At 37.6% G+C, this 116,467-nt stretch overlaps 8 protein-coding genes across 12 annotated transcripts; 6 read left to right on the top strand and 2 right to left on the bottom strand.

The window, feature by feature from the left end:
• Positions 1–212: 212 nt before the first annotated feature.
• Positions 213–5,873, top strand: LOC147761766 (uncharacterized). The gene is made up of 2 exons (XM_087013009.1): positions 213–804; positions 4,675–5,873. The coding sequence occupies exons 1-2, from the start codon at positions 481–483 to the stop codon at positions 4,726–4,728; spliced, it is 378 nt and encodes a 125-aa protein (XP_086869135.1). The 5' UTR covers positions 213–480; the 3' UTR covers positions 4,729–5,873.
• Position 5,874: 1 nt separating this feature from the next.
• On the bottom strand, positions 5,875–16,998 carry LOC106156500 (CCR4-NOT transcription complex subunit 9). 2 transcript variants are annotated; one of them, XM_087013006.1, is made up of 9 exons: positions 16,892–16,998; positions 16,355–16,503; positions 10,716–10,836; positions 9,981–10,068; positions 9,328–9,434; positions 8,198–8,293; positions 7,934–8,032; positions 7,211–7,302; positions 5,875–6,990 (listed from the first exon to the last, which is right to left on the bottom strand). In XM_087013006.1, the coding sequence occupies exons 2-9, from the start codon at positions 16,483–16,485 to the stop codon at positions 6,762–6,764; spliced, it is 963 nt and encodes a 320-aa protein (XP_086869132.1). In that variant the 5' UTR covers positions 16,486–16,503; positions 16,892–16,998; the 3' UTR covers positions 5,875–6,761. The 2 variants fall into 2 exon arrangements, with proteins under 2 accessions (XP_086869132.1, XP_013387233.1); XM_013531779.3 differs by having other exon boundaries at positions 16,355–16,499; positions 16,892–16,981.
• A 33-nt stretch (positions 16,999–17,031) lies between these two features.
• Positions 17,032–22,093, top strand: LOC147761765 (uncharacterized). Its single transcript, XM_087013007.1, has 8 exons — positions 17,032–17,277; positions 17,439–17,516; positions 17,816–17,846; positions 18,244–18,361; positions 18,764–18,949; positions 19,708–19,899; positions 20,708–20,759; positions 21,219–22,093. The coding sequence occupies exons 2-8, from the start codon at positions 17,455–17,457 to the stop codon at positions 21,364–21,366; spliced, it is 789 nt and encodes a 262-aa protein (XP_086869133.1). The 5' UTR covers positions 17,032–17,277; positions 17,439–17,454; the 3' UTR covers positions 21,367–22,093.
• Positions 22,094–23,155: 1,062 nt separating this feature from the next.
• On the top strand, positions 23,156–31,184 carry LOC106156501 (uncharacterized). Of its 2 annotated transcripts, none has more exons than XM_087013874.1 (14): positions 23,156–23,272; positions 24,483–24,648; positions 24,968–25,278; positions 25,488–25,646; positions 25,987–26,090; positions 26,460–26,672; positions 26,912–27,258; positions 27,730–27,828; positions 28,241–28,314; positions 28,883–29,090; positions 29,275–29,351; positions 29,780–29,933; positions 30,516–30,633; positions 30,977–31,184. In XM_087013874.1, the coding sequence occupies exons 2-14, from the start codon at positions 24,526–24,528 to the stop codon at positions 31,018–31,020; spliced, it is 2,031 nt and encodes a 676-aa protein (XP_086870000.1). In that variant the 5' UTR covers positions 23,156–23,272; positions 24,483–24,525; the 3' UTR covers positions 31,021–31,184. The 2 variants fall into 2 exon arrangements, with proteins under 2 accessions (XP_086870000.1, XP_086870001.1); XM_087013875.1 differs by lacking the exon at positions 23,156–23,272 and adding an exon at positions 23,294–23,417.
• Positions 31,185–34,963: 3,779 nt separating this feature from the next.
• Positions 34,964–94,184, top strand: LOC106159379 (adenylate cyclase type 1). Its single transcript, XM_087014248.1, has 21 exons — positions 34,964–36,792; positions 60,221–60,370; positions 62,012–62,130; positions 62,635–62,746; positions 63,120–63,247; positions 69,209–69,367; positions 69,877–70,018; positions 79,992–80,165; positions 82,813–82,856; positions 84,379–84,517; positions 85,276–85,373; positions 85,821–85,905; positions 86,105–86,200; positions 86,409–86,662; positions 86,884–87,004; positions 87,458–87,577; positions 87,948–88,094; positions 88,417–88,515; positions 88,973–89,090; positions 89,372–89,496; positions 89,826–94,184. Exons 1-21 carry the CDS (start codon positions 36,211–36,213, stop codon positions 92,640–92,642), a joined length of 5,829 nt encoding a protein of 1,942 aa, XP_086870374.1. The 5' UTR covers positions 34,964–36,210; the 3' UTR covers positions 92,643–94,184.
• Positions 94,185–94,928: 744 nt separating this feature from the next.
• On the bottom strand, positions 94,929–100,293 carry LOC106159377 (ADP-ribosylation factor 1). 3 transcript variants are annotated; one of them, XM_013535647.2, is made up of 5 exons: positions 100,121–100,293; positions 99,036–99,227; positions 97,703–97,813; positions 96,924–97,048; positions 94,929–96,321 (listed from the first exon to the last, which is right to left on the bottom strand). In XM_013535647.2, the coding sequence occupies exons 2-5, from the start codon at positions 99,181–99,183 to the stop codon at positions 96,160–96,162; spliced, it is 546 nt and encodes a 181-aa protein (XP_013391101.1). In that variant the 5' UTR covers positions 99,184–99,227; positions 100,121–100,293; the 3' UTR covers positions 94,929–96,159. The 3 variants fall into 3 exon arrangements, with proteins under 3 accessions (XP_013391101.1, XP_013391102.1, XP_013391103.1); XM_013535648.2 differs by having other exon boundaries at positions 100,107–100,257; XM_013535649.3 differs by lacking the exon at positions 100,121–100,293 and adding an exon at positions 99,920–100,080.
• LOC106180967 (ADP-ribosylation factor 1) lies at positions 100,198–105,499 on the top strand. The gene is made up of 5 exons (XM_013565156.3): positions 100,198–100,344; positions 101,648–101,835; positions 102,371–102,481; positions 102,713–102,837; positions 103,971–105,499. The coding sequence occupies exons 2-5, from the start codon at positions 101,691–101,693 to the stop codon at positions 104,130–104,132; spliced, it is 543 nt and encodes a 180-aa protein (XP_013420610.3). The 5' UTR covers positions 100,198–100,344; positions 101,648–101,690; the 3' UTR covers positions 104,133–105,499.
• Positions 105,500–105,706: 207 nt separating this feature from the next.
• LOC106180966 (ADP-ribosylation factor 1) lies at positions 105,707–113,328 on the top strand. Its single transcript, XM_087014247.1, has 5 exons — positions 105,707–106,723; positions 108,235–108,425; positions 108,935–109,045; positions 112,457–112,581; positions 112,736–113,328. Exons 2-5 carry the CDS (start codon positions 108,278–108,280, stop codon positions 112,895–112,897), a joined length of 546 nt encoding a protein of 181 aa, XP_086870373.1. The 5' UTR covers positions 105,707–106,723; positions 108,235–108,277; the 3' UTR covers positions 112,898–113,328.
• The last annotated feature ends 3,139 nt before the right edge of the window (positions 113,329–116,467 follow it).

Here is a 116,467-nt window from a genome sequence, read left to right as displayed (position 1 = left end):
TCGGAATGGATTCATTTACCATACGTAAGTATGGGAAAACCCATTCACCTCATTCACATTCACATTCACATCCATTTCCCAAAAAGAACAGTTGTTATCCCTTTAATATACCTGTACTGACCCTTTTTCCTTAAATGGTAAATACATGCAGGTCGCTGACGTTTTTTATAATCCTTCACAGAGGATTTCACGTGAATCGGTGACCCGTTTATTTTCACCTAATGCCGGTGAAGCATTGAAGGGTGGTCTCTGAACCTAGGCAGGTCATGTGACTTAGACTGAATCGGATTGGAGGGTAAGGGACTCAGCGCCACTGTTTTATATAGGTCTATATATACCGTACATGCACAGAGACGTGCAACTTGAATGCACACAGCTCGCGTCTAGTAGAAAAATATTAGGCTACTACAAATACGAAGAGGGCAAAATTGATCGGAACTTCATCTAAAATTAACACGTACTATTATTACAGAGGGCACAATGGAAGTAGACCATGGCAAACACACAAAAAATATTCTGGAAACAAAAAAGGACTCAAAAAGTGACACCAGCAAAACAGTGACCCTCTGTTTTCTGATCGTCATTTTGATTATGACTGTGTTATACTTAAAGTTCGGCAGGAACATGGAAGTGACGATCCTGCTCGAAGGCGACGACGTTCCTGGAAGACATCATTTGTTACGCGGTGGAAATGGCGATAAAACCAAGATGCTGCCCAACGACTACCAGAATTTTGAAATGAATAAAGAGATGAAAGTGAACAGAAGTCTCTTAGATGTCATTCGCGGACCCCGGAGACAGGAGGTAGGTTCAAACATCTGTAAGGTATAAGATCCAGTAGATGCATAATATAAATTATTATATGTTATTATGCATTATGATATTAGGATTTAGATATAAGACAATATAATACAATACAGTTTACATTATGATTTATATCAGGCCCATAGCCAGTGGGGTTCGGGGGGTTCGAAAGAACCGCCCCTTTTGCTGGGAAAAGGTCCACTCTGGGTAAAATTTTATCTAGGTACATGAAGTTTTTATGGAAAAGGGTCCACTTTTTCAGAAAAAAAAAAAAAAAAAAAAAAAAAAAAACTTTTGAAATTGCTGGCTACGGGCCTGTATATAGAGGTAGTCTTTCAATTCTTAAATTAAAATTTATTTGAGAGAGAAAGGGAGAGAAAATGAGTTAGGGGCAGTATCATAATCTGGCGTTCTGTCATCAGAAATATAGCTTCTGGTGCCCTTTCTTACCGCGAAAATAAGAGAGGGAGGGAGGGAGAGATATCAATGCGTTATTCTCATGAACTATAATATCAGTCCCATTTAATTTTTCATAAGAGTGAAAAATAGTTCCCAATCACATTGATTAGACCCCGGAGGAGGTAGGTGCAAATACTTGTAAGGTTTAAGATCCAGTATACGCAGGATTTAAAGAATTGTACCTTCTGTCAGGGTGGCAGATTATATAGGGAAAAACGGAAACATCAACAGAACCAAATGACTGTCTATTCATCTAGAGACATATCTGTTGATATCTGTGAAAATCGATATGTCGATCGGACCACACTACCCGTTTTCAAGGTGTGTATCAGTACGCGCTTCGAAGTAACAGACGCGACGCCGCTCTTGCCTAGTACGCGATGTGATAGTGATGATTCTCAGCGGGGTTGGAAAGTAGTGCATCTCATCTCAAAATTTGTTTCCGAGGTATATGTAGATACTGTGAAGTGTGAAATGCGTACACCTTGAAAACGGGTAGTGTAGTCCGATCTACATGTACCGGTGAAGTCGGGATCATTTGGTGCCGAGCCTGGTAGTTGGGTAGGCCTGAACTTGCTGCGCGTACGCTGACATACCCTACGTCGCGGTCGAAATTTTCAAAGTTATGTGATCTTCGCGGAAATCCAAGAATTGTGATTTATTCTATGCAGAAGTGCCTAGTGAAAAAATAATAAGACATGGTAGCAGAGTTTATTAAGCGTTTCTAAATGTGCGATTTACCCAGAATAATGACAATGGATACAGTTTACACAAGAAGTTGTCTTATAGAGGGCGTCTTTCGATTTAATTAATTAATTAATTAATTAATTAATTTATTTATTTATTAAAGTGTCGCATATTCTTAAAACATAAAATACAAAAAACAGTATAAAATAAACTACTAATTAAAAGAATACCCAGCCATATTTGGCTTATGAGACACAGTTAAAAGATTTCCGTCTTTTAAACATTTTAAAAACTGTCTTAGCTAATAGAAACTGGTGTTCGCAATTCATAATAAAAACAAATTTTTCTGTATCACTATAATTGCTAAAACATGGATTAAGATAGTGACATTGATCTAAAAGTTCTTGTCGTAAATCTGAATAAAAAGGACATATTAAAAGAAAGTGAATCTCATCTTCTGTATTTTTTCTATCGCAATAAAAACATACTCTTTCATTTAAAGGGGTTCGTATAAAACGGCCAGATTCTACATGTAAAGGTAGACTGCCACAGCGCAACTTAGCTAAAACGCTACGGTAAGGTCTTGGCATTGCACAGTGAAGATATGTCTCCGTTTTCAAATCTTTTTTGAAGGATCTATAATGTCTCAGTTTATTTCCATTGGGGTTTCCTTTGTCATTCCACAATTTAAAAAACCATTTCTGTTCGTAAAATTGAAAAAGAGACCTTCTAATCTCTTTTTTAGCGTTTTTATTTATTTTTAAATTTGAGAGAGAGAGAGGGAGAAAGAGAGAGAATTAGGGGCAGCATCATAACCTGCCGTACTGTCATCAGAAATTTATAGACTCCAATGCACTTTTATACTGCGTAAATATGAAAATAGAAAAGTGCCAAGTTCTTTTATTTCCGATTACCAAGCTAATTATCTAATATCAATTCAAATCGACAAACTGCATGCCAACGCTTTGGTTAACACAGGTGTCGTCATATCTTGGGTATCAAAATCTCTTTTATCCAAATTAGGAAAAAAAGATGACATTCATACGAAAAACTGCCATTGAAAGAAGTTTCAGTTGTTGATGGAACTGTGATTAAAATTCTGGGAAAAGTAGAGTTGCCTCTTTGCTTTGGAGGTGTGATCATAAAACATAAAGTCCACGTATTAAGTCAGTTGCCGAGAGGTTTGATATTAGGCACAGATTTTGAAAAAAAAAAAGGCACAATGTAAATATCGATATATCGTCTGATAGCATGGCATTGCCCGATTATGATTTGCTCTTACCCTTGTATCGTCCACCTTTATTAGTTTAAATACGTGACTTTAAAGCAGAATTTATGTCACCCAGATTTAATTCCAGTGAAAATATCACATTCGTCATCTAAATTGCTTTAGATGAGGAATGTGAAATTTTCATTGGAATCATGTACGAATTCTTGAGTCAAAGAAAAAACTTATCGGAGCGAAAGGTTTGGTTTCCATTGATAAAAAAAATGCTTACAGAATAATGAATCTTAGCGATGAAAGAATTGTTATCCTCAAAAGAACAACAATAGCTGTTGCGAGTCCAGTAAGTCTGAAAAGCGTCACTGCTTTAAATGAAATGTCAGAGGGTAACACAACGCAAAAAGGTGACAGTTTATAGGATCAAGAAGCATTGAGAAATGCAGATGAATTAAATATAAACTTTGCCGATTCATACTTGAATTAAGGTCAAAAACAACAGCTGAAAATATTGATAGGACATAATCATGATGTTTTTGCTAACAATCTTTCAGAGTTAGGTTCAGCAAATATGCATAAGCATCGAATTGACACAATAAATGATGTTCCTGTAAAACAAACATTTTATCGTACGTCACCAAAGTTCAAAAGTGAAATTGTCAGGCAGGTAAACGAAATGTTAAATTGCATATGATGATTAAAACGGAATCAAATGAGTAAAGGGAAAAGGAGTTATTTAGTGTAACTAAAATTTCTTATAGTCAACAAGTGTAAAAATTGTTTTCATGGTATGAAAAGATGTAACATGTCAAAGTCACATATAGTTCGATCTGATTGGTTAATTTATCAATAGATTTGCAAGTTTCTGGCACGTGTTAAACACATGTAAACTAAGGATGGATATGGTCCAAGCATTAGTAATTCAAAATAATATTTTGATATTTTAAATTAAAAGCAAGTTTCTTAGAAGTTACCTAATAAGGAAATGTTGAATGGTGGTTTGCAACATGAGAATGGAAAATTCCTTGTAATCGCGCAAAAACAATGGAAAGAAAACAAGTAAATGCATGTACGTAGAAATAGAATATAAATACTTGGTGAAAATGTATGAAAAGGCAGTCGGTGAATAAATGTCCGAAAGCTCCAGATCGTCGTTATTTGTCGCTATAACAGAGAGAGAGAGAGAGAGACTCAAACAGAGAGAGAGCAACGCATTATGCTCGTGCACTGTAATACCAGGCCCGTAGCCAGGGGGGTTCGGGGGGTTCGAAAGAACCGCCCCTTTTGCTGGGAAAAGGTCCACTCTGAGTAAAATTTGATCTAGGTACATGAAGTTTTTATGGAAAAAGGTCCACTTTTTCAGAAAACGAACCCCCCTTTTGAAATTGCTGGCTACGGGCCTGAATACACTGTATCTTTCCCATTTTATAGTACCCAATCAGATTGATTATTTAAATTTAGGATTCTATAAATAATGCTTGTCGTTTTTACTTATATTATAGGTAAAGCCTGTGTATGCAGAGCGGAGGATTGTCAGTAGGCTACAAGTCACGTAAAGTCAGGGCAATCTTACCTATGAAGTGGCCTCAATAACAAAGATAGAAATATTCATCGGAGGCGATATTTGGGACAGCAATAACCAGTCAGCCATCTATAGTTGTCATTTTTACAAGGATAGATCAGAAGTTAACTCTAGCGACATATCAATCATTCTTGAATGCTTTGTACATAGTTTGCATGAGAGCGTTAATCAAACCTGGATCATATGCAGGGGCGTAACCAGACCTTTAAAAATTGTACGCACAGATTTTTAAAATTCCCAGCAAAATGTAGACTAACGCAAGAGATGAAGGACAGCGTAATGATCATGCCTGTGACCTCATTTGCACCTCGTTATTGGGGTTGGGTGTTAAGCCGATTACTGTGATTGCACTTAAGGGAAATCTCCCACAGAGTTGGATCGTTCCACCTAGTGCGATGGATTTATCTGATTGCTCCCTAAATTGATATATCAGAAGGAATGGAACGAGCAACATATAAAATATAAGATAAAAGTTATTTAAATGTAATATGTTACGAAGGTCTTCGTCTTCGTAAGCTGTTGACAAAATGAGCCAAGTCCTCCGTTCTCAAGTTATATACTAAGTGTTTTTCTATGGTAAGGTATAGTCTACAGTAAATTTCCATATGCTTATATAATAATAATAATTAGAGTACCGTGTCCAAATTTCCATAACTATTGGATATTCATTGCAAACAGAACATGGTTTCATGTATAGAGCTTGCGGTGGGAATAGTCCTGGTTTTGTCTTGTTTCGCATGTTATTTATTTATATACTCATATTTGTCTGTGTATTTTTTTAAAATTTTTTTGTTGAGGGGGAAGATGTCCCCGAAGCGTCCCGCTGAAGCTGTGCCCCCCCCCCCCCCCCCACTCCTCCGTGGAGAGATTTTCTTAATGTTTTTAAATGGGCTTCGATTTACAACAGCTGCAGACGTAGATCTATAGCCAAGCACCGTCCAGACAAGAAATATGAAACCTTGTGAAATCTTATCTGGTCTTTATTTTGAAATGTTATTTAAGACTGCAGTGTAAAGAAGTTTGAGCTTATTTTTTCATGCTTTTTGTGCATTCAATTAGATGAAAGCATCATCAATATCCTGGGCATTTTTTGCAAAATAAATTATATTAAAACGTCAAGTAACGCAGTGTCATAGTTCTGATTTATTCCGTAAATGAGTCACAATTAACACTAATGTGCATGTATTTTGGCGGTTGGGATGTCGATAGAACTGTTGAAAAAATATCCCAACTAGTGCACATATGAAGTGCACAGATCATACAGAACGCAAAGCAGAAAAGCTCGTCTGTGTAATTAACCCACCAGGTAGCAGCACCTTCCGCCAGGCGATCTCAGGGACGGAAGTTTTTTGTTCATGAAAATGTTATCGTCTTGTCTACATTTTTACTGACCCACTTGTGTATCGGTCCACTGAATCTGTTGTAAAACATCCATAATATATAAAAAAATGGCAGAAAAGCTCCACTGCAGAACTTATCAACCACTAATAAGCAACTTGATATCCTTCGCCATCTATACAGACAGCGTTACCAAGGATGTGCGCCTTTGTCCTAAGAAAAGTCCAATATCATCCTCCCGATTTCTTACCCAGTCACTTACACAAAAAAGTGTCATTTTTACGCGTCCCCAGCAAAGTGTAAGGGGACAAAGTACTTTATCTCAGTCAGCTTACATAGAGAAATGTAGACCCCAAAGGAAATCAGTTTATTCCTAAGGCTGCAAGTTTCAGCAATTTGAAAATACTTTTTTTTAAACAATCTGTGGCACAGACTAAGTCATAGTTGATCAAACCTGCTTACAAGTGTGGCAGTATCATTTCAATTGATATCAAAGTCAATTTTACCAGAAATAAAAACAAATGAAAATAAGCAATAAAATAAATAAATGAATAAAGACTTCCAATGTAAATTACATTGACCAAATCATCATCAGCATCAAACCTAAGCCAGCTTTTCTATCTACCCCCCCCCCCCCCCCCCGGGTCTACAGATCTCTCTCCTTCACTGTCATTGTGGAGGCATAGGAATGGACCCAGGGGCCATACCACTGTGTGATGTGGGGGTCCCCGAGCCCCCCTGGGCCCCTGGGGAGGGGGCAGGAACCCCAGTGGGGGATTCCAGATTTTTCAATAACTGCTGTAGCCATCTTTTCGTCGAGTTGTCGTCTTTGAGGCAATTAACAAAGGTGATGTCTTTTAACTGATCTGGAAGACATTGTCTCAGCGCCTCTTTGGCTCTGAAAGAAGAAAGATGTAAAGGAGAAACTGTGCCAATATTGTTAACTGTGTTTCAAGGCCTTATTGCATGTTAAGACACAAAAAAAAAAAAAAAAAAAAAACTTGTTGATGAAATAAAAAACAAAGCTATTATTACTATACTGTACAAATAACCATTTTATAACAATAACACATATTTGTGTCTTAAGAATAAACACTGATAAAAATGTCATAACTCACCTTGGGTTGTCTGATAAACGTAAATAGCACCTCACTACATGTTTGAGTAACCTTGCTGACTGGTCTTTAGCTAATTGAAGGACCATCTTGCCCTGAGAATGAAAATAATTACATAAATAAATTCTCTCTATTACTTCAAGGTACTCTCCATGAGATTTACTTGCCAAAATGAATTTACCCGTGCAAAATAAGCAATTTCTTCGCACTCATGAGTTAAATCTTCCCCTTTCAGCACTTGGACTCCACCTTTGATAAAACTGATAAAGACTGATTTTAGATTACAATGACCAGCAGTCATAACAACAGCGACCATTTACCTTGAAGCTCCAATGGAAATGTCAATATCAAGTAAACTCCAGAAAAAAATGTAAGCGGTTAAATCAATTTCAGGGCATATGTCAGGGGCGGATTTAGGGGGTCTTCTGGGTCTTCCGGAAGACGGTCAGACTTTCAAGTTTACATTTACTAATTATTTCTGTCGGAAGACGGTCAAAAAATGGAGGATGGATCAACAAAGATAATTTGGAAGACTGTCAGAAAATAACTCTGGATCCGCCCCTGTATGTTAGGTTTTATAAGAAGCTGTGGATGGCAAAAATAAGCATTTTGGGAATTTGCACACAGAGGGCATCACCCCACCCCACCCTCGTTTTTAGGCTTGGAAAATGATGACAAAAAATGGACAACTTCTCATTCAACTTCCTATAGGGAAAAAAAACTTACCAGAATCATTGCAACATGTGAGAATCTTTCATAGGTTTGGCATATGTATGACAGGCCTGTATCGTCTAAGAGTATTTTCTGTAAGATAAATGTGGCTACCTGAAAAGATTAATAAGCAATTAATATTAAATTCATATAAATTATGTTAAGAACATGGACAACCTTACGGAAAGGTACTTCAAGTTTTTTTTTTTTACTCTTACTTTTCTGACAGAATGAGAGAGAGAGAGAGAGAGAGCGCATAAATACCAAAATAAAACTCACTGTTTTAGATAATTCACTCCCGGATTCCATAATCCTTAGACATAATGGTATAATTTCAGTTGTAAGCAGAAAATTAATCACTTCCTGTTCATCAGTCTGAAATAGAACAGAATTCTTCCTTGACCAAAGTTCTACGCACATTCAAATTGCATTAGATAAGCTAAATAATGATGGTGCTTCAAAAATATATATATTATTCTTATACTGGGACTAAGATTAGCAACCGATTTCCATTGCAGTCTCAACCTGAGACCTTCCACTCATATGGGAGGGCGTACTGGAGACAATTCCTAGCCGTATGACAACAGATCCTAATAAAAGGTCTCTGGCTGATCCATATTTCTCGTTCTTTTTCCTACTGGATATACATATTCACTCATCAACCACGGTGATTCACCTAGCACAACAGCCTTTGCATTTTTCTATAACTTTTCAAAACAGATTTCGATTCGATGTAATTTTTGTCTAAAATGGAACTGTTACAAGATGCACATACTAGTAACCCTCCTGTAAGTCCCAAGCTGGTTTTCCCTTAGGTTTCAAATGACAAGATACACAAGATTTCATTTACAGTGATACATGGAATAAATAGTTATATACAGGAGACTGACTGTGTCAGATGTGATTTATGAATCTCATCAGACAAACACCATTGTGCAATGAAGGTCTCTATGGTTAATTTGCCTATCCAGTTGCGACAACTTTGACTTTTTTTTCTAATAATTGTGATTTTTTTTTTTTTTTTTTTTTGTCAGCCAAAAAAAATGTTTCACATCTTAGAGAGCATTCAGAACAGTGGACTAACAGATCCGCGGATCAAATATAGCAACCCACTAAAAAGCTTGCTCCTTAATTCCCGATTAGTCACTGAATAGATTCCCTGCAGGGATTACGCAAGAAGCATTAAAGTGGATCATCCATATTTGATCCACGGATCTGTTAGTCCGCCGTTCTGAATGTGCTCTTATGCAAACTGCATTTGAGGGAAAGTATTGAGACAAAAGAAGCTATCTGACAATCTTCTTGTGATTAGGTTGGAAATATAAACTGCATACACAGATAAAATAGTAAGGTTCTAAACTCAAGTGCCACAACACAAATGGCACAGCGACCTATCAAAGCAATCTTACCTTGACCAGAGCGCCGATGACCCCCAGACTGGTCAGCCTGAGGTATTCGAAGGGACGGGTTTTGCTGACTGTGTGGAGGAATGGGTACAGGAACAGTGGAATGTGGGCTGAAATACAGACAATTCAGATTTAAGAGATATACAAGAGTATAGTGATCAATGCGTTTGACTTTTCCAACCACTGGCACTTTTACCAATAAGATAATTGTGTTTGGATTTGGGTTTCAAGACGACAAAGCAGAGCATAGAATGCACTGAAGCATGTTAAAATACAGGCAAGCAGTGAAATATAAGTGTTTTTATCCTATTGTTCCAAGTCACGGTGTAAATGTATGTCAACTATCTTAAGAAAACCTTGAAATAATGGCTTTTATGTGAAGTTGCCTTCATACTAGCTATTTTCCGATTTTATAAGTTTATCTTTTTCCTTCTTTTTTGAAATGAGGTTTGTCCATTTTTGGTCACAGTATGCATCTTAAACATTTTAGCCCACAAGGGAAAAAAAAAATTAGCCAACATGGGTTTGATCAAAATAATTCTGTGAGTTTTCACACACACGTCACTACAATATAAACAAATACACCAATAAACTAGCAGTGAATCCAGTTCACCAGCTTGATATGGCAATTAAGTATATCACAGCTTTACAATCACCTTTGAGAAACGCTGATCTGGTTTCTGGATGGGAGGCCACACACTGTAGCAAAGCTAGTGCATTACACACTCTATTAGACTGATGAGCCTGCAATGAAGAAAATAATTTAATACTGGATGCTGAAACAGGCAAGATTGATTTTACTGATATTGGTTCAAACTATTCTCATTTTTTTTAATTTTAAATTTATAACTATAACTGAATCCTATATGTGGCAAAGCCAAAACATGCTCAATTTTTGAACGGCATTTACAAGATTTAAAGATTTGATATAAATGTACTTACTAAAAATAAAAAATAGTTAGGAATCAAATAAAAGGAAAAAAAACAGCTTGTCAATCTTTTAACAAAATTATAACAAAAATCAATCTTAGAAAAAAGATGTTATATTTCCCTTATTTTATTTTGCAAAATAAAGATTTTCCATTAAAAAAACTATGATTTGACTAAAGCAAGGTTTATAACTGAGCTTGCCTTCAGCAATAACTGTAAAGCCCCCTTTACACTGGACAACATCCTTTCTGCGTCCCATGGTACGACCTCATTTGAGAGTAAAAAAAAAAAAACTTCATGTGCCTACAACTGGCTGATCACTGAGCATTCATTCTGCAACCAAAGCGATACTTGTGCCTCCTTTCTACGACCACAGCAATACCAGTCTCCTGGTCACCTAAAGGACGCAGAAAAGACACCGCCCAGTGTAAAGGGGGTTTAATACAAACATGGTCACTTACTGTTAGATGTGGTGGATTGATGGCTGGGTAGATGTTGATGATCTCCTGTAGAAGAGCCGCTATCGTGCCAAAACTATGCCACAGCATTGGGGCCAGGTCTGGCACCACCTCACGCTTTTTGCTGAAATATATCATAGATAGATAGATAGATAAAATATTCAAACATGAGCAGAAAGTACAAAGTATTCTCACAAACCAGAGAATACACTTAACATATATACAATCAGCATAGCAAGAGCAAATTCAAAATTGTACTCATATCATAGATGGACAGATAGACAAAATATTCAAACATGAGCAGAAAGTACAAAGTATTTAATATATACACTTAATATATACACAATCAGCATAGCAAGAACAAATTCAAAATTGTACTCATATCATAGATGGATAGATAGACAGATAAAATATTCAAAATTCAAAATTCATTCCAACATGAGCAGAAAGTACAAAGTAATTTTACAAACTACACTTAATATATACACAATCAGCATAGCAAGAACAAATTCATTATTATACTCCTGTTGGTCGAGTCAATATGGCCTTAATACATGCTAATAAAATAGTAACACAATGTTAGCATTAGGAAAGTGCATGTGATACATTTACAAACAAGGTCTTCTCCAAAGAGCCGTTTAACCATCATTTGGGTGACCCTTGGCCTCAAAAGACAGCCTATATTTCCAAAGGTGGAAATACCAGGTTGGTTTGTTGGACTCCCTATATATCAATGAACAAATTAAAATTTCACATTTTGGACTCCCTGTATCCCAAATCCACCGGAAACCCCCTATTTACAAAATACAGGCAGAAACCAGAGAAATGTCATACAATTTTAATATGATGATAAGTAGTAAGACTTTATCACTTTTTGAGTTTTTATCATTTCTCATTCCACCAGGAGTCTGTAGGAGCAACAACTTATATTTTCAATATATATAGATCTGTACAATGATATGGAAAACAGGGGGAATGTTTCAACTCAGAAAAGATCTAATTAAGTCATGCCAAGCAACTCAACCCGACTGATAAGTAGAAGGGGACAGGCGTTAAAACATTACATTCATTTGTCTTCTCGATCAAAGTTATAAAACTGTGATTTTGTGTTAATGCCATTACCAAACCAGATTCTCTAACAAGGCAGCAAAGCTGTCAAATGTACAGACAAAAAGCAGGAAATAACAAAATAGGCTACTGTCAATTCTGATGCAAAAGTACATTATGTTAAACTGCAAATTCAACATCAAATTTTAATTATGCTCAACAGGTAATACCAATGTAAGTAAAATGTGAAACAAGCATAAGGCTTCAGGCCCATGGGAGTTCAAGTTCACACTTTGAAAATGTAAAACTTCCAGAAAAAGAAGTCAATTAGACTGCTTTTCCAACTCAGGCTGCATTTTAGTCCTGTATTTCTTTTTTGAAAGTTTGGCAATCATAAGTAACATGGTTTTCCCATAATGGTCATCATGGCAGCAGCACCCAAAATTGTGTTTTCTTCTATTCTGATGCAGTATTACATAATGGTTAACAGCATAATGACAATCAATTTTTAATAACAAAATATATGTATCATGGATTTTCAGAAAATGTGACTAGCCTGGGTCTTCAAGCCTGTGGAACTTCAAAGTCACACCTTGAAAATGCCAATATGTGAAAAATTAAATTTTCACAAAAAAACTGTTTATCTGGCATATTGCATTGCCTACTGAAGCTGTATTTTAGTCCCATGTTTCTTTCCTGTAAGTTTGAGAACAGTAAGTGACATGGTTTTTCTTAAAAGGTAATCATGGGAGCAGTGCCCAAAATAGGTTTTTTTCAAATTTTGATGCAATATTACATAATGTTTAACAGCATAATGACCATCAACTTTTAATAATAAAATATTAGTATCATGGATATTCAGAAAATGTGACTAGCAAAGGTCTTCAGGCCCATGGAACTTCAAAGTCATTACTTGAAAATGCCAAAATGTAAACAAGACAGCACTGTTCTGAAATGTTTTTTTTCCCATTTTTAACAATTTTTAACATAAAATTAACAGTTTACTGCCATTTTTATATGATCAACTAAGAAAATTGATGAGATGAGAAAAGTATCAATAGAGCAGTGTTAAATGTCCAATTTCTTCCATTCTGAGATTCTGAACATAGTGAATGATTGAATCTGACAAATTGCAATGACATGAGTTTATTTCCATTTTTGAAACTTTATTACACAAAACACGATAACATGTTTACCATCATTTTTACAAAATCAACTAACAATGTTGTAAAGATGCAGGAAATGTCAAACAAACACTTTCACGTATCTTATTAGTTTAATAATGAGACTGTTAACATGCCTAAAAATTGAATCTGAGGAAATGTGAAAAAACAGCATACCTTCTAAAATAATGGCACAATTATGCTGATTTACAAACTCAACCTGCATTTTAGTAAAATTGACCACTCCTGTGACTTTCATGACAATTGGCCCATCTGTTTTTCTTATATTGTGTTTACAGTGTTGCATATATGCTGAAAAGTGAAAAAACAGCATAACTGCTAAAATAGTGGCCCGATCATGCCGATTTTCGAACTTGATCTGCGTTTTAGTAAGACTGATTACTCCTGTGAGTTTCATGACAACAGGCCTATCGGTTTTCCTTGAAATGTGTTAACAGTGTTGCATATATGCTGAAAAGTGAAAAAACAGCATAACTACTAAAATAGTGGCCCGATCATGCCGATTTTCGAACTTGACCTGCGTTTTAGTAAGATCGATTTTTCCTGTGAGTTTCATGACAACAGGCCTATCGGTTTTCCTTGAAATGTGTTAACAGTGTTGCATATATGCTAAAAAGTGAAAAAACAGCATAAATTCTACAATAATGGCCCGATCATGCTGATTTTCGAACTTGACCTGCGTTTTATGAATATTAGTCAGCGCTGTAAATATAAAGCCAAAAAGTAAAACTGTCTTCCACTTATGGTGTTAATGCTGAAAGTGCACGGCGACGGCGACAGCGACGGCGACATGATCAGCGACGGCGACGACAGACGCAGGTGATGGCAATATGTACAGACACATCTGTGTCTGTACATAAAAATACAGAAAATGCACAGCACTTCTGGTGGATGGGAGTATAAAATCACATCTTGAAGATGCTTGTGTTTGAAAAATAATTTTAAAAAAATTTTAAATAAAATGTAAAAAATTCCAATAAAGCTGCTATTCAAACTTTTAATCTAGCTGCATTAACTTGATATTAATAACCCCACCAAGTTTGAGAAAAATAAAGCACTGTTATTCATCTATAGCATGTTGGCATAACACATTCTTTTTGTTGTAAATTTATTTGCAATGTTAAACACCATTTATCTGCACAATTATCACCAAATCCTAATTTTGTGACACAGTTAAGAGAGCTAAACCTATGGGACTTTACAGGGAAATATCAAGGAGTGTTTTATGTAATCTCATTTAATGGCCAATTGAAAATTAATGAGTAGGCAAGTGACTTTATAGACCTTAATTTAATTAGTGATCACCCAAGGGACAATTTTATAGACTGTCATCCATACAGTACCATCATATAGCACAAAGGTGTTGCATACATGCTGAAAAAAGGGAAAAAACAGCATTACTTCCCTAAAAATGACCCGATGATGCTGATTTTCAAACTTGACCTGCGTATTATGAATATTCATTAGTTCTGCAAGTTTCAAACCAAAAGGTAAAATGGTTTTCCACTTATCATGTTATCAGTGTTGCATATATGCTGAAAAAAGTGAAAAACAGCATAACTTCCCTAAAAATGACCCAATCATACTGATTTTCAAACTTGACCTGCGTAATATGAATATTCATTAGTTCTGCAAGTTTCAAGTCAAAAGGTAAAATGATTTTTCACTTATCATGTTATCAGTGTTGCATATATGTTGAAAAAAGTGAAAAACAGCATAACTTCCCTAAAAATGACCCGATCATGCTGATTTTCAAACTTGACCTGCGTATTATGAATATTCATCAGTTTTGTAAGTTTCAAGGGAAAAGTTAAAATGGTTTTCCACTTATCGTGTTATCGGTGCTGCATATATGCTGAAACAAGACAGCACTGTTCTGCAATGGATTTACTTCCATTTTTAAAACACTTTTTTAACATAAAACAAAATAAACAGTTTTCTACCATTTGTATATGATCAACTAAGAAAATTGATGAGATGGGAAAAATATCAATAGAACAGTGTTAAATGTCCTATTTCCTCCATTCTGAGATAATGAATATAGTAGATGATTGAATCTGACAAACTGCAATGATATTTGTTTATTTCCATTTTTGACACTTTATAACATAATACACAATAAAAAGTTTACCATCATTTTTACATAATTAACTAACAATGTTATTAAGATGCAGGAAATGTCAAACAAACACTTTTACATATCTTATTAGTTCAATAATGAGACTGTTAATATGCCTAACAATTGAATCTGAGGAAATGTGAAAAAACAGCATAACTTCTAAAAGAATGGCCCGATTATGCTGATTTTGGAACTCAACCTGCGTTTTAGTTAGTTTGACTACTCCTGTGAGTATAATGACAATTGGCCTATCTGTTTTTCTTATATTGTGTTATTAGCGTTGCATATATGTTGAAAGAAGTGAAAAAACAGCATAACATCCCTAAAAATGGCCCGATCATGCTGATTTTCAAACTTGACCTGCGTATTTTGAATATTCATCAGTTTTGTAAGTTTCAAGCCAAAAGGTAAAATGGTTTTCCATTTATGGTGTTATCGGTGCTGCATATATGCTGAAAAAAGAGAAAAAATAGCCTAAATTCACTAAAAATGACCCAATCACGCTGATTTTCGAACTTGACCTGCGTATTATGAATATTCATCAGTTCTGTAAGTTTCAAGCCAAAAGGTAAAATGGTTTTCCACTTATCGTGTTATCGGTGCTGCATATATGCTGAAAAAAGTGAAAAAACAGCATAAATTCCCTATAAGTGACCCGATCATGCTGATTTTCGAACTTGACCTGCGAATTATGAATATTCATCAGTTCTGTAAGTTTCAAGCCAAAAGGTAAAATGATTTTCCACTTATCGTGTTATCGGTGCTGCATATATGCTGAAAAAAGTGAAAAAACAGCACAAATTCCCTATAAGTGACCCGATCATGCTGATTTTCGAACTTGACCTGCGTATTATGAATATTCATCAGTTCTGTAAGTTTCAAGCCAAAAGGTAAAATGATTTTCCACTTATCGTGTTATCGGTGCTGCATATATGCTGAAAAAAGTGAAAAAACAGCATAAATTCCCTATAAGTGACCCGATCATGCTGATTTTCGAACTTGACCTGCGTATTACGAATATTCGTCAGTTCTGCAAGTTTCAAGCCAAAAGAAAAAACAGTTTTCCACTTATCGTGTTATCGGTAAGAGTGCACGGCGACGAAGGCGACGGCGACGACAGACGCAGATGATGGCTATATGTACAGACACATCTGTGTCTGTACATAAAAATGATCTTAGAAAACAGTCCCGAGTAGGACAGCCTGGTCATACCAAATGAGAAATGATGTCAATGCAAGGACCTGATATACTACTTACCCCAGAAAGTATATGTACACATTAATTTGTATTACCTGAGTTCCAGTAAAGCATTTTCTCTAGTGTCAGGACTAGCCAGCTCTACAATCCACTGGTAAATCTTCTCTCTGTCCACCTGTTGTAACACTGGAGGCTGTGGCTGCACCGGGGTCTGCACATTCATCATGATTTTGAATACGTCTGCCTTATTAGAAATGAAAGAATTTAAGTAAACTGACTAACTCACAAAGTTGGGCGTGAAATGATAAGGAAGCAATTATGGATGTTATTCTATATATTATACGATGGAGGGAACATCATTTTTCCCATGGCGTGGAGACTCATAGCCTATCACATTTGGAGCACAAGATAATTTAGGTCTTGCTAGCGGTTAGTGCTTTGCATACAAAGCCGAAAACCGATGCAATTCCGTACGGTTGACGAGTTGTGTCATCAAATTAATATTAGCAATGATCATTGGTAAGGTTTACAAATTCCGAGGAACTAAATGTGGCTCTAATTTGAACATATATGTTAAATTGTGCACCCTTATAAGAAACTCATCTTCTCAATCTCATATTTGAATTACTTACCGATAATTTGCAGCTATTTGAGACTTACTATTTACAAACGTCTAAAATTTTCAATATGGCGACCTCCAGCGGTCTTTACAAGATAAGACATGCTGGAAGCTGTAGAATATTTATTGATGCCTTGTCAAACCCAGGCAATTTGATGGTATATGAAGAATTTTGAATTTTTTATTTTTTAAAGATTTCAAAATTATATGAATATGTATATTTGATGGATTCAAACCTTTCCCCGACTTTGTATTTTATTGGAAATGTTCTTCTGTAAAGGAGGTATGATTTACTCACCACGAAGTTGGATCGTCTGTTTGCTGGGCTTATATTTGTGTGTTTAACTTTAATTTGTTGATTTAGAGTACTGTGGATGAAAATTTTGATTTTTAGAAAAAGTATGTATTTTTGTTTATTTAAGGTGTTCTTACATTGTTTATCTTAAAGACGCGATAAGTTTTTTAAACTGTGCAACTTAGTATTAAGACGACCAATTTAAACGTAAAACTGTAATTGTTGTTGTTTCTCCAGCATGATGTACTATTAAGTCTTCTTGTAGTACTACCAAAGACAGCATGTCTGAGATAGAACAAAAAGAAGAAAAAGGAGCAATTGTTTCTGAGGTTTTACATGATGAGTACGTACGTTTCTTTGTCAGTGTGTTGATTTTTTTTTAACATCAAACTTACTTAAATTTGTCTGAGAATAACATTTTATATGATTAATTTTAATGATTCTCTGCAGTCATCTGGGGATTGCATAAATTAGTTTTAATCTATTCAGATACAGCTAGTGAATCAATGAATATTATCCCCAAACTCTCCCACCCCAAGTGATAGAAGATACTGGTAAATCCGATTTTTGATTAACAGAAACATTTCGACTTTGCTGTTCAAAACGTACACAAGACTATAACAATTTTTCTTTGCACTCCAGAGTTGGCAGTCCTAAAAGAAGAAAACTGGATGTAAGCAATACCATAATTAAGATACAAAGAGTTAATGAACCTGCTATATATATATATATATATATATCCAACTGGCATGTTTTCAAGAAGTATATGGTTGATTCATGAATTTTTATCTTTATTTCAAGTTTAAATTTAATTTTCCTTGCATTTAAAAACATCAAACAACCAGACTATCCTCATACTTTTAATAATAAAGTTCATTATGTCAAGATTATTGTTATTATCATTCTCATATTATCATTTCATATCAAGATTTATAATAATAATAATAATAATAATAATAATAATAATAATAATAATAATAATAATAATAATTATTATTATTATTATTATTATTATTATTACCCTAATGATGGTAGTAAAATTTATTATTCATTTATTTTCATATTTTGAGGGTGAAGGATTTGTCCTCCCAAGCACCCCAGATATCCCAGTTACTTCTGTTCTCTATCCTGGTAATTGTGATAATAGAGGTATGGAACAAGAGTCTGCCTCATGTGATGAAAAAACAGGTATTTTTCATTCCAAATCTCATGCACTTTTCTCTATCATTCTGATTTTTTTTTGTGTGTGTGTGTGTGTGTGTGTTTTTATTCAACTTTAATCATGTAAAATATATTTAAAAATTTAACTATTAAATTTTTGTTGCTGCTTTTTTTTTTGTGTCAGTACTGTGTATATCTTTGTGATTTTTTCACTGCATAACTCTCAATTTTCACTACATAACTCTATTTCATATGATAAAGAGAAAAAAAATCTCCCCTCCCCCCCCCAAAAAAAAAAAAAATTAAGAGCTACATGTACTACAGTGCTAAGGAGTATTTGTTCCATGTCAGACTGTCAGTTTTTTATTGTAGATCTGGGTTTTTAATTCTTAGGCTAATGCATACTTTAATCTTTTTTTTTCCTGTAAGAAATGGCCAGTAGCTCTAAAACCACACCCCACCAAGGTGATGGCCAGTGTAGTGTCCAGGAGAGGTCAGCAAGTCAGCACAGCAGATTAGATGATAACTGTGGACAGGACGATGGCCAGTTAAAGGGGACATCTTCAGCTGGACCACATCTGCTTGAGAATGATGGGGGCTGTAGCCAGTTTGGTGGTATGTGGCATGAAGCTAAGGCCTCTAGCTGAGGTGGGGGGTGGGGTGGGGTGGGGTCAGGGGTCAGGGGTTGCTGGCTACGGGCCTGGTGCTTCTTGTTCAGACTCATTACAGTAATGACTTGATATTTTCAATGGAAAAATTTATCAGTCTTTCAGATACATTATTTTTGAATTGGAAATAATATTTCTGCATAGCACTTGTGATGCTTTTGTTGTATACAACAGAACTATAAGGTAAATTGCTTTTAAGTGTTGTTGCTCCAACTCGCCAGGAATGTTTTAACTGTAAGAATTTGTGACTTAAAAAATATACAAAATGCACAATTTTCCTTGATGACAAAATTGTCATTACTGCAGTGGCTGTAAATTTATAGGGATTGAACATTTGACTGAACAGGCATCATTCAGTCTTATCAGAAAGGCTGACAGAATATATCTTGGGTACGAGTACTAATAATACCAAACAAATGATGCCATAAAACTGACATAAAAGAAATTGTATTAACTGGCTGCAAAATTCCACCAGTACATTCATTCATACTAGAACAAAAAAAAAGCATTTACATTATACGATTTTAAATATAATTCTAATTTAAAAGATATTTTTTAGAGCAGAGAAGCTATAGAAAACATTCCATTATAATGGTAATGATATTTATTTACTAGCAATAGCATAGACTGAGAACGGACAATTTGATTTACTGGGTATAGCGATTGTTTTTTTTTTTTATCCTTTGTTGTTCATTTTGTATCAAGGTGCAGTAGGGTGTGAAGCGAACAGCAAAGGTGGACGTAGCAGCCCTTGTGACAGCCAGCTTACTCTATTGACTGGTGGTAAAGTGGCCAGTGGGATGGTATTTGGTGGAGGTGATAACAGTGACAAAAAAGGACAGTTTACATGTGTGGACAGCAACATGAAACAAACCATGATGTGGCTGTTAATGAAAGGTAGATGTTTGATTTATAAATTATAGCTAATAAATAAGAGACTTATTCTGATGAACTTGGAGAAATGAAAAAATATCGATCAGTTTTATGGAATCCTCCTGAAAAATACCTTTTCAAAAATATGTGTGAACGCAACCCACCATTCCCTGATAATATAACTTAAGATGATACTACATGTGTGAACAGTGATATGATGATTTGTAAATGTCCTGTATCTAAGTTAACTTAAGAGTTAGCTCAACAATATTCTATGTACTGTAATAGTGTGGTATAAAGTGCTTCCTTCAGTTTTCATACAGATTTTAAATAAATTGATGCTGCAAAAAATAATGTTATATGACAAAAAGGAAATTGAGACATGACATAGTTTATATTATGACAAATATTTATGGCAGCATTTACAGAAGCTGGCTAACAGATCTGTGGATCAAATATGGCTGACCCACTTGAATGCTTTTTGCGTAGACCCCATGGGGAATCTGTTTAGTATCTGTTAGGGGATTATGCAGCAAGCTTTTAAGGCTCTATTCCCATAGATTTTAGATCGATCTATCCCCGTGGGGAGTCTCACTAGATTACTTTCAGATAATCCGACTTAAAAGTCCGTCCCGCCTACTACAAGCTGTAAGGGGGTAATTAACTTTGGTGTCCGCCCGGCTGACAGCTATTTAGCATGAACCCCCAGGGAGTTAGGTCGATCTAAAGTAGGTCGATCTAATCTATGGAAATGGGGTGTAAGTATCGGTAGGTTGCCATATTACATCTGTGGACTAGACCGTGAATGTTGCCTATGATGTTTGTTTTCCAGACCTTGAACAGCAGTCAAGACCACTGTATCAGAATTGGGCACAGAGGTTCAGGTGGGTGCAACAGGCCCGTAGCCAGGGGGGGTTCGAGGGGGTTCGAAAGAACCCCCCTTTTTGCTGGAAAAAGGTCCACTCTGGGTATAATTTGACCTAGGTACATGGGGATTATATGGTAAAAGGTCCACTTTTTCAGAAAAAGAACCCCCCCCTTTGAAATTGCTGGCTACGGGCCTGGTGCAATTCCCGAAGCAGTCCAAACTGTTATTGAGTGTCATTTATGTCTATTTATCTGCATGTTTTTTCATATTAATTTTGCTGATGTATTAGATGATTAATTTAAAATACTGTGGTCATTAGAACAAAGAGGGAAGAACAGAAATGTAAAAAAAAAAGGTAAAAGGTAGAAAAAAAGGAAAAACTGATGAAATAAAATATCTTTGTTATTTAGCCATATCAAAATGATAATTTTTATTCACTGAATTCTGAAAGAGGGGTCAATTCGTTGTTTTTCAGTGAAAGTGAGAGGTTTGAGGAGTTCTGCAACCTTCGCCTGGATAAGTTAATTGAGGAGGCGCAGTCTGCTGAAGCCAGCTTAAAACAACAAAAGGAAGAGCTGAAAAATAGGCTAAAGATCATCTCAAGATCTCTGCAAGATGACTGAAAGATTAGTGTTATGAGGGATGTATCATCATGAAGTAGTTTTCTTTTTGGTTGTTTTATTGATATGAGATATTTAGAAATACAACAAAGGATAAGCAGGTAACAAGGTCAACAACTCCACACCAGGCAAAAGGATTCATGATACACAGATAATTGACATGACGCTTAAACTTTCAAGATAGATGTGGATTTGCATGAAAAAGCATCCACTGATTTTTTTTGTATCAGATAATAGTTTCCATTTTTCTTTTGAAAAAATACCAAAAACAAGTTACTGTTTTCCATTCAGTGAGAGGAAGAACAACATGCGATTTTTTTAAATATATATTCTGCGCGTCAGAATATTGTATATAGCACATTTTTGTAATAAATGAAATGCAATGACTTGAAAGTGAAAAATGGACATGAAAAGAAAAACTAAACAACCATTGTAGATAGCACATGTAGCAACCATTACGATGAAAGCGTGACCAAAAAGCTGACACGAGGAAACATGAGACGGAGAAGTACAGATAAATTATACAAACTGACAAAGCAGTTTAATAAATGCCATTTTGTGAAAATCTTCATGGTTTAAAAAAGTATTTATCATATTACCACACTGTCACTATTGGTTGAAAGGGAATGCGATTCTGACAATATGTGTAGTAATGATAATCTATATGTACAACACTACCGTAGTACTGTACATGTATATTCAGGTATGCATGTATCTAACAAAGAAAAAACTCCACGTGTCTTGCATAGACATTCGTTTGTGTTATTATGAATAATTGTTTTAGCACAAGGGATTTTTATTTTTGTAGACCTCTCTTGGCTTGTCAACTTTTTACTCGAATTATTTTTCACTTCTTACAAATCTTGAGACATGGATTTTTTTTCCTTCGGCATTTCCTTCTCTCTCCCAGGGTCATATATTGAACTTCTACTAGATATTTACAGACGTGTCTCTAGCTAATTCATGACACAATCCTCTGCCAAAATTTAAGTAGGCCTATGACATTTTGAAATTTCACCATAACGAGAACTCGTGAGCCAATGCGTAGAGGCAGGGGTGGTCAAAAAAGGGGTATCTTTTCAGCCAAAGTGCTACAAATAGCTGTACCTTAACTTAATCGCATGCATGAAGGGCATTTATTAGCACGTATATTAATTAAAAACTATAGTGACCCAGTGGAAGACCCAGAATAGGCCTACAGCTTCCATCCTCCCTTGAGTTATAATTTTTTTCAGCGACCCAGGGTTTTGTTGCAACGGAGGGAGGAGGGGGGGGGGGTACAAGATTTAAAATATTTGTCTGGCTTCGCTCATCAAACAAAATCACGGCAGTTTTACCATCACATGTAAGTCAAGAAAATCGTATCGCTTTCTATACCGTTTTTTCGTTGGAAGGGGAGAAGCGGTTGCCTTGAAAGCTAAGGGAAGGCAATTAATGTGGCAATGAGCATTGAAAAGTTTAGAAAAGAGCATAGGGCTCAAAATTAATCTCATAAAAATATGCGTATTAATAAACTTATTATTATTATTATTATTATTATAAACTTCTTATTATTGGTATAGGCCTAGGACTAATGTTTTAACTAATGTTTTAATGTATTAAAATACTAATTAAGATTGGCATTGATCGTCTATTATTTTTAATGTCCCGGTCCTATCAGTATAAAAACGGGGTCTAAATAAAGCCTGTTTGCCAATAACAACTCTAGTTAGATTGCTTATTATCAAGGAAAATGTGCCCACTTTCTATCTGGAAAGTTGCTATTGATCACGTGATGAAAAATTCCCCTGGCTATTTATAGCACACGACGATTACAATCTATATAAATCGATCGGGGTTTTTAGTCATAAACAAAAGTACAAAAAAAGAGCGGAATAAGGCAGATTTTAAAGGGGAAGATTCTGTTCAGGTAAGACATCATGCATGTGTCGATGTGTCCCCCGTCTTTCACAAATTCTTCTTTTTAAATGTAGACTTAAGTCGAAGAATGCTGGCGCTAAAAATAGAATTATCCTTGTGACTTTAACCGATGAACTGAAACGGAAGCTTTAAAGGTAGGCCTATGTCCCGGGTTATTAAAGCAAACGTACATATATATACGTATCATTGGAGATATAGCGGGATAAAAAGTCGTAAGAATGTTTGTTTTCCTAAAAATGGCCCCTCTCCTCAATGTAAAATGCAAGGGTCGAGCTGCCCTCCCACACGCAGTAGGCCTACAAATTCTAGCTAGCTCTTAACTTTTAGGGCCATTGTAATTTACTCTATATGAGACGCCAGCTTTGTGAACAAACTTCCATACGTAAATCCCAGCTGGACAGAGTCTAAAAATGTGTGTCGAAAACAATCTATGGGCCTGGTAGAGGGCAGTGAGAGTATTATTATACATGTAGTATACAGGCCTACATATATAGTACAAGCTATAGGCCTATACGTTCACAGACAACTAGTACAAAAAGGCATTCAGGTAACAGGTCAAATCAGCAATGAATTCAATAGCATATGATACCTCTTCATAATCATAAATTGCTAGCCTGTATCAAGCCTGCTCAGTCTAAAAAACCTACATTAAATTCATCCTATTTACACATTGCATAAATGTACGTAGGCTATGTCAATGTTTTTCACCTACTTTCGTTTTAGCCTTCAACCGTATATTGTCACACTGTATCAACTGTACGTTTTTGAGTGCACGTATTTATATGAATGTATGAATGTCTATATTAGTCGTTATCCAGATTGAGTGAAAGAAATGCGTTGATCAAATTTGTTTAGGTAGGCCTACTTTTCCACTTCGCTATTTTTGTTTTCACTGTGACTAACAGTCATGTGAGAGGCAAAGAAGCATGGATGAACTACCGGGAAAACGAACCTAAAACAAAACCTCACAGATAACATGTACCCTCTGATATCAGACCCCCCCCCCCCCCCCCCCCCCCCCAGAAAAAAATACTATACAAAATCACACTGTGAAGCCCTGTGGGAATCGGTGCACTTTAACAGTCCGACCCCCCTACTTTTCACTTTTTGTAGCAGACTACCAGCGCCCTCTATGGCCAGGGAGAAGATTACATGTACCCCTATAGCCAGCGCATTACAGTAACCTACTTTCGTTTCAGTGTTTCCCCGTATTCAATCCGTGAGGGCACAGTCGGAGACATAATGGCCGAAGCACCCCAGTGCGCCGTTCCTATGGGCCAGTACATCATTAACTTGATGCATAAACTCGGCCAAGGAGGATTCGGCGTGGTTTATAAGGGAGTGGACACAAAGAGGGATGTCGAGGTCAGTTGGTGTGATGAAAAAAGATTGACTGTGTGTGTGATAGAATGAAATGGATAAAGAAGCAAAGAAAGAAAAGAAAGAAGAATGAGAGAGATAGAAAGAAAGAAAGAAAGAAAGAAAAAGGAAGGAAAGAAGTATAGCTGAATAAGGTCTTTATACAGTAGGCCTATATATATATGTTTTTATATGTCATGCCTGTAGGGAAAAATGGAACCTTAAAATACTAAAAAACATTGGTTATAAACAGGTAAGTGGTGTCTTTCAGATCATATTCTCAGATTAGTTTTATGACATTAGTAAACGATTTTTTCCTTACCAGGTGGCAGCAAAACAGATAGAAATTCGCCGCGAGAGAGGCGGAGCCGACGCAATGGCGGAGATAAAAATCCTTCAAAAAGTTCCAGAACACGTTAACATAATAAGACTGTATGACTTTCATTTCTTCCGTAATTCTTTCTGGATTATAATGGAGTATTGCAATTGTGGAGATCTGAGAGACTATTTAAAGAAATACGCGCCTGTTGCCTTGGCAACAAAGGTTGATTTCATGCGTCAGATGGCAGCAGCGGTTCACCATATGCACACGCTGCCCGAGCCTGTTGCACACAGAGATCTGAAACCGCCAAATATGTAAGTATTAAATGCAAAAAAATGTAAACTCTCTCTCTCACACACAAAGCGCCTTAATTTACAGTTGTTCTATGCAAACGTGCATAGTTAAATGCACTGTTCAATCGCATGAAAAAAATACAGAAGTGCTAAATATTGTTTAACGTCATTTTAAGTATCTTTAACTCAAGCCTAAAGTATCATTAACCTCTTTTATGGCATTTTTTCAGCCTACTGCGTTATACTGGGAGTGATGAGAGACCTGTAATCAAAGTGACGGATTTTGGGCTGTCGAAGGTGGCAGACGTTGATCTCAGTAAGACCTTCATGATGTCAACACAGGCGGGAACCCCGTGCTTTATGGCACCCGAACAATTTGGAAGAGAGGGGTAAATGTGCTAGTTGTGACTGTGTGATCATTGTGTTTGGTGTGATAGTAAATTTCAAATTCACGTGCCAGTGAGATTATTATTAGATATATATAATTAAACAAAAGTGTTGGTGTTATCAAAAGGCCTGGTACAATAAAGTTCGAGTAATACTTGGGTAATTTTTAATCGTATTTCTCACTGGTTAATACTTGAGAGTGTATTTTTAGTACTATCTAACCTCGTTACCATGTAATTGTGAACCATGCAGGTAATAACATGATATAAGGGTTAAATCAAATTTATATATCCTCCTCCATTTGGATTTATCCAAATTTGATAATGGTGTTTATTTTACAAGGTATACTGCCTCCGTGGACATATTTGCCTTGGGACTGATGTTTGTCGGGATGATCAATTTTGAAAAGACGGGCGATATAATACCGACAATTCCTGATAATCCAGGTAGGAAACAACACACTGTATTCATTTATTTATTTATTTCACTGCGATTGTGGGCGTGGAAGTCATATTGATTATTTAAATGCCCACTTAGAAAAATTACTATGGTTTTAACAATGGTTTGTTAGGATGATTGGCCATTTACTTTTTTGAGAGTATTTTGCAACTATTAAGACTCACGTACTGACCAATATATTAGAATGCATTTTTTGCTTTTTGTAAGGAAACACATTATAAAATTATGCATTATTTGAATTGAAATCCGCAATATTGACAAGTCCCCCCCCCTTTAAAGTATTATCCCAGCGTTGTAAAAAACAACATCAAATAAAAAATGTACACTTTGTAATCAAATTCTTTATATTCTCCAAGGTTCCATGTTAGCCTGCATGATAATGCCGATAGGGATCCAAATGAACCAGGCAGCCAAGACAGGCGGGAGGCCAGTCCGCGTGGTGAAACTGGAGTCAAGTGATGACCCAGTATTAAAACAGGTGAAAGAGTTGATACAGAAGATGGTTCTACATAAACGGGAGGACAGGTGTACGTCACAACAGGTGTTTGACTCAATCAATCGTATCTATGGTAAGAGCCACTGCATAGCTTATAAGTTGTCAATGGCGCCAAATTTGGATACGCTTCCACCGGATTTGTTTCAAATTTTAGTACTTAATGAAATGGTTTGAACTAACTTTAAATAGATAGTTGATACACCTATTGTAATGTAATGAACCCATATGTAAGACCTGTTTTTAGATATTTTGGGAATTTTTAGGAAAAGGGCCTTTAAATTCGATCATGTTGTGCAGATTTTTAAAATTCAGAGGAAATCAAGTCAAGCCTGCCGCCTCCACCACCACGACCATGCAAAACCGGTGAAACGGCCCGCTCCAGAACTCCGCTAGATGTCGACACTGACGCGGCGGCCGCAGCTGCGGTGGCTGGCTTGGATGACGATGAAGATGACCTTGGTTATAGGCTTCTCCGCCAAGCCATGCAGCAACACATGGAGGATAAGATTCAAAAAAGAAAGAAGGGCGGTCGTAAAGATGCGCTGCTGAAAGAGCTAGGAAAAGGGGTCCCGCTTCTCGAGATGTTGCTTCATCACGCGATTGATGATGATAGCCCAGAGAGACAGAAAGGGAAGCGCAGAGATGACAGTGATGACGACGTATGTCTGTCGTTCAGATTTTCTTTTTTCTCTTTTCTTTCGCTGCTTCATTCACTTTTTAAGATTCAATTTATCATTGTTATTTCCTTTTATCCTGTTTGCGTCATTTTTCATTTTACTTTTTCTTCTCTCTCTCTCTCTCTCTCTCTCTCTCTCTCTCTCTCTCTCTCTCTCTCTCTCTCTCTCTCTCTCTCTCTCTCTCTCTCTCTCTTACACACACACACACACACACACACACACACACACACACACACACACTTACGAAAAATAAGTCTGGAACACTTCTCTCTTGATACAATAGTAATAATAAAAGTAGTGGTGTTTGTATATTAACACAGATTAACTGCATTTCATTAACCTGTATGTAAAAGACATGCTTTAATTTTCTTTATATTTTTCTTGGAATTGCTTGTATGTGTTGTAAACAAATTTGGCCTCTTGTGATGTTATATTTAATTTCTTTAATTCCAGTTTCCAGTAGGGAGCAAAGTTCGCGTCATGGACGTGGAAGTCTCCAGGGCCAAGGAGATGCAGCGAAACTATGGGGGGTGGGTGGATCTGATGAAACACGTAAGTAGAATACGACAAGAGTTCGATCAAGAAGCCTGTTTTAGCAAGAAAATTAGCCTTTAGTTGAGGCAGAAGTATTTGGTCCATAATTTTAAGTCTATATTTGAAGACAGAAGTTTCTCCTTTTGGAATCGGTGTCCAATTTATATCCTTTTTAAAAAGGTTCGTGAGCCTCTTCCGTTTTGTTTTGGAATTAATCATAGGGGCAACCTTCTGATTCAGGTCTTTAATCCCCTTTAATTTTAGATTCAACAGGTCGTTCAAAATTGAATCGTGGATACTCTTACATTTTACAACACACAAATTGCTCCATCATAGATTACAATAAATTCAGATTTAAGACTATTAAATATAAGCAAAACGTGGTGTTTATTTATGTTTAAGTTATAAATTATCTTTCATTTTGCTGTAGTATCTTGGCAAAGAAGGCACTGTGGGGGAAAAATTGCTGCACACTATACAAGTGAGGTTTTCAGACGGCCTAAAGTAAGTTAAAAGAACATTATACGCCTTTTGTGTGCCCTCTACCAGGGTTGCAAATATTGTAGGCACATTTTCCACATCACTGTTGGGAGATTGCCGATATTTAGCCAGAGACATTATCTGTGAATATCTTACGAAAAATCAATCTGTGGCTTTGGTAGAAGGTACCTTTTGTGATATAATTTCCTTAGATAACGACTTTTAATAACTGTAGTAATCAAAAATATAATCCAGATCTTGTCTTTTTGTTTACATCAAAATTAGGTCATATCATCGACCATAAATTTGAAAAACAAAATATTAGAAAAGATGACATGATGAATCGAAACCCATTAGTCTGCATAATCTTTTATTACTCAGTGGTACAGTACATTTATTAAAAACTGAGTGAAATGGGCGATCCTGTAATTTTTTAATTAAATTGTGTTTGGTAGTCTTTTTTTCTTTCTCAAAACTATACTTATTTCTGTTACAAACAACAATTACCCCTTATTAGGCCTATTTGGACTGTCTCAAAGAATAAGGATGTTACATGAATTGCACTAAATATATGACGTCATTTCATGCTCAGATGGGCCTGGAACCCCGCCCTGCTTCAGAAGATCAATTCAGACGGCACGGCAAGCGAACAGAGTAGACCACGAGATAAACGAGAGAGTAGACGGGACTTTATTGGCGCCCTCTTTAAGCGGTATGATGTGGTGCAGATTGCATCGGAGGAGAGCGTGGTCAAACTTCTTCAGGAGGGACACGGGGGATGGATGGACGAGATGAAACAAGTACGTGACGTCACGTCAGTGACGTATCAACACGATTTGCATAATTTGCATATAATTTGTTTTATATGTTTTTTTATTCAAAAATACCTCTTTGACTGCTATATTTGATATTCTTTAAAGCGTTCAAATCATGTTTTGTCATATGATTCTTGCTCTAGATTGTGCTTTTTTCTTTCATATTCAGAATGTCGGCGTGAAGGGGATAGTTAATAACATAGACAGCAACGGGGACGTGTTTGTGGAGTGTATTAACGGTGGGAAGTACGTTACATATTTTACAGTTCTTTACTCTTGTATTTATCAATTTATCCTTTTTCTAAAGATGAGGCGTGTAAAAGACGAAAAAATGCATTTGCTATCAAATTGCTTTGACCTGTTGGTTCATATTTTGGAATATTCCTGTAAAGAGTCAGTGTACACGAAAAAGCATATGGTGTGTGTGTGTGTGTGTGTGTGTGTGTGTGTGTGTGTGTGTGTGTGTGAGAGAGAGAGAGAGAGAGAGAGAGAGAGAGAGAGACTGTTAAAGAGACTGAGAGACGCAGATATATAAATTTTGTTATCCTTCAAGAATTAATCTTTGCCTCCGAGCTTCAATCAGTGAAAATATCTACTGAATCTAAGAACACACTAACTTAAGTATATTCCAGTATATTGTATCAAAATCACCAGCTGCAGTTCTTCCCCGACAGGTGGTACTTCAATCCAGAAGTCCTGATCAAGGTGGAGCCTAACCCCAACCAGGATTTCGACGCCGGGGACTTTGTCATAATCAAAGATGTCGAGGTATCGGAGGCCAAGGCTCTACAGGTTGGCCACGGAGAGTGGCACTCCAGTATGGAAAAGGTAACTTTGTATTCAACATTATCTTCCATGCAATTTTTGAGAAATGATTATATGTGCTATTTTAAAAAGTCGTGGCAGGTATAGAACTCTACACGGATACAGAGAATACAATACAGTCTGCATTTCTCAAAGCCTGATAGTTTTTTTGACTTGTGAAACGGGTTATTTCTTTAGTATTAAGTGTAAACATACTGTCCATATTATGATGTGGATTGAATCGTCTGTAAATAAAAGATAGCTGAGCGACAAATTCACTGAGGTCCCGATTTTTTATCTTATAATTATAAGTTGTGGTCTTTCTTTGGTCTTAAGTTCTTAAGTAAAACCAGTGGAACAACAGGAATGGTACAGATGTAGTCCTAGGAATAGAAGCCCGGGCTCCCATATGATTAGTAAAGATTAGAGTTAGTCGTACTGGGGTTAGTATATTGGTCAAGTGTCACCTGTACAAAGTAATGGGGAAAGGACTACGATTCTTAGCGGACTACCATATTCCTGTCACACCGGTCATATTTAAGCTCATGTAGCAACAAGCACAAGGCAGACACACTAAATTACGTACACGTGTAATTCATATTGCAGGCGCTGGGAAAGACTGGTATCGTGAAGTCAGTCCTGACAGGTGACAGGGTCAAGGTCGAAGTGGCAGGCCACACCTGGATCTTCAACAAAGCTCTGCTGCTACTGGTGGCTAATGCAGGTGAGTGGCCGTCCTAAAATGACGGGGATAACTAATCAGTTTTTCTTTTGAAGAATTAACGGGTTGTGAGAGTTGAGGTATTAGTTAATGTACAGGTGCAGTATGTGTAAGTTGTTATCCGTCATCCACTGTAGCTTTGGTATATTATTTTTCAACAAATTTGCGTGTGTTTAAACTATTTTAAATTTTGTTTTAAGTGATTATGGAATCGTTTGGTGGACTAATTTATCTACTTTTAGTTAATAGGGCCTACAAAGATCTCATGGCACATATCGTACTCTCTCTCTCTCTCCCTCTCTCTCTCTCTCTCTCTCTCTCTCATATTCATACCTCTCTATTTCAGAGGAGATGATGCATGGTATCCTACTAAAGAAAATGAACCGATGAAAAGGATAAACACCGTCTGGTGATATACAAGACAAGATACAATAAAGTATTACTTAATCTATTCTTCAAAGGTTTACATAATATTCATTCACCAGGAGTCTAAAGTTTGGAAGAAGTTGTAAGTGAATAGCGTTTGTTGCCATCGGAATAAACCAAAAAAACAATGCAATAGTAGACATTTCACAACAAAACGCTTGAGACATTTATGCGTGTAATTATCTAAGATGGACTACCGTAAAGTCATCCTGAGTTTTAAAGGCCGCAGGGACTTGGTTTTAGCCTTAGTTATATATATAGTATAACTATCAATTAACGTATACTGGGTATTCTGAAACGTCGGTACTCTGAAACCCAGGATTTTGGTGTGTTACTAAAAGCAAAGCCCTTAAAATTGTCAATTGCTTTCTATGGTTTTTATAAAAACTTAAAAGTCCCTATTGAGCTTAGATCGCAGGCTTTGAATGTACCACAACAAGTTTTTAAAGAGACAGAGAATTTGGAATAATATCATTCACAGATTAATTTTATGAATGATCTGTTCTTTTGTACATTTTGAAAATAAAAGATGTTGTATTTATCGTATTCTGTGACTCAAAATCGCAGAGGAGAATTACATTTACAAATAGTAACATCAACGACCCCCTTCTTCCTCAACCAGGCATTGTGACAGATGTGACAGGTAACGACTCAACTAACGCATTCGCATTTATTAGCAAAACAAGTGCGCTGCTTGAGGAAAGAGAGGATGTTTTGCGCCGCAGCTGCTTCGTGAAAACTTTCACTGACTGCACAGACTCTACCAAACACTACATGTACCTTCAGAAATTTTACATTTAGATTTGATTTTTTCGTAAATGCCACGTTTATTATTTTTTTATAATCGCTTAAACCACTGTATACTTAGGCTTCTAGTCTACCGACGATTATTAAGTTGGTCTATCCTCTCGTCTCTCTTTCACTTCTCCTCCCTTCTTCATTATTTCCACGCTTGTCTCCAAAGCCATATTTTATGTAACTGAGCAAAAGTGGCTAAAAAGTGACTTTAAAAAAAGAGAGGAAAGGTATAATTTGCGGAAGCTTTCTTTTTCTCGCCTTGAATCCATTTTTTTCTTCTCGCTTTATATAAATAAATAAACGAAATTAAAAACATGCACTTCTTCATTTTTTTTTTTAATTTTGCTATAACCAGGAAGACGTGGTTTTATAACTGCGGTCCTTACGTCATGTTTTATGCCACGTGACCCCTAACAATCATATAAACACACGTATGCTGTAGTCGACACCAATATATATTTTGCGGGTGAATTCCCCAACATAACAGCCATATGAAAACTGTAAATATTATCCTACCCTTTCGCGCAATGTACAGATGTATAGGACGAATAAATTCGGACAATGACGTTCTTTATGATGATTTGATTACGGGCTAATGGAGACAAATGTGGACTATATTATGCTTGTATTGTACGATATATGAAACTTGTGTTGAGGTATCAGTGTCTAAAGCACAGGTGCAAAGATATATATATACCTCAGTTTTTGGGTGGACTTGGGCCGTAGCCAGCAATTTCAAAAGCGGGTTCTTCTTCGAAAATAAAATGGACCTTTTACCATGAAACCTTCATGCAGCCTACCTAGATCAAATTTTACCCGGGTGAGGGGGGGAAGGGGACCTTTTCCCAGCAAAATGGGGGGGGGGGGGGGGGGGGGGGGGTTGGAACCCTCCGAACCCCTCCTGTCCACGGTCCTGAAATGAGACATTTCTCTCTGAGCAAATTCTATTCACCCGCTGTGTCAAAATGTCTAAGCTATTCCCTGCGGTGTTAACTACAGTAGTACTATCCTTCAAATAATTAGGTATGAAATTCAGGGTAACTTAGGAGGGGAGAGAGCGAATTCTTTCATACAGCGGCAGGGTAGGGGCGCACACCACGGGCAAGAAATTAAGGCTGTTCATAACATAAGTCAGAAAGTCAATTTAAAATCATGGATTGCTCAATGTAGCAGACCTTTCCACCCACACCCCCAATAAAAATTAAAAAAAAAATGATAAGAATACGAGAGGAGTAACAATGACCAAAGAGTACAGGAGGCAGACAAGGTAAACTTTCTTATAGCCACAAAGCCTGTCATAAATGATTTATTCACGTTTACGTTTTGACGCCCACATACAGTAATGAGAGCACAGAAAACGACCCCAGCGCTGCGAAAACGACTACCCCCACCCCCCAAAACACACACACACACACAAACACACACACACACACACACGCACACACACACACACATCTTTACCAATCTGACTGGCGGGAAATTGGTTGTGATAAGGCAAATCAATGCATTGGACAAACTACGGTGATTTAATATATTACAAAATGCTTCGTGTTAAGAAAATGATTTTCTTGTGAGGGTCTGGAGTTTTTGTCAAAAGAATTGCAACTGTCAAGGACAGTAATATACGGAGTGACAAATGGCACTGTTAAGAAAAGAAAACGCCAGCGGGTCATTAATACCTTCTGAGTCATCAAATCTCGGGGACGGAATGTTTTTGTTCTCTCGTCTCTCAAGGCGGTAATAACATTGTAGAATTCTTTCAAATGATGCAGATATTTTTTATCTGGAAAACAGGTGGCTTTGTGGCTAAAATGAGACGACAGTGGAACGCTCTGTATAGTCCTAGATAATTCAGTTGCATCTGCACTGAGCAAAAATATATTAACACCGGCGCAATACTTTAAAAGTTTTATCAGCTTTGTGAGTTATATTAAATCATACAAGTTTATTTTTGTTGTGTTTCAGATTACTGTACAGTTATAAGACTAGAACATATCATTTGTAGTCGCCCATTACGTATTACATAAATATTTTACATTAATATTTTTACTTAGGTAAATTCGTTTATTTGGAAGATAGCCCTGAAGGGAAAACTTTGCCAAAACACATTAAAAATCGTGTAATCTTTGTGCAATCTGTCAAAGTCAAAATATGTTTCGTTTTTTTTTCTTTAACAATTTTGATGTTAACTTTCCTTATTATCCAGTTTTGATAATTCAAACTGATGCCTGATGCTAAAAAAAAAATTCATTTTCTCTTTTCGCACATTCTCATTAGTATTTTAGTAGCTGAGAAAACGAAAAATACCCTTCGATTAACAATTCACAACTGTAGCATCTGCTGCGCAATCAGCCAGCACAGTTTAGTAAAATATCACAGCACTCTCTTACTTCTCCGGGGATTAATTGTCGGTCGATTTGAACATTAGGGAAAGAAATCCCTGAATTTGTGAGGGCACTCGAGACTAAAAAAAAACTTATAAGCCTATTGTCCCAGATGTCCCGTGAACCTCGAGGTAAACGCCGAGGTAGGCACAGACAGGTGATTGTTTTTACGTTGGGCTCAATCACCACAAATCTGAACGCACCTGAGCCGTTTATTACGTGGTCACTCATTCATGTATCGATATGATAGATAAGAGCTGTGCACAGGTGTCGGCAGCGAGGACCTGTACTCTGCGCAAAGTGATCCAAGGGAAGTCACCCGAACTCTGCTGAAGATACATGTAATTTCACCTTGCTGTCCAATTTTCGATCACATAGTGGAGCAGGTATCTGCGCTTTGGCGTGTAACAAAACCGAAATCATTTCCATTACGCAATTGTTTTAAACAGATGAAAGCCCTGCGTAAGACAGCCAGCCATTTGGTATGATTTAACACAGGTACAACGTTTTTTCTTTCTCTCCTTTGCTTTATCCGAGAGCATAGCGTAGAACAAGGCGCTCCACGTGAGAACGGGCTTACAATATTACATAAAAGCGCCCTCGAGCTCTGTTAAAGGAAACAAACAATTTCGGGGCCCCTCTCCCTTCTTCGTCGACACCCTTGGTGTAGTTGTGTGAGAGAAACGAGTTAGGGAGTATTTTGACACTCTCACCCAGAGCTCTGTCGAAGGCGGTAAGATTGACGTGCAGCAGAGCTGCGCCGAGTTAGGATGGACATATATAGCCCTACGATCACATGGTATGCTTGCACGCAGAGGTCGGAAAAGGTCAAGCAGCCAACACGGAGTGCAGGCAGCGAAAACAAAGAAGGCTGTTGCCGTTCAACTGAACACAAAGTTTCCCGTGGAAAGAGGGAATTCGCACTGAAAGCTGCCGCATATCGGCCGATCCAGCCGGCAGCTTAATAACGTTACGTGAGAACTGCTGCGTTCGGTGCGCATAGGTAAACGCTCGTTAATGGGCACTCGCTTTACTTAGACTTAAAAGTGTTGTTTAAGCCGGACAGTGAAAAGCTGTGGAATTACGAGAAATACCTCAATTCCGAGGACAGGTATTACGAGGTGAGGGAAGCCAGAATGGACGAGTTCACCAGACGATCGAGTTGAGACCACACTATATACACACCGAGAGCTCTGTTCGGTAAAAGAGAGAGAGTGGTCGGAACGCTGCGTTTAACATTACGCTGGGAAAACTACAACTGCTTGCCTTCTCTTTGATAGGCCGCAAGTGAAACCTAAAGCGTTGGACATATTTCTGTAACGCAACACACATCAGGGTCTATTTATATCGTCCCGTTGTTGCATATAAAACTGGAGGTGAGCGAGAGGATAGAGTGAGCCGGAACGTCTATTTAAAATCAATTAATTAACAGCTGATAAACGGAGAGCGTCCCCTTGCGCGTTCACGCTGAGGTCAGAAGAGAAGTTTATTTCAATATTGCAGTTATTACAGTACGCTGGTTCATAGAAAAAGGAACAAACAGTCGGCTGATGCTAAAAATAGAATCGTCTGCTTCCACTGATCGGGGAAAAGGAAAGAGAGCAACCGTCTGCACAAACAGTTTGGAAGACTTAACCTTAAGACGCGAGGTTTATCATCATGTGTTAGACTAAGGGGTTATAATGCTGAAGAGAGTTTTGGATGTCGTGAGTTAACCTTTGTTTGGGTGACTACACTTCAACGAGAAATCGGAAACGTCATATTGAAGGGAAAACATCGTGATAGCAGTGCAGACGATATTTTGGTTGTCGTAAACAAAATCGTCTGCATCTATATATTTCTGCAGTGGAGGATTGATTGCCGTAAACACTCATCGTCTGCTGTTACTACGCCAATCGGTTGCTTCGCAGGGGTGAGATCGGAACCAAGACCCGCTGCTCTATCAGTGTACGATGCATATAGCGCTTTCGCTATGGAGTCCGATGAGGAAGATCTCTCAGTCTACACCATCCAAAAACCTCCCAGTCGAACTTGGAGAAGATGCATGCACCCCCATGGCTTCTCGGATCGGGAGCTGGAGGAATTGTACCACAATTATGTATTTCGTTTGGAGCAAAGTTCCATCGCTTCTTTACTGGTTTTATTCATCCTTCTCACGGCAGTTTTGGCGATCGTTCACTTCATCTACATCCTTCAGCCCACTGTGGCTAACGTATACTACTGCGCAAACTGTGGGATATTTTTGGTCTTCTACATCTTTATTAGTACCAAATATTTCCAGGAACGCCACCTGAATTTAATGGCGTATGCGGTGTTGGTGCTTCTGGGGGCGTTCGCTGTGATCTCCCTCCCGGTGCATTTTCTCCCCGGGGACCGCCCCGTGTACAGCCCGGCCGACGGGGTGTGGGAGAGTGTGTTTGTCATATTAATGGGTTATGCAATGATGCCTCTGAGAATGTGGATTTTGGTCGTATATGGAATATTGTTGTCAGGGTGCCACATGGTGGTCGCAGCGTTCCTCGCCAACAGCTTGCCGTCGTTGCTATGGAGACAGGTAAGTAATCATAGTTTGCAACATTGAATCTGGATTTAGTGTGGGATTGCAAAATAGGTGTCACTGAGCCGCTGATTACTTTCCCCGATTATCTTCGGTTTATATGCGTCATAATCCAAACGAACATTCCAAACGTGTCTTTTTATGGTTATTACACTTTCTTCGATTTAATTTATAAGCACCTATTAACTTATTCTTGCACTCTCTTTCGAGCAACAGATGTTTCAAAACAAAAGTTACAGTTTAGGGCAAGCTAGGAATTAAAACTAAGACGATAGCATATCCAGTTGTAATTATCTGCATGCAATATTTCGTTATTGATAAGTGCATTTCGACCATGCGCACACGTTTGAGGACCAATGTGCCAAATACACGTTTGTTGTCCGATCAACGAAAAGAGCAAAAAATTATTAGCATCTTTTCTATTAGGGGTAACTCAAATACTGCTAAACAGTATAACACAAACGCGACACATTAGCATTAAAACCATTGTCGCTCGAGCCTTGATAGATTTAGTCTAAGCTCGCCTATTACGTTTACTGTATTAACGAGTGCCCCCGTCAATACATTTGGAAAAAAAAAACTACTAAATCATCGAGGTCGCCAGGTAAGTTCCTTTATTGGATTTTTTGAGCGTCCTAATCCCGTAAGCGGTCCTCCTAGTATCAACTAGATACTTAACGTTCGTACGTGGGAGTCTCCTAATTGACACTGACACCCCAATCAATTTATATTCCACTGTCAAGATGCTTCATCTTAAAACTGGTATTCTGGCTTCGGGGAATGCAACTCCTGCCTGTATTTTACAGGTGTTGACATGTAGTAAGCCTGGAAGAATATAAGCTCGCAAATGACATGAACGGCGCATTAGTTTATCGTCGGGCTCTGGAGTCGACCACCCTGAGATTCAGAGGGCGATGTAGACTGAATTCTACTCTCTAATATCAGTCACACTATGAAAAGCAAAAGGAGGTCCGTAGCCAGCAATTTCAAAGTGGGTCTATTTATGAAAAAAATTGACCGTTTACTATGAAACCTTTGTATACATGTATCAAATGTCAGCCAGAGTGGACATTTTCCCGACAAAAAAGGGCGGTTCGAACCCCCCCCCGACCAATACCCCATGGACCCCCCCCTCGAGAGGTTTTCTGATAAAAAATAGATTGTAGGTTGGAATCAGTGGGTGGGGGTCGAAGAGACCCTCATTAGCAAATCTATCAACTTGTGTAGGGCTATCTATCCTGAGATTTTATACACAGCACCCTGGTTTTCTTAGACAAACTGGAAACTAATCTCCACATTATCGTGGGGTGAGCCCTGCACTTACATCAGAGTACAGACTTTTCTATTTTCGCCAGAATATGTTATTTATTACTGTGAGATTCAGAGAATCTGATATCACACTGGCTGGCAGGCACTTGCTGGCAACATAGTTCTCATTTGACTGTGAATTAAACTCAGAGCAGCATTATCTGTCTCTGCTCTGTAATAGAGGGTTCTTCTCCTTACTGGCGTGCTTAAAATGGAGAGGTTGCTCTGATATTTGATTGCTCTCAGTTGATTAACCTTTAGCAGGGAGAGATTCTCAGTCTTCTAGAACGATCTCTCTCTTTCTCTCTCTCTCTCTCTTCAAATGATTTTATCTCTTTCTCTCTCTCTTAAAACGAATTTAACTCTCCCCCGTCCCTCCATTCTCTCTCTCTTTCTCTTTCTCTCTCTCTCTCTTCAAACGATTTATTAAACACTCTTTCTCCCCTCCCCCCTCTCTCCTCTCTCCTCCCTCTCTCTCTCTCTCCCATACGGTTGGATTGTATCCTAATTTTAAGTCAATCTTACGTCAGGTCAGAAAGATCCTGAAATTTATTTAACGTTCCATACCCAATAGGGCCAATACATCTTCGACTAATAGTGGATTGTATTACTTTGCCTGGTAACGGTAATTTTATTTTCTTAGACAGGAAACCGCTTAATCAAAAAATCGTTTCTGTTTGCTCTTGTTTATTTAGCTTCAATTAGTTACAAAATGTGAGCAGCTTTTGTATATCTGTCTATCTGTCTCTCCCCTTTAACAACGTGAGAGATTACTTGTATTCACCTCCCGATGAATAAAAAATCAACTCCACGCCGAAACATCGAAAACAAAGTTCGTTCATGAAAAAAGAGAAAGATAAAGAGTTTAACTGCTTGCGATAACTCCAATCTATCCACAGCTGCGTGATCTCTGTTGCTTTCCACTCATGGCTACTAGGTTAAGGAGGACGAGTTTCTTACCTCGCCTTGTGTCTGGCATTTCTCCGCATGTATTTATTGGTCGGAAAGGGCCGAGGACCCAGATGCCCCACCCCCACCCCCACCCCCACCCACCATAGGAACTGAAGAAGTAAGCTTCACCACTTTTGAATATGAAAGGGACGCTGAGAATGTCGGGAGCAGCTACGAACGGACTAGGTTCCTCTATCTTTCTGCCGTGTGGTAACGTGCTCTCTCTCACCCCCTCCTCTCTCTCTCTCTCTCTCTCTCTCTCTCTCAAGCAAGAGATGTCTGGGCATAACTGTGCTTATTAGTTAGTGTGCTTATAATTAGATGCTGATTAAGAGCCTACTGGAAAAAAAACTGACCATTTGAACACCGCCAGTGGCAACTTACAGCATAATTGCTTCATTTCCAGCTTTCATTTCAATGATGAGGATATTCATGTCCAAACTGAAGAGGGGCTAAATTTGCATGTTAAAATGTTTTTTTTCTGTGAGATTTTTAATACGATAGGACACTAAGTGATACATCATCATTTATTAACGTACAGAACACCCAGCCCTTCGAGCTTATAGGACATTTTATGAATATGTTGGTACAGGAACTAGCTATACCTGATACGCGATGCCAGTGTAATTACTTATAATTGCCCAGGAAAGCTGTATCAATATCCCTGTTGTTGTCAAGTTTCCACGGTAACGTTGTTAGTAAAACGAAAGATGGCGTGCACCCAATACCAGTGATAATGACGCCCTTATATAACAGAAAGTTTGTAGTTTGTGGAAAAAGGGGGGGGGGGGGGCGTGATTTAGAATAGATAATATTGATCCCCACCCCACCCCCTGCTGAGGTAATCCAAATTTTGGTGATTTTTGTTTTCTTTAATTTTCTTGAGGTTTTGGAGTGAGGTGGTATGGCTGCTATAATGGTGTCAGAGTTGTATTTTCAGTAATAAAAGAAAATACGGTTTGTCTTCTTTCATCATTCCCCTTCATATTTTCATATTATTCCTGTAGGCTACATATTGCAGGGGCGGATCCAGAGAAATTTTCTGACAGTCTTCCAAATTATCTTTGTTGATCCATCTTCCATTTTTGACCGTCTTCCGGCAGAAAACATTAGATGGCTGACAATGTAAACTTGAAAATCTGACCGTCTTCCAGAAGACCCAGAAGACGGCCTAAATCCGCCCCTGTATTCGGTCGCAATGATTGTCAAATGTTCTACTGTGGAGAAATAGATTACTGTGTAAACAGATGAGTATATATTTGACCTGGATCTGCACACAAGGACAATCATGGATGCCGATTTTTACCGCAAAACTTTAACGATAAAAAACCAGTAGGCCTACTATCTTTTCCCAGTTCCACTGAAAGGCAGGGCTGTTTTTTCATAAAATAACCACAGATGTTTGTATTCTGTTGATATTCTGTTCTGCTCAACGAGGGTTTTACACAACTACTAAAGCTATGTGTCATCACCCAGCAGGCCTCTTGTAAAGAGCAGAGAGAGAACGTTTGAAACGCGTGGAAACTGTGAAAGTTAGACACCAAGGTTTGACAAAGGTAATTGGTAGGGAAAAAACGAGGGTTTTCACCCGAGGCAAACGACACAAAACTCATTACGTGAACGTCACCGCGTGGTAACGGGACTAAAGACGCACGTGACCAATTATTGTTGTAATTAAAGAGACGTCACCACGTTGTAAAGTGAACATTTTAGCCTGGGGCAGCGTATGTAACGCCAACTCGCCTCGCACTTGAGCAATCCGTCAAGTTGTGTTTTGTAACTGGTGTCATAGCTGAAAGCAACTCTTCTCCCATTTTCATCGTGTACGCTACAAAGCACAAGGGTGCGTTCGCAATTAGTTTGAATATATCGTACTAGCTAGACTCTGGCTGAGTGCAATCAGGTTGACACGCCTCCTCCTGGCGTTGAGTAGAATGTAGAAAAGCTGGTGATTATACGAGTGCGTTGGGAACAAAAGGATGTGTGTTAATCTGATTGCATTCAGCGTGAGTCCCCGTGGAGTGAGTGCGCACTTGCTAGTACGTTAGATTAATTGTGAACGCACCCTAACACAACATTAAGTGAGAGGATCAGGAATCCCCTACCCTCCACAAGGCCACAGATTGATTTTCACAAGATATTTATTCACAGATATGTCTTTAGATAAATAGACGGTCATTTTGCTATCTCTTGAAATGTGCCTATAATATCTGCCACCCTGGTAGAGGGTGGGAATCCCCAATTAGTGGCTACATGCGCATGTTGATTGTGACGAGAAATGTCGAACGCATATGACCGCTTTAAATCATCACCTGCGTACTTAATAAAATGTACCTTAATTATTGCTACATATGCATAGGTGAAATGAAATAATCCTTAGTACCCTGGGAGTAATGGTAAACTTTTTGTATGATGAGGTGTAGTCGGTTTATTATTATTTTTTTACATTTGTCTTGGTGATAAGAGAAGGGGTATCAATTTTAAAACGCAGGAGAGTGAACAAACGTTTCTTCTGACCTCCAGGGTGTGATTGAAAAGCGGGCAATCGAAACTGTTCTAGATTTTTACAGTTCTCCTAAATTACTTGTGAGTTGTGAAGGTTATATGTTTTCGTCTGAGGAGTATATGGGAGCGAGTTCTTATTGTCACGCAATATTGCTGAATAGGCAGGAAAGCTAATATTGGGCGGCGACTGATTAATGAGTAAAGGGAATTAAATAAGCACGAAATATGGGATTCCGCGGAAAGAGAGAGAGAGAGAGAGAGAGACTGAGAGAGAGAGAGAGAGAGAGAGAGACTGAGAGAGAGAGAGAGAGAGAGAGAGAGAGAGAGAGAGAGAGACTGGGAGGGAGGGACGGAGAGAGGGACGGAGAGAGAGAAGGATGCGGAGGAAGAGTACTCTCTGGCCGCTTGGTCCAAGGCTGTTACAAAATTATTTTATCGGCCTATATTTAATTTTGTATACTATTTTAGAGGTCCCTTATATCAGAGAGAGAGAGAGAGGGGGGGGGGAACGTGGTGAGAGAGGATGAAACGGGAGAAACAGAAACTGATGTAGGAATATGATAGATGGAAGGAGCGTGGAACAGAGCAATGATAGATGAGTTGTAATGATGCAGTGCACACTGGCACGTGTTGGTAGCCGCTATCTACCGGGGTCATTTTTCGCCTCTGTTATTATCGCTGGGATGGTGTGATGTTTTGCTGTTAGGTAATAGTGGGCCTTCGCGATAGAAAGGGGAGGACGGCGTTAGTGTTTTTATACGGAAGATTACGACAAATATATGATCCACTGACTACTGCTTGGGTGGCACTAAAAGAAATATATTCAGCCAAATTTCTAAAAAAAGGGATAATAATAAATAAGCTTTTTTGTAGTTAAATAGAAAATTAGGACTGATCCAACCACCAACTTCCCCCGACCCCCCCCCCCCCCCCCCCCCCCCAGTGTTATATGAAAGAAGACATCTATTCGCATGTAACAAAATGAAATCTGTGTCTTATACAGAGCGTCATGTTTAACGTCCTCAAATCAATGTCTTATTATTGGAATAAACTTTTATTTTCTCGGCAGGTACGGCTACGAAACCCACATTCCGTACATAAATGGCCAGTGGGCAGAAAAAAATGCCAGGTTTTATTACTGTTTGTTTGGTTAAGGATCGGACATATTGCTGTCGGCGAAACAGCTGTGTAGTTGTCGTGTCTTTGTACGTTTGAAAGACATCCAGGAAATATTACCGTCCCTCGTGGAAATAGAAAAGAAGGAGGCCATCAAATATCGTCAGAAAAGAGAGGCTGTAATTGTAATAACATTTCCCTCTATCTATGAAAATGACGCCTATCCTTTGGGTTTAATAAGGTACTGTCTGCGTTGGAAATGGGCAAGACGTTCCTCATGCTGGCAGGAAAAAAGTCGTCTTTGTGTTGCTCGTTTTTTGCTGAAATGCATCTAATAACCCTTGGAATGAATTCAATGAATGTTACTGTTAGCTTTGTAAGTGCAGAAAAAACAGACGTTACTTATGACCAATAAAATATGACAGTATATCGTATTTAAAACAATTAAAAATGAAAATACTCATGAAACAAATGGACTTGAAGCCTAAATACGTCTTCGAGAAATATTTTCCCCATCGTATGCGAAATGACGCCATGGATTTTTTTGTCTTAAAACTCTTTTCTGTAGACTAAGGAAAACTAAACCCCATTTCATACTGGTCTTAATGAACATACATGGTTTATACTGATAATAGTATCTCCTCTTCCTCGGATGGCTGTGATTTGATAACATTCAGAGTCTGACTGTGGAGAAAAGTGATTTAAAAGTTTTTTCCTGCAATAAAACCAATGAAATTGAAACCAAGAAAAGAGAAGAGGATTGTAATTGCAGGATAAATATCAGAAAACGTCCATTTACCTTTTGTCATAATACATTGACAAATGAGGGAGAAATTCGAAATTCATGAAGTACATCGACAAATAACATAGGACAAAATGGCGATATTTTAAATGAATATAAATATAAAACGTAAATATATTTGATATTGTGTACCCATGCATTGATGTAAGCCACAGAATAATGAGAATTATTATTTGCCTGCTGTAGTCAAGATTGAAATAACACCTCTAAAAAGCCATGGAGAAAAAAAAAGCAGAAAAAATATTTGGTTTATTGCTCCGGCTAACTGTTGAGGGATATCTTTGAGTCTTTGAAGTGGCATAAATGTCTGTGTCGAAGATGAAAAAAGTTGATTACACACACGAAAAACTATCAGGAATAGACAGTATTTTTATCCGTGCTACGTAATCGATCATCCACTAGACAACTTTTCTTTTTCCACCACGTCTGATAACTTTTACTCCGCAGCTTTTTTTTCCTCTCTAGTGGATGCGTATGTACATGTTTCTTCTTCGCTAGTAAAGCGTGGAGGGCGGAACAATTACTTGAAAATGACAGTGTATTATTAATGTTTCGGATGTCGACACATTTTCTATAGATAATTTTGCACGTTTTCTATAGATAATTTTTGTCTGCGTGCTTGGGGGACTGCAGTGAGGGAGAAAGAAATGACAGGGCAAAATCCGACACTGCTCATAGACGGGGGAGATTATATTACGCGTTTTTCCCTGGGCAAGTCGTGATGGTGTGGTTGCGTGCGTGTGTAGTAGACAGAGACAGTGTACAAAAGGGAAAAAGGGAAACCAAGCACAGGAATGAACAGTATTGTGCAATATGGCCAATGCCGCGGTTGGGGGAGGGGGGGGGCTAGGCTGGTGAGAGAATACCTGCAGTCCGACTGGTGGGAGTGAGTTCTAAACTTCGAATATGGTGAACTATCTGTACCACCCTCTTCAAATGTAGGGATAGTGAACCACTGGAGCCCTCTCTCTCTCTCTCTCTCGTGTGTGTGTGTGATAGGGTTTGCGTATCAGCTTGCAATATGGTGTTTTTTAAATGTATGCGTGCCTCTGGAATTGCTATGTGAGTGTGTGAGAGTCCGCAAATCTACATTTTTGAGCTATGAGCATTCGCTGCAATGTGATGTCAAATGATTACTCATGCATATGGTTCATTTATCTATCAATTTAGAACCTCTTTGAAGGTGACTCTGAAAAAGAAAAAGACCATCAACAAAATGCTCAGCTTCTCGCAAGTGACTTCAAATCTAATAACACCGATAAGTCTGACTTGGAATCATAGCAATCGATAAGCTGCGTGAGACAAATCCTGTCTCAGTTAAAATTATATACCTAAAAAAATGAAAATGTCGATCTTTGAGGACTGGTTGATAACAGCAGCACCATGCTCTCAGGATAATATTACCGAGAGAGTATCTCCGTCTTCCGCGTTCATTCCTTTAACGATGTTATCTCGCGGAATTTCTCCGACAGCGACTCCGAGAAATCTGATTAAGGAGCCCCCTGATGCCTGGCGTGCTGGTGTCACGGCAGACTATCGCTATATGTAATTTTTCGAAGGTATAGATTGTGTGGATGCACCCTGAAGACGAAGTTGAAGACATCAATTCTTCCTGTCGGTGTCAGTAAACGGCTCCTGTTCCCTGAGTATCGAAGTTCTGAGTATCGAAGTTCTGGCGGTGACTTTTTCTTTTTATATCAAATTACATGTAAGGCTGGCGTTACCCTGTGTCAGGAACATGGGAGTGATAATTTCTATGGATATTATATTAGGATTCCCGTTACCCTGTGTGTCAGGAAAATGGCGGTGACTTTTCTCTCGATATCAAATTACGGCTGTCGTTACCCTGTTTGTCAGGAATATTGACGGTGACTTTTTTCTCGATATCAAATTACGGCTGTCGTTATCCTGTTTGTTAGGGAAATGACAGAGACTCATTGTGTTACAGTACTAATACTTGTTCGTTAGCATTTGCAGTATCAGAAATGACAGGGTCCTTTCCTCGACGTTTTATCACACGGTTGTCGTTTCCCAGAGGTACAAAATGGCGACAGGTTCCACTGTCACGGTCGTCATTCATTTGTCGTTACCTTATTTTTCAGAGAACTGATGGACTCATTAAAAATTTTATACATGGACGGTCTCTAAATGAATTAGTGTCCATCTGTACTTGAAATTTGCATAAAAAATATCCGCGTTTACTTGCAGAGAATTAATTTTTGATCTTTTCCCAAATCTATCGTGATAGAAATAAAAGAATGCTAATTCTTTTTCAGTGCAAGTAATCTCACTTTCAAAATTTGAAAAAAAAACAAACAAAAAACCTGCTGTTTAATTAGTAGATCGATAACTTTCTTTGAGGATGGAATGCGTGTTACATTCCCCCCAAGTTTTTGCATTTTCTCCAGCACTCTAATTACAGTTGGCCAAGCTAATATATCTTTAGACACGGTCTATGTGGTACCTCTAACGCCCAGACAGAATCAGATTCAGTATCACAGGGTGGACTAAGCTCGAATTATTGCGGATTATTTGCATTCCTAGTATTTGAAATCGCTCGGTTTTCTCCGAGTATTTGCGTTCCTTAGAGTCCTTGGCCCGTAAATGAAATCTGGTGAAAATTCCTGGGAGGGCCTTTATCCACCTGGATTGGCGTATGCACGGTAAATAAGCACCTGTTTTTCGGCGCCCGGGGATACATTTTAATCTCCATTTAGCCACGTGGTTGCTCGTATAAATCGAATTGGAGAACGAGATATGAAAATTCCTGCCCTTGTGTGGAAACGGTAAATTGTGCTCATGCAGTTATTGCCTAAAAGCAAATGAAGCGCCCCCCCATCCCGAACCCACCTCTACAATTTCGTACCTATTTTCCTTTGTGTCTAGCAGTCTATACCGTGTGCCTTCATTAACGAGGATTTTTAAGCCGAACAAAACACGCCACTGTCGGCTGTAGAACGTGATTCCAAGTAATTAAAAAAACCAACCTCTTCAAATCCCTGCCACCCTTTCCTTTGCAAAATTTACATCTAATTTCAGAAAATTGCCCTAAATGAATACTACAATGTTCGTTTAGCCTACGCCATTTCCCATAGGTTTCATGAAATTGCTCTGACAAACATAGATATGTATATAGATCAGCACGAGGGACTCACATTCATTATCGTGATTAGTGCTATACACTGGAAAATCGTATCAAGAAACCCAAGCCACGATCTATGTAATTCATTTCTATTTCATATGGCTACTTCTGTTTAAGTTATGGTAACATGTTTGAACTCAATGAATTTCTAATATGCAGTTTTCCCTCCAGCCTTTCGGTGCGTCACACATGCAAGACCGTGTTCACAGCTGTTTACACACCAAAACCGAGCACGATAGTGATGACGTCACCAAAATGACAAAAGGAACAATATTGTGCCTTGGAATTATAAGACCAAGCGTTAATATTTTCCAGATTAAGAAAATAGTATTTGCAAAATCATTGTTAACAATGGTAAATAATTAATGAAACGTGGCTTGAAAACGGCTGCTTGATGACTTTATTCGTCCTTTTCCGGTTTCACACTCAAGATCGTGTCAAAATTAGTCCAGTTGTAAACAGGCCTTGTTTACAATAAAATCTCTGACAAGCTTTCCAATATGCTCACGGCACATATTTGATAGGCAAATCATCGCTAAATATCCAACTTCCTTGTTGTAATGTGTGCCTGAACTGTGCAGTTTAACACCTTTTTTCCTGAACACTCATGCAAGAATTTGTTAATGCGATTTTTCAATCTGTTACTGAACTCAAAGTGTCTGTCACTACATCATCACTCATTATCTCAATCGGACGCCTGATAAATTTCAAACGTTTAAAAGTTAATATGGTTGAATTAGCGGTAACCCCCTTGTCGACCCTTTCATTGACATTTTCCCTGCGGGGCCCTCACTTGCCCTTCTTGAGGTCAGTCGGTACACTCTGCGCGAATATATATGTTTATAATTGGCTCTTCAAGGAAATCTGTGACGGCAAAAGTGGTGGTTGATTAAGTCAGGCATAATCCAATAACGTCAGTTCGGCACTGTCGTTGGTTTTAAGTAACGCTAACAAAGCTTGCATGGATCTTGGAAAATTGTCAGACATTTGGGTTGCCATTAATTATCAGCCGTAGGATTCCTTGTACTTCAACTGCTCTTTTCCGGTAGATTGATGATTTACGTGTCTGGGGAGTACCTATTTGATGTTGTTTGTTAATGTTACACCTGTGATAGTTCAGCTGTATGCTTTTAACAATGTCGCTTCAATTGCCCAATCGGTTCTTTTGAGTGGTTTTTAACTTGCACATGTTCATCTGCCAGTCTGCAGGGTTTTCCCTCATCACCGAGTGAGACTTTTTTAAAGAGAACAAAACACGGTTATGTTTAAATCAATACATTTGATCTGCGTTCGTCTGGCAACTTTGTACGCTTGTGTTTGGCGGTTGTCCAATTTGAATGCTGTCAGTATGCAGACTTTCTGTGTATGTAGCAGACGATATGATCACGTGGTACAGGATTCTCTCTAGCGGCAGGGATAGCATAAATAAAAAAAAGAGTAAAACGCGCAACAAATTAAGATGCGCGTGCGTAACATTGCTGAATGTTTATACACGCTGTTGCGCTTGTATTTTCATAGTGGCATCCGATGAAGAGGAAAGATATCTCACTGAGTACTTTTTGTGTTGAAAAGCGTTCAACAACCTCCAGCGGATTGATGTAGGTATACTCTGTACCAGAGGTTAGCTGTTTATTTTTTATTTGCAATTTTTTTTATTTTTGTAGTACAGAAATGTGCACAGAATTAGCCAGAGAAATATCTGTGAATATTGAGTGAAAAGATATTTCTTTAAATGTATTGCTGGTAGAGGGTAGTGTAGGCCCAGGTTTTAAAAAGCACGTCTACGTTCTGCGGTTCACCTGGACGGTACCTTGCCATCTTTTTCAAACCTTGGTTTTCAAAGATTTTAAAGATGCATTTGAAGTCAAAATTTTGCCACAAAAGCTGAACAAATGCAACCCTATAGTTTTAAACATTATAACTTATGTTGGCTTCGAGTCGGATAAAAAAGTAGTAGATATGGTTTATATGCGTTCATCCATGCTCGGTTCAAATGTATCTTTAAAATCTCTCCTCCTCTCCCTCATACTCACCATGCATGCTCTCTGGCACTAAGGTGAAATCATATATTGGGTATCTTAATGTGATCTTGATTTTTTTTTTTTTTTTTTTTGGGGGGGGGGGGATGCATATTCATGGATTTAATCCTCCTCCCCGCCCCCCCCCCCCCCCCCCAAAAAAAAAAAAAAAAAAAAAAAACTATTATGTGGCCTTGTTTTACATGTAGGATACTTTAACACATTAAGATGTCTTGCACAATTGCATAACCAAATGCAAACAAAATGTAAACTAAGCTTCACGGAAAGGTTGGTAAAATGTGAGATATTCAGTGGAAGAAACCGTTGGATCTGAAGTTGAGAATCCATACACTTGCCTCTCCAGAATTACCCTACAATCACATTCAAGGAATCATTTGACAGGTTCGTTAGTCTTCAAACACTTGGTTAGAATGCTTTTTCCTGTCTTTCTTGCCATTTTCATTCAGTCACGTATCTTTGGTATGGTGAAGCCTGATTCGGGCTTAGTCTGTTTACACAGTAGTGTTTTGAGCGTATCTAACGGTCCGGGATCGCTTCGGATACATTCACATGACGACAACACAGTAACCCTACAGGGTCACATATTGATGTTTCAGTAGATACAGATGTCTCGGGCTAATTAGGAGCAATTTTCTGAGCTGTGGGCATTAATGTCATTACTCAGTCCCGCTCTCATCTTGTACTGAGGACCGATCACAGTTGGTCTGAATCTTTGCACGGGGTTATAATTGAAATGTTTTCATTTTGTGATGAAAAATGCGTGTACAAACACGTTCATGCAGCAGCAATATGTAACAATGATATTTACGTGTCACGTGTGTACATACCCTTAATGATCTCTGATATTTAGAAATCCATCAACGCGGAATCATATAGGCCAAAAAATGCAGTGTACATGTGTGTGTGTGTTGTAGGTATTCGTGTAAACAAGACGCAATTCTGAATCAGTTGTAAAACGTTTTATCAAAGCATGTAGTGCTTTGCCAGACGGTTGTATCGCACAATATATTGAGCATAAAGTATAAGCGATGCTATCTGCATGACAGTAAAACAGCGGAGTGAGTCATTACAGGTTTTTTTTATTTGATCCCACCGCAAAATGCACGTAATCCCAAATATTTGCAAATGAAGAAATTGGTCGAAAGTATATCTGAATGTTTATTGCTTGTAAAGAAATGCGGGTTTTCAATCAGTCGATATGCACGGAGATGACTCTGTGATAGGGTGATAGTTTTTTTATTCTGTCTCGCTCTTATTTCTCTTTTCATATATAGAAAAAGAAAAAGGTCTAATCGAAGTTTTGCGTTTTATTGGTCCATATTTCGATAACAAGACCAATTACTAGCGCGTGGTTCTCTTCAGCATAAAAAGGATTGCTGTCTTTATGCGTGTATAAATTCTTCGTCCGGGTCTCATTTATATGTGATTAAAATAACAATCCGTCCCCCCCCCCCCAAAAAAAAAAAAAAAAAAAAAAAGAAAAAAAAAGAAAGAAAGCTTAAAAATAAAGCCTCCAGTTTCAGTATAACTTGTCATTAACGAAGAATGTCGTCAGCCAGTTGCTATTTTCTTAATCCTCGAAAAGAAAAAGAACGAGTAGATTTCGTTAAAGACAGACACACACTGTGGCGTGTAGTATTTTCCCTGCTGATGGATGTTATTTTGACTGGGATAATGAAATTTCGTTCTACAACTCTCCGCAATGATTACTGCTGGCGTTTTGACTTGACAAATGCGGGCTTATTGGCAGTTGAAGGCATGGGTTCTGAATCCCAAAAGATAAATGAATAGCGCTGAATCGGTCTTTTTCGTGATATCTGACTCCTGTTTGCGTGATTTGACGTGATCGTGTTAAGCCGTTCATCTCTGTACGGTATTTTGACACCGGTTAACAACCGCTGTTAGAATGTCATCTATTCACAACATTACTTCTACATGTTGAGTTGCATAACGAGACTTTTCAATGTATGGCATGATTTTATGTTTGTGTCTTTTTTTGTGATCGAATCTCACGGGAATATCCTTCTGAAACGTGTGGAAGCAATGTTTTTTCTCTCTCTCTCTCTCTCTCTCTCTCTCTCTCTCTCTCTCTCAAGGAAGGTTGGGCAGACAGACAGGCAAATGCACACCAGTTTCAATGAGTGATACTGGCTTAAAATGTGTATATTGTATCATGTCCTACAATGTTAAAACATCACAGCACCAGATTCAGAATTCATGTATGTATTTGAGTCGTGAAATGAAGGAAAAAGAAGAACTGAAAAGTTAAAAGCTCGGCCCAAAAGCTCGAAAAATATTTCGTTGGATTTGGTAAAATTGACTTTAGACCTTTGTGTAACCCCCTCTGAAAATAAAACAGTTTTAGTTCAAGCTGCTATGACTACAATTTGGTTCATATTAGTCGTATATCAGTACATGTTCGTGTGTTTAGGGCTGATTGTTTTTCAAAATAAACTTTGAAAGGGTTTCTGATTTTGTAATTATAGGTTTCAGTTTCGTTTTAAAGATATTAGACTGGAACGTTTTGTAATCAACCGTCTAATTTTATTGAAATAGACGAAGGATATCTTGAGGTTAGACTCTCTCTCTCTCTCTCTCTGTCTCTCTCTCTGTTTGTGTGTATTTGGGAACGTCTGAGAGAGAGAGAGAGAGAGAGATCATCACAACTTATTATACACCCCGTAAAAAAAACCCAAGCCGTTCTTAGCTGCCTCCTACATTCCCAGCACCTCACTAATTCCTGTTGACTTCGCAATCCGGTAACTATGCGGTCAGCAGTCCGAGAGTCCGGTGTAAAATAAACAGGCTCTCTTCCCTAGCCACTTGTCCAGGTGGAAAAATCGCTACTCAGAAATCTCGGGAACGCAGATGGGTAATGATATATGGTGCATTGCACTTTAAAATCTTGGGTGCTGGGTATTTAAGATGGTTGGAATCCCGTGTGTATTTGATACATTAAGGCAATGGTGTAGTAATGATGAAGGAGGCATTGGATATGGCGTTCATGTTACCTGCGAAAACAGATTTCGGAATGCGTTTTACAGGGTGCTGAAAAAGGCGAAAATATTTGTAACTGACTTTTATGCGAATTCACAAGGATTATTCAAACGAAATGCTTGGTTATGATAAAACCGTTTGTTTTACAGTGAGCATGTCATACGCAAAACCGATGCAATAACATTTTAAGTTGGGCAACCCAGGAATTTTAGTCTGTCTGTCGTTCTGTGCATGTGTGTGTGCCTGCGTGCGTGTGTGTGTGTGTGTGTGTGTGTGTGTGTGTAATGTTTCTACCTCAAATTTTGTTATATGAAGGTTAAAGATCCATATGGAATCAATTTTGCCACAAAAGCTAACCAAATACCAGCATATAGTTTAAAATAGTATAACTAAGAGAATTAACAAAAGACATTATTATTACATATTGCCCTAAAAATGATATTTAAACTATTTTCTGTTAGCTTTCTATGCTGTATATAAGTAGGTCAGATAAGAAGGTTTTTCTGACCAAAAATTTAAAGAAAGGAGCCGTGTAAATCTATTTTATGGTTGATCGAGTGATTTAATTAGTTTATCCCTTGGCAGTCGACTTTATTTGATTCGTATAAGAAACTAATATAAGTTGTTTATATGTTTTTCTGGGAATCCACGCTCCACCGACGCACGGTTCGTTGCATACCTTTAATGTTGACGATGGTTGTTTTCTTCGGCTAAGTATGCCTAGAGTACTAGAAATGCTGAATAATTACTATTGACTGAAACGTGTCTTCATCTTTTAAAAGTAAACTAGAAAAGGAAACGCCTTCTATTATGAAATTCAATGTTGGATTTTCTATAGGCGTTTTCACGGCTGGGCTATTTTCTATCGGGAAAAGTCTTAGTGATGTCACAGGACGATCAGATTACATAAGGATCCGTTTCGGTAATGTAAACCCTGAGTGAAGAAGTCTTATCGTCGTCTGCTGACGTCACAAAGTCTTTTACCGGTTGAAGTTGATCATCGTGTAGACAAGCTTTTCAAAACGTGAAAGGTCACTTTTTAAAAGTTGTTCTGATATGTAGGCCTACAATCTAATAACTTGCACTGAATGAGGGGTAGTGTTTCATCGATTTTGAATATGACAGAGCACAAACGTGCTCTTAAAATGGTTGCTGTATCGGGCTTTCGATATCTATCGAGATGAAGTGGTGATTTAGTGGCGCGACAGCCTCCATTAAAACGGATTTGGATCGCCTTTTCGATATTTTCCATTAACGGCTAATGTCAGCTTTACCTTTGCCATTTATTGAATACTGTATCATAGTCAAAATGGTCGGCATTTTATTTCTCTTACCATTAATATACTCCGTGCTTTAAGTCTGGTGTGCGTGTGTGTGTGCGCACGCGCGCGTGTATGTGTAGGCGCCTGTTTGTGTATCAGATATGATAAATTCTGTATATATATTGACAGGAGCCATTCCCTCCTTCTCCTTAAAGTTTTAGTTCGGTTGGTTTATTTTTGTGGAGAGTCATATCATGTAAACATGTAAACTATGACGCAAGAATATTGGACTTGAAGATTGACAAAGATATAGTTAATGAACGATTTTTCTTTCTTTTTGAATCACTTACAAAGCCGATTAATTTACACGAAAACGCAATTATCGACCCCTAAATAAAATTGAAATCAGTTATTTTATTGTATCATTTTACTTATCCACTTTCTATCGCCCTAACAGAATAACGAAGTAGATAATGTACAGACATAAGGCACCCACACAGCCAACAATTACTGCTCTATGCAGTAATAATTACTATATTTTCCAGGGCTATATGTTTGATAGATCACAATTATAACAAAAAATTTATGAAAAATAAAAATACTTTACATCCTTAGAAGATTACAAAATTAAAATACATGTAGTTTTGTAGAAATGGTCTTTAATTCTGTCTATAGCGTGTGGTCCGGTTTTTTAAATTTGAAAATGCGAATTGAAGCCACTGACTCTTTGAAACGTTTTTTCGTCGGCACAACTTTTAACTTGACGTAGATATTGAAATAGATAGATATTATCTTCTACGGGGAATACCAGGCCTTCCAGACTCAACTACCAGAGTCGTCACCAAATGATCCTGAATTCACCGGTAGATCGGATCACGCTACCCGTTTTGAAGCTGTGTATCAGTTTGCGATTCGAAGTATCAGTTGCGGAACCCTCCTGCTTGATACGCGTGCCGCGTCTGATACTTCCAAGCGCGAACTGACACACACCTTGAAAACAGAGAGCGTGATCCGATCTACCGGTGAATTCTGGATTCTTCCTCTGGTACTTGGGTAGGCCTGAATGCAGAATAGAGAAAGTAAGAACGCTTCGTGCAGTTAAGGCAATCACGTGAAAAAAAAAGTAGTGTGCTGTTGCGTGTGATGCCGCAATCAAAACTATCGCTAAGCCAACAGTTAAGTCGACTGATTCACCCGCAGATCAATACATACAGCGTCTGCACCTTATCTCTGCGGTAGACTGATTATATAGAGGCGTTCTCCACCCTGCTCTGTCACTACTTAAGACGGTAGACCTGTTGTGAAATGTTATGAAGTTAAGGTGACGCGGGTTTTTTTATCATTGCGCATGAATGCACGGTGGAATGGCTAGAAAACGTGTTTTATACACATACCTTTTGATGGTGTTTTAACTTTTCACTAAAACCTGCTCTCTCTCTCTCGCGCGCGCGCGGGCGCCCGCGCTCATTTTGTCGGCTAAGAATACACTGCCAAACTCAAATAGCCAACTACTGCATATGAAAGTCGACTATGCCATAAGAGCACTGTACGAGGGATGTGCCCACAATAAACCTAGCCGACATAACCGTATCTACATCTGGAGATGGGCTATAGCCACTTATATGAGAGTGAACACCCTTGCCAATAATGTGATCTCAGTGAAAAAAAAAAACGAAGTAAGCGACTAACATCTACCCTCAGATACCACAGGGTGGGCGGGGGTCTCCAGTATGTTGCAATTGGATTCACTATTTTTAAGAGACTGACAGCGACTCTTGTGGTCAGAGAGTACCTTAGAGTATCTAGGGTGGCAAACAACTTTTGCGTTGAACTGAATTAGGTTGTGTTCAGAATAAAAGTTATAGGCTTAATGTCTGGTACTTGAAGAACTTGGATAAAGCCAAGAAAACTTTGTGGTCCATGATGTTGTTCATGTTGCTTTCCGCGGGGGCGTGCCAGACAATTAAGCTGATTGCACTGACTGCTCCTCAGCGAAAATCCCTGCTGAGATAGATCGATCCTCCTAGTACGATAACTTCTGTTCTGAACACTGCCATACAGTGTTCTTCAAGGTCGAAGTTTGGCTTCAGTCGTCTTGTGAAGTATATCCCGGTGGTCTGAAAATATGCTCCTCGTGATATCACTTACACCCCATTCTCATAGATTAGATCGACCTACATTGGATCGACCTAACTCCCTGGGGGTTCACGCTAAATAGCTGTCAGCCGGGCGGACACGAAAGTTAATTACCCCTTAAAGCTTGTAGTAGGCGGGGACGGACACTTACGGGGGATTATCTGACAGTAATCTAGTGAGACTCCCCGCGGTGATAGATCGATCTAAAAGTTGTGAGAACAGAGCCTAAATGTATTGTGACGGGGGCTTCTACGTGTGATAAAAGCGCGTCACTGTAAAGTTATGAACAACTCTCTTTTCCCTCTAAAAGAAATTTTATTGTGCGCACACGGACTACATCAAGTTAAAGATGTGACCACAATGTCTCTCCCTCAATGTCTCCTTCCAACGGCTTGGGTACGCTGTTATTTTCCCTACTCGCCGAACACCTCGAATGCGGCAGAATGCTGCATTTTTATAGCAAAAGTTTTTACTAAAATTTGTAACACTACCGTGTTATAGTATGTAGGAAGTGCTAATGACTCACTGAATATAAGCAGGGGATTTTTGTGTAAAAACAGAGATTTGTTTGTATCCGTGAGGCATTATATGTCTTAAATATGATACTTGAAATCATTTATACTGTCTTAAACGGTTGTAGTAAATGAGATAGAAATACTGCATGCACCTGGATGAATAATATGATTTTTGTCCAAGATGCACGTAGTTCGTGCGCGTTAGTTTTTAACGGCGGAAGGTGATAAAATTAAGATAATGGATCGAAGAGCACGGCTCTTAATGGATGTGAAAGTGAGATTGACATAGGTCTATTGGGGAAGGTATCAAAAATGCTATATCCAACCCCGTAATAAACCACTACGTGTTTACGGAGTCGGAGATTTGCCACAGAAGTCAAAATGTAAGCTGTTGCTATATTTCTGCATTGATATCGTAGTTTCGTGCTTGTGGTGAATTCAGAGATTATCGACAATTTTGCATTTATTTCCTTCAATTGATGTTTGAAAATAATAAATCTATGGACATATTATTATTATTATTATTATTATTATTATTATTTTCGTGTAAGTGGGTTGAACGTGTGAAGTTAAAAGTAATAAATGAGAACGGAAATAATGCAATAAAATGCATAAAATCAGGTTGCCTAAATGACTGATGTATGTATGTATGTGGAATCATGATATACGCGATAAGACCACTGAAACCGCCATACTTTTACTTTGTAAAGGAATAAATAAGAAAAAAACGACCATGTTAAATAATTACAGGTTTGCCCAGATAAACTCGCGGTTTAAATTGCATTGTAATTTCAGCGGAATAGTAAGACTATATTTTTGAAAGACGAGAACTACAGCTACTCCAAAAATAAGATCTTTGTGAGGCACGAACCGATGAATGACCATATGACCCTAGGTCATTTTTCAGTGGAAGCGTGACCAGGTGTTTTGTTGTGGTCATGGCCGGAGTTATAAATGACCAACTGGGACGCTGCGTCTTTTTGATGTGGACACTGATTGCCACTCACAGGGTGGATCAAAGATCATGCAATACCCATCATTGCGTTAAGACGAATTTGCAGACCTCCGATGCCTCTAGTTAATCGAAAACTGACATTCTCAAATCGTTTGTCGTGTTAATTTGGTAAAGATAAGTCTGAGAAAATGATTTATCCTTAATTCGTTTCTTTATCCGAAGGATGAGTCGAATACCCAATCCTTTGCCACTGTCAATATATCCAGCACGTTGAAAATTGGGGCGAATTTCAAGAAATTGCCCGAACTCACCGGAGCATATAAAAATATAAATATACCAGCATATTGCAACAGGCGCTCTAAGGTTTCAGGTGTGACAGGAATGGTAGCCCGCTAGAAAACGTATTATTTTGTACAGATGCCACTGTAAAGCTAGCTTGCTAACTATTCAAACCTTTTCATGGGATAGCTTTACCAGTTTTGCTGATATGGGTTATGTATGAAATCAAGATCGAGCTGGCAAAACTGAACTCTAGAACCTAGGGTATGTACAAGTGACATTCGTCCCAAATACTATAACCCATATACTCCGACAAACACTAACCTGTACTAATAATTTAGGACCCCGGACTTACATGTCTACCATTCCTATCACAACGGCATAAAAATAGTACTTTTCTTCAAGAGTTTGCTCTCATTGCTTTGCACCCAATATTGGATCAGGGAAAGGTGAGATACAAACCGAGAAGATAGGGAAGAAGCTAAAAACAAACAAGGATACTTAGTGTGTTATTTAACCTTGTATACCTTAACACGAGATCAATCGTATGTAAACAGTTTACATGGTTCTCAGCACTTCTCCCGCTTCCTGTTGAAAGACATACTTTTTCCTGCGTGTGGCGTCATCACTTTGGCAACGTTCACACGTGCGAACATTTTGGGCCTCATTGCCGTCTCGAAACCGAGTCTCGGGTGAATTGATTGGGCCATCCAAATACAGGCCCGTATAGCGAGGGCGGGGTTTGGGGGTTCGAACGAACCGCCCTTTTAGCCAGGGAAAAAGTCCGCTCTGGTTTAAGTTTTCTCTAGGCACATGAAGGTTTCATGGTAAAAAGACATCATTTTTAAAAAAGCCCCCCTCCCCCATTTGAAATTGCTGGCTACGGACCTGAGACAGCACTGTAGAAATATGTTATTCGGTACGCACAGATTTGGTTGCTGATTGCTGATTGCAGTTTACCCACTTAGCTGTGCATCCTCTTGGTTGTGAAGTAAAGAGACCGGCACACGGCATTTTATTTTGTATGCCAGAGCGAGATGGGAGAGTTCTTGAATGACCGTTGCACGATTAATGTAACGACAGATGCAACCGGTTGATCGTTGATTAATTGACATTTGGTGTGAACGTTACAAGAGATAATGCAATTTGACATTTTTTATATTATATTGATCTGATAAGCTCTAGTAATGCAGTGATAATATACACGTGTGTAAAAACACATAAACTCCATTCACGGGCAGTCAGGCTTAAATTACTGAAGTTAAGACTTATCCGTTCAACAGCCAGAGAGAGGCTGCACGCGCTTCAAGCGATGGGTACCCTCGTGGTGATTCAACTGTGATGAGTTAGAACTATCTTGATCCCACAGCTGGGCTATCTGAACCACTTCCGCTTTCTATGAGCCGTGTAGTTGTTGTGTCCTGCTGATATACAGTGTTTTGATGGGGAGAGAATGTGGGTTATAAGTGGCAAACGTGAAAAGATGAGATATTTGATCTCGCTTAACGATATGCAATACTTGGGATGCAAAAACAACCGTATAGCTCTCTCTCTCTCTCTCTCTCTCTCTCTCTCTCTCTCTCTCTCACACACACACACGCACACACACGCGCGCGCGCGCCCGCACGCACACACGAATAAGCACACGACCGCGCAGTCATTCACTTACACGCAAATACTTCTGAAACTGAATAAGATATAATGCAACTCTTCTTACAGCTTTCAAGAAGATAAAAACCCTGAAATTTTCACTGAAACACCGATAGTTTTATTTCATTCAAACGTCTATCTTAAATGCGTGCTGTGCAGTTAAACAATGGACCTAATGGTTTATCCCAGCTCGGGACAAGTTAAGGCTATGAACTCTGGCCACAAATGGAGACGCCGCCCGTGAGCCATGAATAATGACTTTCCTGGTCGAAATCGCCGCTTTTTAACAGTTTCTCAACGCGTCTGCCAGAAGCAAGAATTTGTATCGCGGTGATTTTAGGTGCGTTTTCATGACCTTCTGCCAGGATAGAGTGCTTTTTTACTCATTTAAACACGCTCTACACATACCAAGCACTTAGGCCCCTCTTGCCGTCACGTTATCACAAAATAATGTTATTTCAGCCGACTGGAAAGACATGGATGTTTTATTAGTAATACAGTATTATATGATAAATGGCTGTTGCCAGTGCGTCCCGACGTTTCTGTAGATGTTCGTCGAGCCGAAGCGTTTGCACAGTACACTATCTGATCTACTGATATACCAGGTCCGCGTCACCTCACACGAAGTGCTAATGAGGCGCAATGTTGTTTATTTTTATCACTGTTGACTACAAGTACCCTGAATACCGACGTTCAGTTGGTGTGGCAGGAATGGTAGTGTCCTAGGAATGGAAGTCTGGGGACCCATGTGATTAGTACAGTTTAGGGTTAGTCGGTGTATTGGCGTTAGTATATGGGACGAGTATCACCTTTACAAAGTAATAGGGAACGGTCTACGGTTCCCAGCGGACTGCCATTCCTGTCACGCCGGTGGCTCTCCTTTACAAACATACATGTAGCTGTTGTCTCTGTCGGCGAAGCAGTGCTGAAGATCGTCCGCGCTCACACCGACAGATTCAGGTCTGTAATAGTGATGTGATATTTAATGTGACGTCATGCTTACAGAAAACCTCATATCTTGACGTCATCTTTGACGTCATCTTTAACAGTATCATAAATCAAAAACCTGTATTGGTGACATCGTACTTTTAAAACATCATACATTAAAAAATGAAACGTGCGACAAAGACAATTCTCCATGCGGAGAGCGTCTGTTACTAAGGGTGTTTGAAGTCCACAGATGCATAAACGATGACAAATTGCCACTGAATGTCATGCTTCCAAAAATCTGTTGATAAAAAACGGCTCAAATTATAAAGATTGGCCTAAAAATAGAAGAGAGAAGAGCGAAAAGCTCGTAGATTAGACGGCGATTTATGTGTTTGTCGGGGCAAGGGTTTCGGTGTCGGGCAATGTGCTGACAAGGACAAACGACCACACAGTTTGAGTATTTTGTGTGGATTTTCTGCTTACTTTTATATGTATATTTTTCGATATATTCTGTCAAAGGTGTAAATGCTTTTATGATTGCAAAATGTTTTCTTGTCGCACATTGGTTTACACTTTAGGCTAAATTTTCTTGTAGCCAAAAAGATGAATTAGTTTAGTGGAATCAAATAGCAACTGTGAGATCAATGATCAATTTCCTTAATGTAGTAAGATTGTTATGACAAAGAAATTGATGCTTTGGTTTCACCAAGAACGTTAAGTTGAACGTCCATGGTTTCACTCACAATCTTTGAATTTTAGCTTTACTGCAAGTAGATTTAAAAATACTGATGTAAACCATTATTATTATTATTATTATTATAATTATTATTATTTCTAGCTCCTGTGTAACGGCATTATATTTACGTGTGCAAATGTCACTGGAGCGTTCATACACAACCTCACGGAGCGTGGTCAGCGGAAAGCGTTCCTGGACACTCGGAACTGCGTGGCTGCCAGAATTAACATAGAGGACGAGAACGAGAAACTGGTCAGTAAATCTTTGTGTTTGTCTTTTATTTGTAGGAATTTCTGTTGTTCAAAGTGTATACTCTGTTTATGTCTTTTCTTTACTCTTTACCAGAAACCCTAGCTGTAACAAAATTGGCTGAAGGACCAAATTTTCAGGTAGAAGGGCTTTTGGTAGAAAGTATCTGATCGGTGTTAGATTTAAACATTTCTGAAACTGATTCGGGCATCCGAATGGGATTTATGGAGAAAACGAGAAAGCAATAAAAAAAGAGCAATGAATACAATACTCTCTCCACCAACGCATCTTTTCATATGAATTATTTACACGCCAATATTTTTGTGCCGTGTCTGAATTACTGATGCATTTATTCATAGCACCTTGTTGAATCAGCTGTGATTCACTCCAACCTGATATGGCTCTTCTCTCAATATCACAACAATTGAACCCGATACGCACAAAATGTACCTTCAGTGTTAACAGGCATTGGCCTGTTAAAGAGATAACACCTCTTGGAATGAGAGTCATATTTCGCAATAAATACATTGTTAACAACTCTTAGAAATATAATAAATTCCATTTTTTACCTACACAGCGGTTAGCGCAATTATTCTACAATGTATGCTTGTCATCAGACCACGTGGACCTTAATAGATGATTATACCTCCGTAATAATCTCTTAAAAGGTCATCACAATAAAGCATTGAAAAAACATGGACTGACTTTGACTATTGAAGTGGATTTTTGAGTAAACGAGCAGTTGTTATCTCTTTAACTGCCGTAAAATGCCAGCAGCTGGTTGTGGAGTTTATGGAGTAATGCGTACGTCATTAATTATATTTTACAACGTTGTAAAAGCTGGGAGTAAAGGTGTGTACGATGCAACGCAGGATGCTGAACTCTTCGCATGTTGAAGCCTACGCGTTTTTTTTCCCACATGCATAAAAATCACTAGCATTTGGAAAACCCGAAAGCGGAGTGGGTGGGCTTTTGGGGTTGGAAAGGGGGCCGTAGCGATAGTCCGAAGGTTCATTGGTCCGAATGTTCACTATAGAACCTTCGGACCAATGAACCCTTGATTAAAAAATCGATGAAAACGTTACCACTTTTCGGACCAATGAACCTTCGGACCAATGAACCCCTGATTAAAAAATCGATGAAAACGTTACCACTTTTCGGACCAATGAACCTTCGGACCAATGAACCTTCGGACTATCGAGACGCCCCCTTGAAAAGAACCGCCCTTTTGACAAGAGAAGGTTCGTTCTGAATCTTGTTTCGAAGTCATTTCTCAACATGGGTCAGTTAGGGCTAACAATATCAACTTTGCGTGTTATTGACATTGCATCCATTGTAGACCCACGCTGTATTAGATGAAGGTCTGCTCTGGCAACTGTACTTGTATCTCCTCAACATTGTAGAACATCTTGTCCTTCACTATTTGCGATGTTCCAACACACTATATAATTCCTCTCCCCCAATAAAGTTATAGAGCACAATCTTTTATCCACATGGGAAGGTGAACGAAAATACACTACCAGAGGGACACAAGGTTATGTTATTTATACTTAAACGCATCTGAAAATTGTGTACTTTTGCTTGCTTCAGGTAAACGCCATCACGTACGCCACTTATATGTGTGTATATTTATTTTTATCCCAGGAGCGGTTACTGTTAAGTGTCCTGCCGGAGCACGTGGCCACCGAGATGAAGCATGATATGAGCCAGCCTCACGAAGGTCTCTTCCATAAGATATATATACAGCGGTATGACAACGTAAGGTAAGGTTTGGCCATATTGACGGGGGTGGGGGGGGGGGGGGGGAGTGGGATGGTTTTGGGGGTAATAAAAAGGTGGAATTTTGTGAAAAATGCGTTTAACTATAGAGAAAGCTGGTTAATTTACACATTAACCAGTGAGCATTACAGTGTAGAAATTTTGCCTGCTATTAGCGCGTTGAAGAATATAACTTTTAAGACTTTTACTGTACTCTACCCACACTACAATATCACTTCCTAAGACGAGCTATTCCCCAGAATTTATAATTCACGACAAATTTCGTTCACTTAGAAGAATTCATTTGAGGTCGAATGAATAAACTCTGCATATTGCTTACTTTACTTTTAATATGGGGCCAACTTGAAAATACGTTTTTGAAAAACGCGCCCTCGCTTTCTTTAATATTGGGGCATGCGCACTTTGACTCTTTACTACTTCCTGTACATTTGCGTCGCATCTGTAAAGTCAGATAAGTAGCAGTGCCCATTTTCACGTCTTTATTTCAGCATTCTGTTTGCAGACATTGTAGGATTCACGATATTATCGTCACAATGCACAGCACAGGAACTCGTACGAATTCTCAACGAACTTTTTTCACGATTCGACAAACTTGCAAACGTAAGTACAATGTAGATCTAAGTTTAAGTCCACTTGTAATTAATTTTAATTATTTGAATTTAATTGAAATCACAATAATGATATTACTAACGATGTTTATTATGCATTCCATTAAAGCCTCAATGTGCATCACAATAGACACTATGATTATATCCAAATAAATAATAAAATCCATTGTAAAGATTATTACATTTAATAAACATGAATTTTTGGGGGTATAACTACAATTTGAATAGATTCGGTCTTATGTAAGACAAATGAATATAGTTTCAAAAAGTATTAAAAAACCAAAATTAAAAAAGAGTTCATCCCATACTTCAGTCAATGGGCTAACATCTTATACATATTTCTGTTAATATTTTTGCCACTGTAGGAGAACTGCTGTCTCCGTATCAAGATTCTAGGAGACTGTTACTACTGCGTCAGTGGTTTGCCAGAGGCCATAGAAGACCACGCCAAGTGCTGCGTCAACATGGGCCTCGATATGATAGATGCCATAGCGTGAGTTTTAGTGTTTTAAATTTCAATCTTGTCTGCTTATTTTATTCATGTTTATATTTATTTAAAATTACTTTTCATTTACTTGCTTGTTTTTGTTATTCTTTATTTATGTAAAAATATATTTTTGTTTCTCAATTTATTTATTTATTTATTAAAATTTGTTTGTTTATATACCGTGTATTTAGTTACAACTTGGAAGCTGTAACGCATTTCATTCACTTTTGGAGAAATCAGCATCATTTATAAAGACACTGTATAACAACAACCATTAGGTGTGTTCTTCTTCACCTTTTCAAATGAAGTAAAATCAAGTTAGCATTGAATAAGTCTGGTCATTGAACCCAGAGCCCCACTGAGAGGATTTCCCAGGTTTAAAATTCAATATGTCTGGACGTTGATTGATCTTCATTGAGGTAGACTCAGCAGGGAGCTAACAGGTGAAGTCTGTACATGCCATTTATTTATCATTTCGAGTATCTTTCTGGGGAATTCATATTTGGTCTCTGTTTTGTATTAGGGTATTTAACTAAAACAATTATGTAAATTAAATTATATTTTGAGACCAGGCCAAAAATGATAAGTTGAAAATCAGTTGGAGATTTATTTATTTATTTATTTTTTGTAAAGATCACATGACAAGGTTCATAATCTTTCCTAACCGATCTCAGATTTTGTAATGGTTATAAATGCCTTTGCTCCCATTTTGGCAAGGAAGCTAGGAGAGGTTGGAGATCCAAATTGCTCAGTAGTGCAGTGGGAATAGACAGGACCAAAAAGGTTTATAAATTGGCTCTTTATAGACCAGAAAGGTTTAACAATTGGTTCTTTTTAGATAAGCTGAAGCTTATCAATGTCTGAAATCAGCAGGCTGCACCCGTCTTGCCAAAATAGGTGTTGCCAAAGTAGGTACATGTTGTGTCTCAGATTCTTCTAACAACTGCCAAATAAAATGACATGTCATTTAAAATTATTTTCAAAAAGGTAGCAAAACACATAAAAAAACGTAATGACTTAAGAGATATAATATTTATTACATTTTTTTACTGAATGGAACTTGCTATTTACAAGGCCACCTATTTGGCAAGCAAAACATTAAGATTATTCTCATGCCACCTCTTCAGTTTTTACTTCCCCATTATGATTACTTCATTTATATTGCTTAGAAATGATTTGACATAAAACTTTGCCGATCAAACAAACTCAATATTTGTAGCTTTTAATTCTTGTTTATCACCAGACATATATGTATTTTGGCATGACATGTGCCTATTAAGCCGTGAAACACACATGAGGAGTGACTGACTGCTGGAACTTTAAGCTGAATTCGAAGAGATTGATTGCTATAAAAAGAATAATTTAAAAGCTAATTTTATCAAATAGGTGGTCACCTGGGATCACATATATTAATGAGAAACCAAGTTCTTATTATAGATTTCGCCCATTATGTTAAGAAATAAAAAAATAGGAAAAACAATTTGCCTGCACAAAAAAGGGGAGAAAAAGTCCGTGCACTTGAAGGGTATTAATCCAATTTCTGAGGGAGCAAAATAGTAAGATAGTAATTCAAGTTGTCTGCATTACCCTGGGCAGATAAGTCTTCCGATAAAAGGAAAACTGCCTTATCATGTCTGACATGGTTCCAGAATAGAAACTTTTTGTATCACAAATCAATCTAATTTACCCCATAGGGGGAAATCAGCAAAAGTGCAAGACAAGCCAAGAGAATTAAAAATTGTACTCTGTTTCTGTGAGAAAAGTTGGATTTGTTCCCAAGTGATGTAAGCTGCAAAGTTGATGTCTCTTAATCAAATATAATATCTATTAAGGTTATCATAGCCAGACAATTTATTCCCATGTTCTATAACTGGATGATCAATACTGGAACTGGTGGTAACTAGTTACAGGCAGTTTCAATTGGCAAATTTGCTACATGCCATTGTATTACTATATGCTGTTGTAGTACTTAGTATAATAATAGGAATTGGCAGTTCATCAACATTCCTGTTAAAACCTTTTTAATAAACAGCCATGGGGCACATGTATTGTACAGTTCATGGCTGCAGTACACTGTGTTACATTACCATCCTCTGTATCCATCCATCTTGTCAGAGCGAGAGCACTGCGAGTTCCTTGGTATTAAAATACCTGGAAAGTAGTGATGGTGTTTTGCTTTAAAGCAATTAGTACAGTGATTACTCATTGTCCTAAAATGCAGGTCAGGTTTGGACCTGTTGGTATTATTAATATTATTGTAATCATTTGTTTGTTTGTTCATTTGTTTCTTCCTTTTTTGTATAAAATTACTTACAGCTGCTGAGCATTTGATTCTTGTCCAAGATTTTCAATCCTTATTTTGCAATCATCATTTCTAGGAATAACGTCATGGAGATTTGGTTTTCAGATTTTCTTGGAATACAGGATATGAAAGTCCAATTTCATTGTTTACTTAATGTTAACCCAGTTGTCCAGATATACAGTGCGTTGACAAAATTTGAATCACTGTATCTCAAACAATACTAATTAAAAGGTTTTAGAGTACATAAACAGACTTGTAGCATTTATGAAGAATACAGTGTACTAGTAGATATCAACAGGTTGGTTTATAAATAGTGTGAGGAGAAAGTGGTAAAAGTTACTCTTCATGTTCTAGCTAACACTTAGCAGATGAAACATCAGAAACATTTTCAGTTTGCCAATACTGCAAGACAACAAAGAAAGTAAAAAACATTCCTTCGGTCTTGAGAAAAAAAAAAGGCAATTCATTTTAACTTATAAAAGAAGTGCAACAAAATCGAGTTAGATTCATTTGAAACTGTATCTTTAGTGTCTGCATTTACATGACGTCCCGAAAAGAAAGTCAATAAAAGGTGAGAAATCTAGAAATCCGAAGCTTAAGTGGTTGTTTGTATTTGCAAATTGAGTCCTTATTAAGCTGACAGTTTGCCCTTTTTCTTCTCCCTCAGGTGTATTGTGTTTAATTCTCCAGAGGTGTGATATTTATAGCCCTGTTTACACTTTGAAAAAAATATGCCTTGTTAGTGATCTTGGTTTGCTTTTGGTATCGTTCCAAAATTTCTCAAAGAATTCTTGGCACTGTCCTCCTCTCTGAACTAGATTTGTCAGATATATCTACTTATTTCAATTCTTTAATTTTCTTCTTTATGCTCTAAATGTTTTTTGTAGGGTTTTCTATATCCACTTTTTGTGAAAAATCTTAGTGCATCTAAGGTTGCATCTAATATACATGGGCCTTGCTGTGTTTACCAACATGTAGAGATTCGTACTAGTAGGGCCACTGTTCTAGTCTAAACTTGCCAATACATAGAGGTTTTCCCAGGACAAGCAAGTGCATTTTAATATCACCAGAATTTCATCAGCTTAGGCTAAGCCGATTGCACTTAGCAAGAGTCCCCTTCCCCCAGAGTTGGTCCAACCTAACTATAACCATATATGTTTATCTGAATGCTCCCTGAGACCAAAATTTATAGTTTCAAGGTTCTTTGAACCAAGTTAAGGTAAGCCATCCCTGGGTTAAGCCTTCCCATGAACTGAAACATGTTAACTCAGGCCCGTAGCCAGCAATTTCAAAAGGGGGGTTCTTTTTCTGAAAAAGTGGACCTTTTCCCATAAAAACTTCATGTACCTAGATCAAAATTTACCCAGAGTGGACCTTTTCCCAGCAAAAGGGGGTTCTTTCGAACCCCTCGAACCCCCCTGGCTACGGGCCTGTAACTGTTACATGTACAGGTACTATACTCCTAGCTAGTGAAAACTGTACTCTGTATATGTACAGGCCAGATGTTACTTAGAGCCTCATGATCTTGACTAATAAACCCATAATATAGACCAGGCTTTATGCATGAAAAAGTTCAGGATATAGCATCTGGAGTTACACATAGTAAACATAGAGTGTTTGGGAGAGATGCAGAAGTGGACAAAAAGAAAAAAATAAGAAAGTAAAAAAAAAAGGAAAAAAAAGGGAAAAAAAACATGAGATTATACCAGGTACTAATTACAAGGGCTTTCTTAGAAGGTGTGGGCCAAGTTTTCTGTCTACATGTAATTAAATTGTTTCATTGTTTTGTATATATAGTACCTTCATGTAACTTAAAGCTGAGCTGGCTTATGTTTTACAATTAATGAAGCATGCTTGATAAATGCCTTATTTAATTAGAGGTGAATGTATAAGCACCATGTTTACAACTCCTTGCACATGGATTTTCTGAGAAGAAAGTTTTCCAGGAAAATTTTTGAGTCTCGTTTAAGGACATTGACATTTAACTTCAATATAAAAGTTTTTTTGGTGCAAGAACTACACATGTATGATATGTGTACCTTATTATAATTTAATAAAAATTATATTTTAAATGCCAAATTCTTATCCAGAAGAAACTATTCACATTACATTATGAATACTTTTATGATTAATGATACAAACTTTAACTGATTAAAAGGCTTTTTGAAAGAAATTTATTGACACAGAGTTCAACAGGTTTGCGGGAACTGACAGTTACTGGAAACATCTCATTAGTTGAATTCAGGCTCAGTGGACCAAAGATTTATTGGTCCAAAAGTTAATTGTGAAAGACATTCTGCTTATTTTAATTGAAGTGATATTGGGTGCATACAAATTAAAGCCACCTGTGGTTTTAGGTGCAAACAAGCAATTACCAAGTTTTTCATAGGAGAGATACCTGTACCACTGCACACACCACCACCATGCACCCCCACCCCCCACCCCCCTCCACCCCCATCCCCACCCTTTCCCATATAATACCCTAAGAAAATGTAAATTTGGGAGTATAGGATCAGGCCTTATAAACAGATTAGGAGTTTACTAACACTACCTGCAGATTTTTTAGCACTAACACCTATATGAACCACATAACCCACAAATGAATGTTAGTGGATGAATGTTAGTGCTAGGTATCACTTTGTTAGTGCTAAATAATTGTACAGTATGTTGATTAATTCATGGGTTTTGTGGTTAATATGGTTGTTAGTGCAAAAGGATATGCGGGTAGTACTAGTGAATGCATAATCCATTTAAATGAGGCCTGAGGGTTTACTAGTACAGTACGTAGTACTCGATCACTGAATCTTCCCTTTGATGCCATTACAGTATTCAAGTACAACTGGCAGATGAGGTCACTTTTAAGCTGTTAAGGTAGCAGTGCAAGACCCTCACATCCTCCACAAATGTTTTAAATCAGCAACCTGATCTTAGTTTTAGCAGCAACCCAATCCTTATTTTATTAGCAACAGGATCTCCCTTGATTCAACATGCTGCAATGAGCAGTTAGAATAACCCAATCTCGTTTTTTTCTAAGCAACATAATGTATGTTTTATCAGCAACAGGGCTGCCCATTGATTCAGCATGCTTTGAATAGCAGCTAAAACAACAGCCTGGAGACTTGGGGCTGATAACCAGGCTTAAGCTTCCTCCTCCAAACAAGACCAGAGCGTGATGAATTGTTCTAGTCCTGCTGATATTAAGTGGAATGTAGGGTTTGGTCCGATAATGGGGCCTTTTGATCGAAATATGATTTAATATGATCTGCACTAGTAGTTATAGTGTATATCATATGTAATTATTGATTCTGTGAAAAAATGGACATTTTAAAATTATTTTGATAGAATTTTTCTGATTTTACTGTTTGGAATTAGATGCATGTCTGTTTATGAAATTAAACTTGTTGAAATAATTAATTTTTTTTTTTCAATTTATCTATAGGAAAAAGATTATTGACGAAGAAGAGTTCATGGAAAATATTGCTTACATCTCAAACACTTCTATAAAAATTAGAAGAAAAAAAAGCTCTGAATTATGGTTATAAATAAATACATACAGGTATAGACTACAAGAAATTATATTATTGTTATCCTTTTGCTCATATGAATAAAAGCAAAAGAATATAAAAAAGAATAACAAATTATGTGGAAATTAATTCACTTTTCAGAGCTGTGCGTGAGGCCACAAGTGTCAGTCTAAACATGCGCGTTGGTCTCCACACGGGGCGCGTGCTGTGCGGGGTGCTGGGCATGAAACGTTGGCAGTACGATGTGTGGAGCAATGATGTCACATTGGCTAATCACATGGAGTCAGGGGGCAAACCAGGGTGAGTATGATGTCACATTGGCTAATCACATGGAGTCAGGGGGCAAACCAGGGTGAGTATGATGTCATAGTTTTTTGCCTAACCAAATAAAATGGTGTAAATGTATGTTTTTACATGCCCTTTACAGTTTAATTTTGTAAAAAACATATATAAGATATTAACACATTGGAAATTAATGCACAACACACTGTCAGGGTACTGCAATATCACAGCAAACACAATTTCAGCTTACATGCTGGCACAGCTAATACATTATCTCACCTAACACACTGTCAAACACGACATCCCAATTGTACACTCTCATTCTCTCTCTCTCTCTCTCTCTGTTTAGTGTGTGTGTTTGTCCTGTTTTTTTTTTTTTTTTTTTTGTGCAGCTATGCATCTTGATTTTTCTCTTTCTTAATCATTTCTGATCAATTTCTTGGGTGTTAACTCCTATCCATTGGCTGAAGCTTATTGCGATTGTTAATCTTAGTTTTGTATTGTATTAAATACTTTCCTTATTTTAGCCGTGTTCATATTACAAAGGCCACGTTGGAGTGTCTTCAAGACCAGTTTGAGGTCGAGCCAGGCAATGGCATGGAGAGAGACAGCTATCTCAAAGAGCACAATATAGAAACTTTCTTCATAGTGGCCAAACATCCAAGAAGGGTAAGTCTAACGTGGATGTATCGATTAAATCATAAGATTCGTGAAAATGTATACAGAAAAAGATATATATGTATGGGAAAAAATAAAGGGTTACCTTTAATTATTTTTCAGTACTGTTCAATGAATTATTGTGTTTCACATTTAAATCACATATTTCTCCATGTACAGATACATATTTAGGAATATGTATATTGTCGTAATGGAGAAAAATGTTAAAAAATAGGTCTACCTGTGATTTTGTGGCAATTTATTGACAGGTTGAATAACATATATTTCAGTTTCATTAATACTTATATGAAAAGTACTACTATGAATAGTTCATTTGCAATGAGCAATTTTTTTTTTTGGAAAGTTTAATATATGCTACAGAATGTGTCTGACAGAATCACAAAGGGAGTTGTAAATTCAGATTCTACTGTTGGTCTAAAATTGGCCCATACCAGGTATTTGTTTGTCTTGACTTTGTGCTGTTTGTCTGTTATGTACAAACAGGATAAGTTAATCCAAGTTTTGAAAACAAGAACATCTTTATTCTATTATCAGGCAGAATCTCAGTTGATTTGGTGTTCTATAGATTGCAAGTTTCAGGGGCGGATCCAGGGATATTTTCTGACAGTCTTCCAAATTATCTTTTTTTATCCATCCTCCATTTTTTGACCATCTTCCGATAGAAAAATTAGATACCCGTCAATGTAAATTTGAAAATCTGACCGTCTTCCGGAAGACCCAGAAGATGGCCTCAATCCGCCCCTGAGTTTCATAGGACAAAATTTTAGTAGAAGCAGCTAGTAAACACTTAAATCATTCATATTAAACATTTTCAAAATTGAATGATTTCAAAAAAGATTCTGTTGGGTTTTTTCCCCTATATACCAGGTGGTCACCATAAATCATGTCCATTATCCAAAGTGGTCACATGTGGGTGGATAAAACCCATGGAGAAAAACTTGGCAGAGCTGATTTACACCTCCTAAAATTAGGATCTCCCCTTGAACGCTTCTGGATTGCCTGAATGTTTGAAAACATTTAACTGAGAAATTGAAAAAGAGCATTTGATTGTTTCATTTATTTATACTCTTAACAGAAGCTCATGTTGTTAAATTGGTTCACACAGTAAAAGCATTGCTTGAGGAAGAAGGGTTTTGGTGGGTGGTTTGGTGTCGTCCAATGATTGAACCAGTTAATTATAACCAGTGTAAACATACCTACTTATCCTGCCTAGTGGTCACTCTGTTGGTCAGGTCATAGGTCCAACTGGGTAGACAGGTCAGACAGGAAGAAACTATAAAATACAACATTTATGAAACAGTCAATCCTTGTCGAGGAACAGAGCAGTACTATGTTCTTGGACACTTCTAGACATTTGGTCCTAGTTTTGAAAAAATATTAATTAATGAGCTTTGTCCAGTGACAGGGGTGGTATATGCACACCCAGTGTGATAATAGAGAATGGTGCAAACACCCTGAGTTTCAGAGAACATTGGAAATTCACACCTCTACTGCCTCTGACATTGCTGCTGAGACTGCAGTGCCCTTTGAATCCCAGGGTGGATGCAAATTTACTTCTCATAAAAAAAACAAAATTAGAAAGAATGCATGTTGAGCTCAAAGAGGCAGTATTTTATACCTTTAAAGCCCTTCCCCACATCCTTTTAAGTGTAATTGATCTAAACACACCAGGGTCGTGTACTTATGATAATAATAATAACAATAATAACTAATTATAGATATTTTGTAAATGTGAAATTTGAATAAACAACAATTATTTTTAAAAAGAGTAAGATGGATAGGAATTATAATACAGGATATTAAGGCTACTGCTATGTTAACGAGACTGCTGATTAAAACAGACTGAACAGCAGACCCCATGGGAACACTGCAACCAGACAGCTTCTCTGGCTGGGGTGACCAGGGCAGAATAATGCAGTCAAAACTTAATGTATAACTTCTTAATGAAGTCAAGTTGCCCTTCCCTGCCCATGTTAATGGGATTTAGAATCTGTCTGGAGTGAGAATGAATCCAATAAGCTCTGTTTTAGAGGTCAGAGTAAATTTTCTCCATAATTGGGCTTCCAATAATTTCTTTCATTACAGGTATTGATTCTTGAACTATTACATCAAGTTGCTTGCAGTGACTAATTATCTCAGATGGACCATAACTAGGAATATGTATGCTTCATATAACAATGACCCAAACTACATTCAGATCAGTTTTCACGTATATTGTATTTTTTGAAGTATTACAGGTATTGATTCTTGAACTGTTACATCAAGTTGCTTGCAGTGACTAATTATCTCAGATGGACCATAACTAGGAATATGTATGCTTCATATAACAATAACTCAAACTTCATTTAGATCAGTTTCATGTATTTTATGAAGTATAACAGGTATTGATTCTTGAACTATATTATATCAAGTTGCTTGCAATGACTAATTACCTTGGATGGATCATGTAACAATAACCCAAGCTTCATCCGGATCAGTGCCATGTATTCTATTAAGTATTTTAGTACTACACTATACTTTCAACAGAAAGTAGACATGTTGATTGCAATACCCCAGTGCCTCATGGGGTCTTATAGATCCCATTCTCATACCTAGATCCATCTGGCAGATTCGACCCATCTCTGAAGGGATTATCAATAAATTGTATTCAATTTAAGTGGCTTAGATGTCTGGCACGCCTACTGAAGCTGCTAAACGATAGTGAACTACCCCCAAACTGCTTCAGTAGGCATGCCAGACATCACAGCCACTTAAGCTGCATATAATTTAGAGAGAAACTCCTCGGAGATGGATCGATTCTGCTAGATCGATCTAGGTATGGGAATGGGGTCATAGCAAAATTACTCACTTTATTGCCAATCAAGAATAGTTTCAGTGTAATAAGGCAAATTCAAGGTTTTGGTGTGGGTGGGGGTGGGGGAGTCATGCCCTTCTCTTAACTTCAGAAGCAATCACTTTGCCCTGCTCCGCCCCCCAGAAAAATAAAAAATAAAAACTGTAAAGAGAAAAATGAGATTAATCAAACATTTTCCTCTAGCCATATAAATTACAGCAAAAATGTGCTCATTTGCTATTTAATAATTGTTGTAAGATTCTTTCATTTTTATAACATAATAAATATGTATAATACTCCCCTTCTTTAGCAAAAAACGGGAACCTCAAATGAAGTTAGTCATGAATTGAACATGACCAGACATTTCTGGCAGGGGTTTTAACCAGGTTCATGAAATGAACACGACCAGCCATATTTCTGGCAGGGGTTTTAGCCAGGTTTATGAAATGAACACGCCCAGACATATTTCTGGCTGGGGTTTTAACAAGTTCATGAAGTGAACATGACCAGACATATTTCTGGCAGGGGTTTTAATCAGGTTCATGAAGTGAACACGACCAGACATATTTCTGGCAGGGGTTTTAACCAGCCTCCAATTATTTCAGGCAGTAGTATTGATGTATTTCATCAAATTACAGGGCATGATCGCATTATCATGGAGATTTAATCCAGGAGAAATGTGGCTGATTGCCCTGGTCCAAGAGATACAGTATTTCTGCAAGCAGGCATGAATGATTTTATTTCTTAGCAATGGTGTATCATGTTATCATGGTAGGCAGTGGTGGATTTATGGAGGACCCCCCAGGACCCCCCCCTCCCTGACCCCTCCTTTGAATTCTGAAAGAAATCACACCAATGGTCCCCTCTTGAAATTAGAATTTTGACTAGCTAAATTATAGTTATAAACAGTACCAAATTGCACTTTGTCCCCTAAAAAATACCAAAAAAATTCAGTGAGTCCCAAACTCCACGCCAAAGGGGGGGGGGCTTTGCATCAGCAGCCTGTCATTCCTTAACCCCCCCCCCCAAACAACCCTGGATTTACTCCTGCTAGGGTTCTGAACATGGAATGGGGAGTGGCTAGATTTCTTAATGTATAACAGCAAAACATTTTATGCCTGATGTGATGAATGATAAATTGTTCGTAAAATTGTAAAAATTTTAAGCCAGAACAGGTTCCCTTTCTCCATTGCTAATAATTACTAAGGTTGGTTTGGACAGCTTTTAGTTCCAACATAAGAAAAAGACATAAAAAATTGTCAAACCTCTTTTAAAAAAAAAAAATGCAAGACTTGAATGAAAATTCTAGAAATCATGTCTTCTTTCTGGACATCATAGAAGTATTCAGAGAGCTCCCAGATTTTGATTTCAAACTTGAGTAGCTATATATCCATCATTCTAGGAAATGCTGTGGGCAGGCATATATACTACAAACTAAATGTAGAATACAATGTCTGATTAGTAAGCAGCAATAGATCAGGAATGATTCAACACTAAAATGCAATACCAGACTAGTTGGATATTTTTGTGTGCTTTATATCTGAGGTAATCTTTTATATGGGATTTCAGTGTGAAAAATGTAAGGTGCAAAAAAAAAAAAAAAAAAAAAATGAGGGTGCCAGTATACTGCAGGGCTTTAAATTAATATAATAGGTTTACACAGGAGTGAAATTTAGACCATAATCAGTCCAACTTTACTTGTCTGAGCACACCTGAATATTTCCTACATTCAGATAGGAAAAAAAATGTGTAGGTTCAGCACTTCAGACAATCCTTCAATTGGTATCACTTTAGGCAGCACTAACAAGTGTTTTACAATGAAAAGGTTCTCACCAAAGATTAGTTCTGAATGAGGCAGTGCTGCATAGAGTGCCATTTTGTGTGATCGATAGCCTGACTCATTTCTGGAAGACAGACCAAAAATAAAAAAACAAAACCATCCATGTGATTTAACATTCAAGGCAATATGCATATTGTAGAAGAGCTGGCAATAAATGCTGTGAAAGCCTATAAAAGGATAGCAACTTTGTAATTCACAGGAAAATTGCTCAGAGGGGAGAAGAATTGCAAAAACTGCGTATTTGATTAAGTCTTTTTATGAATGCTGTTCATTTAAGAGTGCTAATGTATCCCCACTGTCACATCCACTGAGGCCAGATGGGTGAAGTGTGGTATATACACCATAGTATGTACTTGTTCAGTGGCAGAATTAAGGGGGGGACATGTCAGGGTGGTCCTGACTCCCCCCCCCCCCCCCCCCCTTCGGTTTCTGGAAAAAAATCACACCAGTATTCCCCTCTCTATGATATTAGAATTTTGAAGATCTGAATCATAGCTCTAAACTGCACCAAATGGCACTGTTTGCCCTCCAAAACACCAAACCCCACACGAAGGGGGCAAGGGTCAGCTTCACATCCGATGTCTGTCATTCTTTAAAAACTAGACCCTTCTCTTCAAACAATCTTGGATCTGCCCCTGCTATTTGGACTATGGTTGGTCCTCAAAAGCTTTTGTCAGCATTCGTTAGATGCATTTCTACTAGTAAATGTGCAGTATTCCAACAAATCTTCCCCTTCTGCCCATTCCCCTCCTCCTACAGCAGAAATTCTGGATTGACCAGATGAAATATTTTTCAAAAAAAGCAAGCTAGGAGAAGAGGGGACAGAGAATGTTATTGATCTGCTAAATAAATGTATAGTTTTTCTCTATAGATATATGGTAATTGCTTGATAAATTAAAAAAAATTAATAAACATTGTTTTGAAATGATGGTAAAAAATATAATTATAAAAACCAAAGTTATTGTAGTTCTTACAGACATTTCATTTTTTTTTTCTTTTTTGCAAATAAAAATTGCAAGCCTTGGAAAAAAAAGGTATGATAATTGTAACAATAAAGTTCGAAACGTTCGAAATTTTTGAGAAATTACCATAGTCAGTGCAAAACCTGTTTACCTCAGTGAGTGTTATAAACTTATGGAACCCAGGCAGCAGAGGATAAATTTCTTTATGGATACAGTCCATCTATCAGTAATTGGTGTTATATTAGGTTTCTGACTCATTCAAAATCAGCTGGAATTCTTATTAGATAGAAGGCTCTCTCCACACTTTTTACCCTGAGTTTCATACGTAAGTTCCTTGAAACTCTCCCCTCTACTGTCAACATATACTTCTGTTTTGCTGGAAATGGCAAAGATTTGCTGACATAAGAGTAAGTTTCCAGTTACCTTTGATGCTTTTGAGTTACGGGGCCCTGGGCTACACTAAGGGAGCATTCAGATAGACACTTATACAAGTTTGTCCGGCCCAACTCTGACTGGGCTCTCATTTAGTGCAATCATCTTAACTGAAAGACACCTCCTCGAGCACCTTAATTGTTGAAAGTTAATTACCCCCTTGCTGCTTCAGGAGGCGTGACAGACAGTTAAGCTGATTCCACTAATTGTACCTGGCGAGAACCCCCCCCCCCCCTCCCCGCGGAGGTAGACTGACCCAACTAATATGTGTCTATATGTATTGGATGTAAAATCCAGAAGTCCCTGAAAACTCCCCTCTCTACAGTCAGCATATATGCCTCTGTTTTACTGGAAATGCCAAAGTTTGGTGACATCCGAGGTGAATTTCCAGTAACCTTTGAAATCCGGGGTGCACCAGGCTGATGAAGGTATGGTTTCTGTTCAATACACAAACAGCCAGACTTTCCTATAAAGTTTAGTTCAATACACCCTGGAGCTCAGAGATTATTGAAAACTCCAGCAATTTCAAAGGGGGTGGAATATTTTCCTGAAAAAGTGGTTCTGTTATAGTGAAACCTTCATGTACATAGATAACAAAATTTGCCCAAAGGGGACTTTTTACTGTTTCCTGGCAAAAAAGCCCCCCTTCAAGCTATATACAGGCCTGATCCCAGTAACAACTGAGACAAGCTGATAATTGACTTCAGTTTCCAGTAATTTCTGAAATTTGGGACATGTTCAAATGACATCAGTGCCGGTTTTGTGGAGAGTTGATCATTTTTCAGTTTTTAACAAAATGTATTGATTTATCTTAATGCAAGCTAGTGTTCCCAAGTGTTATGAAGACATAAAAGCTGGATTCCTTTTCTTTTCAACATCAGCCCAGGTGAATGGCTAATGGATCTGTATTAACCAATTATTTTTGGTCTATTAAGTTCTGGAATTGCTGTGAATCAGGGCGAATTCCTGTAGACACTTCAATAAACTCCTGCACCAGGTGAAGTCCAGATTTAATGAAATCTCCAGTTTATTGTGCTTCAGCTGTGGATAACCAGCTTTTCCAGTACTGGAGTCTTTCTATTTTTAGATTTGAGATTATTTTAAATCGGCTTAAATGTCACAGGATACCTCACTGAAATGTAAGTTCCCTGTGATTTTGAGGTAACCAAGATATATAATTGTCTATTTAATTGAACAGGTGCACAGGAGGTGGTGTCTTAAGGAGAGAGGATGTACCATAAACATAATAGAGAATAATTGCTATTGAGGAAAAACTTGCTAACATTATATAAATAGAAAAATAAATAAAAGGAGCTGTGATATGAAATATGGAAAACAGTTTTATCTGAGAGAATGTTACCTAAGGCCGCAGACAGAAGAGAGAAGTATTCAGTTTGGAAAACATGAAATTAAGATTATTTCAAGATATACAGCACCTGTTATCCCTTGTAGTCACCTAAACTTTGTAATTCAGAAATTCCATAGTCACTTAATACAATTTTAGACTTCCAGGGAAATATTGGCGCTGAGTTAAATCTTTTGACTGATGGATCAGAAATTTTCACATATTTTTAAAACCACATTATTGTAAATTCATTGAAATACTTATCTGTCAGAGGATTTATAAGGAAACACCTGATGTCACCTATTAATCTACTTTTTTGTAATGAATAACTGTAATTTTATAAAATCAGGGATGACTTGTCGAAAATGATATTAGCATTTGATATTGTAGGTTAAATTTCTACGCCAGTGGAGCAGGGATAGCTGTCATGTTCCTAGATATTCATGAAAATAAAAACATTTAAACTTAGATTGATGATAAAAAGAAGTACTTTCCAAGCATCTATATCAAATTTAGTAAACCCCAGCGATTGCGGCAATCCTTTCATTTCCTACTTCATGGAAAATTGCAATGTTGCCAAGATTTCTATTTCCCTTTTTACAAGCCCGAGGGAAGGAAGAATGAAGGGGAAATTGATGATAATTTCACTTTCAATCATAAAAAAAAATATATGTGATCCCCTCCAGTGTATTGGCTGATAGTCAAAATGGCGCAGCTTCAAGTTTTATCGGGTCTTAAGATTGACCTGGTTCACAATTTGAAAACAACTTAAGGCAAAAATGGGTCTCATCAAAGACTTTTATGAATTTTATCTGATAATTTAGTTACATTGTGCACAGAATGCAAAAAGCTGGTTTCCTCTTTGTGTTTTTCCCCCTTAACTTGCTCAAATTGTGTTTGTCAAATGACAATGTTTTTCACTCTCAGTGGTTAAAGTCCAATTAGGTTTGTCTACTACATTTATCGTTAGGATATCACTAGCAAAATGTTTCTAGATTCAGTTAGCTTAATGTAATCTTTGACAATCTAAAGTTTTGCAGTCTAAAGCAAGCTGAAAAAAACTTAGTTTGACTTTATCTAAGACTGGGTTCCCATGCCTAGATCAATCCATCTGGATCGGTCTAACTCCCAGTAGAGTGTCACTGAATTGCTATTAGCTTAACCGGCCTAAATGTCTGTCACACCTACCGAATCAGCTAGGGTAAAGATTATTACTCCCTAACAGCTTTACTAGGTGTGACAGACATTTAAGCTGGTTAGGTTGATAGCAATTTAGTGAGACTCCACAGGGAGATAGATCGATCCAAGTATCAGTGGGAATGGCCCCTAAAACAGACCTTACTTGGCACACGTGACAGTGTATCAAGAAGCAATTAAGAGTCTCAGCTAACACAACATACACTGTGTATACTGCATGTTATAGATTGTTTGATCATGAAGATAAAAGAAATAAAGCTGAAAAAGTTTCTGCTATCAGTGTCTACCCCTACAAACATGCTTGAGTGAGCGCGCGCGCACACACACACACACACACACACACCTTTCACTCCTATAAAATCTAGGACAAGTCACTGGTATATATTATGTAAGATGCTTTCACATGAAACCTGTATAGGCTGAAAACAGTCATTTTCAGTTTGGCATCTTCAGCAACAGGGTATAGCCAAGGTCACGAGAAGAAAGACGCAATTTAAAGACAATGAGATGGTTCAGCGATACAAACTAATTGCTGTGCTCTGTCATGTTTTATCAGGACTTGCGTGAGATAAGCATAACACAGATCTTCTTAACAGCTTTTGTGCTGTACTTAACACATTGCGGCCTGCCACAGATGTGATTTATATCAGCAATTAGTGCGCTAGCTGTAATAACCCTTCCAAACCCTGATTCTAAGAGGTCACCAGAAACTCACCTCTCAACTGGCAGCTTGTCTCTGTGACATAGAACTAAGAACAAAGAGTTTCTGGTGACTTCTGATCTTGCCACTGCCGCTGCTTCTAAAGCACCTGTTAAGAAATAAATGTATATGGACTGAAGAGAACATTTTATTTATTATTGATATTTTGATAAAGTGTGAAATCGCAGGTCTGAACGGTGATATTTATGTATCATTCAATGGAAACCTACTCTGTAATAATTTGCAATTGTGTAAAGTTGCATTTAGATACATTCAGTGCAAAATCTCAGGAATAAATATAAATATCATTATTAATATCATTATTATTATTATTATTATTATTATTATTATTATTATTATTATTATTATAGTGGAAAATTAGGAAGGCTAATTTAGAGATCATAAGTTATCGTGCATGAAGTGATATTTTTGGTCAAAGTCTCATCACACCTTACTTTTGTTTATTAAAGAAGGACTTATTTGTTAGGTGTGTAAGAATAAGTTGTCATGTACAAAAAGTGTACAAAACATTTTCGTGATTATACACATGTAAACATTTTTCTTTGAAGATGGTCTTTTGCTTATTTACAGTATAGCTCATCTTTCCACTTGACTTTAATCTTTAACTAACACATTTTAATTTACTTTTTTCCAGCAACACAGTATAGTCCACAGGAAGGGACAACTTGGTGACATCAAGCCCCGAAAACTGTCCTTCAAGAGCGTCTCCAACTGCGTGTTGAGACTCATGCGCTACATCAAGTTTCGTGCGGAGATCCCGTTCTCCAATGTCCTGTCTGCCCAACATGATGACCATAAGATTAGTATGGTAAGTAAAAATTGGAGATGTAATTCCTCGTTTTGTTGTCTGAGGTTGAAACTACAGTTCGTAAATGTTGATAATAACTTCTTGAATAGAATATAATACTGAAAAAGTGATTATGTGTGATCAGCATTAATTTAAATGGTGTAGGTTTTGTCTAAGGATATAATTGTAAGCTAGTTATGTCACGATTTAAACATTATTTTGGCCAATTTCAACATTGTTGCAAAAATTAAGATTATGCTGGAGATTTATTTACTAGGCAGTAGATGTGGATAAGATTAATAATGAAAAATAAGATTAGATAAAAAAAGGAAATTTGGTCTAAGAGCTTATTAGGGATCACTGTGAAAAAGATATATGAAATTGGAAATAATTTGGTTATGCCGACTTATTTTGCAATTATTGACATTAAGAGCTGTGAGATAATGGAATGAAGTTTTCTCTTGTCTAACGATCAGTGCATTGATTTTCTTTTGAAAATATAATAAAAGGTAATTTTCAGTGAAGATTTTTTTTTCAAAAATGGGTTGTTTTATTGACTCATGTATATCCTGTGTACTGTCTTACATACCAGTAGATCATGTATTTTTAGAGCAGCAAATCTAAAAAAAAGAACGCCAGAGGTGGAATTGGGGCTGTCTATTATCTTCTAGCAGTGTTGGGCATCAGACTTTTCTCAAATGGACACTTTCTTTAATTGAGTAAAATGGTTGATTTGATCACAGATGATTAACCTACACATATTTCCAGCTGAAATAGTGGGGACTCACCGGACTGCATCTAACTTTTTGGCAATTTTTGAATGTATTGCACTGTATTATGTTGTTGCACATACCCATTTTCCATTCCAAAGTTTTGGACCAAATTAATTTAAGATTATTTTATTGTTATTACCATACAAACACACACATGCGATAATAATAATTAAAAATAAAAGTGCACAACAGTCCTGATTTTTCATCCATTTCTCCCAAATAGACAGAAATAGACTTAATGCCTCAGACAACCTTTCTCTTCTTCCTTCATGATCCCTGGCCAAGGTAAAACAATACATCTGTGCTGGTTCTGACTACATCTATCTGGTGCTTGACATTTCATCCTGCAGTAATTGCCACCTAACTAGCTTGGCAGGGGAGGAACAGATTGGTCTGCTGGTATATGGGGCTTGACCTTACAGCTGGACCTCACAGGTTGCGTAGAGGGGGGGAGGGGGGTTGGAGGGGGGTCTAGCTAGATAACTCCATGTCCCCCCCCCTCCCTTTTTTTTTTTTTTTTTGTTCTTAAGATTGTTATGGGTCATGTCATTGGTAGATTTTCATACATAAAACTTTTTGCTGTAAAGAAAGACGACCACACATGGCAAAAAGGATATGGGGTGGGAGGGGAGAGATTAATTGAGTCAGTTGATATAGGCTGGCTGATAGTAAGGCTAGGGGAAGTATTCATACTATTCATATATGTAAAAAGAACTGGTGTAAGTTTACCTCAAAGGAGGGTGTTGGATAGGTCAGAGAGGATATTGCAATTTTTCCAGAGGGATCCATACTTTAATTGAAGGCAACCTTTGTCTTTACAAAACGTATACGCATAGCTTCTTCACTTTTAAACTTTTTGCAGTGGTCCTGATAACAATCAGACTACAGTGATTTACCTCTCATTTCTCTCTCTTGTGCTAAGACACATTCATTTAGTTCCATGTAATGGCATTTCTGTCCTTACCTGTTAAGTGAGAATTCACAACCTTTTACACAAATCCACAGTCACGTTATTTTGCAATTTTCTGACAAATTAAGTACTTAGAAAATTAGTTTTTGAATGTCACAATTGCTTTTTAAGTTGCATAATCTAATAACTCATTCAGACATCCATACAACATGCACTTGTCATGTTGAAGATTTCTGATATTGGTGATGTCTGGGAACCTCATACCATCTGCAGATTTATAGATTTCTTGCTGATTTTTATCTCTCGTGGCTCAGGCAGGATATTGAATGGATTTCCAATTTCAACATTTTGATCTAAGTTTCCCATCCATTTTAATTTGTCATTCATATCTGAGTTTCATCAGCAATAAATCCCTGTGTAATTTTGATTTTGTCACTTCTCGTTCAGCTTAATTAACATACAGTATGTACTGGGAAATAGCAAAGACAAATAGATGTCTTGATAAATTTTTTCAGTTCTGATACTATACATTAGCACTGGTACAAACTATTAATAAATCAGGCCCGTAGCCAGCAATTTCAAAAGGGGGGTTCTTTTTCTGAAAAAGTGGACCTTTTCCCATAAAAACTTCATGTACCTAGATCAAATTTTACCCAGAGTGGACCTTTTCCCGGCAAAAGGGGCGGTTCTTTCGAACCCCCCGAACCCCCCTGGCTACGGGCCTGTAAATTATAGTAAAACCAAGATGTGTAACAAGCCTGTAGCCAGCAATTTCATTTAAATTAAAAGGAGTCTTTTTCTGAAAAGTCAGTTTTTTACCATGAATCCTTCATGTACCTAGATTAAATTTTGCCCTGCATGGAGCTTTTCCCAGCAAAAAGGGTGGTTGGTTCAAATCCCCATGTTGCTGTTTATGATATTGAAAGCATACTTAATATATCTGTTAAAATTCTTATTCATTTGATTGTATGTTTACATATTCCAGGGCAGCATTGCTGACAAGTTAAGAAGGCCCATCATGAACAAGAGGTAAGAGACAGTGGCTTGCTTGGTGTTGCCCCCCCCCCCCACTTCTTCCCTCACTGCCACCATCTCCTTCACTCCCTTTCACAAATTTATCTTGTCATGTCACAAGATATGAATTGATTTAAATGGAAAATTATAAGAAATGAAATATAATATTATGTTTTGTACGCTGATTAAGCAACAAATGGAATTGTTGTAAAATTTTGCCAAATTTCCTTGGAAGAAGCTCTGTGGGAAGATGGTTAACTGGTAGAGAGGCAGAGCACTAAGGGTTTTCACTAAAAACAACTGAAAGTCTGTTCTAATTTTGAGACTGACATTTTAGTCTTCTTTCAACCAAAATAAATCACTAGTACTTTCATCTACTCTTCCGAGTTGAAACCTTGAACCTGTTTTATAAAAAGAAGGAAATGGAAAGAAATGGCAAAATTATTATGTTTTAGACCAATAATTACTTAACTTCACTGTACAAAAAATTTAAGTTTGTTTGTGAAGCTGGGGAATTATATTGTACATGATATATTTCCTTGGTGAAACCAACCTCTATAACACAAATCTCACACATACGTCTTAGAAGTATTAACTGGCAAGATAACTGGTGGCAAATTTGCACTCCATTTCTTCCTGATTTACAAAATCAACCGGAAAATAGCTAAGCTTAGGTTAAGGATCCTTGTTTACCTTCTCGGGTACGTTTCCCAGTATAACAGCTATAGATATGAATACCTTGAAAAAGGATTTTGACCTAGGTGGAAAAACACACATCGTCTCAAATAACCTGTTTAATCTTTGAGGCATGTGGTATTTTTCATGATTTAGAGGCAGCTTTACCTTAATCTTGTGCTATTACCTGGGGTTTATCTGAAACCAGGTGGGTGTTTACCTGGAAAGTGATGGTGCTATGCCAGATATTAAAAGCATAGGGACTAAATATTGTCTTGATATATCTGAGTAAATGTATGTGTACAGGATGACTTGACAAAAGGATTATGATCATTGCATCTTTAATAGTTTTCAGTTGGTGCTCAGTCATGATCAACTGTGCATGACTCATACCTTGAAAGTGTAATGTGCAAATTGATTTAGTGTATTTGTAAGAAATGTCCTCAGTCAGTTTTACATTTACAGTATATATATATAGTTGCAACTGAGACTATCCACGTTTGAAAATTATTTATGTATGTTATGTAGCATTATTTAATTATATATATCTGTATAGGTGTTTGTATACACATGAATGCCTATATGTACAGTACATGTATGTGTAAACAGATTACTTATGTACAAACAGGCTTTCAGGCTTTAATTTATAAGGATGGACTCCCATAAGGCAATTGTCTCACAAAGTGTAACAAAAATTCTTCATTTTGTGTAGCATTTTACTGGCACCCATAGACACTACATGTAGATTCTTGTATAATGGTTGACAAATCCTTGCTCGGTGAGCAATTTTATATCATGTTATTTACTATTTTCATTTCTTTAACAACAGTCAGTACATGCATATATGTGTATATATTTCCAGACACTCACCGGAGTCCAGTCACAACAGAGTGAACAGGTACTTGAAACAGGCCATCTTTGCCAGAAGTATGGAGAGGGAGAAGTCTGAACATGTCAACTTTTTCACACTCAGGTTCCGTAAACCAGAAAAAGAGAGACAGGTAACAAGTTCTGTTTGTGCCTAAGGGCCCATTGCCAATGAAACTATGTTCTACATAGAGCAATCCAGGATTCTTGTTGAATGCAATTGGATCTACAGATTAACATACCTCCTGGTGTTGAGTAGAATACAGAAAAGCTGGTGATTATAGGAGTATGTTGGATCAAAGAGGAGGCTTGTTAATCTGTTTATCTGACTGCATTCAGCTAGAGTCCTCCAGAGTTGGATTCATCTATGTAGGACAATTTTTCATTGGGAATGAGCCCTAGGAACTATCTTTTGTAGCTAAGATCGCATTCACAACGAGTTGAGCCAGGCTTTACAAATCCTGGAACTAAATATGGCAGACGTACATGAAAGAAAAACCGCCTAATCTTTTAATAGTCTCTCTGCCTCTCACACGCCTCCCCATGCGTCGTCCCTGATATGTCATTAAATTTCAGCTCCATTGGGATGACACATGTGGAGGCGTGTGAGAGGCTCAACTCGTTGTGAATGCGATCTAAGGAAAATATATTGCTGTGCCAAGCCAGACAAAAATAAGTTGATTAATTAGTCGTGATCAGCTCTTTGTAAACAGCTCTTGTAGATGATTTTTTTCAAAAATAATATGTCTAGCAAGATATGTGCACCATGTTTATTGGCATTTCACTGCATGGCATCAATAGATACTACCAGTAGATTTTTGTCTAATGGTTCTCAAAATATTGCTCTTTTATATTAATTTATTAGATATTTTTTTAATTTCTTGAACAACAGTATCAGCTGATGAAGGATGTCTCCTTCGGCACCAGTCTCCTCTGTGCTCTGATAGTGTTGGTGTGTGTATCTGCTGTACAACTTATCCTTCTGCCAAGGTGAGTGATGTAGTGGATTGCGGTTGTGGTGAAATTGTGGCACAATATTGTGACACCAGTCTCAATTGTGGTAGTTGAGATCATGAGAGAATGTTGGAGAGTGGCAAAATAAAAGATGGCTTTTTGGTGACTTGGACTTGTTATTGTTGTACTTCAGTGTAAGACCATCTTGGCTTAAAATATAACAAGTACCTCTATGTTCTTGTCTTCGAACAACCACATGCTATTGTAAATTTAAACTTCAAAAATTAATTTATATAGTCCTTAAAATATTTTAGTCCAAATTCTCTAGAAGTTTGTGACAAGGTGACTGATATACATGTATATTGTAATACTATAAAGATTTGACTAATGCTATATATACATGTTCATCCACTCATTTATGTTCACTCATTTATTTATTTATTTATTTATTTATTTATTTATTTATTTATTCATTTATTTCAGGACCCTGATGCTGCTGCTATTATTCCTGTTGACATTCATGTGGCTGTCCATACTGCTCATACTCATCCTGGGTGCCAAACTTAAGGTGAGAATCAGATATAAAAAATTGAAATGAATAAATAAAATTCCTGCATACTTTTGCAACATGTGGGAGCCTTCATATTACATAGACAATCAGCAGATCAATTTGTAAAATTTGCAATTTCATCAACATGGTTCTCAAGTCAGAATACTCATGGATAATGTGCAAAATTCTTTATATTCTATGTACATGTATATTCCAGTGTATTCCATTTGATCTCCGTCAAAAGCCACGTGCTCGCCTTGCAGTTATTATAGTCAGTATTATACTCATTTACGCAGCTGCTCAAGTCAATATAGTAAGTACAGCATAAAAACTATGTCTGCTGAAGTGAGGTACATTTTAAAAGTAACAATTGTAGTTGTCTTCATTCGATCACTGTCATGATGTGTAATGTACATGAACTAGTTAAATAGTTTGTAAACACATATATGTATGTGCAGCATGCACTGGTCAAGTGTGACATTGATAGAATACATATTTAATTTAGTGAAATTGCCTTCCAGTTTTTCTGTGAAGGAGGTATTCACACAGGGGAGCTCCAGCGCTCCATCATCAGTGCAGCAGACGACCATCTCCACTGTGAGTTGCCGCCATATTTCTACCTGGCGGCCATGATGTGTTTCCTGACAGTGGCATTATTTCTGAACCTCTCCGCCCTGGTGAAGTTCGCCATGCTGCTTATAATGGTGGCCACATTTAGTATTGTGATGCATTTTACACACGTATCGATATTTCATCAGTATGACGATGACACAGGGTGAGATATCTCATATTATATTCTTATTATACAATGTAAGTCATCTTTATACAGGTTTGTAGTTGCTTATTAACCACAAACCACACAAACAATATGCCTGACTACTCTTGCATAACACTGTAAAAGTAAATTCAGTGTAAAATGAGAGTGTACAAATGCCATAATGTATGTTGCATGAAATTGCAGTACTTGATTATCCCCAGTTAAATTCTCTATTCCAGGCAGTATATTCCCACCAATGTAGTTGGGGTCATTGTCCTCATTCACTTTGCTCTAGCCCTGTTTGTACACGGACGTCAAGATGAGTGGACACACAGGATGGACTACCTGTGGAAAACCCAGGTAAACAACCACCTGCTGTCTTGCATATACCAGAGGACGGTTTTACTGCAGAGATTGAATATGAAATTTGGTCTAAAATACTTCAGTTAATGAAAAACCCTTGGTAGCTCACTAAAATAAACTGAAGATTTGTTAAAAACATGAGTTGTTTCTTTTAGTATATAGAAGATAAAAGAAAAATATTTCATGCCTTGGATCATTATTTGTTTATTTATTTTATTTCATTGCTTTTTTTTTACCCACAGTGGATAAATGAGATTCAAGGGAAATGGATACTCATAATGTAATAAAAAACAAATAGTTGTCTTAAAAAGTTCAGACATTAGTACTGCACAGTGAATTCATACTTCCAGTTGAAATTTAAAAATGAATTAAATGCATGAATGTGCACCACTCTGGAAAGTTAAACACTGTTTTTCTGCTGAAATATTATGTCTTCAATTCAATTTCCAGGCAACCGAGGAAAAGATAGAAATGACGGAGCTGCAGAATAACAACCGTAGAATCCTGTGTAATCTGCTCCCGGCTCATGTGGCAGCACACTTCCTGGACAAGAAATACACCAGTAATATGGTACGAAAAATAAGATGAAATAGGAGCAAAATTTAAGCATTTTTTTTCTTTTAACAAATTTAGTTGAAATGTTTGTCCAGCATTGAAATACAGAGTGAACCTGTCACAAAAAATGCACAAACTGCTAAGATATTTCAGACAGTCACATAAGTTGTCGTGTAAAGTTACGATCTATTCATTCATAATGCTTAACATGTCACTTAGTTTTTTTTTTTTTTTTTTTTTTTTTTTTTTTGTCTCAGGTAATAATTCAGGCAGCAGCCAGTTGCCTCCTATTTAAATACCTTCAGACAAATATCTAAGTTAATTCAGTTTCCACAGATAATTAATAACAATTATAGTACAATGTTAATGTAATCTTATATTTTAGGAGCTATACAGTCAACAGTATGCCAAAGTGGGGGTGATGTTTGCCTCTATTCCAAACTTTGCTGGGTTTTACATGGAACTGGATGCAAACAACCAGGGAATAGAGTGTCTACGTGTTCTGAATGAGATTATATTTGATTTTGATGAGGTGAGCTGCCTTGGATCAGATTGTTTATGGTGACTTTATCAGGTTTTAGAATATAATAATGATAACTTTTTAAGAAAGTTATGTCTTAAATAGTATTGTGTTACCACAACGAGCCTTATGTTGGAATTTTTGTGGTATTGAAGTACATGAAACCTTCAAAGCCCTTATTCATATTCTCATATTTGGAATTTGATAAAAATCTACATGTACATGCATCTATTATGTCTACATTCCAGCACCTTCATCAAATCCCTCAAGATTTATTAATTTATTGTGATATAAGAAATAAAATAAAAAAAAAACATATCTATATATCTTCCAGTGCCTTCACAACCCTCAGTTCTATGCTGTGGACAAGATCAAGACTATTGGCTCCACCTATATGGCCGCAGTGGGTCTTATGCCAGATTCTATCATTCAGGTACAGTGTTGCTTACAATAGCTAGTCTCTGCTTTGGAAGACAGATATTTAAACCAGCACATATTCTCTCTTATACATATTTATAAGGTCATATGTTATGTTCATAATGATGGAGTTTCAACAAGATGGGAGAAGGGGATTTTCTTGAAATAATAGAAATTTGGGCTGTTTTTAACATGACAAAATGTTTGAAAAAATGTTACAATTTGGATTGGGTTTCTCACCTGATGGGGATGTACATGTATGGGGTGACATCTGACATTTTTAATTTTGAAAAGGGGGTACATGCATGTAGGGGATGGCAGCTAGGCCCCTTAATCCCCCTCCACACACAAACACACATATGCGCGCGTGCGCACACACACACACACACACACACACACACACACACACACTGGATACATTACATAGATGTATTTGTTAAAATTTTTCAGACATTTGTTTATATGTATTGCAGGACACAGAAGAGTCAGTGACAGCCAACCTGACCATCTTGGTCGAGTTCATCTTTGATCTGAAACATAAGCTCAAAGTGATCAATGAAAACTCCTACAATAATTTTATGCTTAAAGTTGGTAAGTTTAGGGATGAGATCCTGGCTGATTCTGACTGTTTGGGAGCCAAAAATATCATTAGCCCAGGAGGTCCCCTGGACCCCACGCCGTATTTTCTGACTTTTTCACTAAATGACAGTCTCACCCCTGTAAGTTTGAACTGAAGTTACAATAACAACACATTTATGTAAATGTTATAATATGTATGTGTGTGTGTATATATATAAAACATATATATATATTATAACATTTACATAATATGTATATATAAACAGTACTGACATTACCACTTTAACTTTTAGGTGTGAATGTTGGTCCTGTAGTAGCTGGGGTTATAGGTGCCAAGAAACCCCAGTTTGATATCTGGGGCAATACAGTCAATGTTGCCAGTAGAATGGAAAGTACTGGAGAAATGGACCACATACAAGTGGGTTGGCAATGAATGCTTTTATTTTTTGTAAAAATAGGCAATAATATAACTTCAATTTTAGTTAACTTTCTGCCATAACAATCAAAGGATTGCCTTAAACTGATGTTGAGTTGATGTACAGCCTATGTTTTGCATCAGCGTGTGGCTTTTACATGAATCTGGATTTTTCTTGGCAATCCTCACCAATGATATTGTATTAAAATTTAATAATTGGACCCATGTAGTCTAAGTAATTATTGAGAAATCAAGTACAGTTCACGCAATATATTTTTTTAATTGATGTTTACATCCTTGGAATTGTAGAAAAAATATTTATTTCAATTCAGGTTACAGAGGATATTTTCCAAGCTCTGAAAAACCATTATGACTTCAAAACCCGTGGTGCCATTAATGTAAAAGGCAAGGGGATCATGACGACCTACTTTCTTCTTGGTCGTAAAGATGACGGCATATTGAACACCTCCCCACCAGGGGGCAGCACACCAGTCATGCCTGTAGGACTGCCCACGCCACCGGTGACACCTACAGGAAATCCACTGCTCAGTCGCTTTCGTAATCGGGATGGGAAGAAGCAAGAGAGACCACCTTCTGTTGAATCAAAGCAAAGTTTGCAGAGTTTGTTGAGATCCAAAGCTCATGCTTTGCAAAGTCATTCTCGGCCCAGTAGCTTTCATGAAGTGGCCAATTATCAGTCAAGCACTCCTCTCCTTTCTGAGGTAATTAAAGAATCTCCATCAGTATCAGCAAAGTTGCCCAATCATGGTGCTACACCAGCGACATCCCCACCTGTGGAATCAGTATCTGGTAATCCGCCTTCATCCCCTCCCTCCACGGGAAGTTTGAGCAAGAGGCGGCTGCAGGCAGGCGTTGGATCAGATTCCAAGGAAAACATCAACAAGTTTCGGAAGTCAAGTGGCTCCTCTCTGCCTGCACCAAAACCCGACACCTCGCGAACAACCTCTCCTGAACTGCCTGCCTACCACTTCAGGAATGTGAAAGGCAATAATATGCCACAGAAGGAACAATTCACTCCTCTAACACAGTCCTTCATTTTAGGCCGTAGTGGGAGGAATGATTATGAGTTAGCCCCACAGGAAGAGGTCCCCATTGACAAAGTTGAGACCAACCCTGAAGAGACCTCCTTGCTCAACACTGTGGATGTCTCCTCGGGAGAGTCGGACACTGAAGCACAGGAAGCACCTGTCATGGCTGAAAGCGTCACCAGACTTCATGCTGTCCCCTTAAAGGCATCCTCCTCTGAAAGACTAAGCAGCTCTGGGATCATAAACACCCATCATCCTTCAGAAAAAATCCCTACCCGCGACCGCAGCTATCCTCAGCTTTCCTTGGAGGCAGTTAAGCAACACGAACGTCACAGCAGTCAAAGTAATTCTCCAACCACACCTATACTGGCATTCATAGATGGACGAAACATGTCACTACAGGCATCTTCGCCAAGTCCTAAGTTGTTTCAGCCCATCCCCCAAGAGGGCCGAGGAGGGCAACAGATGGACAGTCCCAGGTTTGAGGGCGGTAGGGGAAGCAGGAATGGGGGGCCGTGCAGAGACAGCCCCAAGGGTGACTGGGGTGGAAGAGGAAGTCGAAATGATGGTGGGAGAGGAAGTCGTAATGAGGGAGGAAGAGGGAGCAGGAGTAGCGCCCCTTATAGGGATAGTCCCAGAGGAGCAGATGGAGGAAGTGGACGCGCCAGTCGTGCCACACCTTACAGCAGGGCAAGCCCCCACATTGATACCCCAGGGGCTGGGAGATTAAGCATGATGAACAATGGGCAGAGGACATCCCAGGAGAGTTTAGACGTTGTGGAGTTGCCCCAAGTATGGCAGTACCCAGCAGAGAGAGATAGCCCTGGGATACCCTTGCCACGCACATTACAACCACATAGACCAAAGCCTACCAAGCCTCAGCTGCAGAAGCAGAGATCCTGCCCTGAAACAGCAGCAGGAAAGTTAGTGCCAGTGGTTTCTTCAACAGCAGGAACAAATGCAACAAGCAAAACCCCAGTCATTTTCCCTTCCAATGGTGCACAGAGAGGAGGTGCACCACTCATTCAAGGTTCTTCATCTCAAAAGAGGGAGCCAAAGTTGAGAGCGTCCCCAACAGACCCACTTCAGTCCAGTTCATCTTCATCTCCTCCTACTCTCCCATCACCACCAAAGGACTTACTCTATGATTATCCATCAGATGGAGAAAAAAGTGACAGTGATGTACAACCCTTTGTCACGCCCAACACAGTATCGCACCTAACACATCATTCATCTGATGCTGATAAAAGTGATAGTGATGGAGAGAGCAGTAGCCATGACTATGCAAACTTGCCGCCAGTGCGTCCACCTCGCCCAGGTGCGCCACTGGAGCCAATATATCAGGGATTACCCCATGGTGCTGCTGCAACAGGATCCAACTTTCCTCAAGGTGCTGTCGGTGGGGCACCGGCCACGGAAAATGCCCCACGAGATAAAAAGTGTAGAGCTCAAAAGGGTGCGTCAGGGAGAGAAGCTCACAAAAATAGGGTTGGCAGTCCTGAACGTCCCAAACCATTTTTCCCAGCAGGTGTAGCTGCTGCATCATCATCGTCATCATCAGGAGCTACAGCAGCGCCCCCTCCTCTTCATGCACCGCCATCTTTTCAAGTCAAGCGACGAGGTCGTGTTGGGCTACCACCACGTCACTGTCGAAGTCTTGACTACATCCCAAGCGATCACGAAAGCTCAGCTCCGTCGAGTCCTGGATTGAGTCCCAAACTCCACCACAAATTACCCTCTCCGTCTCAGGTACGCGCCATCTTTGGTGACAATGCCATTAATTTGAGTTTATCATCCTTAAACAGTAGCGAAATGTCGCGAAGTGATCCTGCAATTAACTATGACTCCAGTTCGGATGCCTATATATCGGAGTATGATAACTACCGCCCGGGAATGGCAAGTGATGAGGATTACTTTGTGCCAGAACCGATTAGCGATATGGATATTGACTTCTTTGATGATATCGATATAGATAGTGTGACTGTAAGTGACACGTATAGTTTAGACATGCCGCGTCCGAGAAATTCGAACACGGGGACAAGTGGAAGTAGTGGTGGAAATGCCATAAGTACAAATAGTAAAAAACAAACAGATCTATAGCAAAAGTTGAAAATTATAGCCGACTTAGTTTTTATACGTGATGTTTATGAAGCAGGCCACAAGGAAGAAATAAGTGAACCAAAAGTGAAGGGACTTTTAACAGTTCAGCAGATAAGATCCAAAAAAGTGTTTTATCCATGCCAAAGTTGCACCAGTGCAAGTGTGTGTGAAGATCTTGACTTTTTTACATGCTTGATTTGCACAACAAATGAAAGAAAAAACAATGGGTCAAGTAGTATTTTTGCTAGGTTTGGGCTAGTATCTTGCAAAGAGCTTTTTGACATGGTGGTGTACATTATGCAAGTTGCTGCATAAATTTGGTTTTATGTTAATGTTATTGTTAATAATATACAGAATTTGTACACAGCAGTGAGTGTTTCATTAAATTAATGACATTTTTCTACGTTACTCCCATGCCAAGATTGTCAGACTTTGTACTGCGTAGATTTGTATTTATTTGGGAGGGGGGATTTAGGGGTGCAGGTTAAGGAGGTTCATTCACAGCCTTTTTTTTTTCAGAGCTCTCAAAAAGAATCCTTAATTAGTTTTATTAATTTAATTATTTTCACCTATTTATTTATTTGATAAGTATGGACCAGCTGGATCAAATGCATCACACCTCTTTTTGATATCTAGGTTCTGCCCCGTTTTAGAGTTCAAGTACGAATACCTAATTGCCAATCAATTGTAAAAGTAGTGTTATTTCTCTCAATCTTACAAAATCAATAACTTGAAGATTTTTTTCAAGGGCATACATATGATATCAAGTAGTGAAACTTTGGTTTGCACTGACAGACATTTTTGTATCACTTGCATATTCTGTATGTGTATATAAGCTAATTTTGCATTCGACCCCCCCCCCCCTCCCCTTCAACAGACTAAGAAAACATTCTCTAAGAAACTGAAAACACTTGAAGGTCACATAATTTCTCGTACTGGATATTGATCCCTCATTTTGAAGTCTATTTACGTCTAGTTACACAAGATGCACTACCAAAGTCGTTTTTACACAAGTCTAAACACTGTAACCTTCAGATGTACCTAGCATAATTTTAGATTATAAGAGAATATCCATCTGTATCAAAGTGTTTATCAAGAATTGTGAGATAACTTTTAAAGGTTGTACTTGCTGGCAATAAAAGTCATAAAAACGAGTGCAAGTTTTGAGATCCTGAATGATGCAATGTAGATATTCGCATCCTAGTTCTATTTAAAGAAGCCCTTTTCAGACAACCACTTGAAGGGAAATTGCACATCAGGGCCTCTAATGCCAACTGTCCAATTGACAGATATGAGACTGCCATTTAGCAAAAAAAAAAAATAAATAAATAAATAATAATAAATAAATAAACGTGAAAATATGGCTTGGAGTCCAGGGGACCACCTGCATTGTTCTCAAAAATTATACTTTTGGCTCCCAAAAGGTCCAAAATCCACTGATAGTCGGAATAATCACAGTACAGAATAAAACCATTTTTAAATTTTTGAATAATTCTCAGTTGTCCCTTCTGACATTTTGTACTATAGTACTTACAAATGTAGTGTTATAAAACAGTAATGCAAATATTACTTAAGTCTGACACTGACATTAATTTTTGAGGGAATGAACCTGACATTAACAATGTGAAATTGTGCACTTCCAAATTCCAACAACTGCAAGCAATTAACCTCATTCTTGTTATTGAAGCTTTCTATCGTCATTTCCCACTGTTCTTGTGATTATTTCAAGGTTGTATTGGGATCATTAGAAATAATGACCAGGTGAGGGAATGTTTCTCCACATTATTTTCCACTAATGAAACCAATTTTCTAAAAATTATTTTGTATATCATATCAGTTGTTAGAAACGAACTGCTGGCAAACACTTGTTTGCATTTAAATGCCATGCAATCTTCCTAGAGCATAAACTCCTAACACTAACTACAGTGATGTAATTTATTTTCTGACTTCCTCTCCTTGTTAAATTTAGTGAAGATTTAGGGGATGTCCATTTTTACACTGGAAGGTGTTCTTGGTACAGGTTGTAAAAGTCTACCCCTCCTAAAATAAGAGGGGGGGGGGGGGGGCATGACAATAAGGTCCCAATTTTTTTTTTTTTTGGGGGGGGGGGGGGGGTGCTCTGTTTCAACACCAAATGTTCTTAGATCATCAACTCGAGTGTGTGGGCGGAACTGCCCTTCGACTCCCAGTGATTTTTCTTTAAGTAGACCATACAGTTTTCAGTCAACCTCATCAAATGATTCAAAAGCAAATGCTGTTAAAATGAACAAAATCAACTCCCAGTGATCCAATTTAGATATTTTACTCTACATACAATTTTGCAGCACGACTGAAAAATAAAGTTGACCCAAGATTATCTTACACTGCAACGACTTCTGAAATAGCACAAAATTAAAATGAAATTGAAAGTTTTCCACGTGGATCACTTTTAACGTTACGGGACAGACTGGCAGATCAGCGTATGTGTATATAAATCAAATTTATTTATAAAACACCAGGCTTGATAACAGAAATGATTGCCTTTGTGCAAGCTGGAAATCTCCAATACGGGTTCAGTAAGACACAACCAAGCCAAAGAATCCCACAGAAACGTTGCCTTTGAAAAAGGCCTCTCTTGTTTACACATCCCGCTTCCCAAACAGATTTACACACAAATACCCCAATATCCATCTCGCAATATTTGAAAATGATACAGAAATGTGCAAAGTACATGCTCCGAGAGAGAGAGAGAGACGTAAAATTGTTCACAAACGTTTACAATACCTAACCACAGAACGCACTGAAAAGAACCCTCAACTCAATCGTAATGATAATTTTGTCAATTTGAAGTGATCACGCTTTTAGTCTGACCAGTGTCATTTTTTTCTTTTAATACGACTTGCTTAACAACATTTCTGTTTCTATCATTATAACTCTAATGTGGGGGGTGAATAAATCGCTTCATAGCACTACACAATCTAAGCATATATATATATAGTAACTGCACATTGTACATATATCTAACAATGGACCAATGACTCATTTATTACAAAAAAAAAAAAGGGAAAAAAAAAAAAAAAAACACCAATTATTAATCTTATTCACAAGAATTTCCCCTTTTACATTTTTATGGACTGACACAGTCTCTTTTTTTTTTTGCCCTTTTATGTGCCCTTTTCTGCAATCCTGTATCTCTTATGGGAGATCACATTTTTATAATAATATTGATACAATGCACGGCGGACTTCCACAAGAGATAAAGGGAAGCAGAATACAACAACAAAAGGCCTTTCACTGCCTCAGAAGATTAACGCCACTCCACATATTATAAACAGGTTCCCCCCATTCGCAGTTATTGATAAGAAAATTCTCAAAATCGGAAGTTTTAAAGGTGAACAGACTGTCTTCGTACAGAAATATCCCTTTGGTTCATCTCCCCCAAGTCCCAGCGATGATGATTGTTTTCCAGTAACAATAACTGGATGGTGAAAATCTTCATTTTATAATTGTTAATTATTTCTAGCTCCTAAGTGTTGTGTCACTTTTGGTTTTTAAGCTGATTGGATAGCCAGTCCAGCCCTTCGTAAAGCCCATCTCCGCTGGTCGCACACGTCGCTTGGATGTACCAGTTACGATTTCTCAGTGAGTGAAGTCCAAGCTTGTCTGTTATTTCTGCTGCATTCATTGCATTGGGTAAATCCTGAAAGGATATAATGGTTTTTATTTTGATAAATGCCAAGAATAACATAAAATATTGCTTGTATGTACCAGTGGACCTTTGGGAAGATAAATTTTATGTTTGTAACTACCATGTTTTCATCCTTAATTAAAAAGTTGAAAATGTATAATGAAAAGTACAAATTTTCATTGGGAGAAGCCTGAGCATGTCTGTTAATACCTTCTCCAAGGAGGTCTTGTTTTCTCCGGTTTTTCATTTTGTGTCTGGCTGTTTGTTTGTCAATAAATGTATTGCAGTAAAAATTTTGGGGATACGTTAGGAATGGGCAAACTTAAAAGTTGTTAAATTTAAGTGGTGGTAGCGCATTGGGGATATTCTTGAGGAGGAAAAATAATAGTTTACACCACAGCGTGAATCAATGTCAACTATCCATTTAAATTAAGGACAACACATAAATATATGTATTGCACAAAACAGCCATATCAACCAAAACCACTCAGTCATTAAATGCAAGTCTACGGTGCTATCCAAAAGGCAAAGTTGAAACCACAAGACATTGACCACAGTAAATAATTATATTAAAATTTATTAATAATTAAACGTTGGACTTTTCAGACCCTTACCTGTTTGTTGGCAAATATTAATAGTACAGCATCCCTCAGTTCATCTTCTGCCAACATTCTCATTAGCTCTTCCCGAGCCTCTCCTACTCTCTCTCTGTCATTGCTATCTACTACAAAGATTAGGCCTGAAAAGGAAACGCACCTCATTATCATATGATCATGATATAACTACTGAATGATTTCATCATAAGATAATGTTAAAATACAAAGCAAATGTAAAAGTGAGTTGTTGTACCGTAGTTTTTTCACCATAGAACATTTCTACCAAACTGAATTTTTTAAATGTCCCAAAATTAAATATATTCAACACCAGTATGGTCAATGCAAAGTGTCCCAGTAATTAATCAGCCTTGTGATCAGCTTATGATCTCAAATGAGGGGTTGAGAACAAGGGATGTTAAGAAGGTACGCGTCAAAATAACCCAAATTCTTGGAAAGAGAAGGGTTGTCAGCACCATTTTATTTCAGCCTAAATACATCAAAATACACAGTTGAATTTAAAGGAAATACTTTTCAAACAGATTTCCTCACATATCATCTGATTCAATAATGTGTTGCTCAGAAGCAAGCATAACATGAGGCAACAAGGATTACAAAAAGCTCGTTTGCTATATAACCCTACAAACGAAATTTCAATCTCCTTTTGCCACTGTGTAAATCGATGTTGGTCATTTTACGAGGCAGAGAGCACTATGGCGAGTTATTTCCATTCCAACATGTATCTGTTTGAACTTGCCCTTGCCCTAAGAATACACAACTGACTAGCTAATACAACTCACCTTGTGTGTTCTGGAAATAATGTCTCCACAGTGGTCTGATCTTGTCCTGACCACCAACATCCCACACTGTAAAGCTTATGTTTTTGTATTCTACTGTTTCTACATTGAAACCTGTAAAGAGAAATGAATAAATAGCTGATCATTCTCCTTACCATTACTAGTAAACTGAAAGAAAAAACAGCATAACAATAAATCACATGCTAGTACAGACTAATGGAAATTGAACACTTAGTTTGGACACGTACAGAATTAGGATCTTTAGATTTCTGGCAGGTAGGTCCTCAGGAAATACAGTATCTTTATTGTTTTCCTATGTGTGAAGTTATACACTATAATACAGTTGACATGACATTGTTATACAGTGTACTTTACAATAATTATGGCAGTGTAGTAGCTGTGCCACTGCTATACTGTAGATTTATGGTTAACACATTACAATGTGCACAGTACAATATCCATGCAATATTACACAGTACATATAACAATCAATAAGTATGCTCATGGTTCCAAGGAAGAGTATTTACAGTGTGTTAGTGATGGTAACCACTTAAACTAAAGAGACTAAGGAGACCAGCAAAGCATAGCTGCCTTTTTTTTTTGCAAGAAAGTGACTACTGTCACCAAAACATCAGTAAATACATCTGACATTTGTCACTGTTATACCACTGCTATCAGGGCTTGACATTAAGGGTGGCCCACTGGCCCTGGGCCACTGAAAACCAACCTGGGGCCATTGAATCGCCGGGGTCACTGGCCCAAAGAGCAAGTAAAATGTCATGTGTCAAATCATCCTTGCAATATTTACCGCTATTTCGGGCCAGTATCAAAAAAAGTTAGTGTCAAGCCCTGGCTATGACAAAAGTATTCCAAAGGTGTATTGTTATACAGTATTGGAATACTACAGTACAACCATATATTTATAAAACACTTGTGTAAGGGTGCTTTCCCAGAGATTTAGATCGATATAAAGATTATGATTTAGATCGACCTAACTCCCTGGGGGTTCACGCTAAATTGCAGTCAGCCGAGCGGACACCATAGTTAATTACCCCCTTACAGCTTTTAGTAGGCGGGACAGACGCTTAATCCGGCCAAGCTGACAGTAATCTAGTGAGACTCCCCACAGGGATAGATCGATCTAAAAATCTATGGAAATGGGCTGTTAGACACCGTTTATCAGTTGGTATGACTTTTATATACCAAACACATGGCTCTGTTAGTCTGAACACAGTACCATAGTTAACTCAAAGCATTTAAGATGCCGTTCTCTAAAATTATGCTAACACTTCAAACACAAACAGTGATTTAGTACTGATTGTCCTTTACAGCTTACCTATTGTTGGAATGGTTGTAACGATTTCTCCGAGCTTCAGTTTGTACAATATAGTTGTCTTTCCTGCAGCATCAAGCCCAACCATCAAGATTCTCATTTCTTTTTTACCAAATAAACCTTTGAAAAGGTTAGTGAATAGATTCCCCATAGTGGCTGGTTAACTGTGTCTCTCGACTATGGTATTTGATGGGTCTGTAAAAAAGGTCAATCATAACAACTTTAATTCTTCCCATGCATAAACATGAACAGGCTGACAAAGACATACCAAATGGTGGATTATTATTTCCTTTTTTCCTTATGCTATCTTGCTTTTAGACCTATGGCACAAAATATTATAAGAATTTTGGGATGAGCTCATCTATCTATCGGCCAATTTCAATGAGCCAAGTGGGCCTATGCCATATATGATAGGGATAGGAGCAATATTCAAAGCATTCCATATTTGCTCTAAGAACTAATTCAAACGACTGGGAAAGATGGTCAGAAGACCACAATGTTCTGAATAGTGAAAATGATGATAAAAATGGATGACCCTTTAAGAGGTTACTATTATCATTGTTATCATATTTATTGGCAAGCATACCCTGGGGAAGGAAGGGAGAGGGGGGACCCAAGGTAGCATAGTGATGTAAAACAATAAACTTAATAATGTCGGGGAAACTTAACACCACAGACTGCTGACGAATAGACATGACTCATTAACCTGTGAATTCACTGGTTTCTGTGTCATTCAGATACTATTAAAATGTCACTTCTGAATTGTTTCAACGGATCACTACTGCATACTGGTTTAAATTAGGACCCACCTAGATCTGGCTGTACCTAGGAGTGTTTCTATCCTTCAAAAATGGCCAGCAGCAACTAAGATACACCCCTAAACTTACATTAGTCTACGCCCTCTAGATCCAGTATGAATGACGGAAGTAACCGGCTTTGTCTTCTGACAAACAATTTCAATGAATATTCTTTAAGTCTAGTGCAAAATTCGAAATGACATGCAAGCCTTCAATAATTGTAATGGCTTAAGTCGGATGGCTAGTTAAATTCTGACGAAATGATCTGTTTACATACCAAAATATACCCACCGGTCAATCAGTTACAACGTAAAATGGCGGACGTGGAAGTTCCTTCGTTTTACATGCCACGTCAATGTCCCGCAATTGGGGTCAAAACATTGCGCAAATTGCGTATCCCTATCACGTGATAGAAAAAATGGCGGCGCCCTGTGAGTTCTGATGCGTGGTTAACAGCAAAGTTGTTCTTGACAATTAGTGGGGATTACGGAAAGACTAAAACCCGATCGATAAAGGTACACAAAAATTAGCAGCTGCCTTGTGTACAGTGTATCTTATTTTTAACAGTTTCAGTTATTGTTCTCGTCTCGGCAGTTTTGAATTTGAGACGGCTGTTGATCGAGAACAGCGGCTACGTGTCTATTTCATTTTCAATTTCTCTGAACTCAGAAAAGGCCTTATACTCTTTATTTAGAAGATAATAGTAAAACATTATATTACCCTTGTTTAGTGTTTAAGTTTTATGTCTTTGTATGTTTGTCAAGTTTTTGTAGTAGTACGTACATTACTCTTTAGAAGTGATTAACATCTGTTGTTTTGTCAGTGTTCTGATGTCTTCACAAGTTATTGACCACACATTTAGATACTGTACACATTTGCCAAAACGAAATTTCAGCACTTCTCAATTGATAACTGAAAAATACCATGCTGATACTTAATGCTGTCTTGTCCCAGAAAAGGTTTTATTCTTATTATTTCAATTTTATTTTTATTTATTTTTTTATTGGAACCTTTTTGTAAATTTATCTGTGTAGATTGCGTATCATCCAAAAGCAGTCACAAGTTACAATGCGTAGTTAAACTGCTATTGAACCTTAAGTTCTCAGTGCTCTTTTACAGGGAAAGGGGACTTAACCCATGTTTTTGAGTTTTTGTTTATAGTTAATATTTCATCAAAAACCTCCAACAATGCATAAAATTGATAAATTTGTCCATCTGATTGTTGGATCAATAACAGGAAAAGCTGTTTGCTGAAAAAATTACTGTTAAGCTCTTAACATGCCTATCAATGTTTTTTGATCTTATTACATAATTTATTTCAAGATTAACAAGAAATTTAATATGAATCTGTTTCAAGTGTATCTTTCTATCTAACCAACTGACTGCTACAAAAATTACCCTCCTTTTTGAGAAGGTGAACTAGCTCAAGATTGAAATCGGGGATTGTGATGAAATTGTTTGTTTGAACTAAACAGTACATTGTTATATGTAGTTATTACATGTGAAAGTTTATAAAACCAGAAGGGAGTTATTTACATTATTAAAGAGAATTTTGTGATATCCTTTTTAGTGCTTTCACCAAGTTTAAAATTATCATTTAGAATAGATCCTATTGATATGTGTCCCAGTGCAAGGCAAAATCTTGTATCCTAAAATGCAGGTTCAGCATCAAGTGTAGGATGCTGCTCTTAAACTATATTAAGTTGGAATTTTAAGGAGCAATATTTCTTTTAATAGAAAATGAGACCATTTGCAATTATTTCTTTCTCTTCTAGCTTTTAAAGCAATGCTGTAAATGATGGACATTTTATTTTACAGGCCCAAATACCAGAAACAAAAAGCAAAGAGATAATCAACCACAATGGGGAATATATTTGCCCTTTTTAAGGGTTTACTTGGAAAAAAGGAGATGAGAATCTTGATGGTTGGGCTTGATGCTGCAGGAAAGACAACTATATTGTACAAACTGAAGCTCGGAGAAATTGTTACAACCATTCCAACAATAGGTTAGTTACTTAATTCTTTCACTTAGTTAGATTGAGTAGGCCTGGTTAATTTCACAACTTCTTGAAATACTTTTTGCAAAAGGGAATGACATAATATTTATAATCACGCCCTTTTAGGTTAGATTGCTTAGGAAGTCAAAAGTGTTGTACATATCAACCTTACACAACTTTATGTTTGGCTCTAGTTTTGCAATAATCAAGATATGTTTATCTATATATCTGTACTAGTAGCTTGCTGAAGTTTGGGAAATTGATGTACAATAGCAAATTGGTACTTTTTATTTTATCTTTAAAGTCAGCTTGGTGTTGTTAGGTATCTCATTTGTTTTCAACCGATTCATGTCTGATTGATGTAGCCACACAACAGTCCTGACATCAATTTGAAATCAGGACAATTTTTTTATATGAAAAAAAAGATACTCATAATATTTTAACTTATCTTTTAGGTTTGTATAAAATTTTTTATCCAGATAAAAAAAATATTAGCTAAGAAACAAATATTACATTTGTCAGCAATTTTATGTTTATCTTACAGGTTTTAATGTGGAAACAGTAGAATACAAAAACATAAGCTTTACAGTGTGGGATGTTGGTGGTCAGGACAAGATCAGACCACTGTGGAGACATTATTTCCAGAACACACAAGGTGAGTTGTACTGGCAAATCAGTTAGAACTTATCTTAGGTTTTAATGTGGAAACAGTAGAATAAGAATACAGAACTTAAGGTAAGGGCGAGTTCAAACAGGAACAGTTAGAATGGAAATAGATCACTCTAGTGTAGTATGATTACACATTTTAGTCTGTTATAAATTTGGTTTGATATTTTTATTTAAATACAAGGTCCATAGTAATCAATTTTTAAATTTTATTTTACAGGTTTAATCTTTGTAGTAGACAGCAATGATAGAGAAAGAGTAGGTGAAGCTCGAGAAGAACTCAATAGAATGCTGGGAGAAGATGAACTGAGGGATGCTGTGCTCCTAGTATTTGCCAACAAACAGGTATGGAAAAGTCAGCTGCACTATGTGTTAAGACCTACAGGAATCACCTATTGCTGTTATCAATTTTGGCGACATTGTGCAGTCTTCAGGATTTTTACTTATAAACACAATGAAAGGAAAGTTATGCTGATTGTCATTCTCTGCTTATTCTCAAACAGAAAGGAATGATTCATTGAAGTAAAATACAGCTCAAGTTGAAAACCAGCCTGATTTGATTTTTTTTAAGTAATTGAGTTTTTTAATTCACATTTTGGCATTTTTCTGGTGTGATTTTGAATTCCAATGGGTGTTAATCCCTGTCCTAGTAGCAGTTATGCTATTTATGTTTTGTTCAGTTTCATTGTTACATTGGTTGTTCATAATCTTTGGAAAATTTTAATATCAATGCATCTGTTACTTTTGGCATTTATATGTCTGTCCATCTGACAGTTTTGCTGCCTTCTTTTAAATACAGGTTATGCCCAACTATAATTATACAATACTTTGCTCAGTTTCCGATCAGTGCTACAAAAACGAAAAGATTTCTTAGGCCATTGAGAATTAGTAAGGATAACCTAGCTGACAACACCTCATTTCCAACATTCTTGTAAAATCTCTGTGCCAAGAGGAGGCTTGTTAGTAGGTCGATCTGATTGCATTCAGCGAGAGTCCCTGTGGAGTTAGTGTGCAGGAGCAAGTGCAACTTAACTCCTCCTAAACAGCCCCTAAGAGAGCGCAAACCCCAGAAAATTGAATAATTGTGGTAGATGAGACGACAACTGGTCAAGGTCATTGCCCCTATTGTCGCAATGGTGAAAAGTCCTTTAGTAAAAAGTATTTGTGTCCCGGTGGTTATCCAAATCAAGGATAACCACCAAATTTTTATCACTTTAAAGCAGGTCTGTATCCTGAAAATTTCATCAAATTCCATTCTTAACTTTTTTAAAGTTAGGCCATTGACAAGCATAGAGTTTAAAAGCCAGACAAAGACCAATAGTGAAAACATACTAGTATTAACCTCTTTAGCAGAGGTAATATCAGACAGACTCTGGCTGTACTCAATGAGAAATCATGTGATACTTGGTACATATAAATACCATTTCATGTTATACTTGGTATGAGTCAGTAAATACAAATCATTATTTTCTCTTCAGGATTTACCCAATGCAATGAATGCAGCAGAAATAACAGACAAGCTTGGACTCCATTCCATGAGAAATCGTAAGTGGTACATACAGGCCACATGTGCTACCAGCGGAGACGGGCTTTACGAGGGACTGGACTGGCTATCCAATGAACTTAAAAACCAAAAGTGACACAGTCCTTAGGAGCTAGGAAATATCAGTGTTTGAAGTGAAAGACATTTCACTGCCAAATTTAAACCTATGAACGATTACCATCATCATTTGGGCTTGAGAGAAGAACTCGATCGAAAAGATTTTACGTCTCATCTGTCAGTAAATGCAAACCGTTACTTTCTCTTCAGGATTGCCCTTTCATGTCTCTCCGTGAAACCTATTTAACTTAAACTAGGATTTTTAGATGAAAACTTAACAAAATTAGGTATAATTTTTGTAGTCTGTTGAAGTGTACACTTAAAAAGAAAAAAAGAAAGAGTCCCCTGATTAGTTATTGGATCTTATTCGATAACAGCGTTATAAACAATAACAAATGCAGAGCAAACAAAAACTGATTTTTAAAATGATGTCAGTTTCTACTGAATTAGATATTTTGTGCCACTGAATTCCTTGATTTAATTATTCGATTAATATCTTATGAATAATAGTATTACTTAGACTTTAAATGTAAACCATGAGTTAATGAGCAACAATAACAAAATGTATAAAATGTCCTGAGAACTATACACTTGGCCTTGTGGTAATATTTTATTGATTCTCTTTTTGTTCCCATCTTGGTCAATCCAGGTTATGAACTTAATGGGGTAAAGTATTTGCTGCATCAGGCATGTCTGTATGTGAAATAAAAAAAGAGAATTTTTGGAAATTTGGGGAAACTAAAGGGAGAGTCATGCCCCCGTCCCCAACCCACTCAGCCCTAGAAATACCTCATCACAGTGGCCATTTAGTGTACTTCGTTGTGTAAGGGCCCATTCAGATTCACACGTCGTACAAGCTGGGTCGGTCCAGCTCTGCAGGGGATTCTCACTGAAGTGCAATCAGCTAAATCGGCACATGGTTTAAACTACCCCCTATCTTGTAGGGACGGTGTGCCAGACAATTAAGCTGATTCCACTGATTGCACTTAAGCCCTTGGTTGGACCGACCAAGCTAGTACGAGATGCAAGTCTGAATGCTGTCTAAATTATTGAAGTGAATGTTCTGCACAAGTGATCCTTGAAAAAAAAACAGCAGGCTTAATCTCTGTGTGTAGTGTTTTGTGAGTTTTGTTACGGTCTAGTCGTGTTGCTGAAATCACTATTTATTTCCAGGATTTTGAATAATGACAAATCATTCAGGGGTCCATAAAATTTAGTACTATTCTGAGAAATGTATTATATCTAATATTTGGATATAGTTTGTACTGTAAGATGGGTTACTCTAATATTAGTTACCAATGTATATTGACAATGTGATGTATATCCCTACATATATCTTTACATATATTTCAATTAATAAGATGTCTCATTGATTTTATTGCTTCAATAAAACTTATTCAGTCATCAGTTGGGATTTATATATATATAAATGTGGGGCACATTTCAGATAAATGTAAATACAGTCAAAGACATCACTATTTAGAACTACTGAAAAGAGTATTTTCCATTTTGATTTCTGTTACTAAACTCGTATGCTTCTACCCGTCAGTGTTAAGCATTTCACTGGAAAACGGCTGTCAAGTTTGGCACCCAGGTCTTACAAAACCACTACAAGGGGTGTGAACTCCCACGCTGAAAGAACGGTTCCCGACCCCACTACATGGATTTTCCTAGATTTTTAGTATAGTCATATGGGCTACCCAAAGACTAAAAAAACATACTTCAATTTTTTTGCAATTAGTCCCGGGTCAAACCATTTTTTTCTTAGACTAAAAAGACACTGATGTTTATGTTTTAAAAGGCGTAGTCCTGACACATATAAAGACTAGAATTACACACAAAATAACATGTCATCCGATTAACTTTATGCTTTGACTCTTCCCATCCCCAGTGGATTCATGAAATATGGTTTAGGTTGGATTCATGTTTGGTGATGAGCTTACGACCGCATCACAGTATACTTCTTGTATTTATGGTCAGCAGAGCACAAAAATCTTTGGTTTCTTGAATGCACGCTGTTTCTGATGTGCCAGCTGAACAAAGATTGTGATGGCCCAGAAAAACGCAAAAAATCATATGCCAAGTTATTCAATATGGTGAACTAACCATTTCAAGCAGATTTAAATTACACTTGCCGGCAGAAGGGGTGAGCTATGGAATACATATCTCCACAAAATGACCGAAGACCATATGCATTAAAAATACACCATCTACTGCCTAAGACAAATACGATCATGCCATATACTATAAATATAGGGGCAAGTAAACTTTATTATTCTGACACTTAAGTGGCATATTCACACCGCATGACCCTATTTTTTTTATATTATATTTTCGTATAGCACAGTCAAAATACATATCTAATTTTATTTTTCCACATTTATAAGTAGATCGATAGCATTTTGTTTTTTAGCAGAGGCTGATGGGTCCGTTACTTGACCCGTGAACGTCAAGGGTGGCCTGACGCCCTTGATGACCCGTTTTTTAATGGTTATCGGCTGGCACATTTTCTTTGTATGCGACCAGGCCACTAGTCTCTCCCTCTTATGCACGGAGACCGGAGAAGGTTCGACACATTTCCTAATTACGCAGAAAGTATTTTTGATAAGAAGCACCAGCACAAAACTTCAGGTAAGTTATGTATTTGCCGTTAGTTATTATTATAGTTCGCTGTTTAAGAGAACATTGCTTTCACCTACCGTATTTGTTTATTGAAACAGATATGTAACGCTTTTCCTGCGTGAAAACTATGACACGCGAAACCGGGTTCGTGTGTTCTCGGTGAAAATGAGGCTTTTGATCTGAAAGGGAAAAAGATAAAATTCTTCCTACAGAACGCAATTTAGGCGCCATTCCCATAGACACCATCGCTCTACATGGATCGACCTAGCTCTCTCTCGCTGACTGCAATCAGCTTAATTGAATAAAAAAACCCTCCGCCTGGATTAAGTAGAATACCAGTCAGTGACGTTAGCCATTGGTCCGACGCAAACGGCCATTAAAATTTCAGATTCTTCAGAATGTGTGAATTTAGTTGTCCGACATGGCCAGAAGATTTCTTTCGTTAAAAACTAACCTTTTCCTATTATTTCTCCATAAAATTGCTTGAGTGCAGGGTTCAACACACCTACTTGCCTTACTTAGCACAATAAAATAATTTCTGCGGTCTGACAACAAGAATTTTAGTCGTACCAAGGACGCGAATAGAATACTTTCGTCCTTGGTTGCACTTGACCGCAAATGCAAGTGACTTGCTAATGGATCACTTGCGCAGCACATCTGTGGAATTTTCCAAAGAATCAAGAAAATCTGACCTCAAAAAGCGCCCCACTGTCCTTTTTTGTGCGGATTTTATCTTTTTGTTGTTATAATGTTCTCCGACACGCTATCTTTCTATCCTGCACCACATAATTTCTGTATGGTAAATTTTAGTGCAATCGGCCAGGATAATCTTCAGCCTAACATCCCCAATAACTATTTAGTAGTACAAACGCTTTAATTTCAATTCACTATTAAGCAGGGTGTTTGCCAGCAAGCTAGGACATCGATTAGTCGACTGGATGGGTTTTTTTATTTCGTCCTGTTTGAATTTGACTTATAAAACACAATAAATCGGCTAAAAAATTACTTTAAACACCCAAAGCCAAAACAGAGGTGCATTTCACATGGAGAAGTTACAAAAAATTGAATAAATTCGAAGTTGCATTCAATTTTTCAACATATATGCGTATAGAACAATGTTAAACTTGTAGAAAACCAAAAAAAAAGAAAACCAGTGCTGATCGAATTTTTCAAAGCAAGAATTACACTTCTGTACCTGAAAGTTTTCCATTTTAACGTATGGTCGAATTCCCCTCTGCAGTTGCCCGCGGGGGGAAAACTATTCAGGGGATTATGCGACAAGGTTTCAAGTGGATCGGCCATATCTGATCCGCGGTTCTGTTAGTCTGCGGATCAACTGGTTGTGTATGCTGTCTAAGCAGCGTATGTAGTAAAGTCACCGCAGTGAGCAATACTGAGCTTATTTCTAGCCCATTTAAGAAGCATATCAGTATTTTATATTATTTAATTAATATTTTTAATGGAAAAAATAAGAACTGTTGCATTAAAGCACTGTTGTAAGTGGACATTTTATTTTACAGACCCAAATACTGGAAACAGAAAGCAAAGTGATAACTGGCCACAATGTCGTCTGTATTAGATAACCTTTTCAAGGATTTATTTGGAAACGAGGAAGTGAAAATCTTAATGGTTGGGCTTGGCGCTGCAGGAAAGACCACTACATTGCACAAACTGCAGCTTCGAGAGATTGTCACAACCACTCCAACAGCAGGTGAATTACATTATTGTTTTATGTGGGGAGTTTGAGTTTAATTTCGTAAATAAATAATTTGCAAAAGGGAAATTACATTCTATTTACAATCACAATCTTTTAGGTTAGATTGCCTTTTAATTTAGAATTCTTGCACCAGCATTACAATTCAAAATGAATAAATACATCTATAAAGCATAATTAAATAAGAAAAATTGATACCAATAGCAGATTGAAACTTTTTTACTAGTCCTTTTTGACAGTTAGACTTTGTGAGGTACCAGTATTTCATTTGTGTTCATTGCACATTGCCTTTTGGTGTAGTATAATATGACGTAGCCATCCAACAGACCCGGAGTCAATTTTTAATCAAGTCCTGATAAATAAAAGAATCAAATACTATTAAATTTTTATAAAACTTAGCTGACTTTTTGTGCCAGAATCAGAGCTTTTCAATCAGGAAGTAAATACTGCTCATGAAGCATTTAACAGTTATTAATTAATTAATTAATTAATTTATTTATTTACAGGTTTCAATATAGAAACAGTAGAATACAAAAACATAAGCTTTACAGTGTGGGATGTTGGTGGTCAGGACAAGATCAGACATCTGTGGAGACAATATTTCCAGAACATGAAGGGTAAGCTGCATTAGTAGCCGGCAGGGTTCTCCCCAGGCCTTTATAGCGTATCGGCCCCGATACGCTATTTTTTTTGCCGATACGCTTCTTTTTTTGCCGATACGCTTCTTTGAACCCCGATACCCTTTAAGAGTGTGTGTGTGACCAATGCCTTTAATGCCTTTATTCCTGACAGTCGCGACGTAAACCGTAAAATAAAAACGACTTTGTGCGTACTTGGATCTCTTGTGTGCACGTTAAGTTGTTTATTTTTATTCTGCCTGGCGCAGTAATACAAGTATAACATCTTATGTTGAGGGCACGGGACCTGCGTACTGACAAGTTTCGAATATCAACATCCGCTTATTAGTTTCGTCATCAATGTAATTCTGTGAGATTTGTTTGCTTTATCTATATTTTTGGAGAAATATAATAAATAGTCAATCCTTCATGTTATTTTGACTGAAGAATAGTAGCAGTCGTGATCATTTATAAATAAATGTATCCATGCGGCAAGAGAAAATGTCAGAAAAGTTGCAACGCTATTTAATACATTAGCACCTGTCCGGGACAGGTAAAAATTCACCTCGGACAGGTGAAGTTGCAGGGTTGGCTGTCCGACAGACAGGTCATGGTTTATGAGAAATTTGGAGCAAAAATCTTTTAAAAAATCATTTTTAATGCATACTAACGTCTTTTTGTCTCCTCCTACACGGTACTGAAAAGAATGACCTACTTTTGGCACAAAACACGTGCAGTCACAAAACGAAGTCTGAGCAAACTTACCGCCAAGTTATGAAAGTGAACACCCTCCAGAACTTCATCAGACAAAATTTATTTACATAACAGGCTCACTACTGAATATTTATTTGGTTAAAAATCTACGTGCTCTAGAGAGAAAGACCGTTACAGAAACAACACAAGTACTTTGCTGGTTACAAAGCCAGATTGGACTAGATGAACTGGCTATATTTAGTTCGTTGTCCAGGCAACATACTGCCTGTCAATCAAATACGTTGTATGCTATCTACTCACTGCAGAACGTGAAATCTTTGGGACTGAAGATCTTGTTGAAATATTGTTTATTTGCCAAAATATAACCTGAAATTTTGTATGATGTTTTCTTTAATGACTTTATCATCACCTATATTATTTACAGTTAAAAATTTAGTGCTGGAATATGATAAATTAACATTGCTGTCATATACCAGTGTGGTATTGATGTAAGGAAGAAATTAGTAATAACAAATATGAGAATTTAAATAAAAAGGGGAATTTTTTATACTGATTTTATTTAACTCATATATTTAAGAAAATCAAACACAAGATAACCCCTAAAAAGTTAAATTGTTAACATAAATATAAGTAAAGTATTATAAGATGAATATTCTTTAATTTTTCATTGAACTTTTGAATATTTTAATAAAATTAATCTAACAGTACCCCCTCCCCACCTGCCACTCAGGGTATTTATATTTTGCTTTGGTTAAACTTCATGTGAATTTGTTATCAAATTGCAGATTTACAATTAGCAGACCCTGTACCCAAAATCCTAGGAGAAGCCCTGATTGAAACTTTATAATGTTAAATCAGACTTATATGCAAGATTAAATCTTCAGGAGTTCACAAGTATGAAAAAACAACTTTTTATCTGAAAATAAATCCACTTTAAGGTGCATTTTCCGGCTCATTTAATTTAATGTCTTGGCAATAAATGCATTAAATGTATGACTACACATATTTATTTATAAAGTTCAATGGTATGAATAGAAAAAATATTAGTTTTGTTGGACAGGTTGGATTGAAATTCGGACAGGTGCTCATAAAAGTTAGTGTCTAGCCCTGATTTTCCCGCAAAATTTGGTCCTGCAAGTGGGCTATGTCGTAACGATTTAATGACAGCTTCAGATTGCATGGGATTGCACCCTTTTTGCATGAAATAATGAAAGTTTTTCCTCCGGAGGGCACATCCCCGGACTCCCCCCCTCCCCTCCCCTCCCCCCCCCCCCCTTTTGTGCCTCGCTTCGCGAGCTTCGGTACTCTCGCGTAAAAAAAAATAAGGGCTATTTTCAAATCCTGGGGAGAACCCTGCCATTAGTAAGTCAATTCTGTACACCTTGGGCAAGTTCAGACAAGAGTACTTTGGAATGGAAATGGGTCGCCCTTGTGAAGTGTGACTACAAACACTTTATGACGCAGCCCATTTGATTGGTTTAAACTACCAGAAAAATTACTGCACTATTTTGTAGTTTATAGAAGACATTTAGCAAGCCGTTGTGCAGGTTACTGTCAGTGTGATTGGACTTTGACATAATGTCAATTTTTTATAAGAATACAAAGCATTATGTGATATTATTGGTTGTGATATTGTTGTTTTTGTTCCCTATGTTTTATTCAGAATACCTCATTTAAGTTATCTCAACTCCTTTTGTGGATCATCCATTAGAAAATAACTTCCTCGTCGATGCTAAGTGTCTGACATTGTGTCCTGATATACATGTATCATCCAAAGAGTCTTTCAACTCAGTAAAGATATGTATATTCTTTCAGATAATTAAATTTAAATTTTGATATACAGACTTGACATTCAATGTGGAATATCTTCCCAAGTCATTTATCTTTGATTTAAAAAAAATGTTATTTTAATCTCCACATTTTTCTCTCTGTGAAAGAGTTCCATGCCCCATACAGGACGTTCATATCAATATAGTCACAGGAACGGTCCGTCTCATCTGGCTTCTGGGGTTCTCATTTGCAAGGTATTCCTTCTGGCAGGTTTCTTGGAGTTTGATCTGGAATGATATTCCAGGAATCAGTCGGTGCCCGTCCAATATGTTTTAGATTTGTTGTAAGACCAGAATGCTTTTTATTTGACGAGTCATGGCAACCTACAGATTGTCTAAAAGCTTTAAACCTGGCGAACTTGATGGCCGCGGTAGCTGCTCAAACCCTTGGTTTTGCAAGTAATCCTCAAATGCAAGTAAGTTCTATCTAAAATGAAATTGTTCCCATGGTGCTCTTTAACAAATGACAGGCGGTAGAATGTTCCTTGATTTGATCAGGTTTAGGTTTCCACCGATGTCTATCAAAGAGGTTTTGGCTCCAATGTGAATTTATTCTGCCCCGAATACATATGCTCTGGGGGCGACACATGCTTGGCACTTCGCCTCTTCGGGATGTCTGTGAACTCTTATTGTGCCACCATTGCGGAACAGATATCTGTGGTGAAAACCTTGAAAAACACTCTCTAATAACTCAGTCTGAAGGGGACGGGCTGCCATTGTAAAACTGTGGCAATAAGAGCCGCATGGTCGTAAGAATAGTGGGTTTTGTATCATGGTGTAAGTTTTGATTGCCGTGGGTGTGAATATTTTAAAAATTCAAATACAAGGCTCAAGATATTATTTTTTGAATAATTTATTTTATTTCCAGGTATAATCTTTGTTGTAGACAGCAATGATAGAGAAAGGGTAGGTGAAGCCCGAGATGAGCTCAATAGAATGCTGGCAGAAGATGAACTGAGGGATGCTGTGCTGCTAGTGTTTGCTAACAAACAGGTATGACCAAAGTCAGCTACACAATATGTCAGGGCATATTGTATAGCCATCACCACTCAATGAAAAATCGTACTTGGAACATACATTTAAATACAACTTTTCCTGTTATACTTAACATTTTTCTGTAAATGCCTATCATTTTTATTCTCTTCAGGATTTACCAAATGCAATGAATGCTGCTGAAGTAACAGAAAAACTTGGACTGTACAATATCAGAAATCGTGTTTGGTACATCCAAGCAACATGTGCTATCAGCGGAGATGGGCTTTACGAAGGATTGGACTGGTTATCAAATGAGCTTAAAAAGAAAATATAAATATTTGAAATGACAGACATTTTGCCATTCAGTAAAACAATTATCGTCATTGTGACTTTGAAGGAGAACTTTGTACATTTAGGTGACATTACAGCACATAATTGAAATATCTTCTTTAATGGCGGGTGTTTCCTAAGTTCTTTTGAGCAGTGCATATCCTAAAATATTTGCTGAATATATGTATCGAAATGTAAATCCATTGGACTTTGCTAAAAACTACATTTATTTCGTCTACATTTAAAGGTGATCATAAGAGTTATGCCTGTTTCTTTTCAGTCAGATTTCTTGTGGCACTATATTCCTTTGATTTGATAATTACAGTATGAATATCAATACACAAACTTCTAATGATGAAATGCCGCTCTGATTTTTATCGTTTCAATAAAACTTGTCGAGTCATCAATATTATTTTGATTCGCACATATGGAAAATCCTTGTATTGATTTAGATATTTTATAGGAACTGTAAATTTTAAGGAAGCCACATATTGAAAGTAAAGTATTAGGCAAAAAATGTCATACTGTTTTACTATCTTGGAGAGAAGATGCTTAGTATGCATGCAGACTAAAACACTGTCACAAACTTGAGTTGCCTGTCGTCACTGTGCGTGGGCACCTTTTATCCTTTTGGCGCGATTTCCATAGCCTTTCCAGAAGTCGCTTGTAACCCTCTCTCACTTCCGGTAGCCTGACTCCGTATATGACGGGATCCAGGATTCCGTTCAGCATGGGGATTATCCCCGCGATGACTTGTGTGAAAACCACCTGGAAACTAACCTCGAAGTCTTTTGCTGCCATATAAGCCTTAATGTAAAATGTGACAACTGCCGGCAACCAGCAAATAACCACACTGGCGGATAAGATAACAACTGTTATGATTAACTTTTTATTCTTTTTAGCAAGTGTGGCATTTCGCTGGATGTCCCCGTTGGATGGGTAGTAGTTATGCTTGCTTACGATCTTTCTAGCAATGCGGAACAGAACCACGTAGAGAACCATATTTGCAATAACCAAAATAGTACACAAAATGGCATAGTACCATGATTTACCGGCCGCATTCAATTTGGTGTAATGCAAACAGCAGTCGGTACCGCCTTCTCCAAAACTAACAACGTGGAAACTCAACGGGACCAAGCACGCAACGATGAATGTAACTGCCATACCAATGTCGATTCTTCTTTTAGTCACCAGCGTGTTGCTTCGTAACGGGAAAGCAAGCGAGATTGTCTGATACAGAACAATGTACGTTGTCACGAGGAGGGGCAATTGGAAAGCGAACACACACAGATCAGCGGTTACCAAGCTGAAACACACCAAAGTGGGGTTTTGGGAAAGGTTCCTGGAAACGTGGAGCACCTGTACAGCGGCTGCGTGGATGATGCTGAAGAAGATAAATCCCAAGTCTGCAACCGACAGGTAAATCAAAATGACATGGAGGGCCTGCCAGGGTTTGTTCGTTTGAAACAATGCCGTAACGGATACGGAGTTTTCTATAAGCCCAACGGCACACAGAAATAAAGCAACTCCATATGCTCCTTGCAGTTGTATCTCGTTCGTTGGTGTGAACGGAACAACGCTGTTGCAATCAACGGTGCCATCCGTGATCTCCATGGGATCAAAACCGAGAAACCAAAGTTGGGGTCGGAAGATACCAGCTGTTTCATTTTTTGAGTATCCAGACGTTTTCATTGCAAAAAAGTTGGTCTTGTCGTATAAGTCTCAACTCTCTTTTACACACCACGGTATATTTGACACAGAGTTTTTTGACAGTTGCTGTACCTTCACAATCAGGTATGTCAAAATATAACAACTGAAAGGCCGACGTCTTGATTATGGTATTTTTTTTTCAGGAAGAACCTCTTATTTCCCCTTGTCTCCGCGTCTCTGAACTTAGTGCGAGTTAAACTCTACGTCATAGATTTTATGACAGTATTACAGCGTTACTGTAATCCCGAAACAAGGAATGCGTTGAAATATATGCGCTTCAACCCGACAACTGTACATCAAAAGTGAATGTGTTTTTACCAATCACCAACAGTTATATAAATATATCAAATGCCTGTCTGATATACAAACAGCTACCCGCATTCGTTTGTAGTGTTTTGCTACAAATGAGTAATATTTCCTGGTGCGAGGCAATTATCACACAAAACACTGGTGGCAAGTATTAAATGAGTTTTCTGAAGGGGAATTATAATGTAGGCCTACCCAATGGTGCACTGTAGTTTTTAAGGATGAGACGGTAAATTATGGATGTAATGTATCGACTGCCACTTTGTTTAATCAAAATACAAGGTTTTATTAGTCCTAACTCGTGGATAATGCATGCTATTTGACAAATAGGTAGCAAACGGTCATAATGGTGTTTTTATCACTTTTGCTTTGCTGATAACAGCTTGGCAGCGGGTGATGCATGGATATGGTTAAAAAAGTTATTTTTGTTCTGTAATATGATGAAGATGCATCTTTCCCACATTTTTTTACTGTGAATATTGTGATCGGTTCGTTGTGTAATCATATAGTGGTTCTCTAACCTTACACTATCGTCTGAATTCAAAGGCGTACTATGCGCGCTTAATTAAGCTTTATGTATCATGTGGCAATAACAATGTTTCCCCCCAGACGTTTTAGCAAATTTTCTGTTATCACCAAGGTGCACTTTTTCCCAAATGCCTTAAAACGTTCTATAAACCCATTATCCAGTAACAATATTCATTTTCAAATTATTACCACCACGAGTGAAATTCTCCATACTCTATTTCCGGTACGAGACTGAGTCAAAAATCGGAATAAAAGGATGCAAAAGCAGATTTATAGGTCGTTATTTCATGGACAATCATAATTTAGTGACCGAGGAAATAAACATTAACTATACATATTAAAACAAGCAAATTAAAAATTCTGTTTTAAAATGTTGTACTCTCATTGTACATGTGGTCCTTTAATACACGCCATGCCTAGAAGACGTAACGGTCGACAAAGTAAATTAACAACTGATTTGGTTGTTTCAGAAATATTTTAGTCTATCCCTTTGACCAATTATACCCCTGTATTACAGTAGATATCCACTTAATGAGTACACTGCAACTTTTACACAAAAAGCAAATAGAGTAAGCTTTAGGACGTTGCCATGTTAAGTGAACTATCTCAGTTTTATCCTTTTCCAATTTAATAATGAAAACCAACTAAAATGGTTTAGGGAGATGACTCCTAGAACGGACCCAGTTTACAATCACTTCTGGTTTGGTTACACCCTTTAGGAACCCGCTCTTTGTTGAGATTCCCAGCTGAGTTTCAACGTCTAATATCGTTCAAGAGCCAGCACAATATATGATTGAATGTCTCTCACGGGTACAAAATACAAGCAATGCTTTTCCAAGTACTTCGACTTACAATTACGTCAGCTGAGGGACAACTTTGAAAGCATTAGCTAAGCACGTTATTTGGCAGTTCCATTAAACATTTAGCGATCAAAGAGATTTTCTGCATTAGCCTTTCGTCCGCTCACTGATGTTTTGGTCGAAAGCATAATCAGTTACGTGTCTAATCTAGCTAGCTAATGTACAGATTG

Source organism: Lingula anatina, chromosome 5 (genome assembly GCF_051362555.1).
Source record: "Lingula anatina isolate TDL-2025a chromosome 5, LinAna3.0, whole genome shotgun sequence".
Taxonomy (NCBI): Eukaryota; Metazoa; Brachiopoda; class Lingulata; order Lingulida; family Lingulidae; genus Lingula; species Lingula anatina.
The sequence above is the reverse complement of the archived record's forward strand: the minus strand, read 5'-3'. Positions and strand labels throughout refer to the sequence as shown.

Excerpts from the sequence above, each read along its gene's own strand:
- LOC106156500 (XM_087013006.1), bottom strand. The coding sequence starts at position 16,485 with ATGATGAATGTGCAGACCCCGGTGCAGCCACAGCCTCCAGTGTTACAA. Across the intron at positions 8,294-9,327 it reads TCATCGGCGCTCTGGTCAAG|ACTGATGAACAGGAAGTGAT; the intron begins GTAAGATTGCTT and ends GTTCTATTTCAG. Across the intron at positions 6,991-7,210 it reads CGTTTATCAGACAACCCAAG|AGCCAAAGAGGCGCTGAGAC; the intron begins GTGAGTTATGAC and ends TTCTTCTTTCAG.
- LOC106180966 (XM_087014247.1), top strand. The coding sequence starts at position 108,278 with ATGTCGTCTGTATTAGATAACCTTTTCAAGGATTTATTTGGAAACGAG. Across the intron at positions 109,046-112,456 it reads ATATTTCCAGAACATGAAGG|GTATAATCTTTGTTGTAGAC; the intron begins GTAAGCTGCATT and ends TTTTATTTCCAG. Across the intron at positions 112,582-112,735 it reads TAGTGTTTGCTAACAAACAG|GATTTACCAAATGCAATGAA; the intron begins GTATGACCAAAG and ends TATTCTCTTCAG.
- LOC106159379 (XM_087014248.1), top strand. The coding sequence starts at position 36,211 with ATGGAGTCCGATGAGGAAGATCTCTCAGTCTACACCATCCAAAAACCT. Across the intron at positions 62,131-62,634 it reads CAGCGGTATGACAACGTAAG|CATTCTGTTTGCAGACATTG; the intron begins GTAAGGTTTGGC and ends TCTTTATTTCAG. Across the intron at positions 85,374-85,820 it reads CAACTTATCCTTCTGCCAAG|GACCCTGATGCTGCTGCTAT; the intron begins GTGAGTGATGTA and ends CATTTATTTCAG.
- LOC106159377 (XM_013535647.2), bottom strand. The coding sequence starts at position 99,183 with ATGGGGAATCTATTCACTAACCTTTTCAAAGGTTTATTTGGTAAAAAA. Across the intron at positions 97,049-97,702 it reads TTATTTCCAGAACACACAAG|GCCTAATCTTTGTAGTAGAT; the intron begins GTGAGTTGTATT and ends TTTCCTTTTCAG. Across the intron at positions 96,322-96,923 it reads TAATATTTGCCAACAAACAG|GATTTACCCAATGCAATGAA; the intron begins GTAAGGGTCTGA and ends ATATCCTTTCAG.
- LOC147761765 (XM_087013007.1), top strand. The coding sequence starts at position 17,455 with ATGTCTGAGATAGAACAAAAAGAAGAAAAAGGAGCAATTGTTTCTGAG. Across the intron at positions 17,517-17,815 it reads TCTGAGGTTTTACATGATGA|AGTTGGCAGTCCTAAAAGAA; the intron begins GTACGTACGTTT and ends TTTGCACTCCAG. Across the intron at positions 19,900-20,707 it reads GATGTGGCTGTTAATGAAAG|ACCTTGAACAGCAGTCAAGA; the intron begins GTAGATGTTTGA and ends TTTGTTTTCCAG.
- LOC106180967 (XM_013565156.3), top strand. The coding sequence starts at position 101,691 with ATGGGGAATATATTTGCCCTTTTTAAGGGTTTACTTGGAAAAAAGGAG. Across the intron at positions 101,836-102,370 it reads TACAACCATTCCAACAATAG|GTTTTAATGTGGAAACAGTA; the intron begins GTTAGTTACTTA and ends TTTATCTTACAG. Across the intron at positions 102,838-103,970 it reads TAGTATTTGCCAACAAACAG|GATTTACCCAATGCAATGAA; the intron begins GTATGGAAAAGT and ends TTTTCTCTTCAG.
- LOC106156501 (XM_087013874.1), top strand. The coding sequence starts at position 24,526 with ATGGCCGAAGCACCCCAGTGCGCCGTTCCTATGGGCCAGTACATCATT. Across the intron at positions 24,649-24,967 it reads ACACAAAGAGGGATGTCGAG|GTGGCAGCAAAACAGATAGA; the intron begins GTCAGTTGGTGT and ends TTTCCTTACCAG. Across the intron at positions 29,091-29,274 it reads GGATGGACGAGATGAAACAA|AATGTCGGCGTGAAGGGGAT; the intron begins GTACGTGACGTC and ends TTTCATATTCAG.
- LOC147761766 (XM_087013009.1), top strand. The coding sequence starts at position 481 with ATGGAAGTAGACCATGGCAAACACACAAAAAATATTCTGGAAACAAAA. Across the intron at positions 805-4,674 it reads GCGGACCCCGGAGACAGGAG|GTAAAGCCTGTGTATGCAGA; the intron begins GTAGGTTCAAAC and ends CTTATATTATAG.